The sequence below is a fragment of the Mobula birostris genome, chromosome 11, assembly GCF_030028105.1.
Source record: "Mobula birostris isolate sMobBir1 chromosome 11, sMobBir1.hap1, whole genome shotgun sequence".
NCBI classification, from domain to species: Eukaryota; Metazoa; Chordata; class Chondrichthyes; order Myliobatiformes; family Myliobatidae; genus Mobula; species Mobula birostris.
This window is the reverse complement of record NC_092380.1, coordinates 79,543,473-79,687,651: the sequence shown is the minus strand read 5'-3', so window position 1 is coordinate 79,687,651 and position 144,179 is coordinate 79,543,473. Positions and strand designations below refer to the sequence as shown.

At 40.0% G+C, this 144,179-nt stretch overlaps 1 protein-coding gene across 7 annotated transcripts; it reads right to left on the bottom strand.

Annotated features, from left to right (window-relative positions):
* Positions 1-29,636: 29,636 nt before the first annotated feature.
* Positions 29,637-99,314, bottom strand: kmt5b (lysine methyltransferase 5B). 7 transcript variants are annotated; one of them, XM_072272634.1, is made up of 10 exons: positions 98,665-98,873; positions 77,738-77,979; positions 75,986-76,130; positions 72,752-72,917; positions 69,201-69,310; positions 66,145-66,311; positions 45,675-45,694; positions 45,436-45,572; positions 43,978-44,165; positions 29,643-36,109 (listed from the first exon to the last, which is right to left on the bottom strand). In XM_072272634.1, exons 2-10 carry the CDS (start codon positions 77,898-77,900, stop codon positions 34,497-34,499), a joined length of 2,709 nt encoding a protein of 902 aa, XP_072128735.1. In that variant the 5' UTR covers positions 77,901-77,979; positions 98,665-98,873; the 3' UTR covers positions 29,643-34,496. The 7 variants fall into 7 exon arrangements, with proteins under 7 accessions (XP_072128736.1, XP_072128737.1, XP_072128735.1 ...); XM_072272632.1 differs by lacking the exon at positions 98,665-98,873 and adding an exon at positions 99,271-99,314 and having other exon boundaries at positions 29,644-36,109; positions 75,977-76,130; XM_072272633.1 differs by lacking the exon at positions 98,665-98,873 and adding an exon at positions 99,008-99,069 and having other exon boundaries at positions 29,644-36,109; positions 75,977-76,130.
* Positions 99,315-144,179: the final 44,865 nt, after the last annotated feature.

The following is a 144,179-nucleotide window of genomic DNA, read 5'->3' as shown; positions in this document are numbered from 1 at the left end:
GGCTTTGTCTCCACAAAAGCTGCACAGTGGTCACTTTGACTAATGGAAAGATACTGTACATCTGCAAGAACCATAGAACCATAGAAACTACAGCACAGAAACAGGCCTTTTGGCCCTTCTTGGCTGTGCCGAATCATTTTCTGCCTAGTCCCACTGACCTGCACACGGACCATATCCCTCCATACACCTCCCATCCATGTATCTGTCCAATTTATTCTTAAATGTTAAAAAAGAACCTGCATTTACCACCTCATCTGGCAGCTCATTCCATACTCCCACCACTCTCTGTGTGAAGAAGCCCCCCGCAATGTTCCCTTTAAACTCTTCCCCCCTCACCCTTAACCCATGTCCTCTGGTTTTTTTCTCCCCTTGCCTCAGTGGAAAAAGCCTGCTTGCATTCACTCTATCAATACCCATCATAATTTTATATACCTCTATCAAATCTCCCCTCATTCTTCTACGCTCCAGGGAATAAAGTCCTAACCTATTCAACCTTTCTCTGTAACTGAGTTTCTCAAGTCCCGGCAACATCCTTGTAAACCTTCTCTGCACTCTTTCAACCTTATTTATATCCTTCCTGTAATTTGGTGACCAAAACTGAACACAATACTTCAGATTCGGCCTCACCAATGCCTTATACAACCTCATCATAACATTCCAGCTCTTATACTCAATGCTTTGATTAATAAAGACCAATGTATCAAAAGCTCTCTTTACGACCCTATCTACCTGTGACGCCACTTTTAGGGAATTTTGTATCTGTATTCCCAGATCCCTCTGTTCCACTGCACTCCACAGTGCCTTATCATTAACCCTGTATGTTCTACCTTGGTTTGTCCTTCCAACGTGCAATACCTCACACTTGTCTGTATTAAACTCCATGTGCCATTTCTCAGCCCATTTTTCCAGCTGGTCCAAGTCCCTCTGCAGGCTCTGAAAACCTTCCTCACTGTCTACTACACCTCCAATCTTTGTATCTTCAGCAAATTTGCTGATCCAATTTACCACATTATCATCCAGATCATTGATATAGATGACAAATAACAATGGACCCAGCACTGATCCCTGTGGCACACCACTAGTCACAGGCCTCCACTCGGAGAAGCAATTCTTTACTACCACTCTTTGGCTCCTTCCATTGAACCAATGTCTAATCCAATTTACCACCTCTCCATGTATACCTAGCGACTGAATTTTCCTAACTAACCTCCCATGCGGGACCTTGTCAAAGGCCTTACTGAAGTCCATGTAGACAATATCCACTGCCTTCCCTTCATCCACTTTCCTGGTAACCTCCTCGAAAAACTCCAATAGATTGGTCAAACATGACCTACCACGCACAAAGCCATGTTGACTCTCCCTAATAAGTCCCTGTCTATCCAAATGCTTGTAGATTCTGTCTCTTAGTACTCCCTCCTATAACTTACCTACTATCGACGTTAAACTTACTGGCCTATAATTTCCCGGATTACTTTTCGATCCTTTTTTAAACAACGGAACAACATGAGCCACTCTCCAATCCTCCGGCACCTCACCTGTAGACGGCGACATTTTAAATATTTCTGCCAGGGCCCCTGCAATTTCAACACTAGTCTCCTTCAAGGTCCGAGGGAACACCCTGTCAGGTCCCGGGGATTTATCCACTTTAATTTTCCTCAAGACAGCAAGGACCTTCTCCTTTTCGATCTGTACAGTTTCCATGATCTCACTACTTGTTTCCCTTAATTCCATAGACTTCATGCCAGTTTCCTTAGTAAATACAGACGCAAAAAACCTATTTAAGATCTCCCCCATTTCCTTTGGTTCTGCACATAGCCAACCACTCCGATCTTCAAGAGGACCAATTTTATCCCTTACAATCTTTTTGCTCTTAATATACCCGTAAAAGCTCTTTGGATTATCCTTCACTTTGACTGCCAAGGCAACCTCATGTCCTCTTTTAGCCCTCCTGATTTCTTTCTTAAGTGTTTTCTTGCAATTCCTATATTCCTCAAGCACCTTATTTACTCCCTGCTTCCTATACATGTCATACAACTCCCTCTTCTTCTTTATCAGAGTTGCAATATCCCTTGAGAACCAAAGTTCCTTATTCCCATTCACTTTGCCTTTAATCCTGACAGGAATGTACAAATTCTGCACTCTCAAAATTTCTGCTTTGAAGGCTTCCCACCTACCGATCACATCCTTGCCAGAGAACAACCTACCCCAATCCATGCTTTTTAGATCCTTTCTCATTTCTTCAAATTTGGCCTTCTTCCTGTTAAGAACCTCAACCCTAGGACCAGAAGTTGGTGAGGTTGAATTCAAGTTTATTGATTGTGTTGTATCACTCACTACTTGCTGCAACCCCACCTGGGCAGGTGTGTCCTTCACAACTCAGCCACTCAGTCACCAGTGGTGCTTACAAGCCACTCCTGAAAGAGCCTTGTTTCATTGTATACAAATCACGTACAACTAATGCTGTTTTAGTCTGACTAATAATTGTACAGGTCATAGATTTCAAGAGTAATTATAGTTTGGGTTGCGACAATTCAGTTCTAAATTCTAGTCTCTGTCTCAGAGAATTCAATTCCTAAATGTCTTCATTTGACTGTTCATAGGATTAGTTACTAAATTAGAAAATTGGTTTATTATGGTCACAATGAAAATTGTTGTTCTGCATGTCATTGATTGGCGTATCAAGCAGCAATAGGAGAATCATGTTGTTCGATTTCTCCAGTGCTTTTAACACCATACGACCTACTTTACTAGGGAGTAAGCTTACGGAGATGCAGGTGGATGCTCCATTCATGTCCTGGATTACAGACTATCTGTCCAGAAGGCCACAGTTGTGAGACTGCAGAGCTGTGTATGAGATACCGTGGTTAGCAGCAAAGGGGCACCTCAGGGGACTGTCCTGTCCCCCTTCTTGTCCACTATCTATACCTCGGACTTCAGACACTACCTGAAGTCCTGCCTCCTGCAGAAGTTTTCAGGTGATTCGGCAGTTGTGAGCTGTATCAACCAAGGTTAAGAGGCTGAGTACAGAGGACTGGGGGACAACTTTGTTGGGTGGTGTGGACTGAATCACCTGCAGCTGAACATCACTATGACAATGGAGTTGGTGAGGGACTTCAGGAAGGTGAATTCCCATCTCCATTAAGGGAACAGACATGGAAGTCAACTGGGACTACAGATACCTGGGAGCTCACCTGGACAATAAACTGGACTGAACTAAAAATGCGGAGGCTCTGTACAAGAAGGGACAGAGATGACTGTACTCCCCAAGGAGGCTCTGGCCATTCAACCAAAGCCAAGAAGATTGATAAGCTTGCCAGGAAGGCTGTTCCTATTCTGGGAGTGGAACTGGATTCTCTGGAAGTTGTGTCTGAGAGGAGGATGCCGCAGAAGCTACAGAGCATTATGGACAATCCCTCTCACCCCCTCCATGATGTCCTGGACAAACAGAGGAGCACCTTTTGTAACAGACTGACTCCACCGAGGTGCACCACTGAACGCCAAAGGAGATCCTTTCTCCCTGTGGCTACAAAACTCTACAATTCCTCCTCCTTAAGCATATAAGTATATGGTTTCATTGCACATCTGTATTTTGCACTATTTCTTTTTAATGCACATTTTTCATTTTATTGTACGTCAATGTTTACATTTTATATTTTAAAGTATACAGTTCTGACTGAGCAGCCTTACAACAACAATTTCCCTCAAGTTAAATTATCTTATTCATTCAAATCATTTCATTACAACAAGGCTTTGAGGTAGTACAAGGGAAAACAATAAAAGAATGCAAACTAAAGTGTTACAGTTACAGAGAGAGTGCAGTGCGGGCTGATAAAAGGTGCGAGGCCAAAATGAATAAGGTGGAGATCAAGAGTCAATCTTATTGTACTAGGGGGCCACTTAATAGTCTTATAACAGCAAAATAGAAGCTGTCCTTGTGCCTGATAGTATATTATTTCAGGCTTTTGTATCTTCTGCCTGGGGGAAGCAGAAACAAGAAAGTGGGGACTCTCATGGAAAGAGAATAGGGGGAGTCTTTGCCAGGCCAGTGAGAAGTGTAGAATTAGAGATAGAAGGGAGACTGGATTCCCTGATGTGCGAGCTATGTCCAGAACTCCCCTCAGTTTCTTGCAGTCTCAAGTAGAGCATCCAGAGAGGTCTTCAATGGTGCAATTGGTGAGGCTTAAAGAGGACGTTCCAAATTTCAGCCTCTTGAGGAAGCATATATGCTGGTGCACTTTCTTGGCTATGGTATCCAGTTATTGTCAGATAATAAACAGCGTTTTCTCTAAATAAGAATATGTTACTTCACTGTATTTACTGAGTCAAGGAGAATTTCCTTGAATTAGAATATAATTGTTACATTGTCAACATGAATAGCTTGTCAACAGAGTGACATCATAGTGCAGTGGTTAGCACAATGCTTGACAGTACAGGTGACCCGGGTTCAATTCCCACCACTGCCTGTCAAAGGCTTGTACGTTTTCCCTGAGACGATGTGGGTTTCCTCTGGTTTCCTCCCACAGTCTATGGACATACCATTCGGTAGGGTCATTGTAAATCATCCAGTGAATAGACGAGGATTAAATCAGGGATTGCAGGGAGTCATGCCTCCAAAGGGCCTATTTTGCATTGTATCTCAATAAATAAATAAATGAATAAATCTTATGTAATGTAGGATCTATTTCTTTTGGAACAATGAGCACCCACTCCTTAGCACTATGTATTGATCTGTTGTCTTCACAGGTGCTTTGTTCTCTCTCTCACTGCAATGTGAATACACCTGTAAAAGCCATCTCCTTTTATTTAATTGATATGTAGTTGTGCACGGACACAACAAATTGACAATGAGTATGAAACTAAATGTCAGAAAATATCACAAACTACAACAATAGTTACAGCACGATTATGGTACTAAACATTGGATATTAAACATTACAGAAAAGGCTGTCACGGACACTAAGAAACCCATGAGTAACAGTGAAAATGCGCTAGTTTAAAGTGAAAATAACATGGCGATGGCTTCATTCGGGGAAGCTGATGAATTTGATAGCACCAATGAAGACTGGGAATCGTATATCGAGAGGGTTGAACTGTTTTGGAAGGCAAACAATGTGGTGGAACAAAAGAAAGCCCCTATGCTTCTTAGCTTAATGGGCCCGAGAACACACAGTCTCTTACACAACTGACAAAAGCCATCAAGCAAGATGAAATACTTACAATTTTATAAAATCACTTGAGCCCTAAACTGCTAGTAATAGCTGAGAGGTTTATATCTTACAAAAGGAACCAGTTAAAAGATGAAAGCATTTCTGAATACATTGCAGAACTGCACTAACTTTCCCAGTATTGTAACTTTAAAAATAGACTTTCTGATGCATTAAGGGACAGGCTTGTCTGTGACATCCATAGTCAAATCACTCAAACATGGCTACCTGCAGAAGGAGACCGAGCCTTAGAATGGGCATTGACCACTGCATTATCGTTACAGACTGCAGCAAAGGAAGCAGAACTACAAAAAAAGAGGTTACAATGTGAAATGCACAGAATGTCCCTGAATGGTGCAGAAAGTCAAAGATGTTATCGATGTGGGAAATCCTCTCATGATGCAAATGACTGTTGTTTCAAGAAAAAAGTCTGCAGAAAGTGTTACAGACAAGGCCACATAGAGAGAATGTGAAAGGCAGACAAAAAGCGTAATCAAGTTAAATATTGTACTCAAACACAAAACTGAGCAAATGCATAAAGTTACCAAACGTAAAACAGAATCAGACAACATTGAGTCTGACAAAGGTGACCTGTCATGCCTAGAACTGCCTAGTATAACTAAAGCAGATCACAAAATCGTCTGGATCACAATATATGTGTTTACTGTAAAACTGAAAATGGAGCTGGATACAGGGTCAACTTTGTTCATAATTCCAGAGGCTGACTACAACAGATTGTTTCCAAGGATACCATTAGATAAGACCTCTGTCATAAGTGTCTCCCAAAGGCAAGCTGAAAGTGAATGTGACGTATGGAGGCCAAACACGCCATTTGGAGATTTATGAATTGAAAAGCAGGTGGCCAGCACTTTCTGGACGTGAATGGTTGAAAAATATCCGACTAGACTGGCACTCCATCAAAACTCTCAGTGTGACATCAACAGGCAACGGCAGCCCAAATGGTAGCACTAACCAGAGACTGGCACGGCTGCTTATTGCTAAAGAGAAGGTGTTTGAGAAAGGGATTCGTAAACTCAAAGGCATGAAGGCCGGAACTGAATGAGTGAAACAGCAATGCCAAGATTACATAAAGCACTATGTCCTAAAGTGGATGCTGAACTTCAGAGCAGGAAGGGGTCTGCACAAGGCAGACAACTTCCTTTTTGTGTATCGCTGTTCATGCGATGACAAATCAATAACGTTTAATACAGTTCATGAGCAGCAATCTGAGATCTCCAGTTCTCCAGCAACCTGAGTTCAACCAGTTGCCAAGTGAAGTAGCAAGGAGCTTCGAGATTGGACAGGAAGTCCTAGTGTGTGATTACCGAGAAGACCATTGATGTACAGAGTGGATGTTGGAGATCAGACATGGAGATCTCATGTGGACCAGATACTGGATGCTCAACCGAAGAACACACCTGAGTTAACTGCATCCAACAGGATGGGCACATTACAGTCATTAATGACTTACCTCTCAGTGATGATGTCACTGACAGCAACGTGGCACCAGAAACCAAGAACTTTGCACTTCACAAGAAACCTACCCAACCTGATGCCACTCCATAGGTCCAGAGGCGTTATTCTGAAAGAGGCAGACCACCACCCAAAGTTAGCTAGTTTATGAAAGGAAAATTAGCTGGGTTTATGAAAGGAAAATTGAATGTTTTGTACATAAAAAGTTTTATGATGCATTAATCTAACCTATGGATCTATTTCTTTTAGAGCAATAACCACCCCCCCTCAAGCACTACGTATTGATCTGTTGTCTACATATATACATTGTTTTCTCTCTCTCTCATAGTATATTTATAAATGGCAATTTCTAAACATGCTCTAAAACTCTGCATAATGTCTCTATTTATTTATCATCACATATTTTAACCATACTTCTCTCCCCCACTCCAATTGTCCTTGTAATGTTCCCCTTTGCCCACTGTGCCTGTACAGCCTCTCTCTTGCTCAGATAATACTGGCAAAACACGACCTTGCGAAGACGTGCACAGAACTGTCAATCCACAAACAACTGAACAGAAAGACCAATGGAACACTCAACAAACAACAAGCGGAAAATAGATAAACATTTATCTATTAAATTTAATAAACTTCATTGTATCCTCCATGTGTCAGTTTAGATTGGCAACAACATCTCCTCCACAATCTCCATCAGCGCGGGTGCACCGCAAGGCTGTGTGTTTAGCCCTTTGCTCTACTCACTTTACACTTACAACTGTGTGGTTAAGCACAGCTCCAATGCCATATTTAAGTTGCTGATGACACCACTGCCGTAGGCTGAATCAAGGGTGGTGATGAATCTGCAGATAGTAAGGGAGGTTAAAAACCTGGCTGAGTGGTGTCATAACAATCACCTCTCACTCAATGTCAGCAAGACTAAGGATCTGATTAATGACTGCAGGAGGAGGAAACAAAAGGTTCATGAGCCAGTCCTCATTGGTGGATGAGAGGTGGAGAGGGTCAGCAACTTCAAATTCCTCGGTGTTATTATTTTGAAGAACCTGTGCAGGGGCACGCATGCAATTGCATTTATGAAGAAAGCACCGCAGTACCTCTAGAAATTTGCAAATATTCGGCATGACATGTAAATCTTTGACAAACTTCTATAGATGTGTGGTGGAGAGTATATTGACTGGCTGCATCACAGCCTGGTATGGAAGCACCGATGCCCTTGAATGGAAAATCCTACAAAAATTAGTGGATACAGCCCAGTCCATCACGAGTAAAGCCCTCCCATCATTGAGCATATCTACACAGAGCTCTGTCGCAGGAAAGTAGCATCCAGTATCAGGGAACCCACCACTCAGGCCATTCTCCCTTCTTACTGCTGCCGTCAGGTACAGAAGCCTCAGGACTCACACTGCCAGGTTCAGGAACAGTTATCACCTCTCAACTATCAGGATCTTCAACTAGAGGTGATAACTTCACTCAACTTAACTTGCCCCATCATTGAACTGTTTCCTCAACCAATGGGCTCACTTTCAAGGACTCTTCCTCTCATATTTTCCATATTTATTGTTTATTTATTATTATTTGTTTTTCTTTTTGCATTGCAGTTTGTTGTCTTTTGCAAACTCGCTGTCCACTCTGTTGGTACGGTCTTTCATTGATTCTGTTATGGTTATTAGACTTGTTGAGTCTGCCTGTTAGAAAATAAACCTCAGAGTTGAACTTTGAACTTTGATACACACCAGTGCTGGGGGAACCCAGAAAACCCATAGCCTTTGTCAAAGCTGGAGACCAACCATGGCCTCAGCCCAGATCACCAGTGGGCTTGCTCGCCACAACGTCTGACTGGCAACAGAAAGTCAACTTTGGCAAGCAATTATACCCTGACTTCATCACGTCATCATCACCAAGGCCTAATATGGTCACTCTGTCAGAAACCTCCAAGCATGTGGTCATGGTAAAACTGACAGTGCCTTAGGAAGACCGGATTGAGGTGTTTGAGTGCAAGAAAGCCAAATACCAGGAGCTGGTAGTGTGGGGTCAGAGGCAGGGTTGGTGCACACAATGCAAGTCTACAGAGGTGGGGTGTAGTGGGTTTGCTGGCTGTATGGGACCTACTCTCTCCTTGGCATTACAGGGGCTGCAAAGAAAAGAGCCTTCAGGACCATCACAGAGGTGGCTGACTGAGCCTCCAGGTGGCTATGGATCAAGAGGTGTGCCTCATGGACCAATGCTGCTGGGACACGAGCCAGGACCTGATCAACCCTGGCTGGGTCACCTGGGTAAGATGATGTTGAAAGACCCAAATCAGCTGATGACCCCAGGTTACATCACTGATGACGTGTCCTAGTGCATTCTGGGATGTATCTCGACATCAGGGTCATGCAATAGTCAAAGTGAAAAATAGGAAGGGGAAGAAATGAGAAGAATGATTAAGAAGGTTGTGGTAGTGTTGGAGAGAGGTGACACCTTAGAATCATCAAGTGCAGAATCTATATGCCATTCACCTCAACTTCCACACATTCACAATTTTGAAATAGTTTTTCCTTAATAGTTTAATTTAGTACAAACTTCCTGATATTTCGGATATTAGTATGGACTCCATTATTCCCCAATTCCCTGTCTCTGTAGTATCTGCTCAGACAATAAGACTTGCCACACCTGACTATGAACCATAGCAACATCTCTGCTATAGTTAGATGGATCTTATCAATTTCCTGCACCTTTCTCTCATCGCTCTTCTCCCAAATAGAGCTTAAATTAAGTTCCTCTAGTCCTCACTTTTCACCGCCACCCATCTCCACATTCAATGGATTAACTTTGGCAAATTTCACCCCTTAATAACTATCCAGCTCCAAACAAATCTTTTTCTCCTCTCCCCTTTCAGCACTCTAAAGGGACCACACCCTTTCTATGCTCCACATCTATATATTTCCATCTCCAACAATTACCCTACTCATGGCACATTCATTGTGATGACACAAGCAATATTTATATTGCTTATATCATTTTTTTTGTTTAATAACACTTACAGAATTATTTTTCAACAATAATCTCACAGGGTCAAAAAGAGTTCTATTAGTATACTGTGTATCCAAAGACTTCTGTAAACCTCAAAGATATGTCTGGGAAAGTTTGTCACAGATACATTTAAGACTTTGAGTGTGAAAAAGTGTTTCCTGCGAAGTCAGAGCCTGTCTGTATCAGAACAGAAACACCGAAAGATTATTTGTCAAATCTTTTGTTTGGCTGAGGTACTAAAAGAAAAGGACTTTCAGAGTTCAGCCAAGTTACAGGAATATGAACTTCTCTTTATGGTGTCACCAAGATTCTTTCTGAAAATATATGTGAAGTGGATAGTTGAGTGGTGGGAATAATGTGAAAATTTAGTCTGAGATGCTTCTGGCCAATAAATGTAGGATGAAAATCAAATAGATCAGATCATGCTGAATGTTTCAGAGATTCCTTTATCTGCTTTTTGAGTTACAAAGTTATACGGATTGCAACTCATCCATGCCTTTCAAGTGATCTACTTCAGTTGGTCCCAATTCCCCATATTTGGTCCATATCCCTCTAAACCTTTTCTATCCATGTACATATCTATTAAATGTTTTAAACTTCCTCTGGCAGCTCATTCCTATACTCACTACCTTCTGTGTTGGATAAAAGTACCCTTCAGATCTCTAAGATTTTCCCTTTACACCTTGAATCGACTAATAATTATTTATACATCACTATTTTAGATATATTCAGTTGATCATAAACTTTCTTGGACATAGGATATCAGTTTTTATGAATTGGTCTGCTGGCTCTGCGTACAAGGAATCATACTGCAAACTTAAGAGTCCTGCATTTAAGAATTCAGTAGAAATAAAATCTTTACGGATTTCTGGCTGTCTATATTTTATACGTTATTTAAAATTTCTGTGAAACTTTCTATCATTTCCTTATTTCAGTATTATTTTAGTAATAAAGTTGCTTCCTGCTGACAACTCCATTGATTTTTTAAAGTTATTTTCACCTTCAAACAAGGTGCAGAACTCTTGCAGGTTATTAATGTTAAATAGAAAAAAATCTGTTTCCATTATCAGGGGGATTAAGGTCCAGTGGCCCAGATTTGGAGTGAGGAGAAAACTACACAGGAAGTAGTTAATTATTAAACATAGGAGCAAAATTAGGCCATTTGGTCCATTGAGTCTGCTCTCCCAATCAATCATGGCTGATTTATTATCCCCCTCAACCCCTTCTCCTGTCTTTTCTCTGTAACCTTTGATACCCTTACTAATCAAGAACCTATTAAGCTCTGCGTTAGATATATCCAATCACTTGTTCTCCACAGCCCCCTGTGGCAATGGATTCCACAGATTCACCACCTTCTGGCTAAAGAAATTCCTCCTCATCTCTGTTCTGCAAGGATGTCCTTCTATTTGAGGCCGTGCCCTCTGGTCCTAGACTCTCCCACTCAAGAAAACTTCTCACCCAGGATGCATATAAAGAAAGGGGAAATAGAGAGCTGAGCTTGGGGGAATGGGGAGCAAAACAATGGTGAGAAAGCAAACATTAAGCAAAAGTTTAGGTAAAGGAAGCTTAAACTATTGGGCAAAAATAAAAAAGGGCAAAGTTTTCTTCCCTGAAGGTCTTCAGTTAGTTTGGCAGATGTCTACAGCACTAGTTCTTATTTCCTACTATATTTAATTGAATTCTGCAGCTGCTTGATAAGGATTTGAATTCTTTTGAACAAAATAAAACCAAGGCAAAACAATTACCATTAGATGCAAGCTTAAGAAAACAGAACAAGAAGCAAATAAATTATGTTTCAATAATGAAGCAACAGATGTGTGCATAGTGATCTGAAGAAATGGGGAAAAATGCTGTGGGTGAAGCTGGAATACAAAATCATTGGTTTCGGACCAGGCAGCATCTCTAGGAAGAGGTACAATCGACGTTTCGGGCCGAGACCCTTCGTCAGGACTAACTGAGGGAAGAGCTTGTAAGAGATTTGGAAGTGGGAGGGGAAGGGGAAGGGGGAGATCCAAAATGATAGGAGAAGACAGGAGGGGGAGGGATGGAGCCCAGAGCTGGACAGGTGATTGGCAAAAGGGATATGAGAGGATCATGGGACAGGAGGCCCAGGGAAAAGGAAAAGGGGGAGGGGGGAACCCAGAGGATGGGCAAGGGGTATAGTCAGAGGGAGAAAAAGGAGGGAGGGGGAGAGGGGGAGAGGGGGAGAGGGGGGGAGGGGGGAGGGGGGGGAGAGGGAGGGGGAGAATATAAATAAATAACAGATGGGGTATGAGGGGGAGGTGGGGCATTAGCAGAAGTTTGAGAAGTCAATATTCATGCCATCAGGTTAGAGGCTACCCAGACGGAATATAAGGTGTTGTTCCTCCAACCTGAGTGTGGCTTCATCCTTACAGTAGAGAAGGCCGTGGATAGACATATCAGAATGGGAATGGGATGTGGAATTAAAATGTGTGGTCACTGGGAGATCCTGCTTTCTCTGGCAGACAGAGCATAGGTGTTCAGCAAAACGATCTCTCAGTCTGATATGTCCCACATTCCATTCTGCTATGTCTATCCACGGCCTCCTCTACTGTAAGGATGAAGCCACACTCAGGTTGGAGGAACAACACCTTATATTCCATCTGGGTAGCCTCCAACCTGATGGCATGAACATCGACTTCTCTAACTTCTGCCAATGCCCCACCTCCCCCTCGTACCCCATCTGTTACTTATTTTTATACACACATTCTTTCTCTCACTCTCCTTTTTCTCCCTCTGTCCCTCTGAATATACCCCTTGCCCATCCTCTGGGTCCCCTCCCCCTTGTCTTTCTTCCCAAATCTCCTGTCCCATGATCCTCTCGTATCCCTTTTGCCTATCACCTGTCCAGCTCTTGGCTCCATCCCTCCCCCTCCTGTCTTCTCCTATCATTTTGGATCTCCCCCTCCCCCTCTCAAATCTCTTACTCACTCTTCCTTCAATTAGTCCTGACGAAGGGTCTCGGCCCGAAACGTCGACTGTACCTCTTCCTAGAGATGCTGCCTGGCCTGCTGCGTTCACCAGCAACTTTGATGTGGGTTCCATTTATAGGAGATTGTTATGAATGAGGTATATTGATGTCATTTGAACAACTAAAGGATAAATATAAAATATCAAATTATACTTTCTTTTGTTACCTTCAATTAAGGGCTTACTTAAAAGGTAAGCTGGGTCAAACAATGTTTTTGCCAAAACCTAATGAAATTGAAACTTTAATTCAAAAAGGGAAAATTAAAAAATTTATTTCTTGTATGTATAATTTGATTCAAGAACAGACAATTAAACAAGGAATCCATAAGTCAAAGCAAAAATGGGAAACAGATCTGAATATTAATATTGATGAAACAAATTGGTCAAGACTCTGTCTTGACAGTATGACAAATACAATAAATGTTCAACTTAGATTAGTATAATATAATTTTATACACCAATTACATATTACACCACAAAAAATAAATAGAAAGTGGAATTTCTAAAATAATTGTAAGACTGACTTAATGGCTTTTTTATTCACTTGCACAGATACTGAATACACTGATCCATGTAGAGTTATTTTAAATGTTTATTAGGACTGCACAAACATTATAAACCATTAGCATGCAAAAATAACACACAAGATCCTGGAGGAACTCAGCAGGCCAGGCAGCAGCTATGGAAAAGAGTAAACAGTCAACATTTCAGGTGGAGACGCTTCATCAGGACTGGAGAAAAAAAAACTAAGTCAGAGTAAGAAGGTGGGGAGAGGGGAGGAAGAAATACGAAGTGATAGGCGAAACCTGGAGAGGGGAGACAGGGTGAAGTAACGAGTGGAAAGTCAATTGGCGAAAGAGATAAATGGCTGGAGGAGGGGGAAATCCGATAGGAGAGGACAAAAGGCCATGGAAGAAACGGAAGAGGGAGGAGATGGGCAGGTAAGGGACTAAGGAGATAGACGGAATGAGGAATTGTGAAGGGGGGAAACTTACTGGAAGTTTGAGAAGTCAATGTTTATGGGAAAGATATGAGTATCCCCATTCTGAGCAGTTAACAGATGTACACTAGGTAGGTCTGCTGCTGCTGTAGCCTATCCACTTCAAGTTTTAACATGTTGTGTATTCAGAGATGCTCTTCTGCACACCACTGTTGTAACACATGGTTATTTGTGTTACTGTCACCTTCCAGTCAGCTTAAAAAGCCTGGCCATTCTTCTCTGACCTTCTCATTAATAAGGCATTTTTGCCCACAGAACTGCTGTTCACTGGATGTTCTTTGGTTTTTGCGCCATTCTCTGTAAATTATTGAGGCTGTTTTGTGGTAAATTGCAGGAGGCCAACAGTTTCTGAGATATGCCTATCCGGCACAGAAAATCATTCCACAGTCAAAGTCACTTACCTCACATTTCTTTCCTATTCTCTGATGTTTGGCTTGAACAACTGAACCGCTTGCATGCTTTTATGCATTAAGTTACTGCCTCACAATTGGTTGATTAGATATTCATATTAACAAGGTGTACAGGTGTACCTCACAGAGGAACCACTGAGTGCATTTTAAAATGGTTCACACCGGGTGCTCAGTCAACAGTATTAGAACCTAGGCCTTTAGTAATCTTTGATTATGAAAAGTAAGTTTAATGTTCACAAGCAATTAAATATTTCATGCAAATGGAGCAACATCTGGCCTCCTTTTCCCTTTGTTCCATGAAATACTGACTGTAAAACATAATGAATTTCATAATTATAAGGAAAGGAACATTAAGGGAAGTTTACAAACACATCCATTAAAAAAAGACAGATTAAAGGAGGAGGGACAGACAAGACAAATAGAGGTTTAAAATAAACAGGCAAGCACGCAGTACAACAAATTACTTAAACAAATGCAGAAGACATTTGGGAAGGAGGTAAACTGAATTGGTGAAAAGTTGAGTAGATAATGGTTAAAAGTCTGGAAATGCATACCACATTTTTGAGGAATAAGAAAGAGCACAAAGAAACCACTATTCTTTAGCACTCATTTGAAAGCAGCATTAGACCTCTCTCCTAATTTTTTTTTAAAACAACATTAGCACATATCCTCTTAGTTTTGACCTTGGGAAGTAACCCTTAAAAGAACACATCACGATAGAATCAGTACTCTTCCAACTCCTGAGCAGGTGTTGATAAGAAATTGAAGAGGGTGGTCACTTACACACATCTTGAGTTTGGTGTGATTTTTTCCTAAGTGAAACAAAACTACCCAAGGATCACCAGTGGTCCAATCCAGTATTATTTTAAAGCTTTATTAGGACTGCACAAACACAACAAATGTTTGATGTCCAATCATTAGAATAAAAATGTCTTGATGGCAATGATCAAGCTCATCAGTATAGTGAAAAATTCACAGATGGATAAATAAATTCTTCTCGGGCTTCCATCCAGGTACAGGTATCGATTATAACCAACATTTCAATGACAAACTCTGTCACCTTCATCAGGGATGGTGCCTGGGCACATCTAGTCTGGTGCTATTTATACCCCTGTAATCCATCCCTCCTGATTAGTTGAACCTCATCAAATCTGGTTTCTGCTCTCCACCTTCTTTACAATTGAATTCCCTATATTTCCATGGTTTCTGGAAGGAATGCCAAGATCGTGAAGAAATACCAGATTAATACCATCCACAAACCCATAAGGAAGCTCAAATGACAGCTTATGCGGGTCAAAGATGACTTGGGACTCAGGATGGTTAGCGTTTACAGAATGTAGAGCAGTGTATGTCAGCATGACAGAATACACAGTGGAAAACCTCATCAAGGAGCTTGGGAGGTGTATCTGCTGGGTTACTTTGAGAAACTGGTGGTAGCAGAACTCTGCATTCGCAATGGTCATAGGATTGACTTCAATAGTACAAGACTACTATGCCACACAAATGGCTTTAGAGACTGCCCAGTAAAGGAAGCCATTGAAATTAAACTAGGGGAAAAGAATTTTAACAAAAACTAAAGTCTCACTCTAAGTACGAATTGGAATTTGATTGTGAAAAGGGTGGGAGAGCGGAAATCTAATTGGATGAGAACTATCCAATTGGGAGGGATGGGCTATGAGGGTATAAATGCCACCAGAGTAGACTTGCCCAGGCATCATTCCTGATGAAGATGGCAGAATTTGTCATCGAAATGTTGGTTATAATCACTACCTGTACCCAGTAAGAAGCCCGAGAAGAGTTTATTCGTCCTATACACCAAGGAAGCACTAATCCTTTTTCAATTCATGGATGGGTTTTAATCTAGGGACAACCTTCACATTCACCACTTTTGAAAGCTATTGAGGACAGATCGAAATTTGCTAGGGCCATTATTATTATTTTGTGTTGTGTTGCAAATCTTGTTGCCAGCCGCACTCTCGAGTTAAATTCCAATTTCATCTGGTTTGTTGTCATATGAACAGCTTGTTCTGTGTTTTAGAAATTCCTCAATTCTCTACAGCATGCTGAGGTTTAGATTATAGTTAATTTTTAATCTACTCAGTTTACCAAAAATCAAGAGGTGACTTGCTGGAGACTAACAATGCTTTGCAGCCAAAGGTAAACTGAAAAACACTACCTTTCCTATTCTGAAGGCACAAAAAAAAACTTGTCATCAACTCCTCACATCAACTGTCAATACACAGTAAACTATCATCAACTCACTAATTAGAAGGACTCATTCCTGTGTTGCACGTGGCATAACCATCCAGTACCTCATAGGTCCAAAAGCAACAGGACCATGAGCCTGCATGAAGTGCTATCAATTCCAGTACATTGCATTTAATCACATCCACAGTGGAATGGACATTGTGGCCACCTATTTCACAAATGAAGAATGGGGACAAACTTGAGTGAGGTTCTGGGCAAGTGTTTCAGATATCCACTCAGACTCAATTAATATTTATTTCAGGGCTCTCTCTTCTCTCCTTTCAGGAAACGGATAGATGGCTTGACATCCAATTGCAACTTTTGTTTAAACTATGACATCTTAAATATAACCCAAACAAATCTGAAAAATAAAATAATTGTTTTGAATGCAAATGTATTTTGGCTACCATTTAGAGAAACAAGATCATTGTAGGTCATTTGAATAGGCCAAATATCAAATAAAATATTGTATTTGTATGACTTGAAATTTGCACGTAGTACAAAATTAACTCTACTATTAAAGTATCGATTAAATTTCACCCAGTTGACCAAACAGAACTTTATTTAACCTGCAAAGTTTAAAGTACATTTATTGTCCAAATATATATGAACTTGAGATGCATCTTCTTGCAGCCAACCACAAAAGAAAGAAACACAATAGAAATCACAAAAAACACCACACCCAAAGACAGACATACATCAGTGTTCCAAAAAGAAAGAATATATCGTGCATACAATAAAAAAAGCAAACAAACAATTGACAAGAACATGAACCACAGAGTTCACGTGGCCAGGTCAGTGCTGCAGCTGGTCCAGGAGTCCGAGAGCTGCAGGCCAAAACTTCAGAGTCAGTTCACTGCTGAGGTGAGTAAAGCCTCCCAGAGTAATGAACAAAAATCTGTTAATCCTCCACCCAGAATACTCAACATTAAAGATGAAAAGACCCCCACCATCACAGCTACCATTAGACACGTGGTACAGAAGCCTGATGTTCCACTCACAAAGTTGAAGAACAGCTACTTCCCTTCATCTATGTTCTTGAACTAAACAGAAGAACCCTAATCATTACAGTTCAGAAACACTATGACCACTTAGTACTAAAATTGACTATTTTTTTGTTCAGGTTGTGTTCTTTCTTGTAAAAATTGTATAATTTATATTTGACTCTTGTGAATGCTGCTTCTATGATGTTATGTGCCTGTGATGTTGTTGCAACTAAGTTTAGTGTACAGTATTTATGCAAATAACAATAAACTTGGCTTTGACTTTGCAAGATACCATTCAATAAACTGGTGATTTTTCAGGTCAAGTTGTAAAGTATCTTCTACATACATTTTCAGCAATATGTTGAGACTGAGTTGGCAATCAAAAATCATGAGCGCAACTGAAAGCAATGGTTAGCAGGGAAACCACTAATGTGGTACTAATGGCACAAAATGAAAAATTAATCAGGCTAGCATTAGCCACAAACATTTCAATATTATGCTTCAGTCAACAAAGAATAAGCCAAATTGAAGGAGTCACAACAAAATTGTCAAGACATTTGTGGCCACAAAGGTGGCAGTAATTTAAACCTGATTTTTTTTTTTTACTTTATTATATTCGTAAAGCAACTAGCTTCACTTAAAATTAGAAACATCTTTCCAGAAAGTAAGTGTTGTCTGCTAAAAGACCCATTTTTGTGCTGAACATTTCTATGGTAGGTTTAAGGTGAGGAGTGAGAGCTCAAAGGGATCCACGAGAATTTTTTGTGGGGAGGGGGTGGGATGAGCTGGATCATGGTCATAGAGTTATACAGCATGAAAGCAGGACCTTCAGCCCATCTCCTCCATGCCAACCAAGTTGCTTACCTAAGCTAATCGTGTATGACTGCACTTGACCCACAATCTAAACCTCTCCTTTCCTTGTATATGCCATTTTTTTGTGAACACTTTAAATGTTTCCACCTCTACAGTTTCATTGGGTAGCACACTCCATAAATTCACCACATTCACTGTAGACAAAATATCTGCCCTTCAGGTCCATTTTAAATATTCCCCCCTCACCTTAAACTTCTGCTCTCTAGACTGAGAGTAAGACTGTGACCATTCACCTTATTTATGCTCCTCATGATTTTATGCACCTCCACATTCCAAAGACATACTAGTTAGTAGGTTAATTGGTCATTGTAAATTGTCCTGTGATTTGGCATGGATTGCTGGGTGGTGCAGCTCATTGAGCTGGAAGGGGTGTTCTACATCTTTAAATAAAATAAATTTTAAAAATATTCTATGCTCCCGAAAAAACATCCCAGCCTACCTGACCTCTCCTTATAACTCAAGCCCTCCAGTCCCAGTAACATGTTTGTAACTCTTTCTGCATTCTTTCCATCTTAATGCCATTCTTCCTATAGTTGGTAAACTAGAACTGCACAGAATTCTTCATGTGCGGTTTCACCAATGACTTGTACAATTGTAACATGATGTACTCAGTGTCCTGACCATTGAAGACAAACGTGGTAAACAGCTTCTTCACCACCTTGTCTACCTGTACCCATAAGTCTCTCTGTTATCTAATACTCCTCCAGGGCTCCATAATTTACTATTCAAGTCCTGCCCCTTTTATAAAAACTTGCCAAAGTGCAACAACTCAGACTTGTCCAAGTCAAATTCAATCTGCCATTGTTTGGTCCAATTCTCCACCTGATGTCCTACGTCCCATTTCACTGTCCACTATGCCATCAACTTTGGTGTCATCCACAAAATGACTAATCACTTGAACATTCTCATCCAAATTGTTAATACTGCTGACAAGCAACAGTCACACTATTGGCCATAGGCTCCAATCCTCCACTACCACACTCCAACTCCTTCCACTAAACCAATTTTGTCTAATTGGCTCACCTTGGGTTCTATGTGATTTAATCTTTTGGATTAATCTTGTCAAGAGCCTTACAAAAGTTATCAACATGCTGCCCTCATCATTTCACTTTGCCACTTCATCAAAAATTCAATCAGGTTTCTGATGTATGAAATCCCAAACAAAAAACCATGCTGACTATCCACAAGGATATCCAGAGACTATCTTTGCCTTTCCAAATGCTGGTAGATCCTACCACTCACAATTCCCTCCAGTAATTTTCCCTAATGGTAGGTTCAGTGGCCTATTATTCCCTGGTTTCTTGCAGCCCTTTCTAAATAAAGGCACAATATTTGCCACCCTCCAGTCTTCCAGTACATTACCTGTAGCCAATGTTTTACAGTTAACTCTGTCATGGCCCCTGTAATGTTTTCCATTATCCAAAGTTATCCTTGGCCAGATCCCAGGGATTTATTTGTTTTTGCACGATTCTCTCTCCAATTTTTATTTTCTGACCAGAATGGCAAAGTTCCTCCTCTACCAGGGTTCCCTATTCCTTCCAGCCTTCAGTCTAACAGGAACATATTGTCCCTAAACGCTCCCACTTGCACTTTTAAAAGCCCGCCACTTGCCAAAAATATCTTCAAACAGCTTCTCCTCATCAAGCTTTGCAAGTTCTTGTCTAATGCCTCCAAAATTTACCTTTCCCCAATGTAGGACTTTAATTTGTAGACCAGTCTTAGCTTTTACAATAACTAATTTAAAATTAAGATCACCATTTTCAAAGTGCTCCCTCACTGGCACCTTGATCACCTGCACTGCCTTATTTCCCAGTCCCATCTTCTGAATTACTGCAATCTGGAGTGCACTGTCACAAAGACGGTGGTGCCACAATATTTAAAAAGCATCTGTCTGAACACTTGAGTTGCCAAGGCATAGCAGGGCATAGACCAACTGCTGGTAAAAGGGATGAGAAGGAAGAGGAATTTGATCAGTGAAACAGGCAGCATCTATGGAGGGGAATAAACAGTCAACATTTCAGGCCAAGACCCCTCATCAGGACTGGAAAGGGAGTGAGCAGAAGCAAAAATAAGGTGGTAAGGAAAGAGGAAAGTTTACAAGATGGCAGGTGATTGGTGAAACCAGGCAACAGGTAGGTGGATGGTGGGGGAGGTGATAGGTGGAAGAGATAAAGGGCAGAAGAAGGAGGAATCTGATAGAGGGCAATAGATCTCTACTGGAAGAAAGGGAAGGATGGCCACCTGAAGGAGGTAATAAATAAGAGGTGAGAGGGGAAGTGGGAAAGGAAAAGTAGTGGGGGGAGTGAAGAGAAATTACCGCAAGTTAGAGAAATCAATGTTTCTACCACCAAGTTGAAAAATTATCCAGATGGAATATGAGGTGGTGCTCCTCCAATCTGAGTGTGGCCTCATTGTGCAGTAGAGGCAGCCATGGGAATGGAAAGTCAAATTAAAATGAGCAGTCACCAAGAAAACCCACCTTTTGTGGTGGACAATGTGGAAGTGCTCAAAGTTGTCCTCCAATCCATCTCACCCATATAGAGACCACCACACCGGGAGCTCACAATACAGTTGATGACCCTGACAGGCTCGCAAGTGAAATGTCACCTGTAAGGACTGTTTGCAGCTCTAAACAGTAGTGAGGGAGGAGATGTAGATGAAGCTCTTGAATTGCCAAAGAATAGGTGTCTGTGGATAAAGTGCTGGTAAAAGAGAAAACGTGTTATGACTTTAGGACACCTTTTCTTAAGGCTGCCATTTGAAAGGATAGATTAGCAACAAATACACATTATAAAATCACCAAATCCCACAACCACACCACCTTTCACTTCAATATTTGTAAGAATTCCATTCTCCTCATTTTCCATCTGTTTAACTCTTCCAATGATGGGACTTTCCACATCAGTGCACCCAAGATGCCTTCTTCCTTCCTTAACCATCCTAATCTCTCTACTATAGATGATAGGAATTTTGATCTGTACTTCTGCTCTCAATAGCTCTGCTCCCTGCCAAAACAAAAATATGGCTCTTCTTGCACCCCCCCCCCACCTTCCAGTATATCATCCTAGTTCTCACCTCTTCCACTCCACTTTGTTATGTAACCACAGATGCAACAACTTTCCTTTCACCTCTTCTTCCACTGTCCAGGGACTTAAACAGCTTTTCCCAGTTGAATCAGTAATTCCTGTAACATCTACCTATTTAGTGTATTACAGTGTTAACAGCATGGTCTTTCCTGCAGTGGAGAAGTCAAAAGCAGATTTGGTAGTCTCTTTGCAGAACTTCTTTGTTGAGTTAGAACCATAGAACACTACAGCACAGAAAACAGGCCATTTGGCCCTTGTAGTCTGTGCTGAAACTTTATTCTGCTAGTCCCATTGACCTGCACCCAGTCCATAACCCTCCAGACCTCTCCCATCCATGTATCTATCTAATTTATTCTTAAAACTTAAGAGTGAGCCCGCATTTACCACATCAGATGGCAGCTCATTCCACACTCCCACCACTCTCTGAGTGAACTTCCCCCTGTTCCCCCTAAACCTTTCCCCTTTCACCCTAAAGCCATGTCCTCTCATATTTATCTCTCCTAAATCTAAGTGGAAAAAGCCTACTTGCATTTACTCATAATTTTGTAAACCTTTATCAAATCCCTCCTCATTCTTCTACGCTCCAAGGAATAAAGTCCTAACCTGTTCAATCTTTCCCTGTAACTGAACATCTGAAGACCCGGCAACAACCTAGTAAATCTTTTCTGCACTCTTTCAATCTTACTGATATCCTTCCTATAGTTAGGTGACCAGAACTTCACACAATACTCCAAATGTGGCCTCACCAATGTCGTGTACGACCTCACCATAACATCCCAACTCCTATACTCAGTACTTTGATTTATGAATGCCAGGATGCCAAAAGCCTTCTTTACAACCCTGTCTACTGTGATGCCACTTTCAGGAAACTATGTATCTGAACCCCCAGATCCCTTTGTTCCTCCACACTCCTCAGTGCCCTACTATTTACTGTGTATGTACTACCTTGATCTGTCCTTCCAAAATGCAACACCTCACACTTGTCTGCATTAAATTCCATCAGCCATTTTCTGGCCCATTTTTCCAGTTGGTCCAGATCCTTCTGCAAGCTTTGAAAACCTTCCTCGCTGTCCACAACGCCTCCAGTCTTAGTGTCATCAGCAAACTTGCTGATCCAATTCTTTTCAAAAGGGTAACTCTCAGTTTCCAGTTGCATATCACTTCCAGCTTCCATCCAACTCCAACACCATATTTTCTGTTTTTGCCTCTTGTGCTGTTCTGCCTCTTATGCAAATTCAAGAAATGAACACTATTCTGGCAAGCTCAAGAAATGATTTAGAGGGACATACTGCACATTGTTACCTTTGGGACCTCATAATGAATTCAATAATTTCAGGTTGCATACATGAATATCTGTATATTTGGTTTTGTTTCTGCTTTGTTTTCTTTCTCTAACTGCAAGTTTTTAAAGCAAAGGTTATCTATTCAACTTTGGTCCATACACCAAGTCCCTCTGTTCTCTCCACCCTCTCTGAAAATTGAAACAATCTCTGCTGACATTGCCAGAGAAGTTACGACAAATTAGCAAAATCAATGTTCCTACCATCAGGAAAGTATCCAGATGGAATATAACGTATTGCTCCTTCAACCAGAGTGTGCGGCCTCATTGCGCTGTAGAGGCGGCCATGGACAGACATGCCGGAATAAAATGGGAAATCAAATGAAATAGATGGACACCCAGAAACCCTGCCATTTGTGGCAAGCGGTGCAAAAATACCCAACATAGTGGTCCTCCAATCTACAATGCATTGCACCAATGTACAGATGTACAGGCTGCCACACTTGGAGCACACAATAGATTACCCTGACTGATTTGCAAGTGAAATGCCACCAGGAAGGCCTATTTGTGGCTCTGAATAGCAGTGAGGGAGGTGGTGTAGGGGCAGATGAAACACTTGAATTGCTGAGGCATGGAAAGCTGTGGACGAAGTGCTGGTAAAAGGGAAAAGTATGGGTGGGTACAATGGCCAACATGGACATGGAGCATTGAACAGCCTTTTAAAAAAAATCTTTATGACTTTAGGACACTTATTTTCCTTTTCTTGAGATCTCCATTTGAAAGGACAGGTTAGCCACCAATGCATGTTATAAGATCACCAAATCCCCCATCAATCAACCACACTTCCTTTCACCCTGCCACTTGTAAGAATTCCATTCTCCTAGTTTTCCATCTGTTTCACCTCTTTCAGTGACAGGACTTTCCACATTACTGCCTTTAAGATGCTGTCCACCTTCCTTAACCATCTTATTCCCTCCACTAGGGGTGGTATGAATTTTGATCTGTTCTGCTGCACTTAGTATGTCTCCTCTGTCAGGATAGTGCTCCTCCTTCCCCCACCTTCCAGCCCAGCATCATGAATAATCTCCAGCACCTCCACTCCCCTTCTCACAACATTTTGCAATACAACCACAGATGCAATTTCCCATTCACCTATTTTCTTTCCACTATCCAGGGACTTAGACAGCCTTTCCCAGTTGAAGCAGTAATTCATGCAACATCTACCTATTTAGTGTATTACAGAGTTAACAATATGGTCTTTCCTGCAGTGGAGAAGTCACAGGCAGATTTGGTTGTCTTTCAGAAATTTTGTTCAGTTCTTTTAAGAAGGTCAACTCTCAGCTTCCAGCCCCATGTTGCTTCGTTTCCATCAAACTCCAACACGAAACCTTGTTTTTACCTCTTGTGCTGTTCTGACAATCTCCAAAGCAGGTTCAAGAAATGACTGAGAGGGACATACTGTACATTACCTTTGGGACCTTGTACTGAGTTCAACAACTCCAGGTTGCATATGGGGTGCCCATATACTCCGCACGCCAGGCAGCATCTACGAAAAGTACAGTTGACATTTCAGGCCAGGAAGTTACAAGCTTCAGTGTCTGAGATGAGAGATTTTGCAGATGAAACAACTGTTGCCCAGGTACTTCACCAGTCGCTGCTTTTAGAGACAGCGGCAAAGAGAAAGTCACTGTTGAAAAAAACTTACATAAAATCTCAGCTATAATTTGCCAGAAGGCATGTGTGAAATTCCAAAGTTAGCTGGAGGAAGGTTCTATGGTCCAAAGAAGCCAAAATTGAGCTTTTTGACCATCAGACTAAAGCCTATGTTTGGCATAAGCCAAACACCACACATCATCAAAAACACACCATCCCTACCATGAAGCATGGTGGTGGCTGCATCATCCTCAGAAGATGCATCACTGCAGCAGACCCTGGAAGTCCAGTGTAGGTAGTGTGTTCAATGAATGCAGAAAAATACAAGGAAGTCCTGATGCAGTCTGCAAGAGAACTGTGACTTGGGAGATTTGTTTTTCAGCAAGACAATGACCCCAAGTATAAAGCCAAAACTACACAGCAATGGCTCAAAAACAACAGTTAATGTCTTGGAGTAGCCAAGTCAGAGTCCAGTTCTCAATCCAACTGAGAATTTGTGGCTGGACTTGACAAGGGCTGTTCACTCACAATCCCCATGCAATCTGACAGAGCTTGAGCAGTATTGTAAAGAAGAATGGGGTAAAATAGCATTGTCCAGATGTGCAAAGCTGACAGTAATCTATCCATCCAGACTCAAGGCTGTAATGGCTTGCCAAATCTACTAAATACTGACTTGAAGGGGTTAAGTAACTATGGATTCAATTATTGTTCTATATTTGAAATTAATTTAGACCAATTTGTAGAAATTTGTTTTCACTTCGACATGAATGAGGTTTTTCTGTTGATCAGTGTCAAAAAGCCACATTAAATCCACTGTGATTCAATGTTGTATTACAATAAAACATGAAAACTTCCAAGGGAGGTTAATTTTTTTTATAGGTACTGTATATGAATATCTATATATTTGGTTTTGTTTCTGCCTTGTTTTGTTTATCTAACTGCAAGTCTCTAAAGCAATGGCTTTCCATTCATTGGTCCACACCCTATTTCAACCACAGCCTACCGGTCAACCTCGACGTTTTGCAATTCGCCTAAAGGAGCAACAGGTCAACAGTAGATGCCATCTCTCTGGCCCTACATTCCTCCTTAGAACACCTAGAGAATAAAGACGCATACGTGAGGCTCCTTTTCATTGACTACAGCTCTGCCTTTAATACCATCATTCCAAATAAACTGATTCCTAAGCTCCAGAACCTGGGCCTTAGCACTCAGATCTGCAGCTGGATCTTCAACTTCCTCACAGACAGGACCCAGGCTGTAAAAATAGGGGACAAGCTCTCCTCCACAATCACTCTGAGCACCAGTGCCCACAAGGCTGTGTACTCACTGTACACCCATGATAGTATAGCCAAGTTTCCATTGAACTCAATATATAAGTTTGCTGATGATACCACAATTGTAGGCCATATCTTGGGTAATGATGAGTTTGAGTACAGAGAGCAAATTAAGAACCTGGTGGCATGGTGTGAAGATAATAACCTGTCCCTCAATTTCAGCAAGGCGAAGGAATTGGTTGTTGACTTCAGAAGAAGTAGCGGACTGCACGACCACATCTACATCGGTGGTGCGCAGGTGGAACAGGTCAGAAGCTTTAAGTTCCTCGGGGTTAATATCACAAATGGACTGACTTGGTCCAACCAAGCAGAGTCCATTGTCAAGAAGGCCCACCAGCACCTTTACTTCCTGAGAAAGCTAGAGAAATTTGGCCTGTCCCCTAAAACCCTCACTAATTTTTATAGATGCACCGCAGAAAGCATTCTTCTAGGGTGCATCACAACCTGGTATGGAAGTTGTCCTGTCCAAGACCAGAAGAAGCTGCAGAAGATCGTCAACACAGCCCAGCACGTTACACAAACCAATCTTCCATCCTTGGACTCACTTTACACCGCACGCTGTCGGCAGTGCTGCCAGGATAAACAAGGACACGACCCAGGCAGCCAACACACTTTTCGGGAGAAGGCTCAGGAGCCTGAAGATTCGTATGGCCAGATTTGAGAACAGCTTCTTTCCAACTGTGGTAAGACTGCTGAACGGATCCTGACCTGCATCTGGGCCGTACCCATACCCTCCAAATATCTGGACCTGCATCTTGGCTTTTTTTGCACTACCTTACTTTGCCTTTTCTATTTATGATTTATAATTTAAATTTTTATTATATTTACTATCGATTTGTACTCCAGGGAGCGTGAACCGCAGAATCAAATATCGCTGTGATGATTGTACTTTAGCATCAATTGTTTCGCAACAATAAAGTAATAATTTAAAGACATTCCCCACCCTCTGAAAATTTAAACACATTTGTTTCGTCATTGTTTCATTTCTAAAGAATACTCACAATTCCTGAACTCCGTTTCAATCCCTACTGACGATGCCTGACTTGCTGAGAGCTTCTAGCATTTATTTTGTTTGGTATTTCCACAAGTTGCAATTTGTTCTGCTAAAATATTTTCTTTATCAGTTATCCTTATTTCTTTTAGACCATGCTCTTGGTGCTTAACCAATAAACTCAATTATACTACCTTTAAAAGTTTAAATTCAGATATACAGCTTTCAATTGAACATTAAAAACAGAATTTGTCCACGTTCTATTCAGAAATGATAAATTTAAACAAATAATATCAGAAACAAAGAATCTGCAGATGTTGGAAATCTTGAGGAACTCAGTAAGTCAGGTGGCATAGAGGGGAATAAACACTCAATGTTTTGGGATAGGACGCTTCATCAGGGCTGGAAAAGGGGCATAAGCCAGAATCTAGAAGTGGGGAGAGAGGAGAGAGTACACGCTGACAGGTGAGGGGTGAAACAAGGAGACAAGATGTAAGAAGATGGGAGGTGATAGGTGGAAAAGATAAAGGGGGGATCTGATAGGAGAGGATAGTAGGCCTCACCTGGAACAAAAGGGAAGGATGGGCACCAGAAGGTGGTGATAAACAGGTGAGAAGAAATTGCTGCAAGTTAGAGAAATCAATGTTCCTACCGTCAGGTAATGATGTATCCAGATGGATAACCAAATGTTACTCTTCCAACCTGGGTGTGGCCTCATTGTGGCAGCTGAGACCATGGACATACATGTCAGAATGGGAATGGGTTGAATTATAATGGATGACCACTGAGAAACCCTACCTTTTGCAGTGCTCAACAAAGGAAATGTAGGGACAAATGAAGTATTTGAATTCCTGAGGCTAAGGAGGCTGTGGTCAAGGTGCTGGTTAAAGGCATTAGAATAGGTGGGTACAATGGTAGGCAAGGACATGTAGGATCGAAAAGCCTTTTTTTATGCTTTATGATCTTAGGACACTTCCTTTCCTTGAGATCTCCATTTGAAAAAGGGGTTAACAACCAATACACGCAAGATCGCCAAATCCCACAACAATCGGCCGCACTTCCTTTCACCCTGCTACTTGTGTGGATCCCATTCTCCTAGTTTTTCCCCTTTTCTGTCTTACTTCTTCCAATTCCAGGGCTTTCCACATCAGAGAATGCATCTCTAAGATGTCTTCCTCCTTCCTTAACCATCCTATTCCTTGCACTATAGATGGTAGTTTTGATCCGTACTTCTGCTCTCAGTACTACTTCTGCCTGCCAGAATAAGGCTACTCTTGACCTCACTTTCCAGACCATCAACCCTTCTCCATAATTTCCACCAAATGCATTCCCCTTCTCACAACACTTTGCCATGCAGCCACAGGAGATGCAACAACTTACCTTCCATCTCTTTCACCACCACCCTTCCCCCCCACAAATATCCAAGGACTCATGCAGCCATTCCCATTTGAAGCAGTGATTCATGTGAAGTTAAACAATTTTGTGGATCAGGAATATTAAGTTCACGAACATCCTCTCAAAAATTAATTAGCTTAAAATTTCAACAAATTTCAAATTGGGAAACACCCCTAAATTATTTCTCATCAGAAAGTGAATTGCGAGTGTTTCAAAAAAAACACGTTACAGCTTTCAAATTGAAGCAAGCTATCAAACTGAACCCCAATTTGCTTGCTAAAGGAGGCAAAGTGGAAAGGGAAGGCTATTTTTCCTGATAGGAAGTCTGTGACTAATGGTGTATCACAAGGAACAGTGGTAGGACAGTTGTGTTTGCAATATAGTGACTTAAATATGAATATATGATTGCCATATTTACAAACGACACAAAAATCTATCTAAAAATTTGTTGATACCGAGGATGATCACGTTCAGTTATAGCATGAAATTGATCAGCAGTTAAGTTGGGTGGAGAATGGTTTAATCCTGACAAGTGTGAAGTGATGCATTTTGGGATTAAGTTAAAGCATATATAGAAAAGAGCATGGATCTAGGGAACTAAGAACTTTGGGATAAAAGTCCACGGATCCCTGAAACTGGCAGGATGCAAAGGTGGTGGTGATGATATGAGTTGCTTGTCTACATCAGTTGTGGAAGAGACTCTTAAAAGTTGGGGCATCTTCTTACAACCTTATAAAACATTCATTTAGTCTCACTGGAGCATTGTGTGCAGTTCTATTCACTTTTTACAGGAAGAATGCGGTTATGCTGTAGAGGATGCAGATGATGGTGCCCAAGCTGGAGCATTTCACATAAAAAGATACATTAGATAGGCTGGGCAACGCACATAAAATGCTGGAGGATCTCAGCAGGCCAGGCAGCATCTATGGAAAAAAGTACAGTCAACGTTTTGAGCCGAGACCTTTCAGCAGGACACCCTTCCATCCTGCCAAAGTGTCCCGGCCCAAAACGTTGACTGTACTTTTTTTTGCCATAGATGCTGCCTGGTCTGCTGAGTTCCTCCAGTATTTTGTGCATGTTGCTCGGATTTCCAGCATCTGCAGATTTTCTCTTATTTGTGATTAGATAGGCTGGGTTTGTTTTCCCTGAAGTGGAGGTGGATGTAGGCAATCTGATAGATCTGTACAAAATTATGGGGTAAAATATATAATAAAAACCTTTGTTCCTCACTTAAAACAAAAAAGTATATGTGGGAAGTAATAAGTTTAGAAGAGATCCAAGAAGAATTCTACCCTGTCCACTTCCCCCATACAGTGTTTTCAATTGCCTGAAATAAGTACCCTCAATTAATCAGCACCAAAACAAACACTTCAATTGTTAAGATAAAGAAAGCTACACACCAAATGCAGATAAACAGCACTAATATAGATTAATACATTGGGTTAAATTAGCTCTGCTGATATAACAAACAACAAAATTCATTTCAATTTTGTTACAAATTGATTTCAAGTAATGTTATCATAGAACTTGCTCAATTTTCACTATTTAAGGCAACTCGCTTCTAGAATTTCATTTAATTCTACTTCACACCATCAATTTAAACAGACTGCATAAACAGATAAGCAATAAAGAAAAATAGTTTTACACTGTTCAATGTGCGCATATCTTGTAATTGATGAAACTATGATAAACTGGAATGAAAATATTTTTCATTGACATTTAACAGAAAGTACTTTAAAATAAACTGTCAGAAGTGAAGGAGTGATTACTTTTCAGTAAAAGTTAATCAGTGGGAAGCATTTCATCCACAGGACATGGTTGCTTTAATATTCTTTCCCCCAGTCTATTAAAAACACTTAGTAGACAATTGTTGCTTTCTACTTCTGTAAATAGATTCAATGTATGAGCATACACCATGGATCAGTTTGATCTTGTAACTACCATAATCACCAAGACTTTCTTTATTCAGATTTTCCTTCTTTGGAAAATGCCAATCATTACTGGATGCACGTCCATGGGCCTTTCAATAATTTCCTTTAGTCATTCTTTATACTTGCATTTTCTCAGCAGGATATTCAGAAGTTACAAGAGTGCCAATCAACTTCAATTGGTTGGTTAAAAATCACAGACTTAGCATCTTCAAAAAATTAAAATATCTTATTCTAAAAAATCTACATGCTAAAATGATCATTTAAAGTAACTAGCCAAAAATATTTTACTCCAAAATAAATAACAAGAGTACAGTAAAAGGGCAACAGCAAACGGTGTATATTTATCTCCATTTTTATGACTTGGTCTTCATGCACTAGAGAGCTAACAGCAAAATAATATCCATATTAAAACTTAATTGGCTGCTTTCATAGATGCCAAAAGATGAAAATATTTGCTTTGTAAGTCATCTATGGGTTAATCGTATATTATTTAAGAGAAATCTTTTTGAAAGGCAAAGTACAGCATATATTAGATGAAGGAAAGAGAAAAACAAACTTGGAAATACTTCCATACTTCCAAGTATGGAATTATTTGGGAGGTTAGGCAGAACCTGTGGTGTTGACACAAGGTAAAAAATGTTACTATTGTTGCTTTCCTCACAAACATTGCCCAGCCAGACTATTTCCAGAATTTTATTTTAATTTCAGATATCAAGCAATCACTGTCCAAAAATAAGCCAAATAACAGCAATGAAGATCAGGAGTATTAGAAAATGTTACTTCTATTTTATCGATTGACCACTTTTGCTACCTCTCCAAAATTACTTTTCTATTAATTTTTCCTTAATTGATTACAGCCTTGCTCTTGTTTAGTTTATTTAGTTAATCCCATCATCAATCGCATTCTCCCAGTCTCTCAGATCCAAACTAAACACACCTGGTTTAATCTTAATGGTCAATATATAAATTCAGTCAGTTTTATAGTCCCGTCCATTTCTTACCCTATCACAGCAACTGAACCTATCCCTAACTACTCTTATCCTGCTGTTCTCCACTGCTTCCTTAAAAGGCATAATGATGCACACAATGGTTCTTAACAAGGACAACTCCTCCCCGAAACTGTAAAGAATTTTACAATTAGTACTAGTCTGACTAAAGTGATAGCAAACGGAAATCTTTATTTATGATGTTATTTTGGCTGACTCTAAACACAAGGTGTAAAAGGACAGGATCAATATCAGAAATAAGAATATGTAAGGATGGCCAAAAGAAACAAACAAAACTTCAAAGAAGTTTAAAAAAAGCAAGTTAAAAAAAGGAGAAACAAGGTACTGCAGATGCTGGAATCCAGAGCAAAAACAAATTGCTGGAGGAAATCTGGGTCAAATTATGGGGAGAAGAAACAAGTGTTAGGTGTGTGGTTGATGGGCAGAGGGAAATGGGAAAGGTCAACGAAGGGAAAGAGAACACCAGGACTAGGAGTCAGAAATGAACATAGGTTGAATGGGTCACTTGAAATTGGAAAACTCAACGTATTCAGCACTCGACTGTAAGCTACCCAAGCAGATTATGAGGTCCTATTTGTGTCTGGCCTCACCATGTCAGTGGAGAAGGCCAAAGATAGACAGGCAGTTCGGTGTGAGTTGAAATGGCATGCAACTGGAAGCTCAAGATGGCCATTGCAGACAAAGGCCAAGTATTCTACAAACCAGTCACGTAGTTCATGCTTGGCCTCACCAATGTTCATGAGGCCCTATTAAGAGCACCAAGTGCAAAGGATAAGTTTGAAGGAAGTCAATGTAAATCTCTACCTCACCCAGAGGAGTTTCCTGAATGATTTTGAGAGAGATGGTGAGAGGGCAGGTGTTGCACTTCCTTTGGTTGTACAGGAAAGTGTCAGGAGGTGGGAGGGTGGGTGGTGAGGAATGGCAGACCAGGGAGTTACAAAGAGTGGTTGCTGTGGAAAGCAGAAAAGATACACAAGATTAGTACAGAAAAATATCATCAAGTAAAATATCAACCATGATATTATTGAACAGCAGTGCAGACATAGACCCCTCCACCTGCAGGTTCAAACCTGCAAAAGATGATGAAGTTGTTCTAGAATGCACAGAAGTTAAAGATGTGATGGAGAAATCAGGGTCTGCGCAGGAAAAACTGTTTCTGAAGAAAGAGAAATTGTCAGACCAGATCATTTCAGCACAAGAGACATACATAATGCAGAATAAACGGCCACAGATTATAGAACAATGAGACAACAGGAACAATTTAAAAGAGATAACAAGGGAGCGGCAAAGCAGAGGTAGGCACAAGAGACAATGAAGAGCAGCAACAACAGAATGCACGAGGGATGCCTTAAAAGTGGCCATGAGGAACACAAAGCTAACTGAAAAATGGAAGAAAATGGAGAAGAATGCAGAAGCAAAGCATGACAAACACTACCCAGAGAGTACATTGAAAGCTTCACAAATATATGGAAATTCAGAACTACAAAGGGAGACAGACACAAAGAATATACATTACAATATTGGAAAAACAGTGACACAAGAATGCAACAAAGAATCATTAAAAAGTAGTCAAGGCCTTCTCTTGTGCCTTGGAGGTTGGAGAAGCAACACCTTATATTCTGCCTGGGTGGCCTCCAATCTGATGGAATGAATATTGATTTCACCTTTCAGTAACCAATTCCCCCTCTCATTCCCTACTCTGATCTTTTTCCTCTTCTCACCTGCTATTACTTCTCCCTGGGTCCTTCCCTTCTCCCCTTTCTCCAATGGTCCAATCTCCTATCAGATTCTTTCTTCAGCCCTTAATCTTTCACTTGGACGCACCCACCACCTTCCAGCTAGCATCTTCCCCCCTTCCTTGCAGTCCTGAAGGGTCTTGCCCAAAACATTGACTATCAGTTCATTCCCATATATGCTGCCTGACCTGCTGAGTTCTTGTAGCATTTTGTATGTGTTGCATTGGATTTCCAGCATCTGCAGTCTTTGTGTTCCAAAAAAAAAACACAACTAGGTTCAGAACAGGATTACAAAATGACAACCAAAGCATCAAGATAAAATTTGGGAAATAGAATGTATCTAATCGAAAATAAGAATACATATTTTGTGAGTGTACCATCTTGGCTCTCTATTATATGGCAGGGACTTTAAAAAAAAACACAAACACACTTTAGGGCTTGAGAGCCTCTCAAAGATAAATTGTCCAGTTCTCAAGCATCTTGAGGGCTGGCTGGTTACCAGGAAACAAATTGTGTAAGTCAGTCCCTATTTATTAAAATTACTGTTTTTGGAGGATTTAAAAATCAATTTACATTCATTTTGATTAGTTTTACATTGTTTTTCTTTTAGATCTCAGTGTGCTTTCACAACAAAACTCAACAGAACAAAAAAAAAATCACACAAGATTATTTAGACAGACATCAAGTAATGCTATACATCAGATCAAGAGGCTTATAAAATAACTCACTGTTCTCCTGATGAGAATAAATGAGAAAACAGCAGCCGCTCAATGCAAGCACAAACCTTATGTACAAAGGTCATGAGTGGTATTAAAGCAACTAAGAATTATTTTCATGGAATTACTTTTCAATCTTTGGCTAAGTTCAATTGCCAGAATAAGATTGAATTACTAATTCAGACATCCACCAATATGTTGAAAAGTGCCAAGAAATGCAGGTGAAGAAATTCTGGATGAACATCATTACCATTACAGAATACACATACAATTCTTGTGCATATAAAAATTCAAATTTAAATTCAATTTTTATGAGTTTAATACCAAATCGTTACAAAAAGATGTTGAATTAGTTTTAAAAAAATTAATCACAGGATCAGTTTTCCAGGAAACCTACAAATATTGTTTTGCAGCTATATTAACAGTCCAAAGTGAATACAAGGATTCTAAATAATTTACATTTATAGGTGCTATACAAAGTATATTAATACTTAAGGCTGTAAAGAACTATACCCTGCACATATTCTGTATTCCAAGGTCAGCAAATGGCTCACGCTTATTTTATTGAAACAACTCCATTTATTTAAACTTCCAACCAATAGCTGGCTACTAACAAAGGCCACAGACAGTACATCTGGGACAGCATACAGTGTAAAACTGACAAAACCTGGGGAAAACACCTAGCAAACGAGCCTAAAAGCTACAATTCCTTTGCTGGTGATAAGGACAACTAATAGAAATTTGTTGCTTGTTTGTACTTGCTGCCACTACTTTTTGCTTTCTTCAACCTTCATTCGTAAAGCACAGCAGACTCAAGTTTTTATTTTAAAAAATGGAATACCCACCATAATTGTGTTTCAAAATATTGAGGCTCAAAAGGAGAAATAAATGAGAAGAAATCTGATCTTTATGTACAACAATTCTGCTTTATACCTTAATTCTACCACAGAGTGAGTTCCTCCAAAACTCAGAATTGCACATGGTAAGGCTATTAATAGTACAATAAAAATCTGCAAAAAAAACAAATCAAATGAGTCAATATACTGTACACTTTCTACAATATTTATGTTGATAATGAATACAGAAGTGCCATCAAAATTTTACAGTAAATTCATTCAAATGTGGAATAATTGATTGGAAAGTACTGTACATTATGGTTAGTATGGAACCAAAAGTTATGCATTAAGCCTTAAAGACTGGTCTTCTCTCCTTCTTGATGAGATGTCGATATCTATGGAGTCTTTACCAACAATAAGTCTTAGTCTTTTTGCCTGAGGAAGTGGAATAAAGTCATCTTCAAACTCATCATCATAATCATCCTCCTCAGATGATGAGGAAGACGACGATGATGATGAGGACGATGACAAAGATGAGGAAGTATCATCATCATCGTCATCCTCTTCATCATCTCTGTGTTGTCTATGCTCATAGAACTCCCCATTAGGCCTCAGAAAAACAGCATTGTCACAACACATGCCACTGTCACAGAGGTCTTCCATGACGGAGTGTGATCGCTTAATTCCTTTATTCTGTTCCTCGCGTTTCAGCTGTATCTTAAGTTTTGTAGAATTATTTCCTGAGCCTGTCGTGAACCCATTACTGAGCTTTGCTACATAATTATTACCTTTGTCATTTTCATAGTCTTTGCTCAGTTTGATACTAATTTTTGATTTCTTTCCATCCACTTCTTGGTCATTAGTCTTACTACTACTGCTGTCACGTCGTCTACGGAGAGTCAACTTAGGAATCCCAGTACTGTTTTCAAGTATTAATTGTGCATCATATCTCGTGATTCGTCGTTTCTTTCTGCTTCTTTCTCCTGTTCTTCTTGAATGGTCACTTCTTATTTTATGAGATTGTGAACTTTTTGATTTGTGAGAAACCATAAAGGAATCTGAAGTGTCACCTTTTGATGAACCAACACAGTCTCTGTAAACACCAGATACATTCACCAAAGCAACTTTTTCACCCCCATTGAGATTGTGAATTGGAGGACTTACCAACTCAGGTATTGATTCCCCCATCACACCATCTTTTACAGAGCAAGATAACATGCGCTCACATTTATCTAACTGTGCATCAATTTTTTCTAGTTTTCCTTGTGACCTTCTCCTGCTCAAACACACCCCACTCTTTTGGCAGTTTGTACCTACATCAGTTTCCTGGATCAATGGGTTTATATGGGTGCCATCACATGCATGTGAGATTGAGTCCACAAGTTCATTCTGTGCAGTGCAATGAATATTTTCATTGTCCACTGTATTTGGTTCAAGATCCAGTGAAGGAACCTCACAGGACTCTCTGAGGGCAAGTCTTGTTCTTTTTGCCCGTCGGGTCATGTAGGCACAAGGGATAGTTCCGTTACGCAAGCGAGAAATTTTATGCAGTTCTTTTACAGAATTGATGTTTGTTTCTCCAACAGCATGTCTGGTCAGGCACCTACCCGAACCTTCAATTTTTGCTGGCCCCTCTAAGTCTTTCTCCTTCTCAAGTGGCAAATTCTTATAAAGAACTACTTTAGGCTCCTTCAGCACTAAGTTGTCCATTTCAAGACCTCCAAAACTAGTCTTTTGCTCTGATCTTCTAGATTCACTTCTTAATCCAGATTTTAGGGGCAAAGACCTTACCGGCCTTGAGGTTTTCAGTTTCTTTGGTACCTTGGAATTACCCGCAGAACACATTTTTGAAGAGGATGAGGTAGAATTAGAGGCAGCTGATGTTCTGGGCAAAGTTTGCCTTGTTCTGCTTTTACTATCCTTTTTTATATTGATTGATTTTCTAGTTGTAGCTGAAAAAGAGAAATAAACACTAATTTTAAAAGCTTATCTTCTAATAAAATCTACACAATAATGTATTTATTTGATCATCAATTGCATGCTAAAGTTTAATGCAAACAATGAACCACTGATTCCTACAGGACTCTAATTCAATGTCTTCACCAAACTTGCATTTTATCATTCAAATACTGACTGGCTACAATTGTAGCAAATGTAAATAAACTCACAACTGTGCAGTTATACACAAATTAATTTGCAAAATTAAAGGACCCTCAGGCTGGTATAATTTCTCTCCTCCTCCCTCTCCAGCCCCACCCCCAAATCAAATAGCTCAAGGAAGCTTTCTATCATGCTTATCTGCAGTGTTAAACAGTTTTATATGATTCACAATGTTTGCTTAAACAGTTTCCCACATCAGACATTTACTCAAACTTTTACTGGCTCCTTTCACAGCTCTAAATCAGAATCAAGAAATTTTGCCTAAGGTAAGCACACTTCCATTTAGAAGATTTTGATGAAGTATTCACATAGGTGAATTTAAAGGGTAAAATATATGACAATTCCTTATTTGCAATTTCTTCTCAGAAGAGGGGTAAGAGATGCACTCAGTGGCCACTTTACTAGATACACCTGCTTGTTAATGCAAATATCTGATCAGCCAATCATGTGGCAGCAACTCAATGCATAAAAGCATGCAGACATGATCAAGAAATTCAGTTGTTGTTCAGACCAAACATCAGAATGGGGAAGAAATGTGATCTAAGTGACTTTGACCATAGAATCATTGTCAGTGCCAGATGGGGTGATTCAGTATCTCAGAAACTGCTGATCTCCTGAGACTTCCACACACAACAGTCTCTAGAGTTTACGGAGAATGGTGTGAATAAGAAAGAAAAATATCCAGTGAGCAGCAGTTCTGTGGGCACAAATGCCTTGATAGTGAGAGAGGATAAAGAATGGCCAGACTGGTTCAAGCTTACAGAAATGCGGCAGTAACTCAAATAATCATGTGTTACAACAGTGCTATGCAGAAGAGTACCTCTGAATGCACAACACATTGAACCTCAATGGATGGGCTACAGCAGCAACAGCCAATGGATATGTACTCAGTGGCCACTTTATTAGGTACAGGAGGTACCTAATAAAGTGGTAATTGAGTGTATATTACAGCAGAGGTTTAGAATTAGTCCAAATGACATGAACAATCATTCAGCAGTTCAGACTGCAGCAAGGTTTCTGCTAAAGCTGACTACTCGAAAGAGCTCATGGGTATTACTTTGTGCCAACTTGCCAGATGCTTGGCTAATCTCACTGCTCAGGCACGCCCTCTGCCACCTCCTCAAGTCTGAATTTATAGATTGAGAGGCAGAGGGCCTATTTTGTTGGCCAAAAGTATTCTGGGCTCCAGTGGTAAAGTTGGAACAGCAACTTGACCTCCCTCCAAAATGTCTCCATTAGCCTTGTCAAATGTCAAAACAGTCAATGCTTTGTTTTAAAAAAAAACATACTTTGCACTTGGAACTTTTAAAAACTACTAAAATGAAGTACTTCTTTAAATATTAAAAATAGCCTAGAAACTTCATAAAAAAAACTCCCAAGAACAAAAATATTAAATCAGGTCAATTAACAAGGAGTTCAGCTCCTTTGTGTTTTATATCTGCATGCCCACAACCCCAATCAAAATCAACAGGATCAAATGTCCTGCTTTCGTCCAAAATGGTAGGATCAGAGTGGCAATTCCTCAGTATAAATGGAGGATTGAGCACGTTGATCTGAAGCCCATGAAACCCAGTAACAGTGCAAACTGACACATTCCACATTTCGAATCCACAAACCCCATTTCCAGAAACGTTGGAATATTTTCCAAAATGCAATAAAAACAAAAATCTGTGATATGTTTATTCACGTGAACCTTTATTTAACTGACAAAAGTACAAAGAAAAGATTTTCAATGGTTTTACTGACCAACTTAATTGTATTTTGTAAACATACACAAATTTAGAATTTGATGGCTGCAACACACTCAACAAAAGTTGGGACAGAGGCATGTTTACCATTGTGTTACATCACCTTTCCTTTTAATAACACTTTTTAATTGTTTTGGAACTGATGATACTAATTGTAGTAGATTTGCAATTGGAAATTTTGTCCATTCTTGATTGATATAAGACTTCAGCTGCTCAACAGTCCGTGGTCTCCGTTGTCTGATTCTCCTCTTCATGATGCGCCATACATTTTCAATAGGAGATAGATCTGGACTGGCAGCAGGCCAGTCAAGCACACGCACTCTGTGTCTACAAAGCCACGCTGTTGTAGCCCGTGCAGAATGCGGCCTGGCATTGTCCTGCTGAAATAAGCATGGACGTCCCGGGAAGAGACGTCGCCTTGATGGCAACATACGTCTCTCTAGAATCCTAATATACGCCTCAGAGTCAACGGTACCTTCACATACATGCAACTCACTCATGCCGTGGGCACTGATGCACCCCCATACCATCACAGATGCTGGCTTTTGCACCTTTCGCTGATAACAATCTGGATGGTCGTTTTCACCTTTGGCACAGAGAACTCGATGCCCGTTTTTTCCGAAAACTAGCTGAAATGTGGACTCATCTGACCATAGCACATGGTTCCACAGTCTTTCGGTCCATCTGAGATGAGCTGGGGCCCAGAGAACTCGCCGGTGTTTCTGCGTAGAGTTGATGTATGGCTTCCTCCTTGCGTAATACAGTTTCAAGTTGCATTTCTGGATGCAGCGACGGACTGTGTTGAGTGACAATGGTGTTCCGAAGTACTCCCAAGCCCAGGTGGCTATAATTGTCACAGTAGCATGACTTTTCTGTGCACTTTTCAATCTTACTTTAACTCTGTCCCAACTTTTGTTGAGTGTGTTGCAGCCATCAAATTCTAAATTTGTGTATATTTACAAAATACAATTAAGTCGGTCAGTAAAACTATTGAAAATCTTTTCTTTGTACTTTTGGCAGTTAAATAAAGATTCACCTGAATTAACATATCACAGATTTTTGTTTTTACTGCATTTTGGAAAATATCCCAACTTTTCTGGAAATGGGGTTTGTATAAGATGGATCTGATGTCCCAGGTTCACTCTCAGTTAAAAAGGAAAATGCCACCAGTTCTATTACAATCTGCTCATTTAAGATTTACATGTTTAGGTATAATTTAATTTTCAAAACAATCAAGAAAATCTATAGGTCAGAGGCAATGGAAACTTTAGAATTCTTTGTTCTACAGCAATCCCTAGTGACCAACACATGGAATGACATATTCACTCATCACACTTAATGAGAGAAATATGGAATCAGAATAAAATGACACCAGCCGAGTACCTGAGTGCTTGAATTCGGTTAAATTTATCACAATGTAACATGGAGACAAAAACATATTGGTCTGCTCAACCATCCAACCAACCCAACCAACACCACCCCCCCCCCACACCTGTTCTGTTTCTTCCCACATTCCAAAATCAGACTGAATGTCAGTAACTGGTTATTGTACACTACCCCTAGTATAAGGAGTATCCAAGGGTTGTTAATGGACAAGTGAGAGAAAATAGCTTGAGGAATGAGTGAGTAATAGAATTTATGAGATTTTTTTTGGCTTGATGGGATGAATGGCTTTCTAATTTATAAGGTAATATAAATATGAAAAGGAAAAAATACGTGATTACACTATAAAAAGGACAATACTACAGGACAAAAGCAGGTAAAGGGACAAATAAAGAAACAAAAGATAAACCCACAGAAGCTACAATTTATTTAATTATTAATTTTTCCAGATCTGGATGAAAAATAAAAATGTGCATTATGTAATGATAAAGGGAGATCTGGGAGCCCTGATGCATGATTTACAAACGGCTAGGTTGCAGATGCAGTAGGAAATTAAAGCTATTTGCAAGGGGAATTGAGTACAAAGTTTGGAAGCACAAAATACTGCATGCTGGAATCTGGATTTTAAAAAAAACTAACTGCTTAAGGAATTCAGCAGGCCAAGTAGCATCTCTAGAGACAAAGGGACAGTCGACAGTTTGGGTTGGGACCCTGTGTAAGGGCTCAAGAGTACAGAGGAGAATAGTTAGTATTAGGAGGCGAGTCAGAGTTGTAGCTGATAGGTGAAGTGGGTGATGAATGGAAACAGAGATACAATGGACAGCTGAAACCAGATTTGGGAGAGGGGGAACTGGATAGGAAGGTTGGGCCAAAGGCGAAGTAACTTAGGAAACACAGGTGGTTAAGTGTTTGGCTAATGGGTGGATGGAACCAGGTGAGGGAGGGGACATATTTAGGTAATGGGAGCAGAGGGCGGAGTGGAAATAATGAACGAAGGAAGATAGAACCTTGGTGGCCTAGTCGGAATAATGAAAGAATATGGGGGGGGGGGGGGTGTCTAACTTGAAACTGAAGACATTCTATGTTCATACCATTTGAGTTGTAGGCAAAAGTTCGTTGGTTACACTTTAGCTTAAAAAGATCACTGAGGAGACCCACATCTGAAGTGCTGTGTAAAGGATTGGTCTCTTTATTTAAGGACAAATGTTAATGCACTGGAATGCATCAGCAAGAAAAGGTTGCCTTATAGGAAAAGATTGCTTTAAGCATGGTTTGCATCTGCAAATTTGGAAAAGTAATCAGAGATGCAATTGAAACAAAGTCCTGAGGATTTTGAGGGGGTAATATAGAAAGGAGGTTTCCTCCTACAGGAGATTCAAGACTGAAAATAACCGGAGTAATGGATTACTGAAATAAAGTTGAAAACAAGTGAATTAAATATACAGTAATTGTCTATCTTTAGTGGATCGTCTTTAATCCATTAAAGTTCACACCTGCCAAATACTTGGTCCTCCCATAACATCTAATAATATCTTGAAAGAATCCCAGTGCTTATGGAAAACAATTATTGCCATGTGAAGAAATTCTTCCTCATTGACTATTAGTTGCCTTCTTTGTCCCCAATATTATTTCCTTCACCATGCACCCTAACTTTTGTGCTCCAAGTATAGATTTGACTTGAAGCAGTTTTAATTTTGTACAACTGTTAACTTTGGTATGCTCAACTGAGAATTTGGACGCAAAATTACTGATAAAGTAGATGTTATTATGCCCCCTTTAAAGATTGTTATCCTGCCTATCATTTTGGACACAGATTCTGAATTTAAGGTTTACATTTTTTCCAGTAACTGCAATAGATTAAATGAGCTTGTCCCAGTGTTGGTTGTGTTGTAAATATACCAAATTTATGTATGAGAAGTGAACAGAGAAAAAGCGATGCCCCTAAGAGCCATTTTAAGCCTTCCTAGTAAATTCAAATTAGTTTTTGTTGCCCTCTCCTTGCCAGTATGTGGTGTTGAAACTAATAATCTGATCAGGGCCTAACAAATGTAGTTGTCAGTCGTTTGACAAGTAACCTCTAACTATCCACAATGGGAAATCTTGCCTGACAAATCTGTTGGAATTCTTTGAGGAAATAACATGAAAGGTAAAAAAAGGAAAGTCAGTGGATGTTGTTTACTTGGATTTAGCAAGGTACCATGCAGAAGGCTGCTTAACAAGATAAGAGCCCATGGTAATACAGGAAAAATACTAGCATGGATAGAAAACTGGCTGGACTGGCAAGAGGCAGAGTGAGATAAACAGGGTCTTTGCTGGTTGGCTGCCAGTGACTAGTGGTTTTCTGAAGGGGTTGGTGTTGGGACCACTTGCTTTTTCATTGTATGTCAATGATTTTGGTGACAGAATTAATGGCCAACTTTGCATATGATATGAAGTTAGATGGAGTGGCAGGCAATGTTGGGGAAGCAGGATGTCTTCAGGAGGACTTAGACTGGGAGAATGGACAAAGGAGTGGCAGATGCAACATAATGTAGGGAAGTGTATGGTTGTGCACTTTTTAGAAGAAAAAGGAGTACATCATTTTCTAAACAGGGAGAAAATTAAAAAATCAGATATGCAAAGAGACTTAAGAGCCCTTGTGCAGGATTCCCTAAAGGTTAATGAATTGAGTCAGTGGTAAGGAAGGCAAATGCAATGTTAGCATTCATTTCGATAGGACTAGAATACAAGATGTAATGCTAAGGCTTTACAAGGCATTGGTCAGACCACACTTGTATTGTGAGCAGTTTTGAGCCTCTTATCGCTGGCATTGGAGAGGGTTCAGAGGAGGTTCACAATGATTCCAGGACTGAAGGGTTAACACATGAGGAGCACTTGATGGCTGTGGGCCTATACTCGCTGGAGTTTAGAAGAATGAAGGAGAATCTCATTGAAACTGATCAAATAATGAAAGACCTAGGTACAGTGGATGTGTGGAGGATAGTATGAGAGGTACAGTGGATGTGTGGAGGATAGTATGAGAGTCTAGGACTAGAGGGCCCAGCCTCAGAGATGAGGAGGAATTTCTTTAGTCACAGGGTAGTAAATCTGTGGAATTCATTGCCATGGATGGCTGTGGAGGCCAGGTCATTGATTATATTTAGAGTTGATAGGTTCTTGATTAGTCAGGGTGTCAAAGATTACAGGGAGAAGGCAGGAGAACGGTACTGAGAGCGTTAATAAATCAGCCATGATAGAACGGCAGAGCAGTGTAGATAGGCTGAATGGCCTAATACTGCTCCTATATCTTATTGTCTCATGTTAATTGGCAATATTGAATCATAGACGGTGTATAAGATGATGAGCGGCACTGATCGTGTGGCTAGCCAGAGGCTTTTTCCCAGGGCTGAAATGGCTATCATGAGGGGGCATAGTTTTAAGGTGCTTGGAAATAGGTACCCAGGGGATGTCAGGGTAAGTTTTTCCCACAGAATGGTGGGTGCATGGAATGCACTGCCGGCAGTGGAAGCGGACACAATAGGGTCCTTTAAGAGCCTCTTAGGTACATGAAGCTTAGAAAAATAGAGAGCTATGCAACTAAGGAAATTCTAGGCAGTCTCTGGAGTAGGTTAAATGATCGGCCTGTAATGTGCTATAAATTTCTATGTTCTATATATGTTCTATAGATGTCTCCATCTATAAAATAGATCAACACTGATTAACTGAGAATGCAGCTGCTTCAAATATGCTGTAAGACAATCACTAAGTACTGCAGTACTAAAGTCAGACACTTCATGGGTTACACAGTCAGCTGACCAATTTATGATAATCAATTGCAATGAGACATGCTCACTCTATTCAATACATATAATGTCATTTCCTTCCTTCTACAAGTCTAGTAAATTAGTAATATTTACTTTACTTTCCTATTTTTTGCTGGACTTTTCCACTTCTGTATTTCCACAACAGAAATGGGATGTCTTTTTTTTTGCATAAATGACACTATTACAAATGCTGTCTTTTTGATGCCATTTCATAAATTCTAGATCTTTATACAAGGTTTTAGAATAAATGGTTTTTAATACTGTTGGCCAGGGTCATTTCAGGCCTCCTTCTTCCCCCCCACCCCTACATTTTTTAAGATCCCTTTACATTCTCTGTAAAAACGAATAACTCACTTGATTATAATTTCCAATATCTGACATACATTTCCTTTTTTTCCTGATCAAACCCATAATTACCTTTATTAATCAAGGTTCCCTGAACACATTTACTTCTTACCCTTACAGAGACATGCTGACTTTGTACTCTTACAATTTTAAACAAATGCCACTTGTTAAATGTAGTTTTAGCAGCTGGTCCATTCCCATATATGATGATGATCAGCCAGAGAAACACCAGAGCATAGATAAATTGAAATGGAATAAGCCAAAGATGTTAATGATATTAATATTGACAACAGAATTACATCATGCAGAAAACTCTATGACTTCAGTAAAGTCAACTTAAAAGAAACTGGTACAGAAGGATAATATTAAAAAACATCACACCTTTTTCCTGAGTAATCTCTGCATCAGTGTTTGAGCTCACAGATTGGTTATCAGAGTTTTTTCCATTATCACCCAACTTTTTTAATCTGTTCAAACGTTTATCTGTTTCTCTGAGTCCATACTTGCTGTTTATAACTGGCACAGGGTCAGGAAGTCCAGGTTTTGATCTGAAAGCACCTTGGCCACGCCTAGAATATAAAAGAAGTCACTAAAGTTTTAATAACAAAACCAATTGTACATATTTTCTATATATTAACTACGTATATTACTGAAGTACCCAATATCTTAAAGACAGAGAAATAAAACCCAACTTTTAAGTTTATCCAAAATATAAACATAGAAACTCAAGGTACTGTACCTTATTTTCTATACAAGTCTGGATATCAAACTCTGTCTTTTCAATGAAAGAAACAATACGTGCTATTTAGCTGGGGCAGTAGCCTTAATTGTTTCATCACAATGGTAGACAGGAATATGATCCCCCTAGTGGTTATAAATAGTAGTGGCATGAAGCTGCAGCAAAGATCTACTCCATTTTGAAGAGGAGAATGATTGAGGCATGAAAGTATTATTAGCATTTTTAGGTATGCAATTGTTTATATTTAAAATTCAGTTTTTAAAAAATAATTATTTTAAATTACTTGTTGCAAAACAGGTGGTTATTCATCCTATTTGTCCAGTGCCAGTCCTGAGCGCAGTAATCTCATTAATCATTCCCTTCTCCACTGCAACTTAACGTGTCTCACATGCTTATCAATTTCCCTTAGATTCTTTCCCAACCATCTACACAAAATGGCAATTTGCAGGAGTCAATTAACCTACCAGCAAATTTTTGGGATGTGGAATAATCCAGAACACCAGCAAGAAACCCATGTAGTCACAGGGAGAACATGCAAACTCCACACATGAAGCAGCCAAGATCAGGACTCAATCTGGGTTCCTGGAGCTTAAGTAGCAGCACTTATTCCATGCCATTGTGCTGGCTCGAGTGGCATTTTATATTTTAAAACTTTTCATAATGTTTTTAAAGTTTCTAAACACAAGAACCATCCACTGTTTGATAACCATCCAAATTGGGGTGTAGCTTGGATAGATGTCAGAACATCTTTTCTCCCATTTGATTTATGGACAAGGTTTGTTGTGATGCCAGCCCCTTAGAAACATGACAGGATTTACTCTTGGGGTAAACTGTCTTGCATAGGGCTTTATTTCTCAGAATGAACCTGCCCTTGTCTGGCAAATTCTCAAGGTGATATCTGAGTGAGCAAGAATTTAATCCAGATGCCAGTAACAAACAAACAAGTCACAGGTGGCTGTAGGATCCCTTAAGTCATCCACATGAAAACAACATTTATGAAAGCAAGTTTGAAATATGGACTTTCAAGCATTGAGCTCCTATTCAAGTGCAAAGAGATAATGATGCACACAAGCGAGTTAAATAAGGATCAGTAGCCTTACCTTTCACAAGTATAGCATTCACAAAATTCATTGTTTTCACCAAAGAAGCCATCTCCATAGTAACAGGAAATTTCTTCACCCGGTTCAATGTCTCTCAACACTTTTACACAAGCTGTATCCCGACCAGTTGATACAAACTAAGATTAAAAAGAAATACAATTTAAATCCTTTGTCAATAAGTATGAGATTTTGATTTACATCAAAATAATTAGTTTGATAAAAGCAAAATGATAGCCTACCTTACAGTTTGGCCTGCAGTCTTAAAGGAACATGAAATTGGGAGAGAAAAAGGAATAAAATGATTAACACATTATAACTAAGATTTGAAACATTTTAAAAGTGAGTTTTATTCAGATTAAAATGGGCATATTTAATATAGTTGCAAGAAATTACTCATAAATGTGGTCTGATCTTCATTTAAGTGACAATAATAGACAGACACAATCTGCCTAAACTAATAACACACAAACAATTGTACTACTTCTCAACAATACACCATTCAAACAATCACAATCTAGGATCAAAAAACCTCTGGGGTAATGCCTTCTACAAAAACTATTTGGAGTCAGGTGCTCCAATCAATGAGATGAGATTGGAGGTGTAGGTTGTAGAGGTGCCCTGCTCTAAAGAAAAAGAACACACAAAGTCATGTTACTCAGAGCCTGCTCTTTAAAAAAAATCTGTTTATGTGCACCATACCTTGATCAAAACAACTTTGAGGACCTTAGAAGAATTGTAGAGATGCATGAAGCTCGAAAAGGCTACAAAAGTATTTCTAAAGACCTGACTGTTCATCAGTCCACAGTAAGAGAAATTGCGTACAAATGGATGAAATTCAGTACTGATGCTACTCTTCCAAGGAGTGGTCATCCTGCAAAGATCACACCAAGACCACTCCAGGGTGAAAAAGAACCCAAGGATAACAGCAAAAGACCTGCAGAGATCTCTAGAACTTGCAACAGTCTCTGTTCATGGAAGGACACCATGGAGGAAGTCACTGTTCTCTAAAAAAAAATAAAGCATTGCTGCACGCCTTAAGTTTGCAACAGACCACCTGGATGTTCTACAACACTTCTGGGACAATGTTCTGCGGATAGGTGAGACAGAAGTTCAACTTTTTGAAAGAAATGCATATTGCTATGCTTGGAGAAAAAAGGGCACTGCACAACAACACCAAAACCTCATCCCAACTGTGAAGCATGGTGGAAGGGACATCATGGCTTGGGGCTGCTTTGCTGCTCCAGGGCCTGGAGAGCTGAATTCGTTGACAGAGCAATGAATTCAAAATTCTATCAAGGCACTTTACAGAGGAATGTCAGGGTAGAGGTCAGTCATCTGAAGCTTAATGACGCAACAAGACAATGATCGAAACACAAGAGTAAATAAACAGCAGAATGGATTAAAAAGAAGAAAATTCATATTTTGGAATGTCCAAATCAGAGTGCAGACCTTAACCCAATTGAAATGCTCTGGCACGATCTGAAGAGGGCTGTTCATCCAAGGTATCCCAGAAATATTGATGAACTGAAACAGTTTTGAATGAAGGAATGATTTAATATTCTTCCTCGCTATTGAGAGTCTGATCAATAGCTACAGGAAACTGCGCAGACACAGAAGCATTCCCATGCAAGTCCAGTGAAAAATTAAAAAACCCAGTCTCCATAAAAGACAGGTACCATCTAGTGGAGCAGTCATAGTCAGTGGTCTGAGTCAGAGTGTTACGGTTTTGGCTCAATAGGGCTTCGGTGAGAACAAGTGGAGGCAAGATACGTAGGCAAGTTCATTCCTTTTTTTTTAAACTCTTGAGAGAATAAGGGGCATGTCTAGAGGGCCAGTGTTCTGTTCTAGGTGTCAGATGTAGGATTTCTGGGAGAGTACCAGCCTCCCCAATGGCCACATCTGCACCAGATGCATCGAGATACAGCTCCTTAGCGACTGCGTTAAGGAACTGGACATACAGCTCGATGATCTTTGGCTTGTTAGGGAAAGTGAAGAGTTGATAGTCAGTAGCTACAGGGAGGTAATCACCCCAAGGCTACAGGAGACAGATAAATTGGTGACTGTCGGGCAGGGGGAATGTCAGATAGTGAAGAGCACCCCTGTGGCCGCCCCGCCAACAATAAGTACTCCATTTTGAGTACTGTTGGGCAGGGGACCTACATGGGGGAAGCAACAGCAACCGTGCCTCTGGCACAGAGTCTGGCTCTGTGGCTCAGGAGGGTATGGAACTGAAGAGGATGGCAGCAGTAAAAGAGGCCTCTATAGTTTAGAGGGACAGATAGGCGATTCTGTGGGTGCAAAAAGGAAACACTGATGGTAGTTTGCCTCCCAGGTGCTAGTGTCCATGATGATTCCGAACGCATCCACAATATCCTGAAAAGGGAGGGTGAGCAGCCAGAAGTCGTGGTACATATTGGTACCAACGACACAGATAGAAAAAGGAAGGAGGTCCTGAAAGCAGAATACAGGGAGTTCGAAAGGAAGCCAAGAAGCAGGATCTCAAGGGTATTAATCTTGGCGTTGCTGCCTATGCCATACAACAATAAGGATAGGAATAGAATGAGGTGGCAGAAGAATTGGAGCGGGGGCAAAGATTCAGATTTCTAGATCACTGGGACCTCTTCTGAGGCAGGTGTGACCTGTACAGTAGGAACAGGCTGCACTTGAATCCAAGGGGGACCAATATTCTTGCGGCCAGGTTTACTAGAGCTGTTGAGAATGGTTTAAACTGATATGGCAGGGGGATGGGAACCAGTATGGTAGAGCTGAGTTTGAGCCAGCAGGTTTACAAGTAGATGATGTAATATGAATACAAAGAGGGACATACCAATAATTGGGCACAGATGTAGGCAGAGCAAAGAGTTAAATTGTATCACAGATGCAAAATTCAAAAGGGTGAAGAATGCAGGACTGCAGGTGCTGTTTTTAAATGCACAAAGCAGTTGGAATAAGGTGGACGAACTCGTGGCGCAATTAGAGATTGGTCGGTATAACGTTTTGGGCATCACTGAGTTGTGGCTAAAAGGAGGCCATAGCTGGGAGCTTAACATCAAAGGAAATACTTAGTACCGAAAGGACAGGCAGAAAGGCATAGGCAGTGGTGTGGCTCTGTTGGCAAGAGATCAGATTACATCTTTAGAAAGAGGTGACATTCTTTGTGGGTGGAGTTAAGAAACAAAAAGGGTAAGAAAAAAACCATGATAGGAATCATTTATAGGCCTCCAAATAGTAGCCAAGACGTGGGTTGAGATTGCAAAGAGGGCTGGAAAAAGCAGCTAATAAGGGTAATGTCACAATTGTAATGGGGGACTTCAATATCACGGGGATTGGGAAAAATCAGGTTGGTATCAGATATCAAGGGAAATTTGTTGAATGCCTATGGGTTGGCTTTTTAGAGCAGCTTGTGCTTGAGCCTACTCAGGGAAAGAGCATCTTAGATTAGATGTTGTGTAATATCTCAGATGTTATTAGGGAGCCTAACACAAGAGGAACCCTTAGGAGGCAGATATCATATTATTGAATTCATACTACAATTTAAGAGGGAGAAGTAAGGCTCGGTGCTGGGACCGCAGCTATTTACAATATACATTAATGATTTAGATGAAAGGATTTAAAGTAACATTTGCAAATTTGCAGATGACACAAAGCTGGGTGGCAGTGTGAAATGTGCAGGGGATGTTAAATAGATAGATATACTTTATTGATTCCGAGGGAAATTGGGTTTCGTTACAGCCGCACCAACCAAGAATAGAGCATAAATATAGCAATACAAAAAGGCAGAGATAATGCAGAATGACTTGGACAGGTTGGATGAGAGAGCAGATGCAGTTTAATGTGGATAAATGTAAGGTTATCCACTTCGGTGGCAAAAACAGGAAGGCAGATTACTATTTGAATAGTTTCAAGTTAGGAAAAGGGGAAGTACAACAAGATCTTGGTGTCCTTGTTCATCAGTCACTGAAAGTAAGCATGCAGGTACAGCAGGCAGTGAAGAAAGCTAATGGCATGTTGGCCTTCATAACAAGGGGAGTTGAGTATAGGAGCAAAGATGTCCTTCTGCAGTTGTACAGGGCCCTGGTGAGACCACACCTGGAGTATTGTGTACAGTTTTGGTCTCCAAATTTGAGGAAGAACATTCTTGCTATTGAGGGAGTGCAGCGGAGGTTCACAAGGTTAATTCCCGAGATGGCTGGACTGTCATACGTTGAAAGATTGGAGCGACTGGGCTTGTATATACTGGAATTTAGAATGATGAGAGGGGATCTGATTGAAACATATAAGATTATTAAGGGATTGGTCACGCTAGAGGCAGGAAACATGTTCCTGATGTTGGGGGAGTCCAAAGCCAGAGGCCACCATTTGAGAATAAGAGATAGGCCATTTAGAACAGAGTTGAGGAAAAATTTTTTCACCCAGAGAGTTGTGGATCTGTGGAATGCTCTGCCTCAGAAGGCAGTGGAGGCCAATTCTCTGGATGCTTTCAAGAAAGAGCTAGATAGAGCTCTTAATGATAGCGGAGTCAAGGGATATGGGAAGAAGGCAGGAACGGGGTACTGATTGTGGATGATCAGCCATGATCACAGTGAATGGTGGTGCTGGCTCAAAGGGCTGAATGGCCTACTCCAGCACCTATTGTCTATTGTCACATGCATCTGTATCACAACAGAATAAAAGGTATTACAGAGGCATGAGAGGAGGATACTTGCGGGGATGACGGCAGATCAGAGATGGCTGAAGTTTCTCGGAATAGTTCACAAGGCACATGATAAAACATGTCCCACAGAAGAATATGTTCTCAAATGGCAGGGGTAGGCAACCGTGGCTGATAAGGGAAGTTAAGGACTGCATAAAAGCCAAGGGAAGGGATATAAGGTAGCAAAAATGAGTGGGAAGTTGGATGATTGGGAAGCTTTTAAAATCCTACAAAAGGCAACTAAGGTACAATGGAAAAGATGAAATATATGGGCAAACTAGCCAATAATACAAAGCAGAATACTAATTTTTTCCATTATATAAACAGTAAAAAAGAGATGAGAGTTGATATTGGACCACTGGAAAATGATGCTGGTGAGGTAGCAATGGGGGACAAAGTTATGGCAGATGAACTTAATGGCATCTGTCTTCACTATGGAAGACACCAGCACTGTGTTAGAGGTCTGTGAGTACCAGGGAGTAGGACTGAGTGCCATTGCTATTACAAAGGAAAGAGTGTTTGCAAACTCAAAGGTCTTAAGGTGGATAAGTCACCTGGACCAGATGGACTACATCCCAGAGTCCTGACAGAGGTTGCTTAAGAGATAAAGGGTACATTAGTCAAGCCCTTTCATTTGATTCCGGCATGGTCACAGAGGAGTGGAAAATTGCTTATGTCATTCCACTCTTTAAGAAGGGAAGAATGCAAAAGAAAGGAAGTTATAGGCCGGTTAGCTCAACCTCAGTGGTTGGAAAAGTGTTGAAGTCTATTACTAAGGATGAGGTTTCGGGGTACTTGGGGACTAATGATAAGCCAAAGACAGCATTGTTTCTGCAAAGGGAAATCTTGCCTGAGCAATCTGTTAAGAGTTCTTCAAGGGATTAACAAGCAGGGTGCACAGAGGAGGCATGGACGTCATTTACAGGTGTCCCCCACTTTTCGAACGTTCGCTTTACGAAACCTCACTGTTACGAAAGATCGACATTAGTACCCTGCTTTCGCTTTCAGAAGGTGTTTTCGCTGTTACGAAAAAAAATCAGCGTGCGATTAAAGATCAGTGTGCGAAAAAAGGCAGTGCGTGCCCTGAGCAGCAGCTCTCCCCGGATCCCGAACGGCATTGCTTTAACATGTGCCTGTGAGCAGCCGTTTGCAAGATGAGTTCTGAGGTATTGGAAAAGCCTGAAAGAGCTCGTAAGGGTGTTACACTTAGCTTAAAACTAGACATAGTTTTGATCGTGGTGAATGAAGTAAGGACAACGTGAGGTTGGCTTGTGAAAGCTGACGAAGATGATGTTGAAGAGGTTTTGGCATCCCATGACCAAGATCTGATAGATGAACAGCTGATGCAATTGGAAGAAAAAAGGATAACAATCGAAACCGAATGCAATAGCGAACTGAACGTGAAGCAACTGCGTGAGATTTTCGCTGCAATGATGATGAACGACTTTAATTTTGAAAGGGTATGTAGGTTTAGGGGATATTTGCAAGATAGTTTAAGTCCTTACAAAGAATTGTTTAATAGAAAATGCTTGAGGCTCAGCAGTCAAGTAAGCCTTTCACATCAGCCACAGCAGACAACGAACCTCGAACTTCGACATCAAGGCTGGCAGAGATAGGAGAAGATGAGCTGCCTGCTCTGATCAACCATGAGATGACACCCCAGTGTCCCACCACCCCAACACCCAGGCCACAGACAGATACCGATTCGCGGAGAATGCAGCGGTAGCTGGGAGGCACACAGCACATCTTTAAGAAAAAAGCCGAAATAAATTTGCTTATTAATTAGGTGTCGCCCCACACGTAAAGTCGGCCCAGATCACAGGCAATGCAATCGGCACTGATCTGGGCCGACAATTATGTGTTGGGCGGCACCTAATTAATTAGCATGTTTATTTTGGCTTTTTTCTTTAAGACATGCTGCTACCGCTGGACCCCTGCATGCTTTGCGGCAATGTATCGGTTGGCAGGCTGGAGGGTGGGGGCCACTGCACCATCCCAGCCTGCGACGACTCAGTCTAACACACCATCATCAGTGTGCTCTGCGCTGTCTTCTTGATTCTGGTAAGTGATACTACACTGTACATACATTATTTCTACTTTATATAGACTGTGTATTTTTACGTGTTATTTGGTATGATTTGGCAGCTTCACAGCTTAAAGGTTGCTGGAGAGCGCTTGCGCCGTGTTTTTTCCAACAACGTTTGCGTGAGATTTTCTACCGAGAGCGCTTGCGTAACATTTTCGCTTTGGCGAACAGTGCCGACAATGATTGTGGAAAAGTATTTCTTCTTTATATAGGTTGTGCATTTATCATATTATTCATGCTTTTACTATATGTTACCGTTATTTTAGGTTTTATGTGTTATTTGGCATGATTTGGTAGGTTATTTTTGGGTCTGCGAACGCTCACAAAATTTTCCCATATAAATAAATGGTATCTGCTTCTTCGCTTTATGACATTTCGGCTTACAAACCATTTCATAGGAACGCTCTACCTTCAGATGGCAGGGGAAACCTGTACTTCGATTTTCAGAAGGTTTTTGATAAAGTGCCACATATCAGCCTGCTTAACAAGATAAAATCCTATGGCATTACAGGAAAGATACTGGCATGGACAGAGGAATAGCTGACAGGCAGGACGCAGCAAGTGGGAATAAAAGGGGCCTTTTCTTGTTGGCTGCCAGTGACTAGAGGTGTCCCTCAAGGGTCAATATTGGGACCACTACTTTTCACATTGTTTGTCAATGACTTAGATAATGGAATTGATGGCTTTGTAGCAAAGTTTGCTGATGATACAAAGATAGGTGGAGGGGTTGTTAGTGCCGAGGAAACGATGTGATTGCAGCAGGACTCAGATTGGAAGAATGGGCAAAAAAGTGGCAGATGGAATACAGTGTTGGGAAATGTATGACAATGCATTTTGGTGAAAGGACCAATATTAGGGACTATTACCTAAGCGGAAGGAAGGTTCAGACAGAGGTGTAAAAGGAGTCCTTGTGCAAGACTCCCAGAGGATTAATTTACAGGTTGAATCTGTGGTACAGATAACAAATGCAATGTTTGCATTCATTTCAAGGGGAACAGAATATAAAAGCAAGGAGATAATGCTGAGCCTTTATAAGACATTAGTCATGCTGCACTTAACAGTACTGTCAACAGTTTTGGGCCCCATATCTCAGAAAGGACGTGTTGTCATTGGAGAGAATCCAGAAGAGGTTCACAAGGATGACTCTGGGAATGAAAGGGTTAATATATGAGAAGCCTTTGGCAGCTTTAAGCCTGTACTCATTGGAATTTAGAAGAATGTGGGGAGATCTCATTGAAACCTACCAAATTTTGAAAGTACTAGACAAGATGGATATTGAGAGTATGTTTCCTATGGTGCAGGTTTCCAGAACTAGAGGGCACAGCCTCAAAATTGAGGAGTGACCTTTTAGAAGAGGTAAACAGGATTTTTATTTTAGCCAGAAAGTAGTGAACTGAAATGCTCTGCCACAGACTGTGGTGGAGGCTAAGTCTATGGCTATATTTAAAGCAGATGGGTATATTTAAAGCAGAAGTTGAAAGTCTCCTGATTGGTCAGGGTATCAAAAGATATGGCAAGAAGGTAGGTATATGGGATTGAGTGAGATCCGGGATCAGCAATGATGGAATGGCAGAGCAGACTTGAAGGCCTGAATGGCCTAATTCTGCTCCTATGTCTAATGGAAACGTTTGGTGGAGGATATTACTGCTAAAGGAAGTTCTACCACTCATTAAATGCAAGGGTTGACATACTTTTTCCAGCCTAGACTGTGAATGATTAAACAATGTGTTCAATAAAGACATGAAAAGTACAATTGTTTGTGTTATTAGTTTACACAGATTGTGTGTCTTTTATTGTGACTTGATGAAGATTAGACCACATTTTATGAGCAATTATCCAGGTAACTGCCAAGAATTCACAAATTCTTCTTGCAACTGTACACTTTTGGTCTGATTAAAATAATGTTTCTCTGCAATAGGCTGTGCTTTCCCTATCCATTTAGTTTAACCATGAAGGACTCAGGATTAAACTCCCGTTGCTGTCAAAAACATTCACATCTTAGTAATATTTCTGTTAGAATTATTCATTGTTCCAGTGAGCAGTTGTATTCATTGTCATGATTTGGGATATAAACATGGGAGGAAATTAATAGCAGCTAATTGTTAATACCAAGTGTTATCTATTGAGTCTCACCAGAAAATGCATGTCCAGTAGAATTCTGATAATCCAGCAAGCTGAGTACCATGGTGGAGCTGGACAACAGATATTCCTGACAATTGGATGTTATTCTATCAATATCCAAACTTTTAATTCTTTTTTTAAAAAAAGATGTGACGTAGCATAATAATATATTTCCTAGTGAAGTTTAAAGAAATCATGGGACCTGGGCCCCGACAGGGAGTGAACTGGAAGACAGTACATGAAACTGATCCCTGCAGCACATCACTAGTTATTAGTCTCTAATTTGAAAAGGAACTCTCCATCATCACCCTCTGCATCCTACCATCAAGCGAATTTTACATTTAATTTGCTACCTCACCCTGGATCTCATGAGTTATGACTTTTTGGACCAGCCTATCATGCAGGTACCCAGCAAAAGCTAGTCCATATAGACAATGTTAATACCTTTCCTCCCTCACCACCATTCAGGACCCCAGGAGGTCCTTCCAGGTGAGGCGACACTTTACCTGTGAGTCAGCTGGTGTGATATACTGCCTCCGGTGCTCCCGGTGTGGCCTTCTATATATTGGTGAGACCCAACGCAGACTGGGAGACCGTTTCGCTGAACACTTATGCTCTGCCCACCAGAGAAAGCAGGATCTCTCATTGGCCACACATTTTAATTTCACGTCCCATTCCCATTCTGATATGTCAATCCATGGCCTCTTCTACTGTCAAGATGAAGCCACACTTAGGTTGGAGGAACAACACCTTATATTCCATCTGGGTAGCCTCCAACCTGATGGCATGAACACTGATTTCTCTAACTCCTCCCCTACTTATTTATTATTCACCCCTCCCTTTTTTTCTTTTCTTTCTTTCCTCTGTCACTCACACAATCACTCCTTGCCTGCTCTCCATCTTCATCTGGGCACCCCTCCCCCTTTCTTTCTCCCTAGGCCTCCTGTCCCATGATCCTCCTCCTTCTCTAGCTGTGTATCCCTTTTGCCAATCAACTTTCCAGCTCTTGGCTTCATCCGTCCCCCTGTCTTCTCCTATCATTTCGGATCTCCCCCTCGCAGTTTCAAATCTCTTACTATCTCTTCTTTCAGTTAGTCCTGACAAAGGGTCTCAGCCCAATACGTCGACTGTACTTCTTCCTATAGATGCTGCCTGGCCTGCTGCGTTCCACCAGCATTTTGTGTGTGTTGATTAAATGAAGCTATATAGACTGAAGATTGAAAGAAGGGGCAATCACACTGCTGGATGTGTAATACAGACCTCATACAAACATAGACATCTGAAGTTAGGTAGGCAATTCAGCTTTTTGAGCCTATATTCAATATGATAAAATCTGAACATCCAATTCAACACCCCGCTACCTGTTTTCTTCCCAATTCCTTGATGTCTTTAGCTGCAGATAATATTGCACACAGTTCTGGTTGCCCCATTACAGGAAGGATGTTGAGATTTTGGAGAGGATGCAGAAAAGGTTTACCAGGACATTGCCTGGATTAGAGGGCATGTGCTATACTGAGAGGTTGGACAAACTTGGGTTGTTTTCTCTGGAGCGGCGGAGGCTGGGGAGATCTGATAAAGGTTTATAAGATTGAGAGGCATAGATGGAGTAGACAGACAATATCTTTTTCCTATGGTTGAAATGTCTATTATTGGCGTTGGCGTTTTCTATCTGGCTGTAATGCACTTAGTCAATATACTCTCCACCACACATCTATAGATGTTTGTCCAAGTCTTAGATGTCATGCTGAATCTTCACATACTCCTAAGGAAGCAGAGGCAATGCCTTGTTTTCTTCGTAACCGCACTTACGTGTTAGGCCCAGGACAAGTCCTCCAATATAATAACACTGAGAAATTTGAAGTTGCTGACCCTCTCCATCTCTAATCCTCCAATGAGGAATGGCTCAGACGTCTGGTTTCCTCCTCCTGAAGTCAATAACTAGCTCCTTGGTCTTGCCGACATTGAGTAAGAGGTTGATGTTGTGGAACCACTCAGCCAGATTTTAAATCTCCCTCTGATATGCTGATTCAGAACCACTTTTGATTTGACCAAAGAGATTGGTGTCGCCTGCAAACTTGAATATGGCACTGGAGCTGTGCTTAGCCACAATCATAAGTGTTAAGCAAATAGAAGAGGGGATGAAGCACATAACCTCGTGGTGCACCTGTGCTGATGGAGATTGTGGAGGAGATGTTGTTGCCATTCTGAACTGACTGGGATCTGAAAGTGAGGGAATCAAGGGTCCAATTGCACAGGAGGTATTGAGGTCAAGGTTTTGAGGCTTATTGATTAGCTTTAAGGGGATGATGATATTGAATGCTGAGCTGTTCTATCAAGTTTTTTCTCATCCTCCTTTGCTCCAAAGAGAAAAGCCCTATCTTACTCAACCTCTAATGGATATGCACATGAAAACATGCGCTGTAAGGTTATGTACAGAGAAATAGGTAGGATTTGGTAGCTCATTTTCTACAAGTACAGTCAAAATGGGTTGGATAGTCACCTCCTACCTTGCAAATTTTCTATAATTCTTTGAATGGGTAAATTGCCTTAGTATGAGACATGAGTTGGCTAAGGTATTTAAAATAAAAGATGAAAAGATCAACAGACAGCGGCAACTATTTAAAAAGTATTTCACAAATCTTAAAAATACATTCACTTGAGAAATACACTCTGCAGAAAATGCAATAACACTAATACAACCAATACTCGATTAAAGGAAAAAGGCTTAACATTGCAAATAACACTACCAACCTCCCCCTCCCCCAACCTGCCCTGCCTCGGATGACAGGGATATTTCGGAAATCGTCAAAGAATTTATAAAAACATTGATAAAGAGATGAGAGAAAGTGAAGGTAAACTAGCAACTAAATGTAGAAATTGAGGGAATTTCTCTCTCTCTACATAGTAGAGAGCACTAAAATAATGAAAATAGTAGGTAATCAAGGGGCAAAAGAAAAGGGGACAGATTCTAACACAGATAAAACCACTAGGAAAAAAAATGAATGGGACGAAGAGCCATCAAACCCCTGACCTGGTGGTTCTAAAAAGAACATAGAACATTACAACACAGTACAGGCCCTGGCCTACAACGTTGTGCCAATTTTTAAAAATACTCTGAGATTAATCTGGGTTGTATGGGGTGGCTCGGGAGGGGTAGCACCTCTGGTGGGGGGGGAGGGGGGGCTTGCCATGCCCTTTTTCAGGGCAGCTCATCCACCTTTGGTCCACACCTGGTGCTCAGCTCTCACCTGTGGCTCCAAGTAGCTGTAACATGCGCAGCTGCCACACCTGGTAAACCATCTCGGCAGACCGGTCAAACCAAGTGAGGGTAGCCGATGGGTCTTTGACCCTCGGTGAGGTAGGGGATCTGCCTATCCCAGCATGTGAAGTCTGGCCCTGGCAGATTGAGCGGAGGAGATTGATTAATGGTCCAACAGTCAAGAAGGCAGGCCAGCAGGCGCTTGTGGAGCGCTAAGAGCACAACAAGGCACTTAGACGTCCTGGTCATCCACTGCAAGAGGTGGTAATTTCTTTAAACTCACCCGGCAGAAGGCAAAGGCTGTAACCTGTCAAGTACACGATTTCCCAATATGTCAGAGTGGCGTGGAGGGAAATTGTCCACCAACCGGAAATTCCAGATGCGACCTGACAACGAAGATTAATCTAACCCTTCCTTCCTACATAGCTCTCCACTTTTCTATCATTTAAGAGTTTCCAAAATGCCCCCAGTGTATCTGTCTCTAGCGCACCTGGAAGGGTGTCTTGGGCAGTTACAACTGTTAAAAAAAAAAAACAAAAACAAACTTACCTCTGACATCCCCACTATAATTTTCACCAATCACCTTAAAATTATGCCTCCTCGTATTACCCACTGCTTCCCTGGTTTAAAAAAAGTCTCTAGCTATCCACTTGATCTATGCCTCTCATCATCTTGCACACCTTCATCAAGTCACTTCTCATCTTCCTACCATCTGAAGAGAAAAGCCTCAGCTCACTTAACCTTTCCTCATAAGACACTCTCTAATCCAGGAAGCAGCCTGGTAAAACTCATTTGCATCCTATCTAAAGCTTCCACATCCTTCCAATAATGAAACCATCAGACCTGAACACAATATTCCAAGAGGTGTCTATAATGATGGTGCATGCACTAGCTCCAAATTTCAAGCTCTTAACGTTCTTGAAAGGTTCAAGTGGACCGGATAAAGTAAATATGACGCATCTATTTTTCAAAAAAAATGTGTTGGGGGAGTTGAGGAGACAAGGAAATCATTAGCCTAGCCTAATATCAGTCTTCAGGAAAGTGCTGGAATCTATCATCATAGAAGTGATAAAAGAGCATAACTTAATGAAGAATCAACATGGTTTAATAAAAGAAAGGGAGACTATTTAATAAATTCAGTAAATTCTTAAGATGTTGCAACTATGGCTGTAAAGGTGAGTCAATGGATCTTGTGTTCTCTATCTCCAAAGAGCATTCAATAAGTTGAAAATAATGACTGATGGTTCCTGGGTTGAGGATATACATTCACAAAGTTTATAAAATATGTGCTCTATCCAGTTGCCTATGGGAATTATTTTCAAGTTAGTCAACCACTTGTCTTGAGTGCATCGGTGATTAGGCTGGGACTCCATACTTATGACTAATACCACCTTCTTTAGAGATATGTACAGTTTAATTGAGATAGACAATCATGGCAGAGAAATGTGAAATCATCCATGCTGGTAGGGAGAATAGAAAAGCAGAGTATTAATTACTTTACAATTTAGGTACAGCAAACAATTAAGATGCCAAGTGGAATTTGGTCCTTATATATAGGTAGGGGAATAAATTACAAGGAGAAAGTCTTGCCATCCAGGACTTTTAAGGCCACATTGAGAATATAGGTATAGTAATCTCACTTAATGATATTGTTGACTGATAGACAGTGCAGCAAAGGTTCATTCAATAGATTTCTTGCGTTGTCTTATAAGGATTAAGTAGACGATACCTACACACTGTAGAATTTAGAATGATATGACAAGATATCATCTCATCATGCAATAGTCCATGGGAGCTAGAAAGGTTAGACGCTTCACCCAGAGCAAGTCTAGAAGTCGCCTGCATCAGCCTCAGGAATAATGAAAGACTTACAACCAAGAAAGGAGGAATTTTCTATTTCAGAAGATTGCAAATAATTGAAATTCGATGCTTCAGACAGCTTTGAGTGCTGGTTCTTTAAGTGGACAGGTGAAGCTAGAGGTTTACAGGATGTCAGAAAGATAGAGCTTTAGCCAAAGAACTTATGAGCATGACCTTACTGAATGGCGGGTACGAGAGATCTTCTGGCTTACTTCTATTCCCAAAATTGGCTACCTTCCCCACGTTATAGCAGATCCCTGGCTGGAAATGTAATCAGGAATGTAGGCAGTTATGGGAACAGGAAAATATAGTTGGGTAGGTAGCCTGAGTTGGAGTGGGAGTATAAACATGATCAGGTGTACAGCCCGAGCTGGAGAATATGGATGTAGTTGGTTATGTGGTCAGAAAAGGAAACTGCAATGTGATTTGTTCAACTGAAATGGAGGAAATCTGAAAGCTGAGGGCTGGCTACACAGCAGGGCTGAGAAGCTCGAGATTGAAGCAACAATGATTAGCTAGTGTGCAGAGTGAGAAATTAAGACGTAAACAGGGGAACTGCTCTACACATGACCATATAAACTGCAGAGTTATGGATACAACTTAACACAACACGGATGAAGCTTTCTATTTGTAACATCTGAGATGTCCTCCTTCTTCAAGTCCTCTCTTCCACCACCCACGTAGCCCTCATCTGCACCTCCTGCATTTCCTGAACATCTGCCCTTCCTCCATCCTCCCACCATCACAGGGATAAGATTCCTCTTATTCTTACCTACCATCCGAGCCTCTGTATCCAGCACGTTATTCTCCATAACTTCAGCCATCTACAACAAGACTCTACCATTAAGCACATCCTTCCTACCCCCACCCCACCAATTTCATTGGCATCGCACTCTATGACTCCCTCATCCCTCCCCACTGAAGCTCCCTTCTGGTACTTTTCCCTACAAGAGTAACAAATGCTACAACTGCCTCAACGCCTCCTCCCACACCACCGTTCAAGGCCCCAAAAAGTCTTTTCACGTGAGGCAGCACTTCACCTGCAAGTCTGACAGGGTCATCTATTATATGCAGTGTGGCCTTCTCTACATCAGTCTTGATGGTGTGAACATTGATGTCTCCAACTACCAGCAATTTCCACCCTCCTCTCTCTCTTTTTCTATTCCCCATTCTGATTACCCTCTCACACCTTCTCTTCTCCTCACCTGCACCCATCACATACCCTCTGGTTTCCCCCCCTTCCCTTTTTCCCCATGGCTCACTCTTTATCAGATTCCATCTTCATCCCCTTATATTTACCACCTATCCTCTCCCAGCTTCTTACTTCAACTCCTCTCCCACACCCTCCTTCACTCCCCATCACTTGGTCTAATCCATCATTTGCCATTTGGTACTCCTTACCCACCTCCCACACTTCTTATCCTGGCTTCTTCCCTCTTACTTTCCAGTTCTGATGAAGGGTCGTTGCCTGAAATGTCAACTGTTTATTCCTCTTCATAGATGCTGCCTGACTTGTGAGATTTAGAACATGCTTGAGTGAAACGCTGGTATCTATTAAAAATACATCATGCGGGCAAGGGATAACAGAATGTTTCCAACTCCCATGACATGATAGGCAAAGTTCAAAGTAAATTTATTGCCAAAGAACATAGATGTCACCATACACAACCCAGAGATGATTTTTCTTGAGGGCATACTCAGTAAATCCAAGAACCAAGAATCAATGGAAGACCGCACCCAATAGGACGGACAAACAATGTGCAGAGGCAGCAAACTGGAAATACAAGAAAGGTAACAGATATAGTAATAATAAAGGAAATAAATATTAAGAACATGAGGTGAAGAGCCCTTGAAAGGGAATCCATTGGTTGTGGGAACTGTTCAGTGATGGGGCAAGCGAAGTTGATTGAAGTTATCCCCACTGATTCAACAGCCTGATGGGGTTGACAGGTAATAAATGTTTGTGAACCTGGTGGTGAGAGTCCTGAGGCTCCTGTCCATCCTCATAATGGCAGCAGTGAGAATAGAGCATTAGCCTGGGTGGTGGTGGTCCTTGATGTATGCTGCTTTTCTATATAAATGTGCTCAATGGTGGGAGGGCTTTACTCTTGATAGACTGGGCCATTCCACTACTTTTTGTAGGCTTTTCAGTTCAAGGGCATTGGTATTTCCATATCAGGCCATGATGCAACCAGTCAATATACTCTCCTCCACACATCTATAGAATTGTGTCAAAGCTTTAGATGCCACACTGAATCTTTGCATACTTCTAAGGAAGTAGACGCACTGTCATGGTTTCTTCATGACTACACTTACGTGCTTGTGCCCAGGACAGATTCTCTAAAATGATAACACAGAGGAACTTAAAGTTGCTAACCATCGCAACCTCTGATCCACCGATGAAGACTAGCTCATGGAGCTCCATTTTACTCCTCCTGAAGTCAATAATCAGCTCCTTGGTCTTGCTGACATTGAGTGAGAGATTGTTGTTGTGGCACCACTCAGCCAAATCTCCCTCCTATATGATGACTTATCACTACCTTTGATTCAGCCAACGACAGTGGTGTTGTCAGCAATCTTAAACATGGCACTGGAGCTGTGCTTAGCCTCACAGTCATATGTACAGGTCTTCTGTTGTATTTTGTGCTGATGGAGATTGTGGAAGAGTTGTTGCCAATCTAAACTGACTGGGGTCTGCAAGTGAGGAAATTGAGGATTCAACTGCTCAAGGAGGTATTGAGCCCAAGGTACTGAAGCTTATTGATTAGTTGAGAACGTATGATAGTGTTGAATGCTGAGCTATAGTTGAAAAGAACATCTTGATGTATACATCTTTGCTAAAGAAGGGTCTCAGCCCAAAATGTCAACTATTTATTCATTTCCTTACCATGCTGCCTGACATGATGAGTCCCTCCAGCATCTTTGCTGTCCGGATGTTCCAGGGTTGAGTGAAGAGCCCATGTAAAGGCACCTGTTGCGCCAGCAGGCAAACAGGAACACAGCCAAGTAGTTTCTCAGGCAGGAGTTGATATAAATCATCACCAACCTCTTAAAACACTTCAATCCAGTGGATTCAAGTGCTACTAGACAATAGTCATTGAGGCAGATTACCATAATCTTTTTGGGCACCAGTATAATTGAAGACAGCTTGAAACAGGTGTGTACTTCAGACTGCTGAAACAATAGGTTAAAGATATTAGTGAACACTCCATCCAGTTGATCAGCACAGGTCTCTAGTACTCAGCCAAGTACCCTATCCGGGCTGGATGCTTTCTGTGGGTTCACCCTCTTGAAGGATGCTCTCACGTCTGCCTCGGAGACTGGAACCACAGGGCCACTGGGGGCTGTGGGAACCCACCAGCTAATCCTCCAATCTGTCACCAAAGCATGAGCATCGACAACAAATTTGTTACCATAAGATCAACATCCGAAGTCCCAACAACTCCATCATAGTGGCTCTTCTTAAACAGCATCGCACAGAAAACCTGAACATTTCTGCAAGATCTTCAAAGCTGGCACAACTTATACGCTGCACCCAAGTCTGCCACGGAAAGTACCTGTGAAAAGTCCCTCGGCTTCACTGCTGGAACCAGGGCTGGTTTGATGAACATAACAAGGAGGTTAAGCAACTAACTAGCTACAAACTTAAGATATTCCTAGATTGGCAGCTACATCATTTCTCCAGGGAAAAGATAAAAGATATACAGGTACCTGGTTGCATTATTCCAGCAGAAAAATCTTGACCGACAGACTAACTGATGGGAGAGGGTATGTGGGACCCAGCAACTCACTAACATCTATTACATGTACAGGATCATTTAACCGTGCACAAAGCATTTACTTAGACATACTTCATGATAACAGACCCTTCCAGCCCAACAAGCTCATGCTGCCAATTACACCCATGTGATGAATTAACTCACGTCTTTGGAATGTGGTTGTGAACCAAAGCACCCAGAGGAAAACCATGCGATCATGAGGAAAATGTATGAACTCCTTACAGACAGTGTTGGAAATGAACCTGGGTTACCGGTGCTGTAATAGTATTATGCTAACTGCTATACATACTACTGTTTTTGCCTAAACACCCAGTGTGCTTCCATTGACGGCAAACACAGGGGTGAATTCATCGGGTACAAAGGGGCATAACAGCTTCTGGAAAGAACGCTTCAAAGAACTCAAGCACAATTCTGTCTTTGATGTGAGCACAATATAACATGTTCAGACAACTTTGCTGCTGCTCCTGATCAACAAGTCATTGAAAAGACTATTTCAACTTTTAAATAATAAAGCCTCAGGAGTTAACACTTAACATTGTCAAAATCTTAAAACTCAATGGTGAAGAGCTTAAGTCACTAATCCACTGTTTAACTTCCCATAGATTTGAACAGAAGGATATGCTGTGGATCTCTAAGATCTTGTATCAACTTTCTTCAAGATCACATAACTAACTGTGGCAAATACAGAAAAGTCTCCCTACTATCTCTTCCGGGAAAGTCATCACAGGAGTCCTTCTGAATTACTACTTCCCAATGGTCATCCAACTACTTATCAAATCACTGTATGGATTTGTTCCATTTCGAGGCACAGTGTGCACTTCTCAACAACCCCAAGAAAAGTGCAGGAAGCTGCACTTTCTCAACCTCATTGAAGCCATATCTCCAATCAGGAAGTAATGTGGACATTCTCTTCAAGTTCAGCTGAGAACAAGGATTCATCTTGGTTTTATACCCAATACATAGTATGCAAGCCATGCTACAAACCAACTATTAACCAGTTCCCATCCCCAACATCAGATGCATACTGGTGATGGGCTACAATATTTGAAGATAAAAGATCTCAGACCTGGCACAAAACTCAATATAATCTGTAGCAAGGATCCCCACCATCTTCTGTTTCTGAGACCTGGACAACCTCAAGAGGCACCTCAAAGAAATAGGATACTATCACTGCTAAACCCTCAATTCAGGGAAAGGATCAATTATCAAGAGTCTCCTCCCAGGCCAACAAACTGAACATTTAACTCCTAGTACACCAAGTATGCCCAGTTATTCATATCACACAAGTTAGGTTGCCTACATGCCCGATACCAAGCACTGAAACATACCATGCCAACTTTTCCAAGCTCTATGTCATAGCAACAGAATGCCAAATGGCACAGTAAAGGATCCAAGAACGTGTTCAAAGTCCCTTGAAGAAATGCAGTATCTCCATTGAATGAATATTCAGGATGATACTGAGAATCTTGAATCCATGCATAGGGAGCACACAGTGGTTTTATGCATGCAGAAGGAGCAGGTCACCTAAAAGCATTCTGATGATTATGAATTCTGAAAACCTCTGTTTTCATGGTGTTTAAACTTCTCATAAAACATGGAAACAAAAAGGCAGAATGACATATGTTTCTGAGGAATGGTCACATTTGGTATTTTAAGGAAAACTGCTTCTGTGGTTCACAACTCCAAAATGTCAAAAGTTGCTGTCTACCCAGTACATTAAAGTTCATTCAGCATTCACAGCAAATAGAAGCAGCTGGCAAGGCTACATCTACGTCTATCCTTCAACTGGCCTGAACAAAACAGTTTACTATTTTCAGTTAAAACTCTACCACATCACTGTCAAATACATTTCAGACCAGCACATTTTCTTCTTTGAAGTACATTAGTGAATTAAAAGGCTTCTTCCTAAGAAATCCAGCAGTTTCATGATCACCATTTATTTACATCATCAAAATTAACTGAAATTAAACATTCCTAGCTCCCATGGTGGAATACAAATACCAGATTATTATACTGGGCCTCTTGATTATTAATCCATTTATATCTTCATAATGATTTATCTCTCCAGAGGATCTCTCTGCATCTAGCAGTTAAGCATACGACAAAGAATATAAATCTGAAACAGCTATTTTTTAAAAAAATATGTTTTAATAGGTTTTTGAGTATCCAATAGCATCCAATTCTATATAACTATAAACATGTGCTTGACAACCTGCTGGATACTTCAAATTAATGATTCCATGCTATAGTTTTATGGGAAAACAAGATGCTGTGAATTAACGGTCACTGTTCCTGTAAAGCACATCTATTGACAAAAATTTTCATTCCATATACTTGCTTAGCTGTAGTTTTTTTTTAAATGTTCATCAATTTTCAAACAAAGGTTTTGCCCTTCTCATAGCTAATCTCCTACAAATGTGCCAGATTTCCATAATCCTCTAATTTTGGACATACATCTAGCCCAACATTTCTTTGGTCTACTACAAGCAACTTGGCATTCAGCTGCCTATGTTGATGGACAATGGTGTTCAATTCATTTCTCTACAGCACTCTTTAAAACCTACCTAAGGAAGCATGAGTTTATCTAGCCTCTGTTTAATTTTCACAATTTCTCCTAATGTTCCACCTCACCAAAAGGTGCTACATAAATGACAATGATTATGTAAACAAAAAGCAAAAAACTACATATAGTCTAAAGTATGTCTTGTGTAACTTATACAGTTCTTTTACGCAATTTAGCCATTTTCTGTTATTTTAAACATACTTTGTCTGTTTCAGAAAAATCTAATTTGAATTATTTGAATTTTTTCAAGCAAAAAGTATCAATGGTAAAAGGCTGCTTATGAAATAAAATAAATAACTATCCCATTATGCAAGTAATGTTTAGTAACTCATACAGAGGGATCCATACCATGATTGATAAATGCAGCAGGTCCAAGCCAAAGCTGAGCACAGTTTTTTCTTGTTGAAAACATAACACTAAAATCATTTTCTCCATGACGAAGTAGCATGTTTTCTTCCATTTCTGACAGTTCTGCAATGCAGCCAACCAACAATTCAATCTTGTCATTCTTCTTCCTATTTAAAAGTCAAATATTACCTCTAATTAATATCTTCAATCTCTGAAATACATAACATCTACTTGCATAATGCTTTCTGGATTGAGTGGAAATAAAAACAGCATTAGTAAGTTGCAGAGATATCATTCATTGCAAAAGACTAACCCATGCAATTTGGTTGTACCAATACTAGGAGACAAACATGAACAAGAGCTTTTAATTATTGCAGTCAACTTTAAAATTGAGCACAAATTATATGGGGAATACATGCAATAATGAAAATGTTTAAACAGTGTATTTAAGTACAATAGTAAAAACTCAAGGCTCTAAACCAGGCGTTCCCAACCTGGGGTTCACTGACCCCTTGGTTAATGGTCAGAGTCCATGGCATTAAAAGGCTGAGAACCCCTGCTTTAAGCCTTCCTAATACACTAATTAACAAGAAACCTTCGTAAAATATTTGCAATTCATTTTACAATGAAAACCAAGTTTTTGGATATCTAAAATGTTACTTCAAGTTTCTAACCAACAAATGGATCATTTATCCATGGCTTCCATATCTTCTATGCCCAAACTACATGAAGTGCACAGAGCTCAAACACTTGTCTCACATTCTGACCATTTCTTCAGCTTTTCTATCTTTTACTTTGTTCATCAAATACCCCACTGTTCTGTCACCAAGCTTCTCTTTCCAATCAGTCTTGTTTCCAGATCCCATGACTCATTTCCAATTATATGTTCTCTAACCCCTTTTGATCCTCATACTTGCTCATATTGTTCCCAAAATCTGAGGGAAAATATAGATCTGACTTACCCTGTAACAATAGGGAAAGGAGCAAGGCATGCAGCCCCAAGCCTGCTTTGTCATTCAATATGAATGAAAATATGAAATAATGTCTAAATGCAGCGAGTCTTTTGATCTCCTTGCCACAGCTATCTGCAATAGTGAAGACCTTAGATTTATTTTGGGCTGAAATTCATAGATTTCTAATCAGTATTGCAATCATGGGTTTTAGTAAGATGACAAGAATGGAGAAGTTGGATGCACTTGAGGTTATCTCTTAAGTATCAGAATTGAGTTGCTACCTTTTAGAGGAAAGGGTTAGAGTAGCGTTGGAATAGGTTAAAAGGTCAGCAGACATCATGGGCTTTTGGGCCTGAACTGTACTATGTTCAATTGTGCCTTATCTTACTTTTCAAGTTGACTTTCATAGAACATAAAGCAGTACCACACAGGAACAGGTACTTTGCTCTCAACAGCTGTGCTAAACATAACACCAATTTAAATTGTTCTTCATCTCTACATCCCTTGCCTTTTCATGTTCTTGCCCACATCCCTCCTAAATGTTACTAATGTATCTGCTTCTACCACCTCCCACGACAGCATGTTCAGTGTAAAAATACTTGCCTTCTAATCACCTATGAACTTCACCCTCCCCCCCACCTTAGTTCTATTCCTCGCATTCAGCATTTCCATCCCGGAAAAAAAAACACATTGTCTATCCTATCTACACCTCTCCTAATTTTATAGTCACAGAACACTACAGCATTGAAACAGACCCTTTGGCCCATCAAACCCATGCCAAACTATTACACTGTCTAGACCATCAACCTGCACTCAACCACAGTCCTCCATACCCCCCCCCCCCACCCCATTCATCTACCTATCCAAATTTTACATACTTCTTTCAGGGAGCTGTTCAGCCTCCGATACTTCAATGGAAACAATTCAAGTGTATCCAGTCTCTCCATTGTTGACATTTTCCCTTAATCCATAATTGTCCTACTGATTCGACCATAAGACAAGGGAGCAGAATTAGGACATTCAGCCCGTCAAGCCTGCCCCACCATTTGATTTAGGGCTGATTTATTTCCCTCTCAATCTATTCTCCTGCCACCTCCCTGTAATCTATGATACCCTTACCAATCAAGAACCTATCAACCTTCTTTTTAAATATACTCAATGACTTGGCCTCCATCTGCAGTAATGAATTCCACAGATTCACCACCTTTCGGCTAAAGAAATTCCTTCTCATCAGTTCTAAAAATGTATCTATCTCAGTCTTAAATAAATTCAAGATCTCCATTACCGCAGATCTCCTGAGGCAAAGAGATCCAAAAATTCACTGCACTTTGAAATTCTCGTCCACTTTAATCATAAATGGACCGACTTTTTCTGAGATCCTATTCTGAAGCTTATGTTTCAATAACTGAGCAACACCATTGTCTTAGAAGTTTATGAATGTGCGTTACAGCTCAGGTCTGCAAGTTATATCCTCTTATACCCCTTAAAACTAGCGTGTGACCAAGCTTTAAACTTAAACAACATTCTTCTGTTTTACTCTATTAAATGCTGTCAAGATATTTCTAACTTTAAAAGCACTATTTGGACTCTTGCTGGTTTTCTGTTACTCTTAGGTTTCAAATTCTAAAATCTCAGGTGCATTAATGTTCTATAATTATGGAGACTTTCTAACCAATTGTGATAGGAATATTAGAAATCAGTTTATAAACAGGCTAGATCTATCTACCTTAATTCCAATATATAATTTGTTCAATCAGCCATCTTCCTTTGCAGCATTCAACTTGATTAAATGTTGTTCATCTATGACAGTTCATTTGAAAGGTCATCAACCTTAATTTTCTACCTGAGTAATCAGTTTCTAATTTAAAGCAATATCCTGCTTTTGTTTGTAATAGAAAGCCAGTTTAAAATAGAGTCAGTATTTAAAATATTAAAAAGCAAATATTTTAAAATATCTTCAGTGCAGTAAAACGTTCCAAAGTGCTTTGCAAGTGTTATTAAACAAAATACAACTATAACAGCTAACATAGTATCATGAGCGATGAAAATTAAATAACTACATGCATAAGTGATTCTATAATTTAACATTAGTTCAGGTCTTACCATTCCCTGGTTGCAACTATCTTGGCTCCATTTTTCTCTGAGGAATACCGATTACATGGCAAGAGTTCAAATCCACTCTCTGCTGCAAACATTCTCAGATAAATAAAAACCTGCCCAAAATATATTAAACATTTTGTGGGTATAACTTTTTGTATGTTCATTTTGTACAGCTACACCAACTACTCTGAATCACAATATCCTATAAACTACAAAACTCAAATATTCATTTGACAGATCTTGTGTGCTATGGTCCACCAGTACAAATTACTTGGTGAATCCTGAGTAAATCAAAAATTTATATTCCCCACCCCAACAGGGAGCTGTCTATTTTTTATAATCTCTCAAAATAATCAGTCTCTCCATCCTAATAATTACACAATGACTAAAAACTGGTGGTGTTGATAGTGAAGTGAGTAATGAAATTGATAAATTAGCCATGGCAAATGAAATTGAATCCTAATGTGAGGTGACACATTTGAAGGGTTAATTAGAGTAGATGAACATTAGGGCCCTAGAGAGTATGGAGGAACAAAGGGAAGTTGGCATATAATGCAAAGATTTCCAGAAGTGGCAATATGAGTACATGGGTGAAGGCTGCATATAGCATTGTTGCCTTCACTTGCTAGGGCACACAATACAAGTGCTGGGAGGTCTTGGTAAAAAACTTTTGTTAGGCCACAGCTGGAATCTTGCATGTAGTTTTAACTGCTATAATATAGGAATTACAGTGATTGCACTGGCGAGTGTGCAGGAGTTTCACCAATGTTGCCTGGGATGGAAGGCGTCAATGAGTTTTGCTTGTTTTCCTTATTGGGGAGGAGGTCAAGGGAGGATCTGATAGAGGTACACAAAATTATGAAATTGATTGGCACGGGAAAACTATATCTGAAGTAGCACAACACTAAAGGGTATATGTTAAACACAACGAGTAGGAAGGCGTAAAAGCGATCAAAGGGCAATTGCAGTCAGAAACACACTGCCTGAGAAGATGGCAGAGATGGCAGGTATTCTGACATTTAAGCAGCATCTGGACGAACTCTTAAATGACCAAGGCATATTAGGTTATGGACCAAGTACTGGTAAAAGAAATTAGTATAGTTTAGTGGATACACATGGTGGGACAGAGGACCTGCATCTATGCTATGTGACTTAGGCCCAAGTTGTAGCAAAATACTTCACATGCAAAACACAGGCTACCTCTCCTATCCGATTATCCCCTTTCTACTGGTGATCAAGAGTGCAGGGAGATCAGAAGAGCATACTATTGCTTGAACAGACTCCAATTATAATTAAAGAGTGCCATGAACTTCCAAAATGCAGTAATAGTAAGAAATGTAACAATTTCCACTATTACTTATTTTGAAAGTAGTATCCAAGGATTTACATTGCAGAATTTTGAAAGAGGTGGCTTAGGGAGAATAAATGTATGAGTTATTATCTTCCAAGATTTGATGGATTTCAAATTGATTCAGTGGGTTGGAGGATAGAAAGTGAGATGTCACTGTTTAAGATAGGGATGGGGATAGTTGATGGGGTCAGGGGTGAGAAAGAGATGAAACATTGACCTACTGGCCGAATGTCAATAGTAAGAAAATGCTGGAATCACCATAAAGAGATAGTAAAATAACATTTTGAAAATAATAGGATTGGCCAGAGCCTCAATGAATTTATGAAGAGAAAATCCAATTCTGTCTAACCTGCTGAAGTCCTTTGAGCACCAGTAGATTAGAATGAAAAACTAACGAATGTGCAGCATTTGAAATCCTGGAAACACTTAATAAGGTTCCACACAGGTGGTTATTCAACAAGACAAGGACACAGAACTGGAGGTAATATACTGATATGGAACGAGTATGTTTTTTAAAAAAAATCGTGACAAATGGGGCACCCCAGGGACTAATGCTTAGGCCCCAACTTTTAACACCAAGGAAACCAAATCTCATATTTTCAAGTGCACTAACTAAATTAAACTACAAGGGATTGAAAGTGCAAAGGAAGATTTCAAGGGATGTGGACAAACTTGAGTGGGTGAGAACATAGCAAAATGGAATCATGAAATTACCAATATTGGTTTACAAATAAAACTTACATATTTTGTTAACTGGTGAAAGACTGGTTAGCACTGATGTTCAAAAGAACAAGGGGGAACTCAAACAACTTGCTGAAAGCTAACATGAAAGTTCAGCAAGTAATTTAGAGGGCAATTCATATCTTAGCTTTTGAGAGGATTTGCATACAAGATTAAGGGAGTCATACTGCAAAATTATTCAATCTTAGTGAGAATATACCTAGACTATCATGTGCAATTTTGGTTTCCTTACTCTAGAAAAATATATACTTTCAATAAAAGGAGTGCAATCACTAAAATGGTTACAAGGATACCAGGTTTGGTGTATGAGCAGAGATGGATTAGGCTGGAGCTGTATTGAGTTTAGGAAAGTGAGAGATTTCATTTAAACATTCAAAATTCTGAGAAGATTTGACAGGCTGAAAGCAAGGAAGATACTTCCCTGGCTGAGACTGAGACTACTGTTTCAAAATCAGACACTTAGGGCAAAGGACAAGAAACTTCGTCAGAGAGCAGTGTACCTTTGGCATTCTCTATCCTAGAGGCCTTCAGCAACTAACTGAGTCCATTCAAAAATGATCAAAAGATCTCCAGGCATCAAGGAAGCCAAGAAATACAAAAACAATACTAGAGGATGGTTACAGGTAGAAGTTTGGTTATGAACTTTTTGAATTTGAGAATGGTGGAGCAGGCTCATAGTGCCAGATGGCCTTCTGCTATTGTGTGCTTTGTTTGCCAACATTGTCAAGAGCCAAGATTCCTTTCAATATAAGATTATAAATTCCAGATTTTGTAAGAAAATATAAATCTAAACATAAATATTGGCCATTTAGATAGGCACATCTTAAAGAATAGTAGGGAAGAGCTTGTATGGAGGTGAAATCCAGAAATTGAAGTGACCTACAAAATGGAATCACTTGCATTACTGAATCTATTATGGCAAACAATATAACCTACCTTTGCCACACATTCCCCACATGTAATACCTTCAGAGTACCTGTCATCCAAAACAACTCCTTCAAGGCAATAAACGTCCCTGACTGTGACACACTTGCTCTTAGAGTAATCTTTTAAGATAATTAACTTCCTCAAAAAAATTCTTCATTAGTGAAAAATTTTCTGCTCTAAAATTCAGAGGAAATTGAATATGTAGGGCCAAATGGAAAATGCAAAACAGCATGCTTTACAATTTAGTTCTATTCAATAACAGATGAAAGCACATTAAAATGTTTTGCACAGAAGTAATTAGATTTACAAAAGTGCCCCTTGAAAAGTTTTAACAGTTAAGTACATTTAAAGATATGAAATGGAAACCTTACATCTAAATTGTGCTTACTTTCTAATTAAAAAAAATTTAAACTGTATTAAATCGCTTTGGAGAACAGGAGTACTTTACTGGGATCATTAATTCTTTTAAGTAAATAGCATATTCCTGAAAAATCCTTTAGAAAGAAAAATTGATTTTAAAGAAAATACTACATACGTGTTCCTTAAATAACTTCTCTTGGCTTTTGTTTTTGTTGAGGAAATAATGTCTTGCCCATTCGCCTGTGGTTAATGCTTTGAAAGCCTTTTCTAAATTTTCACCCTTCTTGAAATCCTCTATTACTTCTTTCAGGTCTTCCTGTCTTCCTTTTATGGGTCGAAATCTGAAGAGACAAAAGAAAATCGATTGGTAAGCTTTACAATTCATAGTATAAAAATTGTACAATACAGCACCAAGAAATGCTGTTGGGAGATCACAAGAACATCTACTTTGACATCCTTTCATTAGCAGTTCCAAAGCATGCTCCTTTCAACAACTTTTATTTACAGAGAGCCTTCACAAGAGCATTAATAAAACTGGACACCAAACCATAAAGAGGTATTTAGTTTGATAACTAAAAGGTTGGGCAAGAAATCTGAGAATGTCATAAGAGGTTTAAGAAAAGGATTTACAGAGTTTAGGGCTTTGGCAGCTAAACGTTTGCCCACAAATGAAGGAATAAAATCTAAGGACAAAAACATAAAATTGAGAAAACAAGCTATGTCAGGAAGGCTGTAGCACTGGTAGACACCAACAAAATCACGGGTAAACATGCTGAACTCAAGAATGACAGAGCTCAAGTGAAACAATAATTCATTGTAAAATTAACTTCTCCACTGATTGGACATCTGCACTGTATAGCATAAGATGGCTGCTATTAGTTGTTAGTTCCATTGTATCAGTTCTTACTATAGGAGCAGCCAGGGTCAGAACCCTATGGTCAACCACCTCCAACATGCTCAATGATCCTGAGAAGTATCAAAAAATTGCAAATAACTGCACAAGGTTCAAATTTCTTACCAACTCCTCGAAAATTGAGTAGACCATGCAGCAAAAGTTGGGCAGCCTCAGCCATGGGTTGATAAGCCACACATTGTAAATGCCAAGCAATGATCACTGCAACAAAAGAGTCCAACTACCATTCCCTAACATTCAACAGCATTACAATTTCCTAAATCTTCCATCAACATCAAACAGAAACTGAGCCGGACCAACCACAGCTTGGTTACAAGGACAGGGCAGTGGATAGGCATTCTGCAAAGTTAATCAAGTTTTCATCCCTCAAAACTTTCCCAGTATCTACAAGCCAGAAGATCACTGTACAATGGGTACCCTCCAGTTGTCAAGACCAGCTCTGTTCCAACAACAAACAAGTTCAAACTCATTGAAACTGAATAAGCCTGGCAAATTGGCACCCATTTCTCTAAATATTCTCTTCCTTCAGCAACACTATGGCTACAGTTTACATTCTGTATGAAATGTGCTATCAATGGCTCCTTCCAGAGTATTTCAAAGCAATCACTCCTACCTTCTGGAAGAAAATGGACACCAGCACATGTCAACAAAATATATCAAAACAAATAGTTTTCTATAATTAGGGCATTTACAGATACACACTGTCCACATCCCATAAACAAATGAATAGTAGAAAAATACACAGCTGGTATATGCAACCAGTTATTCTCTTATTTGCTTTAGCCCAAATATTGTTTGGAACCTGATGCAAACCCAGTGCATCTTTCCTGAAGTGCAGTGCCCAGAAATGAATTTAAATGGACTCTGACCAAAGCTTTCTCAGTGTAGAGTAACCGACATCCTTTGTACTCCACCTGCCAGATTTCAAGACCAATATTCCATTAGCCTTTTTTTTTAATATATTAATCCACAAGCATTTAGCCACCCATGAACTCTTTTTGATAATCCCCGGTTCGAAGAACATCATTTCAAAAGTACACTGATCTCAGTTCTACAATAGACGACCTAATAATTAAATGAAACCAATTTCTGTTTTCTGGAAGCAGTAAAAATTGTACCTTTAACGTACAATTACAGAACAAAAATTTATACAAGCAGATCTATGTCTAATAATGAAAATGACACCTGGAGAGAAGTAGAATATTTAGCTAGACACACAAACTGGTGCCAATTATCAGAAACCATAAACTTTCTTAAGTTCATTTCAATAGATATCTACTAGTTTTAATTACTCACCCGTTGTTGTTTATCTTCATAAAGGATACAAATTGCACATTTTAAAATAATACTCACCGTATAGAAAACATCACAACACATCTTGTTATCAAGATGGTGTACAGTCCAGTAACATCTTTGACTTACCATTTCATTTTATCCGATCACCATGTTGTGGGACACTTCCTTCTAAAGCATCCCATTTTAGCAAATGGTCAAGCACATTTGACTTCAACATTTTCTTCAGCTTTTCATTTAAACCACTTTTTTTAATATTTCAGAAAATGTTAACTACATATTTGAAGTTGCCAGATTATTCTTGTGCATTTTACCAAATTTTTATTCCCATAATTTTGATGCCAATTGCTAATTTTGTATTAGTACCAATTTCATAACATATTTAGTGTAAAATGTTTGACAGAAGAGAGTACTCAATAACTTCTTATTGAAAGACTTCATTTTTGTTAAGCGCAGGTAAGAAAAAAAGTCAAAAATGCCTGACCATGACAGTTTATTTTTCTGCAATTTTGAACAAATTACACTTAGATTAAGTAAACCATTATAAGAATAAAAAAAAATAAAATTTTGGGACTGGACTTTTGATACCGATAGGTACCATTAACCGCCGTTTTCCAAACAGCTTTTCTTTAAAATTAAGCAAAAAATGTTTAAAATAACAAAAAGGTGGGGTGGTTGGGGGAATTACTTGAATTTTGGAGTAGTGTGGACTGAACCTCATTTTAGCAATTCTATATAGTGAACATTTTCAGTCACATAGCCCCATACAGCACTTGCCTCCAAACTAGGAGGTCGCGGGTTCGAGTCCCAGGACTGCCTGCTACTTGAATCCCCCTACCTCAATCGGGTCAGTTTGGTCAGTTCTTGGCTAGGCTGCATGAGCGTCGCGCAGAAGCGAGGCGTTCCATCTCGGGGGAGGTAGGAGGAACTGACAGCGTCAGGCTCACCCCATTTCAGTCACACCTGCCTGCCAAACACGGGTCGTTACTGTTGGCGGTCATCGAGAAGTCCGCGGCCCAGACCATCTCACCCTCCTGGTTGGAGGAGGTTGTGAGGTGGTGAGCAACCTACAACAGGAGAAAAATGGGAGAAAAAAAAAATAATTTTTGTATCGCATCCACAAATAGATCATAGTTTACCTCTAATGCTTCAGCAATCTATTTAGATTTGAAAATTGGAGTGGTCGATACTTGCCTGACATACCTGGTGTTCATTTTGTGTGTCTGGAACCCCAGATAAGGATCAAGGACTAAACTTGTTGCAAGATCATCATTTTCACACAGTTCTTTTGCTGTCATTCCAGTGGAAGGTACATATCGAGAGCAGTGACCCTCAAAACCCATCATGCCTAAAACAAAAATATAATAATCGGCTATGGCCTTAAATGGCATTAAGAAAAAGAACCTGCATTTATTTAAATACTCTTTGACCTACAGCCATTGGATGTTCTACAGTCATTTAAGTATTCTTGTAGTTAAGGATGCCAGGCCTGAACTCTTTCCAAATTTATTAAAAAATATTTACATTGCAAAAATAATCTTTATCCATCAAATCAAATACAATGGATTCCATTTAATTGGGCTATCAGTTAATCAGGGAAGACACTTATTTGGGACATCTCTTAAAGAACAACTAAAAAAGAATGGGAAAATAGCCTGGATTCCCTTTGCTTATTTGGGGCACCATGCTACATAATTGGGACAGGAGACAGTTTTTAAACTGCCGAATAGTTTTTAAACTAGCGTTAGTCACCACTGTGCTTAGAATAAACAGTTTTTAAAAAGCGTCAGTGGTTTGAGTTTGTTTTCAAACTGCAGTGATTTTTGTCACTGACAGTTGGCGAGATATAAGCAGTAAAACAATTCAGAACTGTTTTGTTTAATGTGGTTTCAAGCATTCAGACTTAAAGATGCCAGAAACGGTGAGGAGTAAAAACCAAACTATTTCACTACTTCAAGTTCAGAACTACAAAGAATTTGAAGGTATCAACAATCATCTTGAATGCTACAATGAAAATGAAGAGTTGGAGAATGCGATTGTCGACAGCATTGTATGAGACAGTCCATTATTCGTACTAGGTGCCTGCATTGATTTTGTTCATTTACAGTCAAAAGACCACAGCAGCACGTTCCTCTGTGAGGAAATATTAAGAATATAGTGTTATAGTACTATTAGTTGTGTTCTAATTTGTCTGCATTTCATTTAAATACATAATTTGTTACTCAGTATGACTTTTTAAAAAAAATATCTTTTTAACTATTTCCATGAAAGTTCATCTAATAGAGAAAGCCACTTTATTGTACCAAAATGTATCGGAATCCACTATTAACAAACATGAAATTACTTACGATATTTACATTTGTCATCAAGGCTTTCGCGCAAGACATAAAATATTACATAAATGTCATTTCTAACCATCCATTCTAATGAGTCAATTGTTAAGTAGGTGCTATCTACAATCTGGCGTAAAAATGTACCAAATGAGGTATTAGCACATCAACTAATACCACTGCAAAATTAAGAACCGATTATACAAGGACACTAATTGCTACTTAGCCTCAGCTTCTTTCAGTACCAACTCAGAGTTCTCTTTTTAAGATACGCGATTGCTAGTGCGGACATACAGAGAATGAAGTAGTGCAAATTTTACACATGTAAGTGTTAAGTGTTAGATGGACTGAATGGGAGTTAATTCACTTCAAGATAAATTACAAAACAAAACTTCAAAATGGAATTGAAGTCATTCCTATAAACTTCTCTGGTGTATTTGAAAGAAAATTTCTATTTTCCATGAGGATCTTGTTATCAAGATACTCAATTGATAACATCTCAGTAACATTTTCACAGTGTTTCACCTTCAAGTTCTACTTCTCGAAAGTAGTAAACAAGCTGTGAATACATATTAAAGTGGCTGATTAAATTCCAAAAATCAACAAAATCACAAAAGTTACTTACGAGTGCTGCGTTTTCCAAGTGTGAGTCTTGCATTGGTCCTTGTACTTCCCCTTCCCGAGTGATGCAGCTTGGATTGACTCTGGTGATGTTCACCGGATAACCTTCCCCCATTTTTCCTGCTGCCATTTACAAACATATTCTTTGTTTCTCCCAACCACTTCATATCCACAAACAACCTGAAGCAGTTGCATTTAGTCTATGTCTGAATTAGGTAGCTTTCTTTAAAAAATCCAATCTTCTTTCTGTTGAAGAAAATAAATGATAGCTACATCAACCAGACTAGTTTGTCAAGCAATTTAAAGCTGATCAGAAATCTCCAAAGATATGAATAAAGAATTTGTCCATGAATATTCAGTAATTATCTTTAAAAGGCTATGTCTAGATTTAATGCTCATTCAGCTCCCTTACTCTATCAAAGCAGCACACTGAAATGCTTCAAAAACAATGGCACAGAACTACATGCTATAGAGTTGTAAGTTCCCATTCCAACAAGAAATAAACAAATTAAGACTTTGTTCCATTAACCTAAGAAAATCATGACAGTAATTTCAAAATGGCCTTCCTTTTATTGTAGTACCTGGTCTATAGCAAACTTTTTACGGCAAAATTATTGAAATCAATCAACATGGAAAATAGTAGATATGGTAGAATGAAATTCATAATCTATGAAGGAGGGGTACAAAGTAAAGAAACCCAACTCTTGCATTTCTACTACCACATCCGACTTACTTTCAGTTCTATGCCCAGAATCAGCTAAATGGCACTTTGGGAAATGCTGGACTGTATCTGCGCCCAAGTCAAAGTATCTTATCTTAAATAGGAGAATTTCCTCATGTGATCATGCCAATTTAGCATTGATTTTCTTCCTTGAGGTAGTGAAGGATGCAAGTCTTGTTTGTACTTATACAGTACCTTTAATGGTAGATTTTTTTTAAAAAATCACCAACGGAATAAGTCATTGCTATACTATCATTGGAAAAGATATGGATCAGTGAACAAAACATTCTGCTTCAACAAGACAAAGGATAACAGCAAGATCCATAGGAAGGGCCTTGAAACATTCCAAGGAAGAATGAGTTTTTGGTCTACAAAAAACACACACAACACCTGTGTTTGTTTTCCAAACAGATGTCTAATATAGTTCCAGAGTACCCTTTTGTCATAAAACTAACCCCCTTATAAATACATATCCTACAGAACTTGATTCCATCACCTTTTTATACAATGGATTCATATATCTCAACTACCCTCCAGCACTTTCATAAATTATTTTAAATCAATGATTTTTCACCATCATTCATTTGCCAAGAACAGTTCCTCCCTACTTGGTGTACTAAACCTTCAATTTTGATTAGCCATACAAAATCAAAATACCAAAGATGTTGGAAAAGAGACAAGAAAAACCAAAGAATGTTGAATATAATTAGCAGATTAGGAACTATGGAGAGAGGAACTGAGATGATGTTTCAGATCAATTACATTGATCAGATGTAAAGCCACAGAGCCAAGTCATTAACATTTAATAGCTAAATTAAACATAATCTTATGCTTCTCCACAAGTTTTTCCAACCTCTACATAACTCTTTCATCCTTAGTAAACCTGATTTGCATCTTTTTTCCAAGGCTGAGATATTTTCCTAAAGTGCAGTGCTTAGAACACAATACCAACTGGAGCAATGCAAAATTAAGTGCAATAACGCCCCAAAGCACAAAGTTACAAATTACAGGGACAAAAAAAAATGATCAAAGAGAACCTTGGGAATAGTCAAAAAGTGTACACCTAATAAATTTGGCTTCTGAAATGCAGTATGGAAAAACTAATGAAGCTATTGATCAATTAGAGTATTTTGTTTTTATGAGGTACTTCATAACATATTCAAATGTAACAAAAATTATAAAAGCACTAAGTGGAGGTGACTTTTGTGCACCATCACTTCAGTCACCTGTCCTGTTAAACATGCCACATGTAATACATCTCAACTAACACCAAAATAATTCTGAATTAATCAACATAAATTCCTTGCATTATTTCCATGGGGAATCCCAGTTATCATGTGAAGGGAACAAAATACTGTTCAGGTGCTCCTCCCCCCAACTTTTCCTGGTACTATCTGGGCAAGGTGAAATAGCTTGTCCTAGTCAAGCTTCTCATTCAGTTGGAGAATATATATATATATATATATATATATATATATATATATATATATATTAACCAATGTGGAAATTTAAGAAAATATAACATTTGAAATCGGGCTCAATATTAAACATGAGCATAACAGATTCTACAGATGCTGTATATCCAGAATAACACCCCTAATGCTGGAGAAACTGAGCACGCCAGGCAGTATCTAGGGAGGGGAATAAATAGTCAACATTTTGGGGTGAGGCTGTTCATCAAGACACTGTTTATTCTCCTCCACAGATGCTGCCTGGCTCACTGAATTCCTCGAGCATTTTGGGCGTTGTCCAGGTTACCAAAATCTGAGAGTCAATTTCAGGCTAAACATGCAATCATAGAAAGAACCACCAACAAGAAATGACCAGAGTTTAATATCAGAAATGAAAAGTGCTAAAAACTGCTTTCAAAGTTGCTCATTAACCACTGCTGCCTTGAAAATACAGACTGAGAACAATTAATGCACCATGAGCTTCTAAAAAAAACTCAAAAAGAAGTAGCATTTTGCACAGATTAAGACTTAAAAGTCTTTTCCCACAGGTGTAACTAAGTTGCCATGGAATATGACCACAGCAGGGAAATTTCAGTTATAGCAGATACCGTGTTAACATAAAGGGAGATGTAGATATTGGGAATCACAGTATTTAATTATTTCACAATAATGTAGCACAAACTTAATGGGCTGCTAGTTCATACCCATATTTTAAACTTTCCCTGAAGCTTAACACTCTATTGGCTTTATATTGCTGCAATATCCAATCTGCTACAGACATACAAAACAACTTTACTGATCCTGTAAAATAAACTACACTGACAATATCCTGTTTCACTTCAACCTATGAATATACTCCTGTAGCTTGCATCAAATTATTCACAAACAAGAGCCCCAAGTCAAGTGGCAAAAGTCAAGAAATGGCATAAACTAAAGGAGAATGGATGAAAAAAAAATTGGAAAGGGACAGGGAGTATGCTGGCGGAAGGGTTGTTTAAAAAGGGAAGATTTATGTGAAGGCTGAAAATGATGTGGGAAAGAATGTGTATGTCAGAGTACCTCTATGATAGCAGGCATTGCATGCATGTCAAGCCCATACTACAGAAGCTGTTCTCCAAAGGTCTTGGGCACACTTGCCTTTGGACCTTTACCTCACTCCATCAAATTGCAGTAATTAGAATACAACTATGACATTTTCCATTCTTCTGAAAGATGCTCAAACGCTTGAACATTAGTGATTCTGAATAATCCCAACAGTGGGATGAACTGAATGTTGTACTATCATTATAACTTTGGACAACTGATATGTCAACACGGACATCACCATACAAGACATAACAAGCAGCAGGAAACCAGATTAAGAAAGAGCTGCACCACCTTCTAGTACACCATGAGAATGAACTACTCTGGCACCCTTAGCAAATTACCATGTAAACCAGCACACTAGTCACTAGAAATAGATAAAGCCAAAGAGGCACAACCCAAGGACCAAAGGGAAATGAGTTGATAATCGTTGTCAATTTTCTAACTCCAGAACTGGATAGGACATAAACCTCTGGGGAAAAAAATGGCAGGGAATGAACAAGGAAAGCTGGCACCTTGTGGAAAAAACACTAAGACCATCATCTTGTACAAAATCTGAGAGACAAGTACAAAGGCACAAGACAATACTTTTGATCCTGGTATTGGCAATGCGTCCAAGCTAGAAATGCAAGGATTACAACACTGCCCGCTGTATGGCAGGATCTGGTAACCAATCACCAATCTGTTTCCATCGACTTTGGTCAAAATAAGGAGGCAACAACAGCAATGCCACAAGAAAATCACTGAAGAATTCACGGGCATTGCTAAAAAAGTTCTTCTCAGTGAACAATCTGACAACTCCCAATAAACACGAGCTGTAACGTTTATAGTGCCTGACCTTCCCTGAAGTCCAACATTATTAGCATCAATGAAAAGATACCCTGTGGGGTTGCCTTGATAACAATTGATTCAAAAACAAAAATAAATAAATCACAAACACAAGGAATTCTTGGACTGAAGACACCATCAAGACCCAAGGGGAATATGAAAATAGATCCACAACTATATGAAGGATGTTATTAACTTAAAAAGGAAGAGTACAGCAAATCCAGAAGTCTTCTGACAAATACAACATGCTCAGACTCTCCAATCCTATCAATGAAACCATAAGACACAGGAGCACAATTAAGCCATTCAGCACATCGTGTCTGCTCCGCCATTCCATCATTGCTGATCCTGGATCCCACTCAATCCCATACACCTGTCTTCTCGCCATATCCATTGATGCCCTGACCAATCAGGGAACAATCAATTTCCGCCTTAAATATACCCCATGGACTTGGCCTCCACCACAGTCTGTGGCAGAGCATTCCACAGATTTACTACTGTCTTGCTAAAAAAAATAATTCCTTGTTACCTGTTCTAAAGGGTCTCCCCTCAATTTTGAGGCTGTGCCCTCTAGTTCTGGATACCCCCAGCATAGGAAGCATCCTCTCCACATTCTTTCAACATTCTGTAGGTTTCAATGAGATTCCCACCGCGCCCCCCTCCACAAATTCTTCTAAATTCCAGTGAGTAGTACAGGCCCAAAGCTGCCAAATGGTCCTCATATTGTTAACCCCTTCATTCCCAAGGTGACCCTTGTGAACCTCCTTTGGATTTTCTCCATTGAGAACATATCCTTTCTGAGATATCGATCCCAAAACTGTTGACAGTACTGCAAATGCGGTTTGACCAGTGTCTTATAAAGACTCTGCATTATCTCCTTGCTTTTATATTCCATTCCCCTTGAAATAAATGCCAACATTGCATTTATACTATCTACAGATAAAATACTATCTATTCCAAACGCGAAGGGCGTCACTTCGGGAGTCAAATATGAAGGGAAAGTAATCACAGTCAACAAGGCGATTTGTGTCTGCTGGAAAGAATACTTTGAAGATCTCCCAACTTTATCAAACCTTATACTTGATGCAGCTTTTAACCATTTCACTACAATCTCAGCAGCTACCCCAGCTTGACAAGAGTTGGGAAATCTATCCAATAAGGTATCTGGAGCAGACAAGATAGTGGAGAAGTATTTTTAATGCAAGTTCATGACTTCATCTGGGAAAAGCAGAGAATGCCAATAAAACACATCCACCACTGTACTGCTCTCCTTATGTGTGAAATAAGTAGTAGACAATTCAGCAGTCAGCCAAGCTCCACTCAACTGAACACGGGAGTCAGGATATAGCATCCAAGCTCCAGATGCTTTATTTGGGCAGCACTCTTATTACAATTGAATGAGAATAAAACTTAGGAACCAGAAAAACACCGTAAGTAATTAACGCAGCACACTTATGATGATTAAATTGCACATTCATAAATTAGAAATAAGCCAGACTTGCATGCAAAATATCCAAAAATTGTACACAAAATTGTTAAACAAAGTTTTAAAGTATGTGAAAAGAATAATACCAGGTAAGCATTCATTAAATTACTAAGGCTGGTCGAACATTATACTGATAATTGGGAATAAACTTTTACCCAATACAGGTGTCCCCCACTTTTCAAACGTTCGCTTTACGAAACCTCGCAGTTACGAAAGACCTACATTAGTTACCTGTTTTCGCTAACAGAAGGTGTTTTCATTGTTATGAGAAAAGGCAGCGCGCGATAAAAGGCGGCGCACGCCCTGAGCAGCCAAGCTCCTCCCCCGGAACTGCATTCTAGCCGGCATTGCTTAAACACGTGCCTGTGAGCAGCCATTAGCAAGATGAGTTCTAAGGTATTGGAAAAGCCTAAAAGAGCTCATAAGGGTGTTACATTTAGCGTAAATCTAGACATAATTAAGCATTTCGATCGTGGTGAACAAAATAAGGACTAAGTGAGTTTGGCTTGGGGAAGTTGACGAAGATGATGTTGAAGAGGTTTTGGCATCCCATGACCAAGAACTGATAGATGAAGAGCTGATGTAATTGGAAGAGGAAAGGATAACAATCGAAACCGAATGCAGTAGCGAATGGACCGAAAGTGAAGTCGTCCAGAAACTGAACGTGAAGCAACTGCGTGAGATTTTCACTGCAATTGACAACAATGATTGCAGAAAAGTACAACTTTAATTTTGAAAGGGTACATAGGTTTAGGGCATAGTTGCAGGATAGTTTAAGTGCTTACAAAGAACTGTATGTTAGAAAAATGCGCGAGGCTAAGTAGTCAAGCATACTGTCGTTTTTCAAGCTTTCCACATCAGCCACAGCAGACGACGACCCTCGACATCAACATCCAGGCAGGCAGACATAGAAGATGACCTGCCTACCCTGATGGAAACAGACAACGATGAGATGACACCCCAGTGTCCCACCACCCCAACCCCCAGGCCGCAGACTGATACATTGCCATGTAGAATGCAGTGGTAGCCGGGACGCACCCAGTACATCTTTAAGAAAAAAAGCTGAAATAAACAAGCTATAAATTAATTAGGTGCCACCTGGCATGTAAATGTCAGCCCAGATCAGAGGCGATTGCCGATTGCGTCGCCTCTGATCTGGGCCGACATTTACGTGCCGGGCGGCACCTGATTAATTTATAGCTTGTTTATTTCGGCTTTTTTTCTTAAAGGTGTGCGGGGTGCGTCCCGGCTACCGCTGGACCACTGCATTCTTCACGGATCGGCATCGGTCAGCAGCCTGGAGGTTGGGGACCACTGCACCACCCCAACCTCCGACAACTCAGCCTAACACACCATCAGTGTACTCGGCGCTGTCTTCCCAATTCCGGTAAGTGATACTACACTGTACATACATTATTTCTACTTTATATAGGCTGTGTATTTATCATATCATTCCAGCTTTTACTATATGTTACTGTTATTTTAGGTTTTATGTGTTATTTGGCATGATTTGGTAGGTTTTTTTTGGGACTGCGAACGCTCACAAATTTTTCCCATATAAATAAATGGTAATTGCTTCTTCACTTTACTACATTCCGGCTTACGAACCGTTTCATAGGAATGCTCTACCTTTGGAAACCTGTATTAACACATTATAGCTGGGGTGGTAATGGGGACAAGCTCCCACAACCGTGCTCCTCAAATAACCTCTGACAAACAAGTACAATTGCTGGCCTTCACAGGTGGCTTAACTACTAAGTCTGGCAGAACTGTCTGTAGTGACAGGAGAAGGAGCAAAGGCAGGTTACTGGCATCTTAAAACCATAGTTGGCAGCTCATCTAGGAAAGAAAACTCTCCTGATCTCAAACTTCCATTGCCTTGCAGCTATACCCACTCATGAGGAAGGCTTAAGGATTAAACTCTGGGGGAAAAATCCAGAGCTGAAGTCCCTAAGGCAGTCCTACATTGAGTTCAATGCTGACTGGCAACTCCTGCGACACTGCTGGTAGCAAACTGTATCGGTTCCTGCGGTTCTTTTGGGTTCATCAGTTGTATGGGGAGCTTACTACAAGGACAACAGCTTGCTCTCCATAACGTACTGCCCAGGCTTGCTTACCTAGGCAGCTAGGACGCAACATCCATGCTCAACTGTGGCTGGAGGCCTCAGATAGTTTAGATAGGGTTTTCCTTTATGAACTGAACCAACACTAACAACGATGATTTACGAAGGTGTACACAAAGGAAAGACAATGCAGGACTGTGCAAATGTACTTCAGTGTCACTGAATAACCCCGCCAAAACAAAATGGCTGCTCTTCTCACATGATCCAACTGACTTCCAAACTTTTCCGATTCGACTAATCGCTTAAATCGCTCAAACCTCAGGTCTTTCATCACTCTCAGGCCTGGGTCTGTGCCCCACTGCATCACCTCTGCTGAATCAAATCGGTTCTAAGTTTGCTCTGGGAATGGCCAAATATTGGCTTATTCCTTGCTCTCTGGCCTCGACCCCACTGCCTTGATTCAGCCCATACACACCATACTGCAGCAGTCTTGCACCTTTGAGACTTCAGTTCCTACTGCAAAAAAATGCCAGGTTGTACAGGCAGTTCAAAAGTTCAACTCCGACAGTGATGTTAGTTTACTGTTTGCAGGGATCATCTAGCAGAAAAAGTGTAATTAATTAAGTATTTTGTTGCTTTCCTTGTTTTATTTGCCACAGTAAGCAGTCGCTGAGCTTCACCAGTGCCATCTTAAACCAGGAGATTCTTCATATCTACCCCATTTTAGTGGAGAACTTCTTAGAACTAGATTGGATTCAACCTACAGGATGGACAAGAAATTGTATAACCTTCACTGCCTTCATCCCAGAATCAAGATCACTTCAACCTCTGTCAACAAGTTACAGTACTCCAAAGGCGCTTACAAGCAAGTACATTCAGAAGTAAAGTTCCAAACCTTTACTAGAACGCAAGGGAGAATAGGATTTGTAGGATGCCAGTGTAGTGTAGTGGTTAACACGACGCTATCATAGCTCAGGGTGTTCCGGAGTTCAGATTTCAATTCCCGCACCATTCTGTAAGGAGTCCGCACATCTTCCACGTGGAATGCGTGCGTTTTTTCTGAGTGCTCCAGTTTCCTCACACACTCCAAAGACGTACCAGGTTGGTCATTGTAAATTGTCCTGTGATTGCTTTAGGGTTAATTGATTTTTTTGGGGGTTGTTGGGGCAGCATGGCTCAAAGGGCTGGAAATAAACATTCAAAAGACAAAAGCCCTTCTCTCACCAGTCCACACCACACAAGGTCAATTATGATACAAGACAAAACACAGGCATATGCAAATTACTCCCCCATCTACAGTATCCTCTGTCAGCAAAGACAGGCAATAAAATCCATCACAATCTCCAATTTATACGCATATTCTTCAGCTACTCAAGGAAGTGTTCCAAGCCCTACAGCTTAACCACCTTGACTGTGGTAACCCTCTTGACCGTGTTAGCTCAAAGGAATGGAAGAGCACTAACAAAACTCAAAATTCTTCAAATCCACTGACAGAACAGGATTTATTTTGAATGGCCCAAGTGGCAAATATCATAGTTCTGATCACATTCAATCAGCACTAAAGGGCAGGCCACATCAGCAGCATACTGGATGACAGGCTCTCAGAAAAACCACTCCTCAAATGCTTCCAAGGATTCCCAAAAACTGACTTATGAACAAACCCTCAAGAAAAAAAGCAAGATCTCTGAAGACACAAAACAATCTCTGATCAAAGACTGCACAATTTGGTGAGGTGGCACTTAAGAAAAGGATTAAGCACTTGGAATCTGTCCCTTCAGGTTTCACCTAACTCTGAATTCCACAAAGAACTCACTGGTCACCTCAAAATTCACAGCACTACAGTAAAAGTGAGTCATTGTCAAAAGGATTACCAGAGAGATTAATAATTAAGGCATCCGTTAGTCTTGCGAGACCATGGATCTGCGCCTGGAAAGTCTTCAGGGCGTAGGCCTGGGCAAGGTTGTATGGAAGACCAGCAGTTGCCCATGCTGCAAGTCTCCCCTCTCCATGACACCAATGTTGTCCAAGAGAAGGGCATTAGGACCCATACAGCTTGACACCAGTGTCATCGCAGAGCAATGTGTGATTAAGTGCCTTGCTCAAGGACACAACATGTCCCCTCGGCTGGGGCTCGAACTCACGACCTTCAGGTCGCTCGTCCAATGCCTTAACCACTTGGCCACGATTAATAGAATACATTAGTACAAGTATAAATACCCCTCAAAATATTGTAAATACCAAATTAGAAGTAACTTTCCAAACCTTAAGCATTGTTTTGTTAGTCCAACTTCAAGGAAGCATAGTTTGAAACATTTCCAGTCAGACTAAAATAGTACGATAAAGTAACTCCTAAGAGTAGTCAATACAAATTTCAATCCCAATGCAAGGTTATTACAGGAAAGGTTAGCTCCTTCACAAAACTGATACTTGGGTTTGTTAGCTGACAAATTCCTCCTCATCCAACCTTAGCTCTCTTTATTGGTAATGCACCAGATACCAGTTAACTTGGCCAGTCACTTATTTTGGACAATACTTAGAGAACAAAAACGAATGAAGAAAAAAAAAGCCTAGATTCCCTTTGTTTATTTGAGACACTGTTTAATTGGGGCAGGAGACAAAACAGTTGTCAAACAGTATCTAACTAGCATCAGTCACACACCCTTATGTGACTGTTAAACACTGTACCAAGCTTCGATCGAATGGTTTTTAAATAGTGCTAGTTGTATGTGCTTGTGTTCAAAAAGTTCTGATTTTTGTCATAGTTGGAAGAAATAAGCAGTAAGACAATCTGGAACTTTTGTTCACTGTGGTTTCAAGCATTCAGGCTTGAAGATGCGAGAAACAGCTGGAAGTGAACACAAAACTATTTCACTACTTCAGCAAGTTAAGGACCAAGAAGAATTTGGAGGTATTGACAATATCAGCCAGATTTGGGAACAGCTTCTTTCCAACTGTGATAAGACTGCTGAACAGATCCTGACCCGGATCTGGGCCGTACCCTCCAAATATCCGGACCTGCCTCTCGGTTTATTTGCACTACCTTACTTCCCATTTTTCTATTTTCTGTTTATGTTTTATAATTTAAATTTTTAATATTTACTAATTTTAACTATTTTTAATATTTTTAATATTTAATATTTGTAATCCAGGGAGTGTGAAGCACAGATTCAAGTATCGCTGTGATGATTTACGTTCTAGTACTAATTGTTTGGCGACAATAAAGTATAAAGTATTGAATGTTACAATGAAAATGAAGATTTGGAGGATGAAGTCATCAAAAGCATTTGAGGGGGTGGAGCTTAGGAGGAATGATGGCGCCGAACGGTGACTCCTTCGCTTGCATCTTCAGAAACAACTCTATTTCTACCTTTAATATCTTTATTTTTCCTTTTCAGGGTTCTTTTGAAGACTCTGACCCGGACTTATACGCAGGCTTCGGTTCTTTGCGGGAATGGGACCCACTCTCAGGGTTCCATGACTGGCCGCTATTCGACATGCCAAGGGTTTGGCCTGAGAATCTTGATCATGTTCGGAAGCCTAGGATCTCGCGGCTCTGGAGATGGGTGGATCAAGGGTCGGTGTCACGGCCGGAGACTCATGTGTCATCCGGGAGACTAGAAAATATTTTGCTGTGGGCCCAAAGCCTTGGCAATCTTCGGACACAGAGCTCGAAAAAAGCGATGAAACGGACTTTTAAGATCATAAACCAGCAGGTCGTTGTTATGTCTCCCACTCGCTGTGAAATTGGGGGACACCTTCTTCTCCCTTGCCAGGGAGAGAAAGAGAACCTGTAGGTTGTCCAATTCGGATGAAATGCGAAGCTTTTGGGGTAACTTTGGTCTGTGTCTTTGTTATTGCTTAGCACACGCTTGGGTTTGGTGATTGTACCAATGCGCACTTATTTTTGCTGGTGAGGGGAGGGGGATCATTGCTTGCCGCTGCTTACATGCAGGTGGGGGGAGCTGGGGGGGGTGACTTTAGGGTTCTCACGTTTAACTGTTGTTCATTCTTTGGGGCACTTCTGTTTTCGTGGATGTTTTGTGAAGAAAAAGCATTTCAAGACATATATTGTATACATTTCTCTGACATTAAACTTGACCTTTGAAGGCAGTCCCTTATCTGCACTAGGTGTCTGCAATCAATTTTCTTGATTTTCTTGATTTATAGTCAAAAGAGCACAGCAACATACACTGGATGAATTCCTCTGTCGATAACTATGAGGAATTAGAGTTTATACTACTAAAACTGTATTGTTAGTGCTCTAATTTGTTCTGCATTTCATTTAAGTACATAATTTGCTACTCAGTTATATGATAGTTTGTTTTTTCAATACCCTTAACTATTCCCATGAAACATTGGCTAATTGGGCCAAAACATACTGGCCCCAATTATCCAGAATCCACTGTATATTCCATATTAAGCACATTGCTCTAACCCATAACTCTACTAGTTTTATTAGAAATTTCGCTTTTCTACTCTCTCTCATATCTATATCTTCAAATTCTATAGAACAATCTGCAGCCTATCAACTAAAAATGTCATTCTTGATACTATACCATTCTTTGTGAATACAATCACAATTTTTAATAATCTTCTTCATTTCCTGCAGTATTCAACACAACTTGTTTTTTCCCCATACCCTACACGAGATTTCAATCACATTTGACACCAGTACCTCTGGAGATCACTTTGCTGCTGCCGCCGAATAAATTTTCAGCACTTATTGGAAACTCCGTATTGATCACCTCCTTATCAAATTTATTCCATTGTGATATCATTATCATTCTTTGGAATACATCTCATCCTACTTCATCTATCAATATAATCATAGAGTAAGAGCAATACAGCCCTTCAGCCCAACAGATCCATGCAGACCATGCTGTCCACCTAGCTGGTCCCAATTTCCTGCATTTGGCCACATATCTCTCCAGGCCCCTCATCACCATGCACCTATTCAAGTGCTTAAATTATATTATTGTACTGCTTCAACTTCTTCCCCTGGAAGCTCATTCCATATACTCACCAGCTCTATGTGGAAAAAGTTGCCACTCGGGTTACTTTAAAATTTTTCCCCTCTCACCCTAAATCAAAGGTCCCTAGTTACCTACTCTAGGGAAAAGACTTACCATTTACCTTGTCTATGCCTCTTGTAATTTTAAGCATTTCTACAAGGTCACCCCTCATTCTCCTACATTCCAAGCAAAATAAAACCTAGCCAACCCTAATTTTTGGTCTTTACATACACGTACATTTTGAAATCCTACCAACAAAAAGCACATTTGTTTACACTCAACTACTTTGATTTCCTTCATTTGCAGTTTTTGTAAACTTGCATTAAAGACTGGTCATCACATAAGGTTATACCTAACCAAGTATCTCTAAAACCAGTCTTTGGCCTCAATTATTTCTTATCTATTAGTTAGTTAGCAGAGTGTTAGCATGAAGGTGATGCCGTGAAAATAGATGGAAGGGCACGCTACAATGAGCAGGAAAAATCACAAGGCAGAAGCTAATCTCAACGGAAAGAAACTGCAAATAAGTGAACTATAACCATGGAGTTCTTGTGCATGGAACTCAAATAGTCAGCATGCAGAGGAGCAAGATCCAGACAGACATGTTATCCTTTATTGCTAAGGGAATAGAGTTTAAAAATATTGTGACGAATCAACAGGGTCTGAATGAGGCTGCAACTGGAGTAGTGTGTGCACCAACGGGACCCTCACATTTAAGAAAGGATCTACTAGAATTAGAAGCAGTTTAAAAGAGATTCATTAAACTAATTCTTGGGATGAGTGGGTTGATTTAGCTTGAATAACTAAAACATTAGACATGTAATCAATGAGCATCCATCATAACGAAAGACAGCATTACAAGCTAGATTTTGAAAAGTTTCCACGAGTGGAGGGGGGTCACAAAGGAGCAGTCTTTTAAAACAGATTCATAGCAATTTATTCTTAGAGTGTGTAACAAATTACTGAAATTCTTTACTCTGGAGGATTATGGTTACTAAATCCCTGAAGGTATACAGACAGAAGATGGACAAATTTTTGAAAGATCTAGGAATTGAATGCTATATCAGCCTGGCACAATTGCCACTCCAGAGAAAACAACCCATTTTGCCCAGTCTGGTACTATGCACATACCCTCAAATCCAGGACAAATCCTAGTAAACTTCACCTGCGCCCTCTACATCCTTCCTACAATGGGGCAAACAACTGAATGCAGTTCTCCAAATGACGTCAAACCAGAGTCCAATAAAAGGTGCAACACAATTTGACTTTTGAAGTCAGTGCCTCAACTAATCAAGGCAGGCATGCTAAATGCCTTATTTACCACTTTATCAACCTGTGTAGCCACCTTCAGGGAGCTATGTGTTGTTCACCCAAAATATCTATACATTTATTTTTGATGTCCCAAAATTCAACACTTCACATCTGGACAGATTAAAGTCCATTTAATCTGATGGGAACTCGAGCAGCATAGAGTGGAGTGGTGTGGAGAAAGATGCTGTTAAGCCTACATACAAAAATCAGGCATCAGAAGGTTGAGCATGGTGGGACTAGTGTTCTGAGCTAAACGTATTTCACCGCAAGTAGTAATGCAGGAAAGGCAGATGAGCTTAGAGCATGGATCAGCACGTGGAACTATGACATGGTAGCCATTAGTGAGACTTGGTGCGACAGGACTGGCAGCTCAGTGTTCTGGGGTTCCATTGTTCTATTAGTGATAAGAGTGAGAGGGATTAAAGGAGGAAGGGTGGCATTACTGATCAAGGAAAATACCATAGCAGTTCTCAGTCAGGACAGACTGGAGAGTTCATCTATTGAGGCCTTATGGGTAAAACAGAGGAATGAGAAAGGCATGACCATGTTAATAGTACTATATTATAGACCACGTAAGAATCCACAGGATTTAGAGGGGCAAATTTGGAGAGAAATTGCAGACCGTCACAAGAAACACAAGGTTGTGACAGTGGGTGATTTTAACTTACCACATATTGACTGGAACTCACATATGTAAAATGCTGGACGGGAAACAGTTTGTCAAATGTGTTCAGCAAAGTTTCCTCACTCAGAAAATTCAGGGTATTTCGTTTTCACACCAACATGTAATTGCATTTGTTACATTGTTGGCAAGAACGGCTATTTTACTGAAGTGGAAAGATATTTCTGCTCCTACACTAATTCAATGGTTTTCCCAAGTAATGTTATGCCTTAGTTTGGAAAAAATTAGAAGTAGAACGTTTGATCCCCGATTGGATTTTGAGAGAAGGTGGGGCTCTTTTGCCAAATATTATCATTTAATTTGAATTAATTCATATGGTTTCCTTCGAATTTTATGTTATATAAATGAAATTTACAAAATTGTATATATATAAAATTATAAGACGTATTGCTCCGGGAGTTGGCTCCTAATGGTTTTTTTTTTCTTTTGTAGTTAGCAGGGTTTTTTTTTTAAGTTAGTTGGGGTTCTCTTTTTTCCTTCTTTTTCTTATATAATTCTTTTTTATTTGCATATGCAAGTTTTTTTCAGCTTTATTAATTATATATATACTAATTTGTTGAACTTTTGTATTTTATAGCTGTAGAAGATTTATATCAATAAAAAGATTTTAAAAATGAAGTTTCCTTAATCAGTACACAGAAGTCCCAACTAGATAGAGTATGATACTCAATCTCCAATTAGGTAACGAGACAGGACAGATGACAGAAGTTTATGTATAGGAACACTTTTTATGGAAAAGGATAGGTCTGGTTCTCAGACTGAAATTCTAAATTGGAGAAAAGCCAATTTTGATGGCATCAGAAAGGATCTAGCAAGTCAGGATTGGGAATATTGTGTACATTTTTGGTCACTTACCTACAGGAAAGATACAAGATTGAAAGAGTGCAGAGAAAACTTACAAGGATGTTGCCGGGAGTTATAGGGAAAGTTTGAATAGGTTAGGACTTCATTCCATAAAACTGAACATTTAAGACAAATTTGGATAGGTACATGGATGAGAAGAGTATAGAGAGCATGGAAAACTATGGCCAGATGAGCGGAAGGGTCTGTTTTTGTGCTATAGTGTTCTATGACTCTTCTATGACTCCATATGCCATTTCTTCACCCAAATCTGTAACCAACTGAGATTCCTAGCGCAGGATTTCGTAAAGGTTAACTTGCAGGCCTGCAGTAATACGAGTTCGTAGTTAGGAAGGCAAATGTAATGTTAGCATTCATTTCGAGAGAACAATAATATAAAAATCAAGGATGTAATGTTGATGCTATAAGATTACAAGAAATTGGTTAGACCACATTTGGAGTATTGAGAGCAGTTTTGGACACCTTATCTAAGAAAGGATGTGCTCGCTTTGGAGAGGGTCCAAAGGAGGTTCAAAAGCATGATCTCAGGAATGAAAAAGTTAAAAAAGTATGAGGAGCATTTGATGGCTTTGGAACTGTACTCGTTAGAATTTTGAATAATAAGGAGGGATCTCATTGAAACCTATCAAATATTGAAAGGCCTAGATAGAGTAGATGTGGAGAGGACATTTCCTATCATAGAGGAGTCCAGGACCAGAGGGTACAAACTCTATGGAAGACATCCCTTTAGAACTGAGATGAAGAGTAATTTCTTTAGCCATTGGTGGTAAATCTGCAAAATTCACTGCCACAGACAAATGGGGAGGCCAAATTATTTGGTACATTTAAAGCAGAGGTTGATAGCTTCTTGATCAATAAGGGTGTCAAAAGGTTAGAGGGAGAAGGCAGAAAAATGGGGTTGAGAGGGATAATAAACTACTAGTGTTTTAAAAAAAGGTCACAAGTTTATTTTAAATTTCCCATTCACACCTTAATCTATTCCTCTCTTAATATTATACACTTTTATCAAGTTAACCCTTATTCTCTGATACTCCAGAAGAAATAAGCAACTTTGTCCAATCTCTCCTAGTAGGTGATACTCTCCAATCCAGGGAACATCTTGGTGCAGCTCTTCTGTACCTTCCCCTAAAGCCCCCATAACCTTCCTGTAGTGTGGCAACCAGAACCACACATAATATTCCAAATGCAGTCAGGAACTTTATACAGCTGCAACATGACTTCTCAACTTTTATACTCAAAGCCCCAACTGATCATGCCACATATACCAGACACTGTCTTAATCACTTTATTGTGTAGCCACTTTCAGATAATAGGTTTGCACTTCAAAATTCCTAAGCACTTACTATCATTTACTGTATACTTTCCTCTTGCATTTGACTTCCCAAAGTGCAACACCTCTGAATTAAACTCCATCTCAGACTACATTTAGACCATCTAGCAATACCAAACATCTTGACAGGGAGTAGTCTCATAGTGCCATGATATATAGTTTCCACCACCAGTCACTGCTGACCAAAGAATAGAAAAAAAATCTAAGGGAGTGTTTTTTTTAAACTGCAAACGACTAAGTCAGAAAAGTTCATTTTCTATAGCCAGCCATATTTTATCATACAAACACTTGCTATAATTCTTTCCATCCAATGAATAATCACTCTAACACTACCTGTAATTGAACTTAGGGAACAGATACAGTATAGTGATTCATAAATACAATGAAAAAATTAGCTTAAAATGCTTTAAAATATACAGAATTTGCTTAGTCAGATTTCGTTCCTAACCTGGGGAGCAGCTGTAACTGTTGTGGGTGCTGGTATTAGCCAGGGCACTAGTAATGCCCCCTGCTCCTCTGTGAATTGGCACCTCTGGATCTTTTATTGCCACCTGGGAGAGCAAGCAGGTCATTGCTTGAAGTCTTATCCAAAAGACTCCTACAATACTGCATTGAAGTATAAACTGAGATTATAGTTTGCATGTTTCTGGAGCAACATACGGAAGGGCAGAGGGTGGTAATAACGAAGGAAGACCAGCAATGGCCAATAAGATAATACATGTCAAACATGCTGCAAAAACTTATCTTATTACACACAAATTTGGTGCCTTTATTTTTGTTGCTACCTGCAATACATATTTTGTTGGAGTTTCAAGAGCATATAAAGAAGTAGATTTTAAGTGAAAAATGTAACTGGTTTTAAGATTAATAACTGGCATTGTCTTTAAAGCAAGTATATATTGAAGTTGAATGCAAATTAATTTCTGTCATTAATGTTTGGCAAGTTTAATGCATTTTCAATATGTTACTGAGATGTTCTGAAATAGTTTCTTAAAACAAATCAAGACAAGATTTCTTCAGTTAATGGCCCTAATCTTGATAATAATTTGATTAAGTACAACTTCCTGTTCTCAATTTTATGAAATATTATTCTATACCATCCATGAAAACATTTATCCTAAAATGAACAGTACAATTGATCAGCTATCAAATATACTGTTTAAACACACCTGTTGCTGTTTCTACAGTTAAATACATTGTAAAGCAAAATTAAATGGCAAGATTTTACAGAAATTAATAGGAATAAAGATCATTCCTGGCAAAAATAAATAATTGATTTAACTAATTAAAAACATGAACAATAAAAGGATAGATCATTCAACACCTTAGGATTATTCAGCCATTTACCAAAATCATGGCTACTCTGCATTTTTAATCTATTTGCTTTAACTCTACACCCCTGTATTTTCCTTTGCTTGTCTAAATTTAATCTAATTGATCTGTACATTTTGTACTATACACATGCACTGTGGGCAAACAGCATTGAATTTGCATTGTTCTAACAAGATACTATCTCTGTAGCACTACATAAAGGAGAAAAGTTTACTAAGGATTTGGGAAAACCACTGTTTATTTTGAATCATTCATCTCTGCAGATGAAGAAATCTTAACTAACGACTTTAACATTTTATCTGAAAGTCAGCAACACAGATAATACAATAATACACACTTCCAATACTTCCATCAAATGCCATTCTTTGTTACATTACCAAGTTTAACTTACTGGCAGATGCTGGCAATTTAGTTCATTAATACATTAGTTTGCTTGGACAACTATTATTTTAAATATCAATTGAAATGCCAGACTGATTTATATCACTATCCAACTCTTGTATAAAGTGTTTTCAGGGCAGAATCATTAACCATCTCACTGTTGGGTCAGTGCTATTAACTGTGCAAATATTCCAAATATTTTGCAGCCATCAGAAGAAAACAAGATGCTGAAACATATTCAAGAAAGATAGAGAATGACCCAATAAACTATTCTAGCCAGTACACTCCTATTCCCGTTATTCAAGCAGAGACATAGGTCATTTACCTGCAACTGTGCAAGGAACACCAGAAAACAATCCCTCAGGACTGCATTACAGCTTTAGCACAGATTAAGAATTCAAACATCTAAAGTGTGTCAACAACTTCTGTAATCTAAATTGTGCTACCATTATAAACAAACTTCATTCCCCATGTCTAAAAGGACATAGGTAAAAAGTCATTTGATCCATAACATTAATATCAAGAAAGATAATTGCTTCCCTACATCACAAGTATTCTTTAAAAAGTTACTTAACCCTCCCAAAAAGCGTCACATATTGTTTCCTGCGGAATCCCAAAATTTCTCTTTCATCACTGTGAACTTGTGCCTCTTAACCTGTAGTATTAGTTTTGTATTGACCTTTCAACTCCAAGGATGAAAAATAGTTATGAATAAAAACAAGACTTACCCTAGAGGCAACTTCCAAATTACAAGTTAACCAATTACTGAAATTAAGTATAGGTCTCGGGCTTCAAATATACACCTTTTTTTAAAAAAAAAGATGCTTTCCAAGGACATAAATAGCAAAAAAAAGTGAAGCAATGCACACGTTACAATTAACTTCATTGTCAAAAATATTTTCTTTTAATCATGTGAAGCTATAATATATATATACCTCTTGAGCATTTAACACAGGCATTGCAAAAAAATATTAAAATGTAGACATTAAGTTCTCCTTCAAAGTTAGGCAAATCTTCCAAATATTAACTCCACACACGCAGTCACCGGGGTACACTATCCCCCCACACACCAAATCATTCTGAAAGGACCACCTCCATACTTGGTTCTTACAAAGTCATCAACCTCCTCCAAAATGACGCAGAAATGGCTCGAGGTAGATAGAATACTGTTAAGATTTTTAAGACTGAGGAGGAAAGTTTAAAGGCATCGTGAGGGGCAATTTCTTTTATACGTAGAGTGCCTGGAATGCGTTACCAGGGATAGCAGTGGAAGCAGGCAGCTTAGTGGAATGAAAGAGGCTTTTAGATAGTCACAGGAATGTGAGGTGAATGGGAGGGACATGAACGACACACAGAAAGAGAACGTTTAGTACAAAATGGCATCAAGATCGACACATCGTGAGCTGAATGCCCCGTCGAGTGCTGTAGTGTCCGATGTTCGAATAATTGGGATAGTAAAGTAAATCCTACTTCTCAAACAAAATCCAGTTATTGCAATAGTTCTAAACAAAACTGTGAAGGTTAGAGGAAATACCCTTCTTACATTCACAAAATATGTGCCCAACCACTGCAAAGAAAATTTCTTTGCAAAACATCGCAAATCAGACTAGCGACATGTTCATGAATAATTTCTTACCCTTGACCTCAAGCACGAAAGTCAAACGTCAGGGACTGCCTGAGTTTACAGCCTTTTAATCTATCCCCTACCATCTTTCACTGCCCCCTTCCGACTGAACGGAAAAGGAAACCTAAACAACAAAACCTTATGTACACCTAGTGGAAAGAAACACTGGGACGAAGAGGGCGATTAAACCCGCATCACCACAGTCCACAAGCAATCAGCACATCGCACCAACAAAACAAGGGGACACATTTAAATACGAAAAACCTTACAGCACCAGGTTGTCAGCATTTAATGCTATTCTCCCCAAAGACACGCTTCCTTTCTCTTCCAGCTGGCGGCGTGTGCGATTATTTTAGGACTGACTCGTCTCTTTAAATCACCAATATTAAAAAGACACCAGAAATACAAACATACAGCTGTCAACAATAGCAAATCCTACATCCTTCCAGGGGTCAAAAAAACAGATTGGATTTTAAAAAAGCTCCCGAATACAATTACAGTGAAAGCAGGCGATAAAAGTGAAGATAAAGCCGGTTCCATTTTGTGCGCTTGGAAAGGAAAAAGAGAAATGTTCAGGCCGAAAGTAAAGCCTCGCCACAAACCCATCCCCATGACACTGGATGCCAGCTCTCTATTCTTTCCCAGCTCTTCAGCCAACACCTGAAAATCATTCTCACTCGTTCGCGAAGAAGCGAAAACAATTACAAGGAAGAAATGTCTTATCTATAAAGAGAGACGAGCCCAGCAACCATTTCTCACACCTTACCCAACTTCTCTGCTTTTCGCGGCCGCAGGGGTGGAACCATAAATACAGAAACGCAGAGTCGTCCTTTATTCTCTTTGTTTTAATTTAAACTCGCTTGTTTTTTTAGTTTATTAGTTTGCCTGACTTCTCAAGGCGAGCCAGGGATCTCAGTCCCAATTTCTGGGACAATTTCTAGAAAATTAACATTAAAATTCAACATGGCGGCGGCGGGCGGGCGAACAGCGGCTCCCGCGGCACACAGCAAATAGTCCGCCGTCGCCGCCGCCTGCCCCGACCATCGCCCGAACCACGCTGAGCCTCCCCGGCCGAACCGCTCCCGTTTCCGAGAAAAAATATAACGTACGGAAAAGCTCGATCTCCGCTGATATTTTCAACGAGGGCGCGTTTTTTTCAAAAGATAATTATAAGTTTAAATCCCCTCTTTCCCAACTGCGGATGTACACAAAAATGAGTTCCTCCAGCTCCCCACCTCTGCAAACAATTCATTTCCCTTTAACATCGCCCGACGATGACAAGATAGCCGGGCTTCACGCTCCAGCTCCTCTCACTCTCGCTTCAAATTAACGCCACTTGTGAATAAAAACAATAAGACAGAAATTCAAAGACCTTTACAGCGTCCTCGCTCAGTTTCATCATATTGCCGGGAAGCCAATAAGGTGTCGATATTATCTCTTTTAAGGGTTGTTCGTGGGTTTACTCCCCACCCTGCCCCTCCTTCTTCACCCCTCCCCAAAAGCAACCGCTGTTTTGTACTGTTCAAAAGTAGATTAAACCCCGAAGCAGCAGTTGGAAAATGGATGTATTTAGAGCAGTCACCGTAGCAATACAGTATTACTGTCTATTAGAAGCGTCAAGCTGCCTTAATCATTAAAATATGAAATAAAACATTTCAAAATCACTTTTTAATCTACTTTTGTAGGTTATACACCTAGTCACTGGAATTACTTGACACTTACAAAAAAGAAACTTGGAGGGTTTTAGGGTGGCTTTACTGTATTTACTCTACTCAAATATTTCATCTCACAAGGCTGGATCTTAACAGTTATTTGATATTAAAATATATGTTCTGATTACATTTGGTTTCTAAAGTTTCCAACAGTTAATAATTCATTTCAATTATATTTTTCATGTGATCTGGCTGTCTCCTGAGCTCACTCAATATTGATGGTGAAGTTGATCAAGAGCAACAAATAAAAATATTTTTGGAAAATAGAACTCAATATATATCTGGCTCAGACATTCATACAGTGGTTTAGCAGACTTGTGTTCATTACAAGCTGATATGAGAAACAGTGCTTTAAAAATTCTAACAGTTTGGGGGATGAGAGACACAGAAAATAGGAATAGGAACAGGAAAAGACCATTTTCTCCTTGAGTGTAATTTTCAATATGATCATGGTTGATCTACTATCTCAATGTTTTCTTGTGCTCTTTCCATAATCCTTCATGTTTATAAAGGATTAAATTTATAACTGAATGTCTAATCATTCAGTTATAAATTTGGTGCCTTAAATATTGAATGTCTTTTACTTTCAGGTGCTGACTTAAGCATCCAGAAATTATTAATGATAGTAAGTTATTATTTAAGGCACCAAAATAATTTCTTGAACATGTTTTCCTTTTGCTTTTAGGTATATAATATTTACAAGTTGAAAAGACTTAGGCTTCCAGGTATAATCCATTGCTATTTATAAGCTAAGTACATGTAAAAACAAGCTAAGATGTTCCTGAGCACCCTGGAAGAATATGATATAGATCTGGAATCATTACTTCTAATCACTTCTCAAGAATGTGGTTTTTTTTGGTGGCAGATCTTGATGCTGTATTCCAAGGTTTCAATAAAGAGTGCATTTCTTCTGACTTACATTATTTTTTTTCTTGGTGTTCAACGTTCCACAAGTTTCGCTAATTTATGCACCAATCAGATACATTTAGTGTCAGACTGTTAAGGATTTCAGCATTTCCAGTCTGTGACATAAATGAAGAAGATTGATGAATCACTTCTCAGGATTTTCAAAAATATTTTGATAGAGTATCATGCCGTATATTTCAGAGAACAGAACAAGTGGAATAGGTGGGGGAAGATATGAGGGGTAGAAACAAAGTTATCTACAAAACAAGAAGCAAGAGCTTTAGAAAGCAATTATTCAGGTTAGCAGATGATGAGATGTCCACGAGGATTGCTGCTATTCATCATTTATAAACATGATTTCAACTTGAGAACAGAAATACACGAAGTTTGCAGTTGACACCTAATGAGATAAATACAGACAAAATGCAAGATTGACATGAAAAAAATTGTAATAATAAACACATAATTGGAAAATGAACTTCAATCATGACGGATGCAATGTACAAATTTTTTTTGTTATTTAATAAGGAGGTCATAATCTCTCTGGAAAATTATTGTTTAAGTGGGAAGTTAAAGCAAAGACATTGGAGTACAGAGAAAAACAGATCCCTAAAAAAATGCAGGTTAGAATATCAAGGAAAAAAATAAGCACTGGAAATATTGAGTAATGGAATTGAAAAGAATGAAGTTATTTTACCTTTGTATAGAATTGGGCTACATTTGGAAACCTATGTATGGTTCCTTTCTCTGTTATTAAAGAAAAGATATAACACTTTGAAGATGATACCAAAGTGGTTTACTGGAATAACACCAGAAATTATGCCTCTCAAGGATGACCAACAAGCTAAGATTTCTTTGTCTTAAAAAAGACTGAGGGTTGAGCCAACAGTGGTCAATCCATCATCAAAGGGTCTTAAGTAGTAGAGACGATACCTGTTGCTGACAGGACGAGAGCCAGGAGCCAATAAAACAACAATGTCAGGAATAATCAAATGGGGGAGTCAGGAGATACATCTTTACTCAGCAAGTTACAAGAAGAACTAGAAAAACATATGAAGGAGAAAAGTAGAAGGAAAGTATATTGATCAAGTTACATGAACGTGCTTAAACACAGCAATTTCCATGCTACAAATATACAGTAGTTGTGAAAGCCAATTTACAGATTTTTATTTTACTTTTACATTTATGGAATGTAGGCATTGTTGGCAAGTTCACTATTTACTGGCCATTCCTACTGGCACTGAGAAGGTGCAGGTGGCAAACTACTTTCTTAAACTGCCGCAGTACTTTTTTGATTGGGAGTTCTAGGATTTAGACTGACCCAATTTGAATGAAGGAGTGGTGATATATTTCAATATTTGGCTGTTTGTAACTTGGAGAATATGCAAGAGATAATGTTTCTACTGTCTGCTGTTCTTAGGGGCAGAGATAACAGTTTTGATGCAGGTTATCCAAGTGGAAGCAAGCAACTGCAAGGCATTTATCCAAGGGAGTAGAAAGTGCTGAAGTAGATGGTGGTAGTCCTTCACAGTCATGAGGTGAGATGTTCCCAACAAGATGTGCAATCTCTCACCTGATCTTTACCCATAGTACTTACTCAGCTGAGTTTTTTTATTTATGTACTTGTTTTTCTAACAATATTGAATGTCATTCAGTCTTATGTCTCAGAACAATGCTGTCAGTCCCATTCCTCACATATTTGCTTATAGCATATGTTGATCGTTGCTCATAAATTCCTCCCAATTTTTCATCTACTCTCATACAATTTACAGCAATTAAACTATCAGTGTTTGAACATGGGAAGGAACTGGAGCACCCAGGGGAATTCACGTGGTCACAGGGAGCATATGCAAATTTCACACAGACTGCACCAGAGCTTTGAGATAGTAGCAGTATACACTGCACCATCATACTCTCTTAGATTTCAAGGTGTTAATGTCTTCCAGGGACAATCCCATTACTTCCAAACCTTCTCTCCTTCATTCCCTATTCTCCTGCAACTTACTTTCTCTTTAAAATACACATTATCTCCACTTTGATTCAAATTTCCATTCAACTGCATTTAGGAGTAATTTATAGTAATCAATTAATCTAACAAATAATCTGATACCTGGCAGTCCTCAGAATGTCAATGGTGGGTGACTTGAGAATAGTAATTACCATTGCCAAGGACATAGGTGGCCAGATTGTCCCTTGTTGGAAACAGTCACTGCCTGGCATTTGTATAACGCATACTCTATGTTGCCTACAACCATCAGCTCTTACCTGAATGATTTCTAGACTTGCTAAATGAAGACATGGACTATTTCTTTCCCTAAAGAGTTTCAAATCTACTTCAGCAATGTGTACTAAGTAGTAAACTTCCCACTTCTAATCTTATGATAGAGGAAATGCCATTGATAATGGTATGGAGGCGGGTGGGGGGCCTATAGAACAGGATCGAAGCAAGCTCAGAATCAGAATCAGGTTTATTATCACCTGCATGTGACATGAAATTTGTTAACTTAGCAGCAGCAGTTTACTACAATACATAATCTAACAAAGAGAAAAAAATAAATAAAATAAAATATTAATAAATAAACAAGTAAATCAATTATGTATATTGAATAGATTTTTTAAAATGTGCAAAAACAGAAAGCTGTATTTTTTTTAAAAAGTGAGGTAGTGTCCAAAGATTCAATGTCCATTTAGGAATCGGATGACAGAGGGGAAGAAGCTGTCCTGAATCGCTCAGTGTGTGCCTTCAGGTTTCTGTACCTCCTATCTGATGGTAACAGTGAGAAAAGTGCATGCCCTGCATGCTCAAGGTCCTTAATAATGGACTCTGCCTTTCCGAGACACTGCTCCCTGAAGATGTCCTGGGTACTTTGTAGGCTAGTACCCAAGATGGAGCTGACTAGATTTACGAAACTCTGCAGCTTCTTTCGGTCCTGTGCAGTAGACCCTCCATACCAGACAGTGATGCAGCCTGTCAGAATACTCTCCGCTATAGAAGTGTTTGAATGTATTTGTTGACATGCCAAATCTCTTCAAACTCCTAATAAAGTATAGCCACTGTCCTGCCTTCTTTATAACTATATCGATATGTTGGGACCAGGTTAGATCCTCAGAGATCTTGTCACCCAGGAACTTGAAGCTGCTCACTCTCTCCGCTTCTGATTGCTCTGTGAGGATTGGTATGTGTTTCTTTGTCTTACCCTTCTTGAAGTCTGCAATCAGCTCTTTCATCTTACTGTTGTTGAGTGCCAGGTTGTTGATGTGGCACCACTCCACTAGTTGACGTATCTCACTCCTGTACGCCCTCTCGTCACCACCTAGATTCTACCATCAACGGTTATATCGTCAGCAAGTTTATAGATGGTATTTGAGCCATACCTATCCACACAGTCATGTGTATATAGAGAGTAGAGCAGTGGGCTAAGCACACATTCCTGAGGTGCACCAGTGTTGATTGTCAGCAAGGAGGAGATGTTATCACCAATCTGCACGAATAGTGGTCTTCTGGTTAAGAAGTCGAAGATCCAATTGCAGAGGGAGGTACGGAGGCCCAGGTTCTGCAACTTCTCCACCAGGATTGTGGGAAAGATGGTATTAAATTATGAGCTATAGTCGATGAACAGCATCCTGACATAGGTGTTTGTGTTGTCCAGGTGGTTTAAAGCCGTGTGGAGAGCCACTGAGATTGCATCTGCTGTTGACCTATTGTGGCATTAGGCAAATTGCAATGGGTCCAGGTCCTTGCTGAGGCAGGAGTTCAGTCCAGTCATGACCAACCTCTTAAAGCATTTCATCACTGTCAAAGTGAGTGCTACCAGGCCATAGTCATTAAGGGAGCCCACATTTGCAAAATTAATCAGCTCCATCATGGGCACTAGCCTTCATAGTATACAGGAGCAGTGCTTCAAAAAGGCAGCATCCATCATTAAAGACCCCCACCACCCAGGACATTCCCTCTTCTCATTGCTACCATCAGGAAGGAGGTACAGAAGTCTATAGGTACATACTCAATGATTCAGGAACTGCTTCTTCCCCTCTGACATCCAATTTCAGAATGGACATTGAACACTACCTCACTATTTTTTTTAATTTCCTCATTTCCTTTTTTGCACTGCTACCTATTTTATTTTAATTATGTATATATTTACTGCAATTCACAGTTTTCTTTTTTCTCTCTATTATCACATATTTCATTGTACTGCTGCCATAAAGTTAACAAATTTCATGGCATGTGCCAGTGATATTAAACTTGATTCTGATTTTCTGATATAAAGCAGCTAGATAATTACCTTAGGGCAGAGGTCTTAGATCTCCAACAACCAGAACCACCTTCCTTTGTGTCAGGTACAACTCCAGCCAGTGGAGAGCTCTCCCCCTGATTCCACGTTTACTGAGGCCTTTTGATTCCACACTCAGAAAAATCTCCCTTGATGTCAAGGGTGGTCACTACTCCATCGTCCAGCACTTCTGTCCATATTTGGAGCAAGGCACTAATGAGCTGACAAGTCCTGGTGAAACCCAACAGGATGCAGTAAGCAGGTTATCAGAGAACAGGTCCTTCTTGATATCACAGTCAACTGCACCTTCCATTGCTTAACTGGAACAATTTTCTAGTCAGATAGATGCCAGTGTTGAAACTCTAACCAAACAGCTTGGATAGTGGTACAACTGGTTCTGGAGAAACAGTTTTCAGTACAGCAGCTGGGATGTTGTCAGGTGCCGTAATCTTTGCTGTATCAAATGTTCTAAGATATTTCAAGGTTTAAATAAAATGAATTATCAGAGTACATACATGTTACCACGTACAACACTGAGATTCTTCTTTCTCTGTGAGAATACTTAGCAAATCCATAGAACAGTAACTGTAAACAGGATCTGTAAACATCAGGAACTGTACGCAAACTGTGCAAGTGATAACAAATAAATAGCAATAAATAACAAACATGAAATAACAAGATAAATGAGTCCTTAAATGAGTGTAGTTATTCCCTTTTGTTCAAGAGCCTGATGGTTGAGAGGTATTAACTGTTCTTGAACTTGGTGATGTGAGTCCTTATAACATATGGACGTTTGGATCACTGTGGTAACAGTTTAGCATAAATCATTGAATTTCAGATACAGTATACAAGGTGGGTACACTGCAGTAATAGCCTATTCAAATTATGCCTGAAGTTTCCTGTGATGGGTACCAATTAGGCATTGAATTGTTAGAATTGTTCTGCCATTGTGTTCCCACACCAATGCAGAAGTTACAGATTTGCTAACTGTCCTCCTCTGTGTTTTATTGACCGCAATCTATGATAACTCTAGTAAAGTATGAATTTGTTGTAATTTCCTCAGTATTTACTGTGGGAATATACAGTATATGCTAGATCACCCTTAGCAGACCTGGCTTAGGTGCAGCAAGTCATTTCATTTCTGTGAAGCAAGGTACAAAAGTAGATCCCGGTTAATTGGGACACATTGGGATCAGTACATTTGGCTCAATTAAGTGGCTGCTCCAACTAGCCAAAGTGTCATGGAAGTCATTACAAATGTGTAAAAAACAAACTCACATTTAACTGAGTAACAAATCATCTTTTTAAATGAAATGCAGAAAAAATTAGAACACAACCAATACTACTGCTGGCTCTCTGTCATATCCGATGATGACCATGCAGGAGAGTTTTTAAAGGAAAGTATGTTGAACTAGTGCAGTTCTGCTCTCTCGACCTTGAAAGTCTGGATCCAGTAGGACAAGTAGGTGTCACAACTTGGCTGCAGTGGATGACTGTGACTTCTTCTGTGCCTCGACATGCCCTTTGCTCTCCACATGGCTTGGCAGAACAGCCTTCCTGGCCATTGGATTTCACAGTAGATCTCATCCGCCCTGTCTGCCAGACTTGATCAGGACAGTCATGACCCGATCTCATCGGGGTATGAGATTATCTACTATCAACTGGCTTAGTCCGTCTATTGAAATACTGTACCGGAGTGTGGTCACTGTAGCATGCAAACAGCTACTTGGAGCCACAGAGAAGAGCTGGTTGCTCGGTGGGCACCAAAGGTAACATACAAGATAATTGTTGATACCTTCAAATTCTTCTTGGTTCTTAACTTGTTGAAGCAGTGAAAGCATTTTATTTTCACTCCTGGCCATTTCTAACATCTCCAAGTCTGAATGCTTGAGCAGAACAGTATCGAATTGTCTTACTGCTTATTTCTCCCCAACTATCAGTGACAAAAATCATTGTTTTTTGAACACAAACACACGCAATTAATGCTAGTTAAAAACATTCACTCTGAGCATGGTGTAGTGTCTAAAGGGCACACAACGTGCATGTAACTGATGCTAATTAGAACACATTCTGCAACCGTCTCCTGCCCCTGTTAAGCAGCATATTGTCCTAAATAATTCTTATAGATGCACCGTAGAAAGCATTCTTCTAGGGTGCATCACAACATGGTATGGAAATTGTCCTGTCCAAGACCGAAAGAAGCTGCAGAAGATCGTGAACATGGCGCAGCACATCACACAAACCAATCTTCCGTCCTTGGACTCACTTTACACTGCATGCTGTCGAAGCAGTGTTGCCAGGATAATCAAGGACACGACCCACCCAGCCAACACACTTTTCATCCCTCTTCCCTCCTGGAGAAGGCTTAGGAGATTGAAGACTCAAATGGCCAGATTTGGGAACAGTTTCTTTCCAACTGTGATAAGACTGCTGAATGGATCCTGACCCAGATCTGGGCCGTACCCTTCAAATATCCAGACCTGCCTCTTGGTTTTTTTGCACTGCCTTACTTTCCATTTTTCTATTTTCTATTTATGATTTATAATTTAAATTTTTAATAATTACTAATTTTTACTTTTTAAAATATTTAATATTTGTAATCCAGGGAGCGGAAAGCGCAGAATCAAATATCACTGTGATGATTGTACGTTCTAGTATCAATTGTTTGCGATAATAAAGTATAAAGTATAAACAAAGTGAATTCCAACTATTTCTTCAATTTGTTTTTGTTCTTTAAGAGTTGTCCCAAATAACCTATGGCCCAATTAACTAGAATCCATTGTACTCATATGTGATATACTTTTGTTGAGTTTACATTGCAACCTTTCATTATCTGAAGGTGTTTTAGCATTTTAATTATTTTAAATTATTTTGTTTATAGTGCTTAATTAAGTTTTGTTCAGAATCATCCAAAGCTTTTAACAAGTTTTATAGAGTGCTAGGAGCTGTTTTATGAAAGAGAGTTATTCCAAATCAACAATCTGAGCTCCACGCAAGACCCTGCAGTCTTAACCCACCTATGTAACACTAGCCTAATCACAGGATAATTTACAATGGCCAATTGACCTACTAACTGGTACATCTTTAGACAGTAGGAGCACCCAGAAAAACCTATGTGGTCATGGACAGAACGTAGAAACCTCTTACAGATGGTGCCAGAAATGAATTCCAAACTCTGGCACCCAAGACGTAATAGCATCATGCTAACTGCTGTGCCCTACTTAACACATTGATCAATGGAACCAGGATGGAGAAATCACTCGATCACTCGCTGCAAGCTTTGGCCCAATAATATCACTGCTTCAGAATGTGTGAAGATAACCATGAAGAAAGTATAAGCTACTGCATCTCTTCTCAGCTTGGTTTTGCATCATTCAGTATCATAAGCAATAGTTGCAGACTGTATCATTCGACTCACAAAGCCAATTTCAGCAATTGTTTCAGCCTTGAAATAATCATAGTGCTTTGACCATCATAAAATTTAGCACTTAGAGTGCCCCTAAACAAGGGAAAGTAATTGATTGCATAAGTATTCACCCCTTTCAAATCAGTATTTAGCAGATGCACCTTTGAAAATTACAGCCTCGAGTTTGTGTGGATTGGTCTCTATCAACTTTGCACATCTGGACACTGCAATCTTACCCTATTCTTTTTAACAAAACTGCTCAAGCTATGTCAGATTGCATTGGGGATCATGAGTGAACAGCCCTTTTCAAGTCCAGCCACAAATTCCCAATTGGTTTGAGGTCTGGACTCTGACTTGGCCACTCCAGGTCATTAACTTTGCTGTTTTTAAACCATTCCTGTCTGGCTTTATTCTAGGGAGGATTATCGACTTGCTGCAAAACAAATCTCCCAGTTGCTGTTCTCTTGTAGTCTGAGTCGGGTTTTCCTCCTGCATTTCCCTGTATTTTGCTGCATTCATTTTACTCTTTACCTTCACAAGCCTTCCAGGGCCTGCTGCGGTGAAGCTTCTCCACAAAATGATGCAGCCACCACCATGCTTCATGGTAGGGATGGTGTGTTTTTGTTGATGTGCAGTGTTTGGCTTACGCCAAACATAGCGTTTAGTCTGATGGTCAAAAAGCTGAATTTTGGTTTCATCAGACCACAGAACCTTCTTCCAGCTGAGTCTCCCACATGCCTTCTGGCAAACTCTCGCCTAGATGTCATGAGAGTTTTTTTTTCAACAGTGGCTTTCTCTTTGCCACTCTCCCATAAAGCTGCAACAAGTGAAACACCTGGACAACAGTTGTTGTATATGCAGTCTCTCTCATCACTGCCACTGAAGTTTGTAATTTCTCCAGAGTTGCCATAGGTCTATTGGTGGCATAGTCCCCTTCTTGCATGGTCACTCAGTTTTTGAGGATGGCCTGCTCTAGGCAGATTTACAGCTTTGCCATGTTCTTTCCATTTCTCAATGATTGACTTCACTGTACTCCAAGGGATATTCAGTGACTTGGAAATTTTCTTGTATCCACCTCCTGACTTGTGCTTTTCAAGAACCCTTTTTTGTGGAGTTGCGTGGTGAGTTTGTTTGTCTTCATGGTGTAGTTTTTTCCAGGATACTGACTCACCAACAGTTGGACCTTCCAGATATGTGTGTGCTTTTACCACAACCAACTGAAACACTTTGTCTGCACATAGGTGATGTCCATTTAACTAACTATGTGACTTTTAAAACCAATTGGATGCACCAGTGATAATTTAGTGTGTCACATTAAATACTTATGAAAACAATTATTTTATGTTTTATAGTTGTAATTAATTTTGATCATTTTGTAGAGATCTGTTTTCACTTTGACTTTTTCTGTTGATCAGTGTCAACAAAGACAAATTTAATCCACTGTGATTCAATGTTGTAAAACAATAAAACATCAGCATTTCCAAGGGGGTGAATACTTTTTATAGGCACTTTATCCTTCAATACCTTATCTACTTAAGTGCCTGTCTAAATAACTCAAATATGATATTCTATCTGATTTTACTAGCTACTCTAGCAAAGTGTATAAAAAAACTTAGCCTTATGTTCCCTTATATTTATGCTCTCTTGTTGTTATTGTCTCTGTAACAGGGAAAAGATTTGGAATCCATAGCCCAGCTGATGTTGTATTCTTCTACAAAGCCATCCCCTCAACCTCCTCTGCTCCAGGGAAAACAAGCCTAGGCTATCCAATCTCTCATAACTAATGTCCTCCAATCTGAGAAATAGCTTCTGCAAGCACACCCTTCGTATAGCATGGTGACCAGAATAACCTATAACACTCCAAGTTCAACCAAACCAGTGTTCTGTACAATTATTATACACATAAAGTTCTCTGACTTTTTACATCTTGACCTGAAATTCATTAGCTGATTTGTATTGTACCATGAAGGCAAATGAATCCAAACCAAGGACTATATTTTCTAATGCAATGGAAAAACAAAAAGCACAGAAACAGACCCTCATGCCGGCAATCAAACACAATTTACATTAATCTTATTTAATTATCTTTCCCAACACTCTCATCATCTACCCCAGATTCTCATAGACACACTGGGGATACTCTACAGTGCCAATTAACCAACCAAACCACAATTCTTTGCCTAAGGAGATTTACAGTTGGAAATCAATCTACAGGAATGAGAATCTTCACACTTCCATTTATCAGTTTGATGGAAGAAGAGAGAAGGCAAAATGTATACAATTTTGGTACATACGTAGGAAAGATCAAGATGAAGATTACTTAACACCATTTTCAGTACACAAGTATAATGGAGAACTAAATAGTTGTTACTCTTAATCCAATGCAGCACAAAAAGCACAATAAATGTAAATACATAAGATGCCTTATATTAATAGATTTATTGTATGTCCATAACGTGATGCTAGGCATAGCAGTGTCTGTACATAAGGTTAACAGGAAATATAAAGTAGTGGTGGTTGGAGCTGTGGTGGAGGTATTGATCAGCTTTACTGATTGGGAGAAGTAACTGTTTTTGAGTCTGGTAGTCCCGGCGTGTACGCTCCTCCCTGATGAGAGTGGGACAAATGGTTCATGAGGGAAAGTGATGATTTTATGTGTCAGTGAGAGCAGAGTTGAAGCCAGTGGGTGAACTAATCAGTTCCATTTTCACAATCCTAAAGTTACCAACTCAGTGGAAGAGAAGAAAAATAACTACCGCCCTTTGGCTAATTAACTGCATCACAGAACTCATGGAACAGAAGAGATCTTTAATCTGACTTATTGCAAGTCTCTCAGTATTGCATCTGCTGATGACTGCAGAGCATCATTGCCGTCACCTGCAGCTGCCATTCACACACGATTTTGGGTGATCAGGAGCTCCCCATGTTTGACATGGTAAGTATCGTTGTCAGTTCTCTGCAGATTATTGATAGCATAAAAGTACTCAACAATTTACTAAATGCACAAAATGAGGCACTGCATTGGCAACAGAAAAAATTGTCACATAGGATTATAATCAACATGATTTTTAAGTTTTCATTAGAAGAGGATAAATAAATATTATTAATATGATGAATACATTTCCCCTAATACTGTGGATAAATAAATCTATCAAAAAAAATCTAAGAATACAGTCAGAGTAAAGAGAGAATACGGGCACCTAAGAAAATAAGGAAATAAATCCTAAATGGAATATCTTAAAAACTGGGCAAGTTAGATGTTATAATGAGGCAAAATCTCAGAACTGTGAGAACACTGCAGGATTTTCAATCTTCGCTTGCTGCCAGAACTTCACTAGGCCTTGACTGCAAATTTTCCTTCAGAGCAGAAAGTTCTTTATTGCCAAGCTATTCTTGAAAGGAAGTGAATCAAGACTGCGAAGCAGCAAGTTTAATACTGTTTTTGTGAACTTATGAGTTTAACATCACGCAATAAGATAAAATCTTAATCACAAACATCATAAAATCTGCAAATTCTGGAAAGCTGATATAAAAGTCGAAGTTCAAGTTCAGATTATTGTCATTCACATATACACATGCATAGCACCAAACAAAACAACGTTCCTCCAGACCAAGGTACACAACACAGAACATATAACTCACACACATAACACAAAGTAATATTTTCACAAGTAAACTAACAAATAATAAGGCGCATTTACAGCACAAGTTAAAAAATAAACAATATAATGCTACTACTGTTTACTTTTAACTTGTGTTGTAAATGCATGCACTTCATGCATGATGAGACCTGGGTGGTAGCAGGGAATCCAGTAGTCTTATGGCCTGGGAAAAGAAGCTGTTTCCCATTCTATCAGTTCTTGTCCAAATGCCATGGTACCTCCTGCCGGATGGTAGGGGGTCAAAGAGATTTTGGACAGACCGGAGGAATCATCGAAAACGCTGAAGGTCCTGCATACGCAGCGCTCCTGATAAATATGTCTGATGGGTGGAAAAGAGACCCCGATGGTACTCCTTGTAGCCCTCACAATTCGTTGTAGAGACTTGCAGTCAGATGCCTTGCAATTGCTGTACCAGACAGTGATGCAACTGCCACTTGGCCACACTCCCCATCTTATTGCATTTTCTATGAAATCACAGCAGGTACAGCACCTGTCCATTCTTTCACATCTTCTTATCCATCTATCCAGGGACCCAAACAGTCTTTCCAGTTGAAATTGTGATCAACAATCTAGTGTACTGTGTTGGAAGAACTGTCATAAAGGCACACAGTACTTCCAATATGTTCTAAACAAGATTTTTTTCAATTGTTACATGCTGTCCCAATTCCTATACCCAATGCCATGACTGATGAAGGCAGGCACTCCATACACCTTCTGTGCCCACCCATCTACCTGTGAGGCTAATATATGGGATCTATGCACTTGTTCTCCTAGGTCTTTCTATCCAATAACAGTCCTCAGGGTCCAGCTATTCATTGTGTATTTCCTGGCCTGATATAACTTTCCAAAATGCATCATTTCACATTTGCCTGGGTTAAATTCAGCAGCATTAGTTAAAATGGGCATACATCTAGATATAAAACAGTACAGGTTTACGAACCTCGCAGCACTTCATCAGTGATTTTTTTAAATTCTTGAGTAAGAGTTTCCATGAGTGAGGAAGAAAGGATTAGTTAATCTTAGGAGTTTCACACACCAGATATGACAAGAAATATTAACTGCTGCTGGCTTGATGGGAGATTTCTGGGTACAGCTTTTTGTCAATGGAACTCGAAAGAACATGATTGGTGGAGGGAAGCCTGGGGCAATGGAGGTTTGAGATTTCAAGGCAAGATCCAGAAGCATACTTACTCTTCTGGTCCATTAAGGACACTAAAGATAAAGAATTTATCAGTCTCTTCTGGTATCTTGAAATGGATTCCTGGTTCAGCCTTCAAATTGAAATTGATGGGAAGGCAGAGGGAATAAATTATTGCTGCAATACACCTGGCTTTTGCTTGTTAAAAGTGGCTTTTGGTTTATCAACATCTAAGTACCAGTTCTTGGTGTAACAATCCTCCAGCAGGCACTAAAGCTTGTTAAAATATATCAGTAAAATCATCTGTGAAAGAAACAGAATGCTCGTTGAAATATTAAGTTACTAGATAGAATTAAACTGTCTTATGCACTTCATCCATTATTTTAGTTAAGGAAGCGGGGTTACAAAAAATCTATTTAATACATAAAATACAATGTCCAAGAGTACTTCCAATCCATCTCACATTAGTCAAACTCATCCAGAGAGCAATGAATTCAGACCTGTCAGATTAGGGAACAGCTTTGTCAAGTGCCTTCACTTTGTCCACCACAAAAGCCAAGATCTTTCACTGGCTCCCCATTTCAATTCAACTTCCCATTCCCATTCACGCTATCTACTCATGGCCTCTACTACCATGATGAGGCCAAACTCCGGTTGGAGAAGCATATTCTATCTACGTAATTTCCACCTTGATAGCATGAACATTGATCTCTCTAACTTCCAGTCATTTCTGCTCCTCACTCCTATTCTCTTCTTCCATTCTCCATTCTGGTTACCCTCTCACCCTTTAACTTCTCACCAGTCCATCACCTCCCTCTTCCAGTTCCTCTACGGTCCATTGTCTTGTCATATTGGATTTCATTTTCTTCAGCCCTTTACCTCTTCTACCTATCCCTTCCCAGCTTCTTACTTTATACCACTTTTCTCATCCACACACCCACCTTCCCGTTCACCTGGTTTCACCTGTTACTTACCAACCTGTATTTCTTCCCCTTCCCCGCCATCTTATTCTGGCTTCCTTTTCAGTCTTGATGAAGACTCTCAGCCTGAGACGTTGGCTATTTATTTCCCTCTATAGATGCTACCTGACTTGTTGAATTCTTCTATCATTTTATGTGTGTTGCTCAAGAATCTCTTGCGCTACTGAATTCAGTTCACTTTCTCAATCACTTAGATAACTTTCTAATCCATTATAATCCTCCGAATTTGTCTAAATATAGGTAGGACTATCGAAATCTACACTGAATACTATTTCTGACAAGGATGTAAAACTGAAAGTTTTGCAGAAGCATAATAATGACGGAAAAGGAGCAGATAAATTGTCTCCCAGCCCATGAATCACATAATGTTACCTCAGATAGATGTTTCCTTTAATTTGAAATAGAAATATTATGATTTGCTACAATAAAATGAAGTAATTGTTTCCTTTCAGTGGAAAGTGAAAAACTGTTAATATTCTGTTTTGAGAAATCCCTGTCTGTCATTTTGTTTTAGAAAAGTAACTTGTTTTAATCAATCTTTCCTGTCTTAGGGTATTTACATGAAACAGTCCATTGAAATCAGCAGCATAGGCTGCTTTCATAAAAAAGGCTTCACATTTCCCACAATCCAGAATGCATTTTCTGTCCAATAACTGATTGTATATATTGTGCATGTAAGTATGTATTAACAAATTATTTATATATTTATTCATTTATTTAGTAATACAACTCTCTCTCTCTCTGTTAATATGTCTCACTAGACAGAAGACTACATGCTGCAAATGCTCTGTAACCGGCCTTTCTGGCTAAATCAAAGTTCAAAGTATATTTATTATCAAAGTACATATACTGTATGTCACCATATATAACCCTGAAGCTCATTTTAATCAATATTAACCTTAGAGTCACCGGAAAATAGAGACAAACAGCAGCCACTTAGATCCATCCCATTGATTATTTTTTTCTTAACATCATCTCTTTTGATTCCATAATTCTTTCCAACAAAAATTCAGTAATATCAGTTTCAAAGCCATACTTTGGGAAAAAGAGTTCTAGGTTTCATTTTGTGCAACTAAGTTCAGTTTGACTTCAACCCTGAATGTTGTTACTTTAATTGTACAATTACATCCCCTTATCCTGAATTTTCAGTATAACTGGATTCTCTTTAGTTACACCATTTACTTATTTCAATAAATCTTTGATCTTTTGTAATGAAATTAAAAATGACCCAAATCTATGCAATCTGCTTTCATTAAGTAAACCACATGGAACCACCTTCTAGTGAATCCACTATATTCTTCGTGGAGCATCTCTGCTCCATCTGTCAAGAGCTGAACTTCCCAGTGGCCCAACATTTTGATTCCGATTCCCATTCAAATTCCAATATGTCAGTCCATGGCCTCCTCTTGTGCCATGATGAAGCCACTCTCAGTGTAGAGAAGCAACACCTTGCATTCCGTCTGGGTAGCCTCCAACCAGATTGCATGAATATCGATTTCTCCTTCTGGTAAAAAACATTCCCTCCTCTTCCCCTCTTCTATTCCACATTCTGGCCTCTTACCTCTTCTCACCTGCCTATCATGTCCCCTCCTCCTTCCCTTTCTCCTACAGTCCACTCTCCTCTCCTATCAGATTTACCTTTCCTACCCACTTTGCTTCACCTGTCACCTTCCAGCTATCCTTCTTTCCCACTTTTTAACTTTGGCATATTCCCCCTTCCTTTCCAGTCCTGAAAAAGGATCTTGGCCCAAAATGTCAACAGTTTGCTCATTTCCATCGATACTGCCTGACCCACTGAGTTCCTCCAGCGTTTTGTGTGTGTTGCTTTGGATTTCCAGCAGAATTTCTTGAGTTTATATTATTCCAGGGGTGTCACGCTCAAAATCAACCTCAGAAATTTGAGTCCAACTAGTGCCCTGAAGAACTGATAACATTACACTACATCTTTGTTCCCTTGTCTTTGAAATAAAGACTAGTATTTTATTAGCCTTCTAAATTATTTTGATATATCTCCGCAAGATACCACTTATATCAGTAGGTCATTAAATTATTCCATTCATTTAGAATTCTTAGTTTCTTGCCAGTCAGAAAACACTATTATCTTTCATTCTTCAGCCCAAACAAAATGATATTGTATGTACCAATATATACTGAAACCTATCAAATACAACTTTAAACAATCAAATTCCCTTTGCCACTTTCTGTTCCCATCAGCACCATTTGTGTGCCATCTAACAGTGTCACCAGTGTAGTTGGATACAAGGCTTTTGATTCCCTTATTCAAGAAATGAATAAATTAAATGAAAAACTGAAGCCTTGTACAGATTTTTCAACCTGGGAGGAGCAACCTTTCCTATGTTGTCTCGACTACACTTCCTCCAATTCTACTTCCTGTAAGGACTCCATTCAATCTTCCAATTCTCCCTTTCTGTCACACCTGTTCCGACAAAGCCACTTTCATAACCTATAGTTTCCTCTCCACTAGAGCTAACGTGCTGTCATCTATGTCGGCCCCATTTCCCCTTGCTTTTATTTTCACCATTCCTCCTCCCATGCAGAGCTAAATCAGAGTTTCCTTTATCATCATCTACCACCCCAAGACCTTTTACATTGGATAGACCATACTCTGTAAATTCTGACATTGCTGTTGTAATATTACTACCAGGTTTTTTGGCTTTCCACAATCCTTTTAGTACTTCAACTAGCTCAGTCCCTTGAAAAAGTCCAAGAATACACTTCAATCTCTATCAATATCCATCCCCCTCTGTGGGCACCTTCACATTCAACATCTACCCTTTTACATCTTCCCTTCCTGCCATCCAAGGATCCAAACAAATGACTATGGCAAACTCAGAGTTCGCTGTGTGGTCCCTGAGAAACCAGAATGGCTGTGATCTGTGCACACTCCCAATCTGACTTCTCAGTTATTGACTCCTTGCACTGTTCCAACAAAACTAAATGTAAACTCGAGGAACAGCACTTCATTTTACAACTAGATTCTTTATAGCCTGACAGACTCTTCAAGGAATTCACTAGTTTCCAATAATCCACCATTCTCACCTGTATCTAATATTTTGAGTATTCATATCTTTTATCTCCTGGTGATATTTTCAGATTTCATTCACCTCTTCCTATTTACATTTACCCGATTATACCTTTTGACATTTATTAAATTTTGTGGTTCTTTTGTATCTGGTACAACCACCACATGTCATTAAAGATCAAGTTACTGTGAAAAAAAATGAGGGAGTGGCACTGATGTGAATGGGCTAAACTCAATAGATCAGATGGCTTTCTTTGTCACCATAAGAAAATATATGAAAATATGAAATTTCTCCTGGCTTTCCCTTTCAAAGCTTCACTTTTGCTTTTTTCCTTGCCCCTTTCTTCTTCCAATTTAAAACTTGTTTTGATTCTAACTTTTCCCAATCTCAATGAAAAGTTGTCAAATGTTGAACCAACTGCTGCTGCCTGACCTGCAGAATATTCCCAGAATTTCATTTTTATTCCTGGGGGATATCACTTGTCATCAGCATGCCAATTTGAGTACAAATCTCTATGATTGTCCTTTTCTCTTTCCTCCCTCCAGGATTTCAAATCGAAGTTGCAAGGAAAGTTGGGAATCCTCATTTGCAGCTCAGGTACCACCAAAAAATAAAGAGGATATCCATTTCTGGAAAGCCAGAAGAACCACCTATGGCACAACATGATTCTTCTTGTGTCCTCAGTGAAAACAGTAACCGTCTTAAAGTAATCATTTGCTCCTGAATGAGTGAGGCCTAAGATTTTTTAGTACATTTTGCCGTTGAGCCTTCTGAAGACGTCGTGGGATTATCAACGAAACGTCAAAGAAGGAGGGCGCCCACCTGATGACCCCGATGATGTACCTACCCTCCCTCCTTGTCACCACTCCAAACCCACTGCCAACATTGAGAGTGCCAACTTACCATAGGGATTGAAACATCAAGTCCTAGTAGCTCTACTGTAGGTAGCTGGCTGACAACCATCACAATTTTGCACATCTGCATGCATTTCAAAGTTGAGAGGGTCATTAAGGTTTTACGACTCTGCACTCTGCTGAAGCTTGGCATAACTTGAAGAGAAACTTCCAGATTTTCAGTTACCTCTGTGTCTTTATACTTCAAGTTGCTGCAGATTTGCTCCATTAAAATAGTGAATGCCAACGGTTTCAATTACATTACCAAGTCAAAATTCAGGTCTCTTCCTGATCATTATCACAACCTAGAAATGGCTATTCAAAAATTTAGAGTGATTTTTGAGCATGAGAGGAGATATGTGGCTTCTCCTTCATCAAGATCACCTAATTTTACCTCCACATCACTGCCCTTATCCCTACTTATCTGCTATTGAAATCCGCATCACACCATTGTTATCTCTGACTTGATTACTCCAATACTCACCTGACCAATCTCCTACAAGCTCAGCCTAAAAACTTATTGCACATATCCTAACTCACACCAGCTAAAATATTCATATTTCCAAAGATTCATTGAGACTTTCAGTTTTCAGCTATTTCAATATCCCTTCAAATTTGACATCTTATCCACCTCCAGTTATAATCCCTCTACAAACGACAGACACCTTCAGCTCATGAGATCCTGAACTCTGCAATTCTCTGCCCAAAACCATTCTCCCTCTCTCACTGCCCCCCCAAACACCCTCCAACTTTAAGACACTACTTAAACCTATCTTTGTGCTCATATTTTTATAATCAGTCCTAAAACCTTGTATGAAGTATCATTGGCAAAATTAGTTGATTATGTTCCTTGAAGTGATTCTTTTAAAGTTGCAGTACATTAAACTCTCAAAATAAATACAAGTTGTTATGTAAACTGAGTATTTAACTCCCACTTGATGTGCTCTAACAACCCCTCTACCTCCCTCTCCTACATTAATGTTTTACATGAAAACTTACATTACGGAGATCATACTTTCCACATTTCTAAGGAGCTATTGAGTTATTCTCCACTTTCTATTTCACTCAGCATCTGAGCCTGTGGGAAATTTACTCCCAGACAACAGATAACACAGTATTAGAACAGCAAAGAACAATTCAGTCTTCTATATTTACTCCCTGCTGTGGGAGAAATCTATGGGTTTCGCACTGCAATGCAGAGAAACTATAAAAATAGCTTATAATTTGGTGTGGTGACATAGTCTATCAATGGTTCTTGATCTCAGGCTCTCCACCATGGGAAGAGAAACAAAAAGGATACCAGTAATATTGCCCTTTGACTGTTACAATCATAATTCTAAGGCATATTTATATTATGGGAGAGTAGTTGACTACAGGTGTATTGTCATCCCTCCATTAGCTCTGTAATGCAGCCAGAGATGATTCAGTAGGTTTTATTTATGTAATTGTAAAGATCCATTTGCATACATTTACAGTTTGGGTGACCACCTTAGAAAAAATTGCACTTCCTAAAACCATGGAATTTAAATTTCTCTGGGTAGCTACATTACCACAAACGATCAAAAATTATGTTGCAATGGAATGTGTGTCTGAAGCATTTACATGTAAAACAGGGAGATACACAAATCAGTGCACTCATTAAGTATTTTGTGTCAAGCTTCGCGATGGAGACACTAGCAATAGGCCAGAAATTTTAGGGTATCAGTGCCGGGGGGGACAGGGAAAGTGAGTGTAGTCACTATTACTAAGGAGAAGATGCTTGGGAAGCTGAGAGGTCTGAAGGTAGATAAGTCATCTGGACCACACCCCATTGTTCTGAAAGAGTAGTTTAAGAGATTGTGGAGGCACTAGTAGTGATCTTGCAAGTATCACCAGATTCTCAAATGGTTCCAGAGGAGGGCAAAAATTGCAAATGTCACCTCACTCTTTAAGAAGGAAAGGTTAGAAAAGACAGAGATTGTAGGGACAGTTAGCCTGACTTCAGTGGTTTGCAATATGTTAGACTCCATTATTAAGGATGAGGTTTTGGGTACTTGGAGGCACACAATAAAATAGGCCAAAGTCAGCATGATTTGCTTAATAAATCTGCTGGAATTCCTTGAGGAAATAGTAGGCAAGATAGACAATAAAGGGTCAGTGGATGTTGTTTCCTTGGATTTTCAGAAGGTCTTTAATAAAGTGCCATACATGAGGCTGTTAAACAAAATAAGAGCCTATAGTATTGTGATGGGTATTTACTTCTTTTTTTGCCCAAATTAGCTTTCTAAACACAGCAGCTATCACTTGTAAAGATCAACCAATTGCAAGTTAAACTTCCAACTATTATTCATTCATTCATCTGGTCAAAACCGGGAGCCAGACTTCAGTTCTTAATATAAATGGAAAGCAGTAATCAGGTTGAAGTTGAATAAACACAGTTTGGCCAACAGACACACTGTCTATAGAACTAGATGCTGGCCATAGCACCTAGGCTACTGAAGAGGTGAAGTATAAAACATATAAAACAATGGGTTATTTACTTTGACTTGTTTCAAAACAGAGGACACTGGCTAAGTTGTTTAATTCAACAAAGCTTGCAAACTAGTTGGAGATAATCACTTAGCACATCAATAACTGATCTGAAAATAAGTTGGAAGGTTCGTGCTCGTGGAAATTAGCACATGATTAATTAACATTAATTGTGGGTACCTGAGTTCTGTGTCTCCAAGAAACTTTTAGACCATTTGTGTTAAAAGGTACGTAACTGAAAGAACATTATATGTATGTGAAGTCAACAAAGTGGCAATGAACTGTATAAATGAATAGAGCATCTCAGGCTTATTAAGAATAGGGTAAGGAACATCGTGAAGCCTGAAAGAAACATGGGGTGAACTAGAGTCTATTCATCTGCCTTTGATTTCTGCAATAGATGACTGGCTTGTCCGCATTGCTGGTATGTAGTTTTAGCTTATAGTAATCATACCTGTGTTTTGGGAATCCTTTGTGTGTTTGAAATGATTTGTAATTTGAAAGTCTTTTATAAGTTAGAAAACCTCAGTGAGTTTTAAATTTGTATTAAGAATGGTGTCTGGATTTAAAAGTATATCACTGAAAATAAATGAACTGTTTTTTAAGCAACACACATAGAAGTTGCTGGTGAACGCAGCAGGCCAGGCAGCATCTCTAGGAAGAGGTGCAGTCGACGTTTCAGGCCGAGACCCTTCGTCAGGACTAACTGAAGGAAGAGTGAGTAAGGGATTTGAAAGTTGGAGGGAGAGGGGGAGATCCAAAATGATAGGAGAAGACAGGAGGGGGAGGGATAGAGCCAAGAGCTGGACAAGTGATTGGCAAAAGGGATACGAGAGGATCATGGGACAGGAGGTCCGGGAAGAAAGACAAGGCAGGGGGGACCCAGAGGATGGGCAAGGGGTATATTCAGAGGGACAGAGGGAGAAAAAGGAGAGTGAGAGAAAGAATGTGTGTATAAAAATAAGTAACAGATGGGATACGAGGGGGAGGTGGGGCATTAGCGGAAGTTAGAGAAGTCGATGTTCATGCCATCAGGTTGGAGGCTACCCAGACGGAATATAAGGTGTTGTTCCTCCAACCTGAGTGTGGCTTCATCTTTGACGTTTCAGGCCGAGACCCTTTGTCAGGACTGTGTTTTAAACTACTTTTGTTAGCTGTAAGTATGTTTTCCTTGGTAGGGATGGGTGGACCCACCCATCAAATAGGGGGCATTGGCAGCAACACTTGCCATGGAGAATAAACTAGCTGTTGAAGACTGGGTAGTTACAGTATAACCTTCCTTTAGTGAGGGGATTCATGGCTAATTATATCAGAAAGGGTTTAAGATCTTTGTTTGAGTTTAAAACTTCACAGTCAGAAAAATCCAATACCATCCAAATATTACAGGAATGATATTAGCATGAACAGAAGGTTGGCTGACTGGCAGGAGTCAAAGAGCAGGAATAAATCTTTTCTGGTTGTCTGCTGGTGACTAGCAGTGTTCCGCAGGGGTCGGTGTTGAGACTGCTTGTTCTCATATCGTATGTCAATGATCTTGATGGCAGAATTATGGCCAGGTTTGTGCATGAGACAAAGATAGGTGGAAGGGCAGGTAGTGTTGAGGAAGGTGGGAGTCTGCAGATGGAGTATTTGATGACTCTGGGTCTGTACTCACAGGAGTTTAGAAGAATAAGGGGGGATCTCATTGAATCCTATGAATATTGAAAGACCTAATTAGTGTGGACATGGAGAGAATGTTTTCTATAGTGGGGGAGTTTACAGCCAAAGTGTATAGCTTCAGAATAGAAGAACAGAGATGAGGGGGAATTCCTTTAGCTACAGGGTGGTGAATCTGTGGAATTCAATGCCACAGACAGCAGTGAAGGCCAAGACTTCAGGTATATTTAAAGTGGAGATTGAGAGGTTTCTGATTAATAAGGGCATTAAAGGTTACAGGGAGAAGGCAGGAGAATGGGGTTGAGAGGATTAATAAATCAGCCATGGTGGAATGGCAGAGCAGACACAATGGACTGAGTGGTCTAATTCTGCTCCTATGTCTTATAGTCCAAATCACATTCAATGCTATTCTGAATGCCAGTGTTGCCATTCTTGAACTCTAATTACAACCAAATAGAATTGAGAATAACTGAAACAGAATTAAGAGAAATCAGGCAGAGCTTGGTATGCTACTGCAACAAGGAACAGGAGAGGGAGGTAAGTGCAAAGCAAGCCATCAGCACTATGGGTCGGAACTGAAATAGGCCATTCGCTGTGATTGTGACTTTCATGTCTATAGGAATGGTGTGTATAGGAGCTATTAGGTATGGACTTAAGACACCAAAATAGGGTAAGGCAATGACTGTAGAAGCATAAGAATTTAAATTGGATAGGGCAGGGATTCAGCCCCTTGAATCTATGCCACATAAAACGGGCCATAAGTTTACACCATTTCTCATCTCTTGGCCTTGGTTACAGCTGTCAAAGTGGCCATCCAAGTACATCTTAAATGGGATGAAAGTTTGCAGCCCCTCTACCTATTTAGGTAGTCTGTTCTAGACTTCCCCTACTCCGTGACGGAAAAAATAATTCAACTCATTTCTAACTAAAATTCAAAGTCAATTTATTATCAAAGTACATATATGTCACCATATTCAACCCTGAGATTCATTTCCTTGCAGGCATTCACAGGAACTACAAAGAAACAGAATAGAATCAATAAAAAATGCACACAATAAAGACCTAACCAATGTGCAGAAGACAACAATCTATGCAAGTACAAAAAGAAATTATTAATAATAATAGATACATAAGCAATAAATATTAAGGAAACAGGTCCTTAAAAATGTGTCATTAGGATGTGGAATCAGTTCAGTGTTGGGGGTGAGTGAAATTATCCCCTCTGCTTCAGGAGTCGGATAGTTGAAGGGTAATAACTGTTCCTGAACTTGGTGGTGTGGGACTTGAGGCTCCTGTACCTCCTTCTGGGTGGTAGCAGCTAGAACAGAGCATGGCCCAGAGGGTGGGGATCCTTGTTAATGATGCTGCTTTCTTGCAACACTTACTGTAAGTGTGCTCAATGGTGTGGAAGAACTGCACACGACAAAGATGGATAAACAACCAATGAGTAAAAGACAAAAAATTGTGCAAATTAATTCTTCCACCAATTAATTTAAATCTATCTTATACCTCCTGTTTAATGTCATCTTGACTAAATAAGATAGATTTCTGTTCACCCTGTCCAGGCACCCCACAAGTTTATTCATTTTACTTAATTCTCCCCTCAGTCACTTTTGTTCCAAAATAAACAATTCCAGCCTTGCTAGACTTCTCTCATAACAATGATTCTCCAATTTGGCAGTATCTTCACAAATACCTTCCATATAATTTTGAATACTGTCATGTCCTTCCTGCAATGTGGTGACCAAAGTTACACTCAGTACACTAACTATAGACCATATAATGTTTGATCTAATTCCAGCATGACTTCCCTACTCTTGTGTTCCTTCCCAAATAAAGGCAAAGTACCTTAGAAGCCTTGTTAACCGGATTATATCCTTGTCCTGCTACCATCAGTGATCAGCAGATGTGCACTACAAGATACAGTACCTTTTTAGAATCGTATTTTTCAAGATTGACCTATGGTGCTTTTTTTCTATTCCCAAATACATTCCTGGAGTATCTGATAACGCTTGTGCAGAAACAGAAGGGCCAGCATTCTCTTGCACAAATGACTTCAGTGTATTATCAAAAAATTCAGATGAATACTCTGTTGCATAATCAAACATTTGTCAAAATATTATAGGACAAGTTCAGTAATCTCAACACACCTACCAATTCTTGTAACTCATATCTAAGAGATACAGGTTGAATTCAATATTGAAAACCATTGGTGCCATTGAGTCCTTGCAGATTTGTCAAGCAATTGAAGAGTGGGCCTTAAATTTAAATCAGCCAATATCTGGTCCATCACAAGCACAATCTTTACCCCCCCCCCCACCCCCAACCCCACTGAAAAGCATCTGCATGGGGCACTGCCTCAGCAAGGCAGCACCTATCATAAAGGATCTCATCACCTGGCTCATGCCCTCCTCTCACTGCTACTGTCGGGCAGGAGGTACAGAAGCCTTTACCATGTTCAGGAACATCTACTTTCCTACAACCACCAGGATTGCGGATTGACCAGCACAACCCTAATCCTACCGCAACAGCAACACTATGGACCATGTCTACATTACTAGATATCTCTGTGCAAAAAAAAGCAGGATATTATGCAAAAACAATTTTTCCCTTCACTCTTTTGTATAATTTATGTATAACCTATGTTCTGTGTGTTGTCTGAATCTATGTGCTTGTAATGCTACTGCAAACAAGTTTTTTAATTGTACCTGCACCTCACCATATTTGTGCTTTGACTTGAACAGCATCATAACCATTTTGTTTTGAGGGTTATCCAATTTAACAACCATTTTACTCTACTGAAACAGAAAGTCATGTTAAGCAAATAGCTAAAGCACCTTCAGAATTGGTTTCTGATATCAGAAGGCACTGGTGAAACACTGGCAGCAAACACACCTACTAACTATTGTAGTAATCACATTTTTCTGAATCGATAGTCTGTAACTTCCCTTTTGGAGGTGAGCTTTCGAACTGCCTGTACAACCTAACAGTGTGAAGTGAAGTCTCAAAGGTGCAGGGTGGTGGTGGTGTGGTGTGTACGGGCTGGACAGAGATGGCGGAGGCTGAGCCCAACAGCAAGGCACAAGCCAATGTTTGACCATTGCGGGAACCGATTAGGAACCAATTTGAAGAGGCAGAGTCGAAGCGGCATGCCCCGGGTCCGAGAGCGAGGAACGAGCCAATATTTGGGCAATTTAGGCTCTGGCCAGATTGAAAAGGTCAGGGTGTCAGGGCCGTAGGCAAGGGATGGGCCGGTGTTCGGCTCACCGCTTGGCAAAGTTTTCTCGTCTCGGCACTGAACTGCGACTGTGGCCTGCAACCAATGGGCTCCTGGACCGGCTGCGGAGGTGATTGACTTCATGACTGTCAACTCAGTTCTAAGTGTTATTTGTTTACACAATGTGTTCTTTTTTATGTACATTGGGTGCTAGACTGACAGTCTTCTTTTAAATCGGTTCTTCTGAGTTTCTTTGTTTTGTGACTGCCCGTAAATAGATGAATATCAAGATTGTATATAGTGTTCATACTTCAATAATAACTGTACTTTGAACTTTGAACCACAATAAAACTGTGGCATCGAAACTTAATCAATCAGAGTTTTTAGTTTTAAATGCTCCAGTCTGCTTACATTGTGATATGGCTGTGCAACTGCAGCTTGCTGCTTTTGTACATTACACCCAAGATCAAAGTACACTGAGTACACAACAGTATCATCAATCCTCACGTAAGGCTCACTTGTTACCTGCCCTTCCACAACATGTCTAATTTGTGCCTCTAATACACTGCATACATCCTGCAAAGGAAATTATGTCTTCTCTTAGGAGGAGGCTCCAGATCTGTCTTCCTTAATCACTTGCCGGTATTGTTTTAGGGATTGAGTTGGGAAGATCCACCAGGAAGGGAATTTGGAGCTACAAAGATTGCAAGCCTTTATTTGAACTGTAAAGTAGTGTATTTGGTGGAAACGTACAGAATTCACAACCACTGGCATGGGGCTGCCGTTCACTTTAAGAGGCTTGTCTGACGTGTTGAGGTAATTACGTGAAGGATTTTTACTGCACCTTGTGTTCAGTTTTTTTGGTGTTCAATAAATGAGTTGCTACATGTTTTCTTAAACATAAAACACCTCTGCCGTTTTATTTGTGAAAACCTACAGAATTACTGAGGTAAAGAATGAATTTTGTATTGTGAGTGCTCTAGCGGTGGTTCTACCAGGCCTCTAAAGTAGTCAGAAGCAGATCCTGAAAACAAGGCCTCTTCACTAATGAAGGGGGGGGGGAACGAAGGAAGCACTGAACAACCAACAGTGGAATAGGCTACACAGACTTTCCCATCCATAGTGATGGCAGGGCCCACAAAATGAGTGCTACAGAGAAAACTAAAGCTAACACTTCTTTCCAGTACCTTTCTCTATTGCACAGTGGTGCAGGTTAAAGCTGCCTCTTCACTGGGGACTTGGGTTTAATCATAAGACCATAAGATATAGGAGCAGAATTAGGTCATTTGGCCCATCGAGTCTGCTCCACCATTTCATCATGGCTGATGCATTTCCCTCTCAGCCCCAATCTCCTGCCTTCTCCCCATATCCTTTCATGCCCTGACTAATCGAGAATCCATCATCCGCTCCCTTAAATATACCAAATATATTTCTACCGTCTTTCTGCCCGTTCCCTTGTCCCTCATTGCTACCTTTCCAGCATCATTTTCCAACAGTCTCGCCTGTCTTTTACACTTTATATACCTGAAGAAACTTTTGGTATTCTCTTTAATATTATTGGCTAGCTTACATTCATGCTCCATCTTTTCCTTCTTTATGACTTTTTTAGTTTTCTGTTTGCTTTTAAAAGCTTCCCAATCCTCTAACTTCCCACTATTTTTTTCTCTATTATATGGCCTATCTTTGGCTTTTATGTTGACTTTGACTTCTTTTGTCTGCAGTGTTGTGTCATCCTGCCTTTAAAATACTACTTCTTTTTCTTCTTCAGGATGTATCTATCCTGTGCCATCTGAACTGATCCAAGTAACTCCAGCCATTGCTGCTCCACTGTCATTCCTGCTAGTGTCCCCTTCCAATCGATTTTGACCAGCTCCTCTCTCATGCCTCTGTAATTCCTTTTACTCCACTATAATACTGATGCATTTGACTTTAAGTTCTCCTTCTCAAATTGCAGTGTGAATTGTATTATATTATGGTCATTGCCCCAAGGGTTCCATTACCTTAAGCTCCCTAATCAATTCCAGTTCATTGCACAACATCCAGTCAAGAATAGCTGATCCCCTAGTGGGCTCAACCACGAGCTGCTCTAAAAAGCATCTCGTAGCCATTCTTCAAATTCCTCCTCTTGGGATCCAGCACCAACTGATTTTCCCAATCTATCTGCATATTGAAATCGCCATGACTATCGTAACATTGTCCTTTTGACATCCATTGAATATCTCCCATTGTAACTTGTAGACCACATCCTTGCTACTGTTTGGAGGTCTGTATGTATCTCCCATTACGGTCTTTTTACCCTTGCAGTTCCTTAGCTCTACCTATAATGAAAGTACACCTTCTGACCCTTTGCTACCTCTTTCTCATGATTTGATTTCAGTTTTTAACAACAGAGCAACCCCACCCCCTCTGCCTATCTGCCTGTCCTTTCGTTGACAATCCTGATTTTCAACAAAATAACCATCACTTGGTCTCTACATTAGCATCCAAGGATACAGCAATTACCAGAAACTCAATGAGAATAGCCCCAATATTGTAATTCATGTCTAGGTGGAAGGCTGTGAATCCTGTACAAATACGACTCCACCTTGTGTTTTTCCACCATCTACAGGGTATAAGTCATGAACATGATAGAAACTCTCCACTTGCCATGAGAAGTGACACTTCTGCATCACACAAGTAGATGGATACCATCCAGGGAAATATGGCCAAAAGCAAAAATTCCACCCATTACCCAAACATTATTCCTTCTCCTAATGATGCCACAAGAATCTCCTGAGAAATGAGCAACAAAACCTACTAAATTGCAACTTCTGCTACCTGGAATAACAAGGGCAGTAGAACCTTGGGAACAAACATCAAATCATAGACTATCCTGATTTGAAAATATGCCATTATTCCTTCATTGTCACTAGGTCAAATTCCTGGAAATTCTTACCTCACAGCATTGTTCAAATACATTCACCAGATGCAACAATTTGAGACCATAGCTTAAAACCACATTCTTAAGAACAATTGCAGATGAGGAGTAAATGCTGACCTTACCGCTGAAAATTATCTACAATAACTGAATTTTAAAAAAGTTGAATCATGAGAAATATTGTAAGAAATATTGTCCTTGCATGTAGAGAACTTCAGGATTTTGATCAGATATCAATGAATAAAAAAAACAATAAATGCCCAATTCAAAATAGCATAGGATTTGGTCAGGAACATGGAGGTGATGGTTTACTTTTCCATGTAACAGATACTCTTGTGCTTCTCAGCACAGAATTCAGGGTTAGGAAGAATTGACAAAGAAATCTTGCGGATTTGCTTTATTGCAAGCTGTAAGTTGTAGACACCGATGAGGTCCGATAATACTGAAGCATTATGAGAAGTCAATTAAATGGAGGTTTTAGTTTTTAAAATTGTACTGTACAAAATACAATTCAACACTTTATACTCATCTTCCACCCTGAAGTTCAAGTGCATGCCTCTTATGAGAGATACGTATGTATTACAACTACCATCAAATGTAGAATCTTTTCCTTCTCTGCTGTTAATCTATTAAGCAGTGATCTGTGTATTATTTCAGTGACCAGCAATTCACTATTTTTGGATCCTGTTTTATTGCTGATGATATTAACATTAGTCTGTAAATAGCAACTTGCATAAGAAAGATAATCAGATTTATTATCACTTATCTATGACATGAACATAGAACAGAGTGTACAGTATGGATCCTTTGGCCCATTATGTTGCACCAACCTTTTAATCTACTCTAACATCAATCTGATGCTTTCCTCTCACCTATTTCTTTCAACCATGTGCCCATCTAAGAGTCTCTTAAATGTCACTAATGAATCTGCCTCTATCACCACACCGGCAGAGTTTTCTACACACCCACCACACTCTGTGTAAAAAAAAACCTACCTCTGACACCCCCCCCCCTTTACTTGCCTCCAATCAGCTTAAAATTGTGCCTCCTCATAGTTGCCATTTTTGCCCTGAGAAAGAAAGTCTCTGGCTGTCCACTCTATCCATGCCTCCTATCATCTTATACTCCTCTATTAAGTTACCTCTCATCCTCCTTTGCTCCAAAGAGTAAAGCACTAACTCACTCAACCTGTCCTCATAAGACATGTTCTCTAATCTAGGCAGCATCAGGGTGAAATCCTCAGCACCCTCTCTGAAGCTTGTGCAACCTTTTTACAATGAGGTGTCTAAATGTGGTTTAACCATCATTTTAAAGAGCTGCAATATTACTTTGCAGCTCTTGTATTCATTTCCCTGACTAATGAAGGCCAACCCACCATATGCCTTCTTAACCACCCTATCAATTTGCACAGCATCTTTGAGGGATCAATGGACGTGGACCCCCAAGATTCCTCTATTCCTTCACACTGCTAAGAATCCAGCCATTAACTCTGTACTCTGCCTTCGATTTACTTTCCAACGAATATCACATACACTTTTCTGGATCGAACTGCAGGACCTACCACTTCTCAGCCTCGGTCTGCATCCTATCAACGTCTCGTTATCACCAATGGCAACCCTTCTACACTATCCACAACACCACTACCCTTTGCATCATCTGCAATTTACTAATCCACCCTTCCACTTTCTCATCCAAGTCATTTATACAACTCACAAGATGTAAGGGTTTCCAGAACAGATCTCTGCAGAACAGCAATAGTCACCAGCTTCTTTGCAGAATACACTCTTTTTACTACGACATTCTGCTGTCTGCGGGCAAGCCAATTCTGAATCCAAATAGCCAAATTTCCCTGGATTCCATGCCTCCTGACTTTCTGAAAAGCCTTCCATGGGGAACCTTGTCAGACTCCTTACTAAAATCCATATATACTGTATCCACTGCTCTACCTTCATCAATTTGTTTTGTCACTTCCTCAAGGAATTCAATCAGGCCTGTAAGGTATGACCAGCCCCTCGTGAAGCCATTCTGTCTCTTCCTAATCAGAATATGCTTCTCAAAATGCGTGTAAATCCTGTCTCTAAGAATCCCCCGCAATAATTTTCCCACCAGTGACGCATTGGTCTATAATTCCCAAGATTATCCCTATTACCTTTCTTGAACAAAGGTGTAATATTTGCCACCTTCCAATCATCTGATACTACTTCTGTGGCCAGTGAGGATACAAAGATCAATGCCAAAGGTGTAGCAATGTTTTCTCTTGCTTCCTGTAGTAACCTGGGGTGTATCTCATCTGGTCCCAGGGACATTCTCTTTCTTAACGTCAACATGTTCCAGCATATCAACCTATTCTGTGCTGTCCTCACATTTGCCAAGGTCCCTCTCCCTGTGAATATTGAAACAAAGTATTCATTAAAAACCCCTCCTAGCTCCTTGGACTTCAGGCACATTTCCTCTTTTATCTCTGATCAGTCCTACCCTCACTCAAATCATCCTCCCATTTTTCATGGAAGTGTTTGCCTTAATCCTACTCGCCAATACTTCTTCATGTCTCTTTCTACCTCTCCTAAGTCCATTCTCAAGCTTCTTACTGACTACGTTGTAATTCTTAAGAGCCCCGTCTGATCATTGTTTCCAAAACCTTAAGTATGCTTATTTCTTCCCCTTGACTGGATGTTCCACATTTCATCGACCATGGTTCCCTCACTCAACCAGCCTTTCCCTACCATTCTATCCAAAACACCATGCAAGTGCTCCCTAACCAACCTCCAAATGTCTGTACTTTGCAATTCCAAATTTAGTTTGTTTATTGTCATTTCATCCATATACATGTATATCGCAAAATGAAACAATGTTCCTCCAGACCAAGGTGCACAACACAATACATAATATTCTCGCACAACACATAAAGTAATATTACCACAAATAAAAAGCTGCATTTATGACAGGTTATAAAGTAAGCAGTAAAAAGTAACACTACTGAAACTTCGTACGTGGTGAGACCTGGGGAGTCGCAGGGAGTTCAGTAGTCACACGGCCTGGGGGAAGAAGCTGTTTGTCATTTTAATCATCCTTGTCCTAATGGTATGGCATCTCCTGCCTGATGGCAGGAGTCAAAGGGACAGTTGGACGGATGGGAAGGATAATTGACAACGCTAAAGGCCCTGCTTACGTAGTGCTCCTGGCAAATATCTTGGATAGGTGGAAGAGAGACCCCAGCGATCCTTACAGCAATCCTTGCAATTCTTTGTCGGGTTCTTGTGGTCAGATGCCTTACAATTCCTGTACTGGGTGGTGATGCAGATGGTCAGAACATCTTAATGGTGCTCCTGTAAGAATTGCTTAGAATCGTGGCTGGGGGGGTGGGGGAGCCTAGCTCACCTCAAACTCTTCAGGAAGTGGAGATACAGCTCTGCATTTTTGACTAAAGGGGTGGTGTTGACCGACCAGGTAAGATTGTCTATCAGTATGTGCACACCCAAAAATTTGGTGCACCTAACTCTCTCCATGGAAGAGCCATAAATGAGCAGTGAGGAGTGATCAGCTGCACCTTCTTAAAGTACACAATCATTTCTTTAGTCTTGTCCATGTTGAGATGTAGGTTGTTGCGCTTACACCATCCCACCAGAAGCTCTCTGTACGCCATCTGATTGTCGTTGTTGATGAGGCCAACCACTGCTGTGTCATCAGCAAACCTAATGATTCGATTTGACCTGGATCTAGCAGTACAGTCATGAATCAGCAGGGTAAACAGCAATGGGCTGACTACACAGCCCTGGGGCACGCTGGTGCTCAGTGTGATGGAGATAGACATGTTGCTGCCAAAACAGACTGATAGCGTTCTTTCTGTCAAGAAATGCAAGATTCAGTCATAGAGAGAGGTGGTGAAACTCAACAAGAAAAGCTTACCCACCGGCTTCTGAGGACCAATCGTATTAAATGCCAAACAGCAGTCGATAAAGAGCATCCTGCCATTTGAGGCACCATTTTCCAGGTGGGACAGGATGGAGACAGACAGACAGACATACTTTATTGATCCCGAGGGAAATTGGGTTTCGTTACAGTGGAGGGCAGAGGCTATGGTATCACCAGTGGATCGATTTGAGCAACAAGTGAACTGGAAAGGGTGCAATGTGACAGGAAGATGGGATTTATGCGAACCCAAATTCCTGCCTAGTAGCATTATAATTCACACTCGCCTAATTAAATACTAGCCCATACCCTCTGCTGCGATCTCTATCCAAGACAATGGTAGAGATCAGGAAGCTGTTGTCACTGTCTTCAAAATGCTCACACACCTAGAGATTTGTCACCTGATCAGGTTTATCCAGTATGTCCCCTCCTCTAGTCAGCTTGTCTATATATTGTGTCAGGAATCCTTCCTGGACAGACCTAACAAATTATACCCCATCTACACCTCTTCAATTAAGGAGGTGCCAATCAATATTAGGGAAAATGAAGTCACCCCATGACAACAGCCCTGTTATCTTTTGCACCTTTCCAAAATCTGCTCCTCAGTGTTTCTGTTGCTATTGATGGGGAAGATTGCTCCTATCAGGGGATCTAAATGAAATTTGCTGTTTTGCACAGCAGTACAGTACAAAGGCACAATATTACTATAAATTAACAAACATATATACTCCAAAAATACATTTTAGGAAAGTTTTGATCAAAATTGTAAATATGCATTTTGTTGCAATTATATAAATATCAACCATGCTATTTTTACGCCTTTAATGATACTGCAAAAAGTATGAATTTGTAGCTTATGCGCTTTCATTTCAAAATCAATGCAAAGTACTGGAAGAGCCACTAACAGTTTCAGAAAATGTAGCAGTAATGCTTATATACCCTTGGCAAATCTATCCTTATGCCCAAATAAAATGACTTTAATGAGTAGTTAAAGTTCGTTATGATGGATTCACCGGTGGATTTTAAGTCCAATAATCAAATAATAGATAATTTGAATTGTTGGGTTTGCGTGGATTTGGATTCAAATCCTATTGTTAAAACTCGGTTGTTAAGGGTACACTCAGCCAATAGCTTGCAGCAAAACAGTTTGGGAATGACATCACTGGAATAAAATCCGGATAACTTTTGGCCAATTCATCTTTGCCACTTATGAACATCTGACTCAGTTCTGTTGAATAAAACAATATAATTATAATGTTTAAAGTCTATTTTTATCCCAAATAAGTCACAGGAAACAAACACAATTTAGCCTCCAGGAAATCCAAAACTGTATTTCGTCATCTCATTTTGAAGAAAAACTAAGTAAATTATAAAACACGCCTGGCTGGCTCCCAACAAGGTAATTATTACCAAATTCTACTTACATAATTTTTAAACAAAGCCGCAAGGGTCAAAGACCAAGAAACCATAACCATCAGTTCGTGAATGCCAGCATTTCCACTGAGATAATTACTGCTGAGACTTAACGTCACGTTTGTGGGGAGGCAGAACTTTGCAGCTTCTTCCCAAATGTTTTTAGCTTGAAGCTTTTCCTTAATTAATTTGATTGTTGATGTGAATAATATTGGAAGATCAATGCCCTCACTATTAGTGAAATTATTTGGATGGAGTAGAGTGTGCCGACGAGATAAAACCCTGAAATCTTGGACGGAAAAGTCCCGCGAAATTTAATAACAGGGCCTCGTTCTGGTTTCCTTCTGCCTTTCCCACTGAGGTACTGGTTCAATCCATGGGCTGGCCAGCCACTGGGCAGGAAAGCTTCCGGTAGAGCCCACAGATGTGGACAGTGGCAGAAGAACAGCATGTCGAGGGAATTGGAAACCCAGCTCTGGTGTGGGGGTGAGGCAAAAATGATGAGGGAAAGAGAAGCGAGCGTGAGCAGAAACCAGTGATCATCGGACCGGTTTATTGTGGAGAGAATAAAGTGAGGGAGACTCTGCAAGGCCATTACATCCCCATCCGTCTCTATTCCACGACGAAACACCTAGGGTACGTGGCCAGCCGAGATTCTGAGGGGACATGTGCGACTCTGACGCTACAACTCACTCCCTTCCACAATGGTGTTGCTCCCAGGGCAACAAAATTAAAATTGGTAACTTGATTCATTAATGCTACATGTATGAGATACTGTGAAGAAACTATAGTTTTCATGCCATTCATACATATCATTTCAATAAAGCAGCGCTTGAGCTATACAAGGGAAAACAATTACAGGATGTTTTTTTTAAAGTGTTACACTTAGCAAGAAAGTCCAGTGCAGGAAGACAATATGAATTGAGGCCATAATGAGATAGACTGAGGTTAAGAGTTTATCTTAACGTATCAGGGGATCATGCAGTAGTCATAGTCATAGTCATAGTCATACTTTATTGATCCCGGGGGAAATTCGTTTTTGTTACATTTGCACCATAAATAATAAATAGTAATAGAACCATAAATAGTTAAATAGTAATATGTAAATTATGCCAGTAAATTATGAAATAAGTCCAGGACCAGCCTATTGGCTCAGGATGTCTGACCCTCCATGGGAGGAGTTGTAAAGTTTGATGGCCACAGGCAAGAATGACTTCCTATGACGCTCTGTGCTGCATCTCGGTGGAATGAGTCTCTGGCTGAATGTACTCCTGTGCCCACGCAGTAAATTATGTAGTGGATGGGAGACATTGACCAAGATGGCATGCAACTTAGACAGCATCTTCTTTTCAGACACCACCATCAGAGAGTCCAGTTCCATCCCCACAACATCACTGGCCTTACGAATGAGTTTGTTGATTCCTTTGGTGTCTGCTACCCTCAGCCTGCTGCCCCAGCACACAACGGCAAACATGATAGCACTGGCCACCACAGACTCATGGAACATCCTCAGCATCATCCAGCAGGTGTTAAAGGACCTCAGTCTCCTCAGGAAATAGAGACGGCTCTGACCCTTCTTGTAGACAGCCTCAGTGTTCTTTGACCAGTCCAGTTTACTGTCAATTTGTATCCCCAGGTATTTGTATTCCTCCACCACGTCCACACTGACCCCCTGGATGGAAACAGGGGTCACCGGTACCTTAGCTCTCCTCAGGTCTACCACCAGCTCCTTAGTCTTTTCACATTAAGCTGCAGATAATTCTGCTCATACCATGTGACAAAGTTTCCTACCGTAGCCCTGTACTCAGCCTCATCTCCCTTGCTGATGCATCCAACTATGGCAGAGTCATCCGAAAATTTCTGAAGATGACAAGACTCTGTGCAGTAGTTGAAGTCCAAGGTGTAAATGGTGAAGAGAAAGGGAGACAAGACAGTCCCCTGTGGAGCCCCAGTGCTGCTGATCACTCTGTCGGACACAGATTTATGTCAACAGGATAGAAGCTGTCTTTGAGCCTGCTGTTACGTGTTTTCAGGTCTTACTATCTTCTGCAAGATGTTTGGGGCAGGGTGGTGGAGAATGGAGGATGTCTAGGGAGGTTGGGATCTTTGATTATGTTGGCTGCTTTATAAGGGATAATTGTGATTTTGGTCTCAATCTGGGGGGGGGGGGGCGGAGACACAGAAGAGATATGCTTCTAATAGAGAATCAGAATAAATGGAGAATTGCAACCTGCAGAACAATGAATAAAAATAACTTCCGTTGTTAAAGCCCTGGTGCTGACCACATCATCAATCATGAGCTTTACTATTTTTCCTGCAGATTCAGGACATGTAGACATGTGTCTGGTTGGCACTTGCATGTTACATTATCTTACAAGAGTCAGTAAGTGTTGAGCTGTTTGACATTACAACTATCATGCTCAAGAGGATTGTGTATTTGAGCCATGAAATGTGAGGTTCGCAGCAGGTCTCAGTGGATGAGGATGCTGAGGCATATACGATGGCTGGGTTGAAATCCTGGGTGAGAAAGGTTCTTAGAAGGTGAGCAGAGGGGCTGTGTTGAAATGAACATGCAGTTGGCAGGATAAGACATTTGCAGTCACTTGTGTAAAGACACTGAAATTCTTGAAGCACTATCTGTAGCTCCTGGGAGTTTGCTGTTCTGGCATGAATTCCAACTCACCTTCCAGGTGGGCTACCGTATCAAGGTAATGAACAAGCTAGCTTATCATTAATCAGACATACACAATCATAGCATTCCGCTCAACGGGCACTTGTTAATGGTTCAACTCAGTCTTTGCATTCATTTCAGAGATTGGAAATTTATCGCTGTGAAGTTTCCCAAAACAATTAGTGTTGGAGGGAATGAGATAAAAGGCTAAATATTCTTTATGTAGGACACTCCCATGCATTTAGACCCCTCATGGATCCCAGAACAAATCATTAATAAAACTAAATACGTTACCTTTAAAAAGATGACACCTGATAGTCTTGAGGATATGATAGTCACTTGCACTATGCATACAATAAGGAATCAGATTTATTTTCACAAATGTATGTCATGAAATTTGTTGTTTTATGGCAGCAGTATAGTCGAGGACATAAAATACCCATAACTTACAGCATTAAATAAATAATGTGAATGAGAACTAGTGAGATAATGTTCATAGTCTGTTCAGGAATCTGATGGCAAAGGGGAGCAAGCAGTTCTTGAATTGTTGAGTGTAGGTCTTCAAGCTCCTCTACCTCCTCCCTGTTGGTAGTAATGAGATGAGGGCATGTCCTGGCTGGAAAGAGTTTTTAATGATGGATGCTGCCTTATTCAGGCATTACCTTTTGAAGATATCTTTGATGGTGGGAAGCAGCAGTTGTAAAATGCACTTTACTTTTGAAGCTTGGTTCTATCATGTTCAGACAGCAAACAGAGCCTTGGATTAATATTTATTCCAAAAGGCAACACCTCAAACAAGGCAGTATTCCCTTGGTGTACCACCTAGTATTGACTTAATATTTGAAGATTAAAAAGAGATTATTTTTGTAAAGCACAAACAATTAGGTAGCATTGAACTTTTGATTATTTATGATACACTTTGAATTATTAATATAAGCAGGTTTTTGTCTAAGTCTGCAGTTGCCCAATTTTTTTAGCAGTGGGATAGACTTGTTTGCTGCAACACACTGTTCATTTTTCATAAAACAATCCTTGATATAATTTTTGAATTATTTATAGAGATTTTTACTGAGCGCATTATAGTGTTGAGTACCGACATAACATCAATTGAACAATAATTATGTGAAGAAATTATAAAATGAAATATCTTCTCCCACTGAGAGATCTTTATGCCTGAGGCACAGATATCCATTATTTATCAACAGATAACCATTAAGGTTACATTATCTCTTCTGCTAACAGTTGAACGTGAAAATGGTAAGAACTTAATTACACAATAGTTATTGAGAATGAACTGTATTTCCAGCTCAGCGCTGTTGAGAAACTGTGCAAATCGCCATACACTGGAACAAATTGCATTGTCCGACAGCTTTTAGTGCTATTTTCACAGGTAAATTTTGAATTTTTAAGTACCAACTTTTTTCCATGATGTTTAACTAAATGCTTGCAAGATAAATTTAAACATTTATTAGTATTCTAGACTTCAGAATCAGGTTCATTATCACTGTCTGTATGATGTGAAATTTGCTATTTTGTGTCAACAGTACAATTGCAGAGACAACGTTATTAGAAATTACAAAATAATTCAATAGTGCAAATAATGAGGTAGTGTTCATGCATGCTCCATAAATCTGGTGTTGCAACAACAACCTTTTACTCAATGTCAATAAGACCATGGATTTTATTGTGGAATTCAAGATGGGGAAATCAAGGGAAAACGCACCTGTCCTCATTGAAGGGTCAGCAACAAAAACGGTGAGCAGTTACAAATTCCTGGGTGTCAATATTTCTGAAGATCTATCCTGGGCACAACATATTGATGAAATAACGAAGAAGGCAGAACAGTGGCTATATTTCATTAGGAGTTTCAGGAGATTTGGAATGTCACCAAACACTCAAGCAAATTTCTACAGATATACCATGGAGAGCATTCGAACTGATTGCATCACCATCTGGTATGGACGGGCCGCTGCACGGGATCGGAAGAGCTGCAGAAAGTTGCAACTTCAGCCAGCTCCATCATGGGCACTAGCCTCCCCATCGCTGAGGACATCTTCAAAAGGCAGTGCCTCAGAAAGTTGGCATTTACCATTAAGGGCCTCCATCACCCAGGACATGCCCTCTTCCCATTAGTACCATCAAGGAGGAGGTATGGGAGCCTGAAGACACACACTCAACATTTTAGGAACAGCTTCTTCCCTTCTGCCATCAGGTATCTGAACAGATAATGAAAATGTGCACTACCTCACTTTGTGGCACTATTTATTTAAATTACATATTAATAAGTACTGTGTACAGAGAAGGTACAATGAAGAAGGTAACAGAGCATAAGAAATAAGGTGGAGGCTCTTGCTGCACTTTTCCAGATGTCGGGTATGATGTTGTGGCCATCACTGGATCATGGCTGAAGGACGATTGTAGTTGGGAGCTGAATGTCCAGGGTTACACATTCTATCGGAGAGATAGGAAGGTAGGCAGAGGGGGTGCTGTGGCTCTGCTGGTAAAGAATAGCATCAAATCATCAGAAAGATGTGACATAGAATAGGAAGATGTTGAATCCTTGTGGGTTGAGTTAAACTGCAAGGGTAAAAGGACCTTGATGGCAGTTATATATAGACCTTCAAACAGTAGCTATGATGAGGACTGCAGATTACAATGGGAAAAAGGCGTGTCAAAAGGGCACTGTTATGACAGCCATGGAAGATTTTAACATGCAGGTAGGTTGGGAAAATCAGTTTGGTTATGGATCCCAAGGGAGTGAATTTGTTGACTGCCTATGAGATGGTTTTTTAAAGCTGGTTGTCATTGAGCCTACTAAGGGATCAGCTATACTGGATTGGGTGCTATGCAATGAGCCAGAGATGATTAGGAAGCTTAAGATAAAAAGAATCCTTAAGGAGGCAGTGATCACAATACGATTGAGTTCAATTTGAAATTTGATAGGGAGAAAGTAAAATCTGATATAGCAGTATTACAGTGGAGTAAAGGAAATTACAATGGTATGAGAGAGGAGTTGGCCAAAATAAATGGAAGGAAATGCTGGCAGGGATAACAGCAGAGCAGCGATGGCTTGAATTTCTGGGAAAAAAATGAGGCAGGAGTAGGATAGATGTATTCCAAAAGCAAAGGAATACTCAAATGGCAAAATTGTACAACTGTGACTGACAAAGGAAGTCAAAGCTAATGTAAAAGCAGGAGAGAAGGCATACAACAAAGCAAAAATTAGTGGGAAGACAGGGGATTCGGAGACTTCCAAAAACCTACAGAAAGCAATAAAATAATCATTAGGAGGGAAAAGATGAAATATGAAAGCAAACTAGCAAACAATATCAAGGAGGATAGAAAAAGTTTTTTTTAAGTATATAAAAAATAAAACAGAGATTAAAGTGGATATAGAACCACTAGAAAATGAGGCCGGAGAAATAATAATGAGGGACAGGGAGATAGCAGATGAACTAAGTGAGTATTTTGCATCAGTCTTCACTGTGGAAGACACTAGTAGTGTGCAAGTTGTTGTAGGGTGTGAGGAAAGAGAAGTGAGTGTAGTTACTATTGCAAGGGAGAAGGTGCTCCAAAGGCTGAAAGACCTAAAGGTACATAAGTCACCCATACCAGATGAATTGCACCCTAGAATTCTGAAAGAGGTAGTGGTAGAGATTGTGGAGGCATTAGTAATGGTCTTTCAAGAATCATTGGACTCTGGCACAGTTCTGGAGGACTGGAAAATTGCAAATGTCACTCCATTCTTTAAGAAAGAAGGGAGGCAGCAGAAAGAAAATTATGGACCAGTTAGCCTGACCTCAGTGGTTGGGAAGATGTTGACATCAATTGTTAAGGATGAGGTTATGGAGTACTTGGTGACACAGGACAAGATAGGACAAGGTCAGCATGGTTTTCTTAAGGGAAAATATTGCCTGACGAACCTGTTGGAAGTCTATGAGGAGATTACAAGTGGGATAGATAAAGAGGATGCATTGGATGTTGTATATTTGGATTTTCAAAAGGTTTTTGACAAGGTGCCACACATGAGGCTACTTACCAAGTTAAGAGTCCATGGGATTACTGGAAATTTACTGGCATGGTTAGAACATTGGCTGATTGGGAGGAGGCAGTGAGTGGGAATGAAAGGATCGTACTTTGGTTGGTTGCCAGTAACTTGTGGTGTTCCGCAGGGGTCAGAGTTGGGACTGTTTCATTTTATGCTGTAAAACAATGATTTAGATGATGGAATAGATGGCACTGTTGCCAAGTTTGCAGATAGTACAAGTTTGGTGGAGGAGCAGGTAGTGTTGAGGAAACAGGAAGGCTGCAGAAGGATTTAGACAAATTCGGAGAAAGGGCAAGAAAGTGACAAATGAAATACATTGTTGGAAAATGCATGGTCATGCACTTTGGTAGAAGAACTGAATGTGCAGACTATTGTCTAAATGGGGAAAAAAAACAAAAATCTGAGCTGCGGAGTGCATAACACCCTGAAGGCTGATTTGCAGGTTGAGTCAGTGGTGAGGAAGACAAATGCAATGTTAGCATTCATTTCAAGAGGACTAGAATATAAGAACAGGGATCTGATGCTGAGGGTTTATAAGGCACTGGTGAGGCCTCACTGTGAGTATTGTGAACAGTTTTGGGCTGATTATTTAAGTGTAACCTTCTGGATCAGTCGGCGGCATTAGTCTAGGGAAAGACACTATCCGGCCCGCCAAACTCGTGAAATCTCGTTTGTGTGGACGCTGCGTGATGTTTTCCCCTGTTACAAATCTGTATCACGAAAAAACAAACAGTACACTATATGCAATTAAGCGATTAACATCATGAAGACCCTGGAGAAACTCTGGCCTATGGTCAGGCCACACTTAGATCTCCTCCAGTTCGCCTATCAGCCCTGACTAGGAGTTGAGGATGCCATCATCTACCTGCTGAACAGTGTCTACGCCCACCTGGACAAGCCAGCGAGCACGGTGAGGGTCATGTTTTTTGACTTCTCTAGTGCGTTCAATACCATCCGCTCTGCTCTGCTGGGGAAGAAGCTGACAGCGATGCAGGTGGATGCTTCCCTGGTGTCATGGATTCTTGATTACCTGACTGGCAGACCACAGTACGTGTGCTGCAACACTGTGTGTCCGACAGAGTGATCAGCAGCACTGGGGCTCCACAGGGGACTGTCTTGTCTCCCTTTCTCTTCACCATTTACACCTCAGACTTCAACTACTGCACAGAGTCTTGTCATCTTCAGAAGTTTTCGGATGACTCTGCCATAGTTGGATGCATCAGCAAGGGAAATGAGGCTGAGTACAGGGCTACGGTAGGAAACTTTGTCACATGGTATGAGCAGAATTATCTGCAGCTTAATGTGAAAAGACTAAGGAGCTGGTGGTAGACCTGAGGACAGCTAAGGTACCGGTGACCCCTGTTTCCATCCAGGGGGTCAGTGTGGACATGGTGGAGGAATACAAATACCTGGGGATACGAATTGACAATAAATTGGACTGGTCAAAGAACACTGAGGCTGTCTACAAGAAGGGGCAGAACCGTCTCTATTTCCTGAGGAGACTGAGGTCCTTTAACATCTGCCGGACGATGCTGAGGATGTTCTATGAGTCTGTGGTGGCCAGTGCTATCATGTTTGCTGTTGTGTGCTGGGGCAGCAGGCTGAGGGTAGCAGACACCAACAAAATCAACAAACTCATCCGTAAGGCCAGTGATGTTGTGGGGATGGAACTGGACTCTCTGACGGTGGTGTCTGAAAAGAGGATGCTGTCCAAGTTGCATGCTATCTTGGACAATGTCTCTCATCCACTACATAATGTACTGGGTGGGCACAGGAGTACATTCAGCCAGAGGTTCATTCCACCGAGATGCAACACAGAGCGTCATAGGAAGTCATTCCTGCCTGTGGCCATCAAACTTTACAACTCCTCCCTTGGAGGGTCAGACACCCTGAGCCAATAGGCTGGTCCTGGACTTATTTCCTGGCATAATTTTCATATTACTATTTAACTATTTATGGTTTTATTACTATTTAATTATTTATGGTGCAACTGTAACGAAAACCAATTTCCCCCGGGATCAATAAAGTATGACTATGACTATGATTGAGTTTTATAATCCTCAATTTGACTAGAGGGTTAGTAAAGAAAACAAAAGAAAAGGGCCCATTTTAATGAAACTGTCTAATGTGCATGTTGGAGTTCATGATTTTCCCATCCGTTCATTCTCCATTGATTTCCCCCGGGCATCGTTGACTCCTGACCCCATTCCAAGTCCACTCTGTCCTGCAGTCTATGACCTCTCCGTTCTGGCATCTTCTCTCTCCATCTTCCGCCGAACAAACAGCCTGTGAAAAACACTTCCCTCATTGGACGCCACACATTCCAAAGCCCCTGTTATCTCTAGTCATAACCCAAACACTGCTGTTACAAGAAACCACTACATTAGCAGTGAAACCTTTCCCAGGGCATTACATTCTCCCACCACCAAATTTAGTCATGTGCTCATGACTTTGAGATAATTTGCCAACCCTTCCTGCAAAACACGAAGTCCAACCCAGGTGTAAAAGGCAGTGACATGGCTCCCCAAAGCGGTAGGGGCCACACTCTGTTCCCCCCGGTGCTACATAGGCCAGCTAATCCGGTGGTCTTCTGACTCTGTGAGATCTCCTTACCCCCTCATCTACCTTTTCATGTTCCAACGCTACTGGGGATACTTCTGGTCCATCTGGCAAGCTCTCCCGCAGCCTATCACTTGTGCCCACCTACCTGCAACTCAACCCCTATGTTTGTGCCTTGGCTGAGCCCTGCTTCATCCCTTGCAGGGTTCCGCTGCAACCCAGGCTATCCACAGATAGCACCGCCCCCCCCCCCTACCGATTTCACCTGACTCAGCGTGAGAAGGGTTGGGAGTCTATTCCTCAATCAGTGGGGAGTTAGCAAATGGCAGCATATACCACACCCCCATGTCCTCATTCCCTGAATCAGTGTCCCACTCAGGGGTGGGCCGGTCTATTCCCTCCTGCTGTTGGTCCTGCAGTTGCCCTTCGTCACCGGAGAGTCCTCCTACTAGGTGTAGGCTCCAGGTCAGGCTCTGGGTGAACCTGCACTTCTCGTCCCAGAAGCAGAAGGTGGTTCCAATGGAGAATCTTAACAAGCACATTCCCATCCTCTGGTTTCACCCAGAAAACTGGTGCATTTGGCATCTGACTCTCCACTACATAGGGCATAGCCGCCCAGTGGTCAGCCAACTTCTGCTTCCCAGGTAGCCCCAAATTCCCCATGAGGACTCGGTCTCCCAGCATGAGTTGGGATGGCCTAACCTTTTGATCATACCTCCTCTTATTTCCTTGATTCTGCTTGGCAGTCGCGCTCCCAGCTAATTCATAAGCCTTTTTCAGCTCCCTTTACGTATCAGACACATACTTCTGATGAGTCTTTGGTGGTAGGTCAATTGGCAACCTCACCTCACACCCAAACATCAGATAAAATGGTGAGTACCCAGTAGCTTAATTTTGGGTACAGAAGTCCTTGACTTCTCGACTCCGAGCATGCTCAGTAACTCATGTACGAGCCCACTCTGGAAATCTCATCCCTGATCTCTATGTATCTGCCTGGGGAGGCCATAATAAATGAAATACTTCTCCCGTAACACTTTGGCTGCCATGGACGCCCTCTGGTCCTTGGTAGGAAAAGCCTGTGCATATCTGGTGTAGTGGTCCGTGATGACTAAGACATTTGCCATATTGCTGGCATCTGCCTCTATTGACAGGAAATCCATACACACCAGGTTCAGGGGCCCTGCACTCTGCAAGTGGTACAAGGGAGCTGTCCTCGTAGGCAGCATCTTCCTCCGTATGCATCGAATGCACGACTTGCTGTATTCTTTGACCTCCGGCTTCATTCGGGGCCAGTAAAACTGATCTTGGGGCAACCCATAGGTCTTTTCCACCCCCAAAAGTCCAGAATCATCATGAAGTGATTTCAAT

Excerpts from the sequence above, each read along its gene's own strand:
- kmt5b (XM_072272632.1), bottom strand. The coding sequence starts at position 77,900 with ATGAAGTGGTTGGGAGAAACAAAGAATATGTTTGTAAATGGCAGCAGG. Across the intron at positions 45,695-66,144 it reads TGCTGCATTTATCAATCATG|ACTGCAGGCCAAACTGTAAG; the intron begins GTATGGATCCCT and ends TGTTCCTTTAAG. Across the intron at positions 36,110-43,977 it reads AGAGATTACTCAGGAAAAAG|CTACAACTAGAAAATCAATC; the intron begins GTGTGATGTTTT and ends TCTCTTTTTCAG.